General features: G+C 37.0%; 16 protein-coding genes, 1 long non-coding RNA gene and 2 pseudogenes across 21 annotated transcripts; 12 read left to right on the top strand and 7 right to left on the bottom strand.

Annotated features, from left to right (window-relative positions):
- Positions 1–11,405: 11,405 nt before the first annotated feature.
- LOC137715564 (secreted RxLR effector protein 161-like) lies at positions 11,406–12,313 on the top strand. Its single transcript, XM_068454911.1, has 2 exons — positions 11,406–11,643; positions 12,012–12,313. Exons 1-2 carry the CDS (start codon positions 11,406–11,408, stop codon positions 12,311–12,313), a joined length of 540 nt encoding a protein of 179 aa, XP_068311012.1.
- A 13,003-nt stretch (positions 12,314–25,316) lies between these two features.
- Positions 25,317–29,123, top strand: LOC137715565 (mRNA cap guanine-N7 methyltransferase 1-like; annotated as a pseudogene).
- Positions 29,124–37,874: 8,751 nt separating this feature from the next.
- Positions 37,875–38,963, bottom strand: LOC137715567 (E3 ubiquitin-protein ligase At3g02290-like; annotated as a pseudogene).
- Positions 38,964–43,227: 4,264 nt separating this feature from the next.
- On the top strand, positions 43,228–48,656 carry LOC137715060 (casein kinase 1-like protein HD16). The gene is made up of 16 exons (XM_068454282.1): positions 43,228–43,906; positions 44,468–44,596; positions 44,710–44,783; positions 44,927–44,996; positions 45,096–45,151; positions 45,560–45,631; positions 45,781–45,875; positions 45,961–46,024; positions 46,114–46,243; positions 46,327–46,545; positions 46,647–46,789; positions 46,984–47,158; positions 47,240–47,330; positions 47,628–47,785; positions 48,045–48,233; positions 48,336–48,656. The coding sequence occupies exons 1-16, from the start codon at positions 43,538–43,540 to the stop codon at positions 48,393–48,395; spliced, it is 2,094 nt and encodes a 697-aa protein (XP_068310383.1). The 5' UTR covers positions 43,228–43,537; the 3' UTR covers positions 48,396–48,656.
- Positions 48,657–49,694: 1,038 nt separating this feature from the next.
- On the top strand, positions 49,695–52,520 carry LOC137715346 (protein PHOTOSYSTEM I ASSEMBLY 2, chloroplastic). Of its 2 annotated transcripts, none has more exons than XM_068454638.1 (5): positions 49,695–49,864; positions 50,713–50,807; positions 51,243–51,420; positions 51,904–51,996; positions 52,233–52,520. In XM_068454638.1, exons 1-5 carry the CDS (start codon positions 49,789–49,791, stop codon positions 52,361–52,363), a joined length of 573 nt encoding a protein of 190 aa, XP_068310739.1. In that variant the 5' UTR covers positions 49,695–49,788; the 3' UTR covers positions 52,364–52,520. The 2 variants fall into 2 exon arrangements, with proteins under 2 accessions (XP_068310739.1, XP_068310740.1); XM_068454639.1 differs by having other exon boundaries at positions 49,701–49,864; positions 51,258–51,420.
- A 149-nt stretch (positions 52,521–52,669) lies between these two features.
- Positions 52,670–57,031, bottom strand: LOC137715345 (metal tolerance protein 4-like). The gene is made up of 7 exons (XM_068454637.1): positions 56,733–57,031; positions 56,236–56,405; positions 55,767–55,965; positions 54,930–55,108; positions 54,682–54,832; positions 53,340–53,470; positions 52,670–53,152 (listed from the first exon to the last, which is right to left on the bottom strand). Exons 1-7 carry the CDS (start codon positions 56,944–56,946, stop codon positions 52,973–52,975), a joined length of 1,224 nt encoding a protein of 407 aa, XP_068310738.1. The 5' UTR covers positions 56,947–57,031; the 3' UTR covers positions 52,670–52,972.
- Positions 57,032–65,265: 8,234 nt separating this feature from the next.
- LOC137715018 (late embryogenesis abundant protein 2-like) lies at positions 65,266–66,002 on the bottom strand. The gene is made up of 2 exons (XM_068454219.1): positions 65,949–66,002; positions 65,266–65,652 (listed from the first exon to the last, which is right to left on the bottom strand). Exons 1-2 carry the CDS (start codon positions 66,000–66,002, stop codon positions 65,266–65,268), a joined length of 441 nt encoding a protein of 146 aa, XP_068310320.1.
- A 7,931-nt stretch (positions 66,003–73,933) lies between these two features.
- LOC137715444 (E3 ubiquitin-protein ligase SINAT2-like) lies at positions 73,934–77,812 on the top strand. The gene is made up of 4 exons (XM_068454779.1): positions 73,934–74,243; positions 75,401–75,719; positions 76,176–76,562; positions 77,333–77,812. The coding sequence occupies exons 2-4, from the start codon at positions 75,501–75,503 to the stop codon at positions 77,651–77,653; spliced, it is 927 nt and encodes a 308-aa protein (XP_068310880.1). The 5' UTR covers positions 73,934–74,243; positions 75,401–75,500; the 3' UTR covers positions 77,654–77,812.
- Positions 77,813–78,926: 1,114 nt separating this feature from the next.
- LOC137716115 (GTP-binding protein BRASSINAZOLE INSENSITIVE PALE GREEN 2, chloroplastic-like) lies at positions 78,927–82,570 on the top strand. Its single transcript, XM_068455510.1, has 3 exons — positions 78,927–80,258; positions 80,772–80,939; positions 81,571–82,570. The coding sequence occupies exons 1-3, from the start codon at positions 79,038–79,040 to the stop codon at positions 81,916–81,918; spliced, it is 1,737 nt and encodes a 578-aa protein (XP_068311611.1). The 5' UTR covers positions 78,927–79,037; the 3' UTR covers positions 81,919–82,570.
- Positions 82,571–82,652: 82 nt separating this feature from the next.
- Positions 82,653–86,473, bottom strand: LOC137716116 (F-box/kelch-repeat protein At1g57790-like). 4 transcript variants are annotated; one of them, XM_068455513.1, is made up of 4 exons: positions 86,056–86,473; positions 85,699–85,762; positions 84,163–84,465; positions 82,653–84,061 (listed from the first exon to the last, which is right to left on the bottom strand). In XM_068455513.1, the coding sequence occupies exons 3-4, from the start codon at positions 84,296–84,298 to the stop codon at positions 82,830–82,832; spliced, it is 1,368 nt and encodes a 455-aa protein (XP_068311614.1). In that variant the 5' UTR covers positions 84,299–84,465; positions 85,699–85,762; positions 86,056–86,473; the 3' UTR covers positions 82,653–82,829. The 4 variants fall into 4 exon arrangements, with proteins under 4 accessions (XP_068311614.1, XP_068311613.1, XP_068311615.1 ...); XM_068455512.1 differs by having other exon boundaries at positions 84,163–84,474; XM_068455514.1 differs by having other exon boundaries at positions 82,653–84,055; positions 84,163–84,600.
- Positions 86,474–88,205: 1,732 nt separating this feature from the next.
- Positions 88,206–92,354, top strand: LOC137715663 (formate--tetrahydrofolate ligase). Its single transcript, XM_068455000.1, has 5 exons — positions 88,206–88,506; positions 88,921–89,070; positions 89,963–91,138; positions 91,319–91,465; positions 91,804–92,354. The coding sequence occupies exons 1-5, from the start codon at positions 88,342–88,344 to the stop codon at positions 92,077–92,079; spliced, it is 1,914 nt and encodes a 637-aa protein (XP_068311101.1). The 5' UTR covers positions 88,206–88,341; the 3' UTR covers positions 92,080–92,354.
- Positions 92,355–93,370: 1,016 nt separating this feature from the next.
- Positions 93,371–95,109, top strand: LOC137715568 (protein trichome birefringence-like). Its single transcript, XM_068454913.1, has 5 exons — positions 93,371–93,705; positions 93,920–94,112; positions 94,216–94,409; positions 94,500–94,658; positions 94,734–95,109. The coding sequence occupies exons 1-5, from the start codon at positions 93,371–93,373 to the stop codon at positions 95,107–95,109; spliced, it is 1,257 nt and encodes a 418-aa protein (XP_068311014.1).
- A 1,935-nt stretch (positions 95,110–97,044) lies between these two features.
- On the top strand, positions 97,045–98,252 carry LOC137715570 (protein trichome birefringence-like). Its single transcript, XM_068454914.1, has 2 exons — positions 97,045–97,862; positions 98,228–98,252. Exons 1-2 carry the CDS (start codon positions 97,084–97,086, stop codon positions 98,250–98,252), a joined length of 804 nt encoding a protein of 267 aa, XP_068311015.1. The 5' UTR covers positions 97,045–97,083.
- An 18-nt stretch (positions 98,253–98,270) lies between these two features.
- On the top strand, positions 98,271–99,735 carry LOC137716379 (protein trichome birefringence-like 1). Its single transcript, XM_068455824.1, has 4 exons — positions 98,271–98,458; positions 98,676–98,869; positions 98,951–99,109; positions 99,204–99,735. The coding sequence occupies exons 1-4, from the start codon at positions 98,282–98,284 to the stop codon at positions 99,574–99,576; spliced, it is 903 nt and encodes a 300-aa protein (XP_068311925.1). The 5' UTR covers positions 98,271–98,281; the 3' UTR covers positions 99,577–99,735.
- Positions 99,736–101,490: 1,755 nt separating this feature from the next.
- Positions 101,491–103,486, bottom strand: LOC137714750 (uncharacterized). The gene is made up of 4 exons (XR_011065450.1): positions 103,297–103,486; positions 103,109–103,216; positions 102,372–102,433; positions 101,491–101,684 (listed from the first exon to the last, which is right to left on the bottom strand). It is a non-coding gene; the product is annotated as an uncharacterized lncRNA (long non-coding RNA).
- A 1,943-nt stretch (positions 103,487–105,429) lies between these two features.
- On the bottom strand, positions 105,430–107,504 carry LOC137715716 (peroxidase A2-like). The gene is made up of 4 exons (XM_068455056.1): positions 107,215–107,504; positions 106,313–106,516; positions 106,064–106,229; positions 105,430–105,965 (listed from the first exon to the last, which is right to left on the bottom strand). The coding sequence occupies exons 1-4, from the start codon at positions 107,440–107,442 to the stop codon at positions 105,511–105,513; spliced, it is 1,053 nt and encodes a 350-aa protein (XP_068311157.1). The 5' UTR covers positions 107,443–107,504; the 3' UTR covers positions 105,430–105,510.
- Positions 107,505–114,552: 7,048 nt separating this feature from the next.
- LOC137715613 (peroxidase A2-like) lies at positions 114,553–117,097 on the bottom strand. The gene is made up of 4 exons (XM_068454957.1): positions 116,822–117,097; positions 115,535–115,738; positions 115,286–115,451; positions 114,553–115,197 (listed from the first exon to the last, which is right to left on the bottom strand). The coding sequence occupies exons 1-4, from the start codon at positions 117,047–117,049 to the stop codon at positions 114,743–114,745; spliced, it is 1,053 nt and encodes a 350-aa protein (XP_068311058.1). The 5' UTR covers positions 117,050–117,097; the 3' UTR covers positions 114,553–114,742.
- Positions 117,098–125,092: 7,995 nt separating this feature from the next.
- Positions 125,093–128,194, top strand: LOC137715571 (peroxidase 15-like). Its single transcript, XM_068454915.1, has 3 exons — positions 125,093–125,143; positions 126,365–126,530; positions 127,782–128,194. Exons 1-3 carry the CDS (start codon positions 125,093–125,095, stop codon positions 128,192–128,194), a joined length of 630 nt encoding a protein of 209 aa, XP_068311016.1.
- Positions 128,195–139,542: 11,348 nt separating this feature from the next.
- On the top strand, positions 139,543–139,944 carry LOC137715573 (uncharacterized). Its single transcript, XM_068454917.1, has one exon. The coding sequence runs from the start codon at positions 139,543–139,545 to the stop codon at positions 139,942–139,944; it is 402 nt and encodes a 133-aa protein (XP_068311018.1).
- The last annotated feature ends 824 nt before the right edge of the window (positions 139,945–140,768 follow it).

A 140,768-nucleotide genomic window follows, 5' to 3' on the forward strand; every position in this document is an offset into this window, starting at 1 on the left:
AAAAGAGGAAAAGTTTGAACCCCAATGCAGTGCGTTGAACATTTATACTTTAATCACTAGCATAATTCACCACTTGCCTCTCCATTAAATGTTAGACGTGGCAAATGTGAGTGACCAAGTTTTATGCTTACCTGGCTACTTGGACAAAAATTTGACAAGAGTAATTTGAATAAAGATAACTTACAAAGGTCTCTAGCTAGAGGGAACTCCGGTTGTCAGTTGATCATAATTCATTTAAGATTTGCTTAGCTAGCTGATAATACGTATATTTCTAACCCTTGTTTCAAGTCAATATATAGTATCATCTACTCTATGCAACATTCTATCCATTGATTAGTAATTAAGGGTTTTTTCTCTCCTAATTTGTAAAAAGGATTTGATTTTCCTTATACACACAACCATGAACAATATCTTCTGAGTAATGCTATTCATACCATGTTTTTATACCACATTTCTACACCACCTTAGAACATTTTCAAAGGAGATGTCAAAATGTCAAAATGTCCAAATCATCAATAACGGTAATAAAAGACAACATTAATATTTTTCAACCGAGAAGCCAAATTTGATGTGGCATGACATGGAATACATCTCTCCCCCTTGTTGCCAAATTTGACAACACCTTCAAATTTTTTTAATTAATTTTTAAATGCTTTTTATTAATTTTTATTGGTTTTAAGCATTATCCTTTTGTTTCTTTTCATTCCCAATGCAAAGAAAATACATATGAATTTTTATTTTATGTTTAAAATTTGACATATTGGTTGGAGAACAAAACTTTAAAAAATGTCAATGTGCCATTTAAGCCTTCAAATTTAAATTTTAGGTTTAAAATTTGACATCTCCGTTGGAGATGGTCTTAGGTGGCATCTGATGTGGACAGGGACAACCATATCATTTGAAAAATTTGCAAAACCCAAGGAAAGGAAGAAGAAAGACTCGTTGTATACCATAATTATCATTTAATTAACTAGTTTTTCTTAATTATTAGTTTAATAACTATTGAACTAAATTTAAAAATCTGATTAATTCAAATGATGTAGCTGTCCACATCAAATGAAACCTAAGATGGTATGAAAATGTAGTACAAAAATATGATAAGAATAATATTACTCATATCTTCTTAATATTCCTCCTCTTCTTCATTGATTGAAGCAAGCATGCACGCGTTGACATATTATTCGTTCAAACCAGGCCTAAACCCTAGGGACGAGTCAAAAACTAATGTGGAGAATCAAGTGTATATTCTCTCTCTCTCTCTCTCTCCCTCTCTCTCTCTCTCTCTCTCTCTGTCCTCCACCACCTCCTCCCCCTGAAACGGAAACAGATCACTCAATACAGCCCCAACGAATCCCAATCGCTGCACCACTGTTGCATCACTGCCGACAGAATGATTTAGTAGTCCCGTGTCACCAATGGTTCTCCAGAAAGGCACAGGTCACTTGTCGATGTGAATGATGGCATGTACAGTTAGATCTTTTTGGTTCTGAAAAGCGGTGGGTCTGATAAGAGATGGATTCGTATTTGCTATGGGATCATTTGACATACTAATTAACGATCTGATTAAAAGAAGGCATTACACATATCTTTTTCCTGAGTTTATTTACCAGTACCTAAGGTCTTATTACAAAGCCGGATGCCAATTTGATCTTTGCCTTAGTGTTTGAGATGTGTTATAGCGTTTTTGTCATGATACCGAGAAAGCTGGAGTGAGTTTAAGGAGTATCTGCTAGCTCCTCGTGTAAGGATCCCCAAACCTTAATGCATGCTAAATTATTGGTACGTCCAGCCCAGCCAGCCCAATTCCTTTACCACTTTTTTATAGGTATAGGTACGTCCACAAGTTTGCAATTATTCTGAGTCAAATCACGTCGGGACTATAATTAAACTTCATCGGTTAACCCGTTTTGCCGAACTTTAGGTCAATAGACTGTTATATTAGGTCCATGCAGACTATGACAACCCACCTTACACAAAATCAATCAAGATGGAAAATGTTGAATGAGTCTTCGCAACAACCCATTTATATGGGAGAGAGATTTGGTCATTTCAAGTTTTAGAAAATCTTATTTTTATCATATTGTTGTGTATGTCGTGTGCATGTTATGTGAATATCAAAAGGAAAAAAAATTCCTATTTTTATCCCAAAATTAAGAAAATAGCACATTTGTGTCAATTTCCCAAAAATAAAACTGACCTATCACTCCCACCCATCACAAGATGGTAGACCAGGCATTAAAATGCCAGTAAACGCCATTGTTGATAATGTAACGTTTTTAGTGTATATTTCTCAATGTCCCTCTGCTTAATTATGATACATACATTGAAAAATTTCTCCCATCATGTTATACATGGCAACCAATTTGTAAACTTAAAATAATAAATGAGATAGTAGCCAAATTTGCAATAGATCCCACCAGATACGTTAAAAAATATTTTAGGGCAAAGAAAAGTATATAATATGAGTTATCAAGTAACAATAGGAAATTTTCTTAATTAAAGATTTCACCATCTCATTGATTACCATTAGATGAATTTGATTTAGTCTAGCTAGTGGACGAATCTCGAAATTGAAACTTATCTAACGCTAATCAATAGGGTGGTGATAAAAAATATTTCTTAGAAAATTTTTAGGATGGGTTTGTGAGGATATGAATGTAAAAAAGTCTTATATTGATGAAAGGAAAAACCTTGTAATTAATGACTTATTGGTTTCATGTTGGAACCTCAACCTTCTTCATGGTATCTAAGTAGGTTGGCTCAAGTCTGAAGCCCCACTTGCTCCCACCCAACTTCATGTTGTCCACAAGTTTGACTTGAAAATTTACCACACATAAGGCGGCGTGTAAGAATATAAAGGTAAAAGAGTGCCACATCGGTGAAATGAGAAACCTTATAAGAACTTATAAGAGATTGAGATACTTTCATATTGCTAAATAATTGAAGGTAAAAACAATTTAGCTTCAAAGAAATAACTCAAATTTGCAATTACTTTTATTATAACTAATAAGAAATTGGATTTACAAACAAAGGGTCAGCCAAAAGCCGCAAAAGCCCAATACAAATACAGGAGGGAGTACATAAACAAGATTTAAATAATAAGGTATTTTTCCAACCAAATTCACAAAGGACGAAAACAACTTTGTCGTAAAATCCAACAGGCTTGGATACACCAACAACATAAAGCAAAAGTAAAACTAAAAAGCCACAAGGAGAGACAATAAACTCAGAATGAGTTGCTCTAACTTATTCTGACTCATAATGAGTCAAACTAATAACTAAAACTTGAAAAACAACTTGCCCAATGATTCTGGTGGATTCTTGTACTTTATTCATCATATTTGGGATTCAAATTTGATACACAAAATTGATGTCCTCAGCATTATCATCCACATACACTTGAATATCTTTTGCATATTTTTGGCTCTTCTTCAAGAAAGTTTTGAACAATTTCGCTGAGCATTTTGGATACCTTGTCAGTCAACCTTCATAGTCCACATAGTTGAGACCAAATCGACTACTATATCCCTTTGTTCATTCAAAGTTATCTAGTATCGATCATGCAAAGTATCCCTTTACTTTAGCACCTGATCTGCGTACACACATACACATAGAAAACAAAGTGCATTGATATAGATAACTATAAAAAAATGTAAGAAGGCATATATATGTATATTATATGTAGCCTTATCTAATTCCTTAACAAGTACTAACTGAATTGCTGCTTTAAGGTGACAAAGGTGGTCACGATGGTGGTTGACTCTTATGTGTAGAAAATATGGAAGAGAATGCTTTGTGGAAAATATGGAAGAGAATGCTTTTTTTCATTAATTTTTCTCTATAAGATTACAAGGATATATATACATGATACAAATGTGTAGGTAGGACAAGGTAGCCGTCCTAGTGTGTAGGTAGGACAAGGTAGGACGGCTGTAGAGGACAAGGTAGCCGTCCTAGTGTGTAGGTAGGACAAGGTAGGACGGCTGTAGGACGACTAGTGTGTAGGTAGGACAAGGTAGGACGGCTGTATGACGGCTTGACGACTGTAGGACGGCTTATTCTTCCAATAATAATATTATATACAATTACACAAGGACTCCAACCATATTCCTTATTTGTCTAACACTCCCCCTCAAGTTGGAGAGTGGATGTCAAGAACTCCCAACTTGCGTAACATACCCGAAAACTTTTCTTTCCCAAGAGGTTTGGTAAACAAGTCTGCCAACTGTTGTGCCGTACCCACATGCTTGGTCTCTATTGTGCCATCTACAATCTTATCTCGTATAAAGTGACAATCCATCTCAATGTGACGAGTTCGTTCATGAAAAACAGGATTAGCAGCTATATGTAACGCTGCTTGATTATCACAAAATAAAATGGAAGGACCATCCAAAGGAATGTTCAAATCCTTCAACAAAAAACGAAGCCAAACTATCTCGCAACAAGCACCTGCCATGGCCCTATATTCCGCCTCTGCTGAAGAGAGCGAAACGGTTTTCTGTCGTTTCGTCCGCCAAGAAATCAAAGAACCGCCCAAGAATACACAATACCCAGTAGTCGAACGGCGAGTGATAGGGCAACCTGCCCAATCAGAATCACAAAACGCAGTTAACTTGGTCTGGTTGTCAGAACGAAATAATAAACCTTGACCTGGAGTAGCCTTCAAATAACGAACAATACGAAGCGCAGCATCCATATGAGATATCCTTGGCTCGTGCATAAAACGGCTTAGAACATGCACAGAATAGGTGATATCCGGCCGAGTGATAGTGAGATATATTAACCGACCTACTAATCGTCGATACTTTTCAGGATCCTTGAGAAGTTCTCTTTTATCAGATAATTTTGTGTCATCCATAGGAAAAGCAATAGGTCGTGCTCCCAAAAAACCATAGTCCTTGAGAATCTCTAATGCATACTTGCGTTGAGAAATATAAATCCCTTGTTTGGAACGAGAAACCTCAATACCCAAAAAATATTTTAAATCACCAAGGTCTTTTATCCGAAAATGATCACGGAGAAAAGACTTCAGAGAATTAATGGCACTAGCATCATTGCCTGTAATCACAATATCATCCACATAAATGAGCAAAGCTGTGAGAAATACCAGACTTTTTAGTGAACAATGAATAGTCAGCTTTGGATTGTTGAAAACCGGCAGAAATGATGGCACTAGTGAATTTGGCAAACCATTGGCGAGAAGCCTGCTTAAGACCATAAAGTGACTTGTGAAGGCGACACACAAGATTCTCCCCCTGTCGTCGAAGACCAGGAGGAGGAGACATATAGATTTCTTCATGTAAGTCACCATGTAAGAAAGCATTATTAACATCAAGCTGATGAAGAGACCAAGACTGACTAGCAGCAAAAGCAAGAAGACAACGCACCGTAATCATCTTAGCAGTAGGAGAAAAAGTGTCATGATAATCAATACCTTCAGCCTGAGTGAAGCCTTTAGCAACCAAATGAGTTTTGTAGCGGTCAATAGAGCCGTCAGAATTGTGATTGAGTTTGTACACCCACTTACAACCAATGGGAATTTTGCCAGGGGGCAAGGAAGTTAAAGTCCAAGTACTATTAGCATGTAAAGCTTGAAGCTCCTCAGTCATAGCAAGTTGCCAATTGGGGTCAATGGCAGCCTCGGCAAATGAGGAAGGCTCCACAGTCTGACTGACAGAGTTAATGTAAGAAAAATGCCTGGGAGAGTAACGGTGATAAGAGAGAAAATTACAAAGTGGATATCGCGTACCTTGTGTAGAACCGGGTTGCAAAGTCGAAGATGGGTGGGATGGCAGAATCACCTGCGAGCAAACGTAGTCTTTTAAATAGGATGGAGGTTTATGGGCATGAGAAGAGGTGCGGGGAAGGGAAGGATTAGTAGGTAGTGGAGGGGTAGGGATGTCCGTGGGTAAAAGGGTGAAAAGTAAGGAAGTAGCGCGCGGGGGGGGGGGGGGGGGGAAGGAGGGGATGCCGAGAGGGCAGGGGCATGGGGAGGAACGGGTAATGGGGCAGCAAGGGAATCTGTGGGAGGCGTGGAAGGGGAGGAAGGTGGTGGGTTATATGTAAAGTCCAGAGGGGGTGGGATGGGTAGGGTAGGCGAAGAGGATGGGATAGGAGGGTGAGAAACGGCATAAGGGAAAGTAGTTTCGTGAAAGATGACGTCTCGACTAGTGAAAATGCGGTGATTGTCGAGATCGTAAAGGGTATAGGCCTTTTGTCCATGAGGATAACCGAGAAAAATGCAACGATGAGCCCGAGGGGAAAATTTGGTGGTGGGAGTGACAGAGGTGGCATATGCCAGACAACCAAAGACGCGGAAGTGGTCATAAGATGGGGTTTTCGAAAAGAGAACCTCAAATGGGGATTTATGATGGAGAAGACGGGTAGGGAGATGATTGATGAGATAAGTAGCGGTAAGAACACATTCCCCCCAAAACTTGATAGGAAGATGGGATTGAAAACGAAGGGCGCGAGCGGTTTCAAGAAGATGACAATGTTTTCTTTCAACAACGCCATTTTGTTGGGGGGTATAAACACAAGAAGTTTGTAAAAGCACCCCATGATCAGAGAAAAAACTACGAAGAGATAAAAATTCACCACCATTGTCAGTACGAATGCATTGGATGGTAGTGCGGAATTGGGTAGTGACATAAGCAAAAAAATCCTTAATTAATTGTTGAGTGTCAGATTTATGTTTCATGAGGAAGACCCACGTAAAGCGAGAAAAATCATCCACAATGGTTAAGAAATAATGAGCACCAGAAAGAGAAGATTGACGATTCGGGCCCCAAATATCACAATGAATTAAAGCAAAAGGGAAAGTTGATGAAATTGAACTCAAAAGAAAAGGTTGACGAGTTTGTTTTGCCAACGGACAAACATCACAAATATGACTAGAATCAAAAGTACAATTAAGAGAGCTAGATGCTAAAGCTTGCAAACGAGTGGAGGAGGGGTGACCAACACGCCTATGCCAGAGGGAGGAGGGGATGGTAATGATATTGCAGAGAGGTTGACGGGTGGGGAGAGAAGAGGTAAGGGCCACAAGGTAATACAAATCGCCACGTCGCTTACCCACACCAATCATCGCCTTCGAAACCAAGTCCTGCAAAACACACCAAGAAGGAAAGAAGGTTATGGAACACGATAATCCATCTGTAAGTTTACCAACCGATAAAAGGTCCACTCGGAAATTAGGGACACATAAAACATCCTTCAAAGTAACTGATGAATTTAAAGGAAGAGTGCCGGTAAAAGTAATGGGAGCGGAAGCACCACTAGGCAAAGAAATAGGCGGCAAATGTGAAGAAGACGATTTACCAAACATGAAGCGGAAGAAGTAATATGATCCGTAGCACCACTGTCAAGAATCCATTGACCATGACGAGAGGTGACAGGTAACAAACCTTGGGCAAAATCAGTAGTGAGAATGGCATTGGCCTGAGGAGGGGTGGTGGTGTCACGTAGAGCAGCTAGAACACGGGAGTGCTGCTCGGCAGAGAGGTCAGGCATGGCAAGCTGCAAGTCATGCAAAGTGGGCTGGGCCCCGTGCATTTGGTGGGTCGCTGGAGTAGAAGAGGAGGCGGGGGCCTGGGTGCCTTGCACGTGATGGGCCTGGGTGAAATTATGGGGCCGGGAAGCAGAAAACCGTGGCTGCCGGGGAGGACTAGAAGGTGCATGGCTGCGGGAAGAACTGGAAGCAGTGGCACGGCGTGGTGGTCGCCACGGTTGGCCATGGAGGGGATGGCCAACGGGATAGCCATGAAGTTTATGGCAGGTGTCTCGGGTATGATAATCAAAATTGCAGTAGGTGCAGTGGAGGGGAGGACGAGCAGATGAGGGACGGGACGGGCCACGAACAGCCATGGGAACGGCAGAGAAAGCTGCCGAAAAAAAAAATTAGGGCTAGGGTTATAAACCTGCTCTGTATACCATGTAGAAAATATGGAAGAGAATGCTTTGTGGAAAATATGGAAGAGAATGCTTTTTTTCATTAATTTTTCTCTACAAGATTACAAGGATATATATACATGATACAAATGTGTAGGTAGGACAAGGTAGCCGTCCTAGTGTGTAGGTAGGACAAGGTAGGACGGCTGTAGAGGACAAGGTAGCCGTCCTAGTGTGTAGGTAGGACAAGGTAGGACGGCTGTAGGACGGCTATTGTGTAGGTAGGACAAGGTAGGACGGCTTGACGGCTGTAGGACGGCTTATTCTTCCAATAATAATATTATATACAATTACACAAGGACTCCAACCATATTCCTTATTTGTCTAACATTATGGTATCTTCAAGGGCTTGCTCAAGTGATAAGCTGCGATTATTGAACTCATCGACACCTGCAACATAATAAATTATCATCTGTGTTGATAATTTTATCTAAAAATAAATAAATTTGCATTTAGTTTTGAGTTTAGACTTTAAAACACCTAAATTTACTTATATATACACATGTGAAATGTTGATGATGCAATCAATTAAGGATGAAAGTATTAATGCTTACCATTTTCAGTAATGTAAATCGCTAGATCATTATACTTTTTCTTGGTATAAATTATAAGATCATGAATTCCTTTTGGATAAATGTATAACCAATCTAAAGCAGCCTACAAGACCATTTAAAGATACTGAAATTCTCATCACAAGTTATGTTTTTATGAAGAAAATATACATATTAATCCTCCAAATGCTAAAAAATTTAAGCATAAATTGGATGTATACCCGCGGACCAATGGGCTTTCCATTAACCGCAACTGTCATAATATACCCAAATATTAGTATCTAACCATGGAAGCACCAGTGACTCCTAATAGTTCGTATGTTTGGAGAAGCATCGCAGCTTCAAGGTAGGTGATTCACAAAGGCCAGCAGTGGCAAGTGGGCAATGGGCAGAAAATTTGTATATGGAGTGATAATTGGATTCCGAGGGATTCCTTTTTTTGGATTCTAACGCCACCATTGAGGAACTGGGATATGGAGGCTACGGTGGATGAGCTTATCTGCGGTATACCGAAGCAGTGGAATCTCCAGTTACTGAATGTTCTTTTTTCATCCCAGGAAATGGAGTTAATCCAAAGTATTCTGCTTAGCGTTCGGGATGTTGAAGATAGGCGAATTTGGCATTATGAACGTAATGGGAAGTTCTCAGTCAGGAGTGCTTATCAGGTGGCTCGGGGTTTACTTGACAATAACTGTAAAGGAGTAGATGGATCTTCATCCTCTTTTGGTGGTGTGGGGGAGAAAGATTGGAAGAAAATTTGGAATGCGAGTGTTCCGGGGAAGGTGAAGATTTGGGTGTGGCGTGCTTGTTTTGATGCTTTACCCACACGATTGAATTTGTGCAAAAGTAAAGTGTTGGGTGGCGAGGCGTGTGTGGTTTGTAGGGTACAAGTAGAGTCAACAGAGCATGTATTTAGAGACTGTAGTCTGGCGAGAGTGGTGTGGTTTCGAAGTTTGGGGCTAAGGGTGGATGGTGGATGTGACCGAATGTCTCTTGTGTAGTGGATGGTTATTTGTGTGCAGTAACTCCCAATGGTTGGTTTCGAGCTCTAGTTGATGTTGTTATGGGAAATTTGGAAACATAGGAATGTGGTGTTGTGGAATGGGACTCGGATGCCACCATAGGAGATTGTTTTGAGGACTAAGGGTTGGATGCATGAATTTCATAAATGGCACAAACCCCTGACTTGGAGGACGGCTAAGGAGATCCAAAAATGGAGGAAACCTAGGGTCGGATGGATCAAATGTAATTTTGATGGGGCTTGGAGTATAGGTGGCTCTCGGGGGAGGGGGGAGGAGGGGCTATGGTGTCGTGCTTAGGGATCACACGGGTGAATTTCTAGGGGCTACGATTGGTCCTGTTGAGGGGTCTATGTTGGCCTTGTATTTAGAGTTGTTTGCAGCACGCCATGCGGTAGAGGTCAAGAGACTATATCTGCCTGATGCCAAGGTAAAGAGATATAAACCTTATGTTAAAGAGTCCAACCCCAGCCCATTCTACACAAATCCAGAAAATTCAAGCACCAAAGTCGGTGCATCATGCAAACATAACAATATGCTAGATAATTCTAGCATTATCCTATTAAGTCAGTGGGTGTGTGTGTATAATCATGTACTAGAAAGTTCTAGCAGCTTGTACAATATGTGGCTATTATGAAAAGCCATAAGTCGATGCAGTGTGTGCATGAACATGCACTAGAAAATGCTAGTGAAGTCGGCAAACATGCCTATAAATAGGTGTGTGTGTATCGCTAAGTAAGAAAGAACCAACCAAGAAGAAGTAGGCAACCAATTGAGAGTGAGAAGTAAGAGTAGTCTTGTGAAGAGTGTGAGTGATCTAGAGTTTGTCTCTAGAAAGTGAGTGAGTGTCATTGCTTGCCGATCAAGAAGCTTTGGCAAAGCAAATGGGATAGGTCTCGTTAAAAGGTGAGGAGGAAGCGTTCTACACCAAAAGTAAAAGAAGCTTTAAGCAGCGTGCTAATGGTGGATCTAAAAGAAATGGTGACAAGGAAAAAGGTCATCAAGGAGGAGGGAGTTCTTGGCCTCGGGGAGCTTCGAAGTATCACGGCAACCGTGGTCAGTCCCAGAACAATAAAAGGTTTTAGGGTAAATGTTACAATTGTGGAAAGAAGGGCCATATGGCGAAGGAATGCTGGTTCAAAAAGCCCGCATAGAGTAATGTTGCTAACTCAGAGAAGAAAAGTGAAGATGACTAGGACGCCATAACGTCTCTAGCCTTGGAGGAAGAATGGGACGTAGAAGCATCATCTTTTTGGTGCTCAGAAAATGAGGCGTTGCCCAATTCGAAAGAAATTGAAGATACGTTGCAAGGGAAACTGGGAGACCAAGTTGCTTAAATTCAATCAAGTCCAGATGAGTCTGACGATTTGCTTGCTGGAGACGATGTCGAGCAAGAAGTACCTAAGAGTCCTTGGCAAACTGGTGTGTATCAATAACCAGGAGAAGTTAGACCTAGTCAAGTGGAAGAATCAATTCCACAATCATACTAAGGAGGTCAACTAGAGTACAAAAGCCAAATCCTAAATATGTCAATGCTGCTATAGTTGATGGAGCAGTAAAAGAACCTGAGACGTTTGAAGATGCATCACATAGTTCTGAATGGATATGAGCTATAGAAGAAGAAATCACTACGCTTAAGCAAAATCAGACTTGGGATTTGGTGCCAAAGGCAAGGGATGTGAAACCTATATCCTGCAAATGGGTGTACAAGGTAAAATGATGTCCTAATGGTTCAGTTGAAAGGTACAAGGCTCGGTTGGTGGCTCGAGACTTCTCTCAGCAGTATGGACTAAACTATGATGAAACGTTTAGTTCAGTAGCAAAGCTTACGACTGTACGAGTCCTACTTGCTTTAGCAGCTAACAAAGATTAGAATCTATACTAGATGGATATGAAGAATGCTTTCTTGCATAGAGAGTTAGATCAGGAGATCTACATGATGCAACTAATGGGCTTTAAAAGCAAAGCTCATCCTGAGTACGTGTGCAAGTTAAGGAAAACACTCTACAGTCTGAAACAAGTACCAAGAGCGTGGTACGCTAAGATTGCAGAGTTTCTCACACAAAGTGGTTACTTAGTGGCGCATGCAGATTCCATCTTGTTCGTTAAAGCTAAAGAGGAAAGTTAGCTGTCGTACTGGTGTACGTGGATGACCTAATCATCACAAGCGATGATGAGGCAGAAATCCATCAAACCAAGGAGAATTTGGCAATTCGTTTCAAGATGAAAGAACTTGGACAACTCAAGCACTTTCTTGGATTAGAGGTTGATCGCACACAAGAAGGGATATTTTTGTGTCAGCAAAAGTATGCAAAGGACTTGTTGCGGAAGTTTGGGATGCTTGAATGCAAACCAATCTCAACACCAATTGAACCTAATGCTAAGATGTGTGCATATGAAAGCAGAGACTTGGGAGATGCAATAATGTATTGACAATTGGTAGGTAGTCTGATCTACTGGACTTTGACTTGACCTAAAATTTCTTATGCAGTTGGTGTGATGAGTCGGTACATGCAAAATCCAAAGAAGCCTCATCTAGAAGCAGTTCGACGAATATTGAGATATGTAAAGAGTACAATTGACTATGGTCTCCTGTACAAGAAAGGTGAAGACGGTAAGTTGGTTGGCTATTATGGCGCAGATTTTGCAGGAGATCATGACACCAAAAGATCGACCACTGGGTATGTCTTTAGAATTGGTTCTGAAGTAATTTCGTGGTGCAGCAAGAGACAACCAACATTGTCTTTGTTAACCACAGAAGAAGAATATAGAGCAGTAGCAATGGCAGCTTAAGAGAACGCATGGCTGGTACAGTTGATGAGTGATCTACATCAACAGTAGATTATCCAATATCATTGTACTGTGATAACCAATTGGCAATTCGCTTGGCGGAAAATCCAATCTTTCATGCAAGAACTAAACATGTGGAGGTACACTATCATTTCATTAGAGAGAATGTCTTGCAAGAAGAGATTAAGATGAAACAAATCAATACAAATGAACAAGTTGTGGACTTCTTCACTAAAGGTTTGAGCACCGACAAGTTTGAAAAGTTTCATCGTCAACTTAGCATGGAGAAAATAATGAGCTGGTGTTGAGGGGGAGTGTTAAAAGAGTCCAACCCCAGCCCATTCTACACAAATCCAGAAAATTCAAGCACCAAAGTCGGTGCATCATGTAGGCATAACAATATGCCAGATAATTCTAGCATTATCCTATTAAGTCGGTGGGTGTGTGTGTATAATCATGTACTAGAAAGTTCTAGCAGCTTGTACAATATGTGGCTATTATGAAAAGCCATATGTCGGTGCAGTGTGTGCATGAACATGCACTAGAAAGTGCGAGAGAAGTCGGCAAACATGCCTATAAATAGGTGTGTGTGTGTGTGTGTGTATTGCTAAGTAAGAAAGAACCAACCAAGAAGAAGTAGGCAACCAAGTGAGAGTGAGAAGTAAGAGTAGTCTTGTGAGGAGTGTGAGTGATCTAGAGTTTGTCTCTAGAAAGTGAGCGAGTGTCATTGCTTCTAAAGAGTGTCTTTGAGAGTTTGTGTGTTGTAATAATTTATGTGTGTAATACAAGTAATTTGTTTACTTGTGTTGTCTCTCCAACACTTGTGATAGAGTTGTGTACTCTAAGTTTTTCCCAACACCTTACTCCTCATAAAGCAAGGAAAAGAGAATGAGTCAGAAGTAAAGCAAGATGTCACACTAAAGAGTCACTTTCAAGCAATAAATTTTGTCAACCCTACGCATGAGCAAACTCCATCAACCCCGCACATGAGCCAACTCCACAGCAAGATTGACAGCATAAAGCTCCGCATAGAAAGATTGTCCCAAACTCTGAGATAAACCACCAAGAAAATAACCCACAAAATCTCGAAAATCCCCACCATAAGCTGCAAGATCCAGTTTGTTTAGCAAGGTTATCCGTGTTCATTTTTGACCCAAGGACATGAAGAAGTATTCCAAATAATGGTAACTATATAAGGAAAAACGCAGCCTCATTTGTATCTAAGCTTAAATGTATACTGTTTTAATAAAATCATTGATGATTTAGACATGGAATTAATGTTAGATCCTTCTTTTGGGTTATTAGGTTGGATTGTTACCGATCATGAGAATTGGTGGGTTCTAATGGTTAGAGAAAAAAAAAAAAAAGTGCTTGATGCATTGTCCACGTCTTGGAGGCATGCTTTAGTGAATTCAATTTCTTATCTGATGCTATCATCAACCTTGGTTACAATGTAACTAATGATGTAAACTTGAGTTGTATAAAGAAAAACCAAGCTTAATTTGACTTGACCATTTGTGTTGGAGATATGTTTTTAAATAGATAGCAAATGCTGTCCGTACGTCCGAGTGGAATGTTTATGCCCATGCTTGGAGAGAGAAAGAAAAGAGGAAAGATAGGTAGGAGGGCACTCCAGGGGAGAGGAAATGGGAGGAAAATAATCTAACATGCTAAGATGGAGTTTCCACTATGACTAAAAAGGGAGCCCACCCTTATCATGGTCCTTCATGGACGTATAAGCCTAGCTCTGCCCAAGGTGTATAAAATCTACCATGAATTCTCTCATGGACTTACAAATTAAACCATCACTCTCCCTCCCTCCCCAGCTGTGTAGGGTTATTAGCTACAAGTATGAATTACTATATTGCTAGAGCTTATCAGTGCCTTATCAGGCATTTTTGCAGCAAGCGCGTTGGATAATGATCTTGACCTAGAAACAATAGTACCGACTGATCAACCACCGGTCCACCACCACCGCCACTGCTGTCAGCCACCGCAGCCAGCTCTAGGACTAGGAATCACAATTTAAACTTGGCGAAGATTATCGTGGCCTATTGCTTGTCGACAACCATTGGAATGGCTCTCATTCCCATCCAACTTCACTCCAACAAGCTCCCTCTAACCTTTTGCGTTCTCAGTCTCGCAATCCTACTTGCCTTTGCTTGTATAATGGTTAGCAAATTTATCCAGCACTCCTACTCTCCCCGAATAATAGTTTCTCTCTTCCAATATTTCAGGGTTTTCTTCGGAGTCACTGCCTTCTTCGTTTCCGTCACAATCCCATTTCCTCTCTGGTTCAGATGTACCGCTTCTCTCATCTATGTGGCCTCAGGCCTTGTAGTATTATTCTGACACCGCTACTATACATAAGGCTATAGCAAGCAAGGAGAATACCTCATAAACAAAACGTTCGATAGGGGAAACATAGTGGACGAAAGATAAATAATTTTTTTTAGTGGACGAATAAAGAAACAATGTTCATGGAGAGAGTTTTCTTAAAATTTCTTATTAAATATATGTATCTTTTATTTAAAGTGCAAAGACTTCATTTTATGGGGTTTTACCTTATGAAAAACAAAGGGGTACGTGGATCATGCTTTGGTTTGGAATTGACAATAAAAACATTAAAGTTCTGTTTGGTTAGACATTGATACTCCCTTCGAATAACCAAAAAAAAAACAAATGATACTCCCAAAGGGATCATAGCGAGGGATATAAGTTCTTGTGTATGTATTACCATTAATGAATTCTCTCGTGGAAATAACAAACCCATTTCTCCCTCCCTTCCTCCACCCCAACTTGTGTGCAGGAAAATGTACTATATTACTGGTGCTATGCCTTAAGGCATTTTTGCTGCAACAACTCAACAAGATATTCAATAGCCCGCCGTTGGACGATGATCTTGACCCCGAAAAAGTACCAATACCAGCTGAACCAGCAGAAACCAGCTCGAGCACTGGGAAGCACAACTTAGACTAAATGGGCAATGATCATTGTGGCGTATTGTTTGTCAACAGCTATTGCAATGGCTCTACTACCCATCCAACTTCACTCCAAGCAGCTCCCTCTAACCTTTTGCTTTCTCGGTCTCGCAATCACACTTTCCTTTTCTGGTATCATGGTTAGCAAATTCGTTCAGAAATCTAAATGACCTTGTGTCAGAGTTCATATGTTCCATTATTTCGGTGCCTTCTTCATTTCCATCACCATCCCCTTTCCTCTTTGGTTCAAGTGAACTGCATCTATCATCGATGTGGGCTCATGCCTTGTAATACTATTTTGTCACCACTACTCTAATTGATCGGATATATTCGGCAAGAATTAAAATAATTCCAGGAAAGATGAAAGCGTTCGAGAGAGGAGACATAATTATATTGCACTGTTTGAATATTACTCTTATTTATGTGTGTTCTAGAATTGGGACAGTTTGTAAACTACATGGACTAAATCCGAAGAAAATGAAAGGACATGGATTGCCGGCCGAGAAGCCAGAGCTGCGTGATTGCTGCGGCAAACGCGTCCGGTGCTTGTGGGATGTGTATTAAGACGAGCTCGACGAATACAACAAGCTCTTGATAGCATGAATGGAAATATGATTCCAACTTATCCTCCCATTGTTTCCGCTTACGCTCTTCTCTCCTTTTCTGCACTTTCTCCTGAGCTTTCTTGTCTGCCATTTTGGTTTCCCATTTCTGCTGCTTCAATAGCTTCTTCTGTGCGCTGCTTCGCCTCCATTCGGTGCATTCCTCCGCTTGAGGACCTTTTCGTTTTCCTGATTTTCTTTGCCCTCCGTAGTTCGATTGTCATTGCTGCTACAATGCATCTGCTTTCTGTAATTTCAGATGGAGGCTTCTTTCTCCCCTTGGATGCTTTGTTAGGGTTTAATTTTTTTTTGGTTGGGAACGATAACGAATGCTACTCAAAAAATTCTTAATTTATTAATATTTAATTAATTTTTCAATCTAGTTAGGTAAAAGAGTGGGTTCCGATTCTGCTATGTTAACAGTTGAAAGAAAAATTAGCGGATTAATTATCGGATGTTTGATATTGCAACGAATTCTTAAGTCGATGTATAATTTTGCAATGTTTAAAGATAAGATATAAGTTTTTTATGTGACTTAAAGTTGAGGGGATAAAATGTAATTTATCCAAAAATTAACGATTAAAATACGTCACATTTGAGCAGTAAAGTCGTGGAAACACTTGTTTCTTCCATATGTTGGATCTTAGCTCCATGGAACAATATACTAACTACTGCTAAAACATTGAAAAATTGAAATTTAGTTCAAAACATTGTAGATATATGGATCATATGAACTGTCTAAAGAAAAATTCTTGAACAACAAAAAATTAGAGCTATTACTCACAACATCAAATAAACTTTCATTAATGAAAGATGTAAATCCAGATGTTATGGGCAATCAATGCCCTATGTAGAGATTACTCTCCATCCTAGCGGTGGACACAAGTACTTTCACTAAAAGAAATAGAATAACTAATTAATTAACTAGATTAGATGAACGTAGCACTAGTGAGGCTGAACATAGCACTAGTGAGGCTGCAGACAACTAATTAAACTCCAAACATAACAAAAAACAGTTGACACTGAAACCTACGACAAATATGAGATGCCCATTCTGAAAAGTAAATCCCATATATAGTCATATATAATTATTCACCAGCACTTCAGGGCATCCATGAGAGTTATTTCGCATCACACAATACTATTTGTGCATGCTTGATCATCAATAGTACTAGTATCGCCTCGACATGATTCTGTTGCAGGATCAAGGGCTGTTTTAGAAATCTTTAGGGTTGGGTACTTAGAACTATTAGGTTTGTAATATTTATTGAAGTGAAGATTACAAAGTATTATGAGGAGAAAGGAGGCAACGTAGATAGAATAGGTAGCATATTTGAACCACAAAGGAAATGGGATGCTGATGGATATGAAGAAGGCCGTGACTCCAAAGAAGAGGCCAAAATTATGGCAAAGGCGGGTGATTGATATTCCGGCGGGACAGTAGTTGAAGTGAACAAACTTACTTACCAAGATACTAGTGAAGGCAAGCAAGACTGATAGTCCAAGAATGTAAAAGATTACAGAAAGCTGGCCGGAGAGAATTTGGACAGGGAGAAGCGCTAGTCCCGTCGCCACTGTGAAGCAAAACATGATGATTATCTTTGGCCAATCTAAGTTGTTGTTGTGGTACTTATAATTAGTCTTGTCTGCAACCTGTTGCATTGCAGCTTCTAGGTCTTGTTCACGATCGCGATCAAGATCATCCGGGCTAATTATAAGAACTTTGAGTAGTTGGATAGTCTTTGCAATAAGTGCAAGAAGAAAGGGCTTTAAGAACTGATCATAAGAATTATTAACACCACACTTCATCTTTGTTCAGCACGAGAGAGAGAGAGAGAGAGAGAGAGAGAGAGAGAGAGAGAGAGAGTGAGAACGGTTAGAGATGTTTATTTATATATAGTATAAGGAGGGAAGAATGAAAGAGATAGAAAAAGAAGTGAGGGAACTTAATTAATACGAAAATTAGGCCAGAAAGAAGGAAAAGTAAAATTAATTAAAGCTAGCGACATTCGATTACATGTTTGTGGATGTGATTGTGAGCATTGATATAGGAAAATGATTTGTGCACGCTCTTATTTTCTTTCAGCCGTTGAATTGAACATATAAAGTAGGATCAAGGGCCAAAATTAAGAGATAATGTGCAGAAGATGAATAAGAGTGTGCATAAATTAGTTCCTGTCGACATATCGTGTGAAAGCTCACAACTACACGCACATGTGGACGATCGACCACACTAGCATCCCTCAAAACACTATCAAATACACACGCCAGGTGAAAATTGAAAAAACGGGGACACTGACCTATGTATTTAATCAAATTAAGGTCGACTACGTACAAAAAGAAACTAATTCACATATTCCTCTTTGAATTCTCGAAAGAATAGTACAAGAGTGCTGTTATGAATTGGGGCCCTTGTTCGATCCATAAATGAGTTTTTCTTATTCGAACGATTGTCGAATATATAATATAGGTTACTAATTTTATTATAAACTACAGTAAAAGAGATTCAAACTCAATCGGTACGCATAAAAAGAAACATTGTCTTAGCCAACTTGACTTACCACGCTTGGGTATGATACAAAAGAGTTTATAAAGTAGCTGACTATGAGGAGAGGGATTCAGATTCTTGAGGCTGCTTGACTATGTGCTAGATATTCATGAGTCAACAGCTTCTGAGTTCGCAAATAACAGCTCGACTTGTTTTCTTTTTTATTAGACACCAGTGGGAATTTCAAACTTTAGTTGAGCTTTAGTTGCCCAGAAAGTAATTTTAACTCAATAGTCCAAAGTTCTATTAAGCTTACCAGTTGGTGGAGTCTAGACTTGCTTTTTGAGCAAGTCTTTGCTAGTATTTCTTTTAACGGTTAATTGTCGAAAATGATTCGACCTTGAATTTTTGTGCTGAATTCTTTCCGTGCATGCGGATTTTATATAATTATTCGCGATTCGACTTTGGATTTTTAGTTGTGCTGAATTCTTACTGTGCAGACGGATTTTATGTAATTATTAGTATCTTACCACACCCTGTAACAATTTGCTCCTTTGATTGTTATTCTTTACTTCTAATTTTTTATTTTGTTCAAAATATTTTTTTATATTTTTTATTTTAAAAAAATTAAGAAGAAAAAGAAAAAAAAATGTCCATGTAGTTTTTTTTGAGAAAAAAACTGTCCATGTAGTTAGAAGACTATAAATTAAACTATGTGGAAATATTTAAGGGAGAGGGAGAAAAAGGGGAACTTGGAATTGGATAGAGAAGTTTTTATTTTTATTTTTTAAATTAGACGATGTTAGGATCACTTTTGGATGAGACTTTAAAAAAACTGTCAAATTTAGTTTGTATGAATATATTTTACTACCCGTCATTTTATTTTATAGTAAAAGACTAAATTGTATTTTCACCATTTTTTGGTTGACAAAGAGAGTTTTATTAATAGTAGTTTAGATTATTTTATTTTATAAATTTTAATTAGAGAGTGGTATTTTTGAAATTATGATTGTTTCACCTTTTTGGCCTTCTGACTTTATATGTATTGTACTAGTACAAGTTACATGGCTTCATCCTCATGCCTCCTTCTACCAAATTTTTTGTAAAGCAATCCACCAATCTAGTTGGTATATTTCAAGTTTAGAAAAGTCACATTTTTATGTATGCTTTCAAAATCTGAGAGACGATTCTGTTTATAGCTAATGAATAGGCTTCATACAATAAAATATTAAAGAAAAACATTTAATGAACTATTATTGAAGCCATTTAGTATTACAGTCTAGTGGTATTCCTCTTCATCTTATAAGTGAGAGGTCTTATGTTTGATTCTCAGTAAACGCGAATTTGAACCACATTATTGCTAGCTCATTGTGAGATTAAGCCTACCTCCTATATACATCTTAGTGTAGATAAAAAAAATTTGTTTAAAAAAAAATCAATTATTGATAATAAGGACCCAAAAAAAGTAAAAGAAGTAGTAGTATTTTTGTAAATAAGTTGAAGTTTGAATGCAGTGATATTTTTGTAAATAAATTGAAGTTCGGTAGCAATAACGTAAATAAGTTGAAGTGTATTTTCATCAGTAGCAAAGATCGTTTGCTTGTAGTGTCTTTTTATTAGTTTTCTAATAGGGTAGTTTTCTAATAGGTTAAAGGGTAGTGATATCCACACATCCATTTTACCTCTCACACCACCACAAATAGCACTATCTTATGTTAAATCATAAACAATTTGATGACATATTTTCTGGGATATGGTTTTATTTATTTATTTATTTTTTTTTTTAAGAAAAAAATCAACTAAATTCGTAACATTCATCAACGAGAAAGGCCAAGAAGAATGTCTCAAAATGAGATTCTCTATGAACTCTTTGTCACCTCACAATTTAATGTTAATTTATATGCTAATATTATAAAGTATTGTGGTAAAAATAAGGTGATATAGAATACATAGAGAATCTTACTTTTGAAAGAGTCTCTTTAAACCCACCGATAGCCTCAAATGTTACATATCTGAATCAACCACCTAGACCCGCCACAAGTAAATGGTTGTCTCAAATGTTACCTATCCTAATCGAGCGCTTTAGACCCACCACAAGTAAATGGTTGTCTCAAATGGGATAGTCAAAGTGTGTGAATCGAAATTAAATTATTTGGCTCTAGAAAAATTCAGAGTGCAAGAAAACATAAATGGTCAAGAACAATGATTTATCAGTAAAAGTCTAGGACACTTATAATGTGAACCGAAATTAAAATAATTTGGTGCTTGAAAAATTCAGTGTTGGAAAGTACACGGTTAAGAACAATACTTTAATCAGTAAGAATCTAGGAACCTAATTTAGTTTGTGAATCTAAAGAGTTGTTTAATTTACAACATACACCCCACATACTGAATATGTCATACATTGAAAATTACTTTTTCAATTAAATAATACACGCACAAACAATTACATACTACTCTCACACCCAACACTTTTTACATGCTCTGAAACATAGTGTCTTGATCGAGATTAATATATGAGGTGCTTGAAAAATTCAGCGTGTAGGAAAATATGAAAGGTCAAGATCAATGCTTGATCAATAAAAATCTAGGAAACTAATTAGTGTGTTAATTGAAATGATTGTTTTATCCACACCCTACGTATTGTTGAACACACCCTACATATTGAATACATTTCGTATTTACTTTTTCAATTAAAGTTTATCATAATACACCCATAAACTTTTACATACTACCCTCACATCGCCACTTTCTACATACACTCTACGATCTTGATGTACCCCACCCCACATCAACCTCGCATATTCTTGTATATTCTTTAGTCCTCCAACACCCAAATAGGAACCAATTCTCCAACACCCAGAATATCTTGACCTAATGCGGACTATTTGTGCACCACGCCATGGTGACCGAGATCAAAGCACGCTATCAGAAGATGAATGGGACGCAGCTTATTTGTATGTCGCATTTGTCTTGAGGAAGCAAGGGGAACCTGATCGGACACATGTAAATGGTAGACGACACAAGGGGAAGATGCATATATCGAAAGAGGACATCGTGTACGTTAGCAGTGATTAACGGAACACACCAATAATGTCTCAAGGGCTCATTTTTGTAGCAAAAGAGAACAATGATTTTTGCTCGGCCAAGTAGGAAAGCAAATTAAGGAGCTCAACTCCCACATTGTTCTACTGTGTAATTCTTGAAATGGATGTAATTATTCGATTTAATTTGTGGATTTACAGTGACCTAATATTATTCTTTCTTTACATATTATAATCTGAAAAAAAACAAAAATTAATTTTTAGGACTAGCATGATCCACCATTGACATTATTGATATTGTTCGTAATTAATTAAACACCTCATAAAGAGAGAATTTTCATTGTGCCGCAGCTTAATACACCTAGTGCAATTATACAATTGGTTGGAAAATAGAATTTTTTTTTTCAATTAATTGTATTATGATACTGAGTATACCGAACCGTTTCCTAACACATTGAAAATTTTCTACTCAATGACTTAATAAGTAAATCTCCCAAGTCTAAACCGTATAGTATTCTGTTATCTCTCCAACGTGTTCCTCTATTTTCCAATAAGTAGTGCCAACTACTTTCCATCAAACAAGAGAAATACTTATCCGGGAGATGCTTCACTCATATTAACACAAGGTTTGTAAACTCAACTCTATCAACAGAAATCCTAATCATGCATATTGGGGCGATTGAAACGTTAATATATTAGAGTTTTTCTCCTCAAACAGTTGTGCTGATGCATGCACGATCAGCAGCGGTAATATAGTACTGCCTCCGTATGGTTCTGGAACCGCAGGATCAACGACGTCGATGGCACATTCTTTATTCCTCCAACACTCAGATACGAACCCAATCTCCTCTTCTTTCACTGTATGTGGTTTTGCTGAGTGAGGAAGTCATTGTCGAACTTTTTTTCCGATACGTTTGTTGCGGTTTTTTTATTTTATTTTTTTATTTATCAAAAATAGATTTTGTTAGAGTAATTGCAAAACGGAATTCAAACCTACAACATCGTACAAGAGCTCAACACATTTTAATTACTGTTCTAAAAAGCCACTTGCATAGGTTTGCTGTTCTCCGTAATGTTTCCATCACTTTCCATTAAGGACCTTCTGTGTAAATCATTGTCTTTCCATTAAATTTTCAATTGCATTCTTCAAATAGGATAATATATTTAACAATCACTATGGCTTCAAATCATGATTATGTATTTTACCTGCTAGTTTTTTTTTTTTTTTTTTTTTTTTAACAAATGATATGATCTAGGGAATAGACTAAACCTCACAATGAACTAGTAATAATGTTGTTCAAATTTATCTTTGGCGAGAATCGAACATCCTAGTTTAGGTAGCTTCAAAATAATTAATTTAGCGGTGCATTCAGAATTTTATTTTATTTTAAAAAATCTTTATGGGGCCTAAATAATCATTTCATATCAAGTATATATGTCATTTAATAATTCATTTTTATGTGAGATGTATGTAGCAAGACGTGGAGTGCTAACAAAAAAAACCTACTCGAAATTAAAATATTTGGTGCTTGAAAAATTCAAAGTGTAGAAAAATATGAAAGGGCTTGGCTACTCAAGCATGATTATTCTTACCCAAATTTCTTCATGTTTGCTAATATAAAATTTCATATTTATAATCATAACTATTCATAATGTAAATTGCTCTGTAATATCATCTTTGTAGAAAATGAACAGTTCTTATTATAAGCACGAAATGATCTTTATTATAAATGATGAGTCGATTTTATATTATATATTTTATCCTATTCTCAGTATGTTTTGGTAATTATTTTGGTAGAATTTTGATACTTTACTTTACATTTTCAATACAGGACATTCTATTTCTTCTGGAGCAAAACATGATTAAATGGGCGAATTTTGAAGTGATTCAAATTGGAGGACGTTTGTAAGTTCCTTGGCTTGTTCATATCAAAATTTCGACTTTTTCTCCCAAATGGTTATTTTCTGGCGAAGAAATAAAGAAGCAATGCATAGTGCTGGAAAGTGACGTTTTTTGGCTTAATTGTGATTTTTAGAGCCCAATATGAATTCTAATGAGTTCGTGGCCTTCTGGAGAAGTATTTAGCATATTCCAAACTTTACATCCAGCTATCTTGGGCTGGTTTTGGAGCAGATATGGGTCTAAAACATGACAGTGCAGATTTTGGACGAATTTTACTAGTCAACTTAGGATTATGTTTCCTAATTTATTTTATTTCCTAATCTTATTCTAAGACCTTCTCTAGGTAGGGTTTTATTTTGTAGTAGTATAAATAAGGCTTTTTAGCCATTGGGGTGAGAGAGGGGCGGCACATTATTTTGGAGAATTTCAGACTTTTTACATACAAGATGTTTTCAATCCCTTTTCTAGTTAATGATATTTTCTTTAATTTTTTATTTTTATTTTTTATGATTATGCATAACTAGTCCTTTTGCTAGGGTGAGGCCATGAGCCCTAGCATGAATATGTGATTTTATTAATTTGCTTATGAATGGATGCATCCTTGCTTTGAATTATTAATTATGTTTAAACTATTTAATTGTCTTAGTGATTCGCGACCATTAAGGTATTTAGACAAGTAATTTTAAGCAATTTTTTTTGGAACATCACCCTGAAATTGAGGGGAGCTTCTTGTGATTAGTAATTGTAAGTTCACTTAAGGCGAACATTACGCTTTTAAGGGTTGCGTGATTTTTCAAAGGGTTTTCATAAAGCTTTATGAGCCTTGCATGTTTATATTTGATATGAACATCACAGACAGGTTACATGTCTTATATACGTTTTCACTTAAACATCACGAGGAAAATATGTATTAGGAAACTAACATTCAAAGCATGTGTATGGAAATTCATAAGTAATTAACAGAATTGCATAAGATCAATCTTTTTTGAAACTTTGTTTTCTAATAATTAATTAGGAAATGGTTTAAATACAAATTATTTATTCAATTCCTATGGAGAATGACCTTACTTGAGCTACTATACTACGAAACCTTGTACTCTTACAAATATTTTTTTGTGTTTTTATCCCTAGTTTTGCAATTGGTAAAAATCCTATCAATAAACATGGAGTTGTATGAATCAGAAACGAAGAATTTTGAGTAAGAGCTCGTACTTAACCCTTGAGTAGCTAAGTATTATTTGTGTCATAAATTATAACCTGTAGAGCAAGAGAGATGAGAGTTTCTTGAACATAGCCATGGATATTTCTTGAACCAAAAAAAAAAGTGTATAACTTTATGGTGGCATTGCATTTAGTCCTTAAGACCCTTTTATAGAACTATAGTAAAATGTTTAGCTATGAGATCATCTACAAATTGCAACGTGTATACTGTAATAGAATTAAGGAGAAAACTATTCCAAACCTACTAAGGTTTCCTTGTGGATTTAGAAGAAATAAGAATACTTGGGCAATCTTGAACCAAAGCTATTTAGTTCTAAAATTGATAAAATCAGTCTTCAACTAAAGGGCTAAAGAGAAGTGGACTAAAGAATCAAGCTAAATTTGACTCTTAGGGTATGCAACATGTAAAGGGCAAACTAAGTGGCAAAAAAAAAAAAAGAATGAAAATAAATTATAGGCTTGCATGGTTGGAAATGAAAAAATTTAGCCTATAAGTAGTATTTAAAACTTGATTTTCAGAGGACTAAAACATAGCCGTTGACTACGTTTAGCCGTCCTTGACTGGAAATGGCATTAGTTTCCGTATCCTTGTGGTTTCCACGTCTAATTAGCATTGCTTTTATTTCCTATTTTAGCTTAGTCTTGTGTACCCTTTTTATAAATAGGGAAATAATAAAGTATTGTTATGAGTGTGCGAGAGTACGTCAAAATTCTTAAATACTTTGTTTAATAATTTTGCCATGAAACGAGGGTACGATTCACAATCCATGGAGGATGACATTGACAGAACGAAGTCGATTGCTCGTAGAGTGGCGACTCACTACAGTCCATGGACGAATCAAACTCTGGAAGAACGAGAAGGTAGTCCAATCATCCATCTAAGTGTAAAGATTAAGCAGTAGCTTCAATGGAGACCATTAAGAAAAGCAGACTTGTAGATATAGAGAAGAAGAGAGAGAGAGAGAGAGAGAGAGAGAAAAGCTTTCTTGTATTTCTTGAGTGTCAAGTTACTTTCCTTACATCTTTGCTATAAGTGTTTATATGATTACATTGCTTAATGCATAAGCTAGTATTCGAATAACCAACATATTCTACCAACCTTATAACTTCCCTTGGATCTTGTGACACTTGTCATCATCTACAACCTTAAATTCCCTTCACTTGGATTCTCATCTTTGTGTTTGTTTACACTCTTACATCCCCCCTCAATCTCATGCTCAAGTGAACTAAGCGTGAGATTGCTACAATGCTGCTGGAATAAGGGTGCAGATAAACCCTTTGTGAGTATATCAGCAAATTGTTCTGCAGATGAAACATGTTGCACTTGAAGATCTCCTCTTGTAACTCTTTCACGAACAAAGTGATAGTCAATCTCGATATGTTTAGACTTTGCATGAAACACATGATTGGTTGATAGAGATATAGCTGAGATGTTGTCACAGTAAATCATTGGTGCTTGATAAAGAGGAATGTGTAGGTCACAAAATAATTGTCTTATCCAAGCTATTTCAGCTGCTGTGATACCTAGAGCTCGATACTTAGATTCTGTGGATGACCTGGACACAATGTGTTGTTTATTTTATGCCCAAGATATAGGATTAGACCCTATAAAGATCACAAACCTTGAGGTAGATCTTCTATCATTTGGATCCCCAGCCTAGTCTGCATCGACCCTGGTGTAAAGCGAATTCCATAATTTGATATACCCTTAAGATACCTAAGAATTCTTTTGATTGCAATTACATTGGGACATTATTCATGAATTGGCATGCTTGATTCATAGAGAAGGCTATATCCGGCCTTGTTAATGTGAGATATTGAAGGGCTCCAACCACACTTCAGTATTGATCAGGGCTATGATATGGCTTTCCATCGTTTTTTAGAAGTCTGTGATATGGCAAACATGGAGTAGCATAGGGTTTGCAATCCTGCAAATCCACTTTGTCAACCAACTCACTGATATATTTAGATTGGGAAACAAATAAGCCTTCATTTGTGTGACTAATTTGCAGCCCTAGAAAATAATGCAGATTACCTAAATCCTTCATCTCAAACTCTATAGTAAGTTCTGTAATGACTTGAGAAATCAATTGAGATGAGCTTCTAGTTAAGATAACATTATCAACATATAGCAGTAATACTACAATACCTGGATTAGAATGTTGAACAAATAAAGATGGATCAGCCTGTGAAGGCTTGAATCCTAGTGCAGGTAGAAAATTGGTGAATATGTCATTCCAAGCTCTTGGAGCTTGTTTAAACCCATAGAGCGATTTTTGAAGCTTGTAGACATAATTTGATGGATGTTGTAAGCTTTGAAATCCTGGAGGTTGCTCCATATACACTTCTTCTTGTAAAAAGCCATGTAAGAAGGCATTTTTCACATCTAATTGCCTTAGCTGCCATTTGAACTGAGCTACTAAAGCAAAAATGAGTCTAATAGTTGTAGGCTTAATGACAGGACTAAATGTTTCTCCATAGTCTACACCTTCCTCCTGACTATAGCCCTTTGCTACAAGCCTTGCCTCATACCTTGCAACAGTACCATCTGCATTCTTTTTAATTCTGTACACCCATTTACACCCAACCAGGTTTTTACCACTTGGAAGTGGAACAATAGCCCATGTATTTTGAGAATGCAGTGCATCTATCTCTTCGTGCTTTGCATTTTGCCATTCTGGTGCTTTAGAAGCAACTTTGAATGTTTTAGGCTCTGAGATAACTGACTAAGAACTAACACAGAGTGTTAAGAGTGTTTTAACACTGACTGAGAACTGACTGAGATAACTTTAGGAGGCTTTCATCTAAATTAGCGCAGAGGAGATTCTGTTCTTGATCTTGCATGCGGCAAGGGGGTGATCTCATCAAATGGGAAAAGGCTAAAATTGGGTATTATGTCGGCAAAGATATAACTCAAGGCTTGACAGAAGATTGTCGAAACCATTACAATGTTCATAAAATATAGTTACATTTCCTGCGCATCTTGTATGTGGAGACTGGAGATTGTTATGAGGTTCGTCTGGAAAAAGCCCTAGCCCAAGAAGCCCCCTTTGACATCGTCAATTGTCAGTTTGGCTTGCATTATTCCTGGTCTACTGAGGCGCGTGCGCGGCGAGACTTGACTAATGTATCGGCTATGCTTCGTCCTGGCGGTACTTTTATTGGAACAATGCCGGATGCGAATGTGATTATCAAAAGCTTAGAGAAGCTGATCAAGGGTTGAGCTTTGGTAATAGCGTCTATTAGATACGTTTCGACGTAGAATTTTCTAGAAAGATTCAAGAGTTTATGCCCCTTTGAGTATACCTTTCACCCGGAGGATGCTATTGATTGCCCTGAATGGATAGCCCCGTTTGATTTTTTCAAATCATTGGTAGAAGAGTGCGATATGGAGCTAATTTTTTGTAACAACTCCCATGAATTCGTGCACGAGTATATGAAAATACCAGAATATCTTGAGCTAAAGCGGACTATTTGTGCACCACGCCCTGGTAACCGAGATCAAAGCACACTATCGGAAGATGAATGGGACGCAGCTTATTTGTATGTCGCATTTCTCTCGAGGAAGAGGGGAACCTGATCGGACACATGTAAACGGTAGACGACACAAAGGGAAGATGCTTATATCGAAAGAGGACATCGTGAACGTTAGCAGTAATTAATGGAACGCATGTCTCAAAGGTTCATTTCTGTAGCAAAGAGAAGGATGGTTTTTGCTTGGCCAAATAGGAAAGCAAAAGAGCTCAACTACCACAAATGGATGTAATTATTATATAATTTGTAGATTTACAGTGATCTAATCTAAAAAGAAAGATTAATTTTTTATTTTAGCATGATCTGCCATTGAAATTATTGATATTGTTTTTAACTTAAACACCTCAATGACATAATAACTGAACCTCCCGTATATAAACCGTATATTATTTTGTTATCTCTCCAATGTGTTACTCTATCCAAATAAGCAGTGCCAAATACTTTCGTCAAACAAGAGAAATACTAATCATGCCTACTGGGGCGATTGATAGATTAGAGTTTTCCTCCTCCAACAGTTGAGCTAATGCATGCATGATCAGTAGTAGTAATATAGTACTGCCTGATAAGCTCATATTTATATATATTTTACATCAAATTCACTTGTTTTTTCTTAGTTAGTTCCTTATATTTTTGAGCTATTTACTTTGTTTTTGTGTTTTGTAGGATTTTTCAAGCAAAGAAAAGAAAAATAGCACAAGTGGGATTTTAAGTAACAAATTTGTTAAAACTACCTATGCAAATCAGCTAACTTTGGAAGTAAGTTGTGGACAGCTCAAAATGAATTAGAGAATGAGCCTTATATGCTTGAAAAGTTATGGATGTCTATTTTCTGGAGCATTTCACAGATTGCTAATATCATTTTTCTAGAAAAAGTTATGACCGTTTTAACACTGAAAGGTTCTCAAGAAGCTGAACAGTATGTAACTGCAATGAAAGCAATAAATCCAATAAATCTAGCAGCCAAAACTGATGCAGCCAACAACAAGCCAGCTGACACCTATTCAAATGTCAGAGGAAATGGAATTAAAGACGAGGATTAAGAAGGAGTAATTGGCATAAAGGTTACCTAAAGAGTTACAGTTGTTTTACCATTTCCTCTCACTTATTGTCATCACTAAATGGTTGTTAGTGGGGTGAGTTATGGAGAAGAAATTGGGGCAGCAAGCAAGAACAAAAAGGCTGCAGGTTGCAGCGACAAAGTGGAAAAAAAAATAGAAAAAAAAAATGGAAAGGTGTAGCTAATGAAAATGGGAGGGAAGAAAGCAAGGCAGCAATAAGTTGGACGAGGAAGAGGGAAGCAATAAAGGAATATGAGAGAAAAAATAGGAAAAATAGAAAGAAAAAAAGGTTGCAGGTTGCAGCAGAAAAGAAGCAAAAAAAGGCAAGACAGCAGCGTTGGGGAAGGAAGGAAAGGAAGGGGGAAATCTTGGCATTCTCTTCTTTCGGTTTTATCTTCTCAACCTTGTGTCTTTCCTTTGGTTTTATTTAAGGATTATGTGTAACTAATTTTTAGTAGTTAGGAGTTGTTTTGAAGCCCCGAATATGATTGCAAGCTTGTTATGACATTTCGTTTCAATTTCTTTTATGAAATGACGAAAATTGCTTCATTACTTGTCTCATTGATGAATTCTTTATGTATTTTCTATGGATGTATACGTAGTAAGCATATCTAGGATTCTAACGCTATGAATATGTGTGTGCATGCCCTTGTCGAATGAAGACCTACATATGTTCTAGAGTAGTACTTGTTAATTGCGATTAACATGTGAACTAATTTCTAGGATAAGTAAGACAACGCCAGTACTTACGATGCCTTGTAATGACTCAAACTCTTTTCGTTCTTAATGATTTCTACTTGTTAAATATATGAAAATGTCATTCTAGATTGCATGCTAGAGACTAAGTTAAGTTGAAAACGTCATTCTCTTAACATACTACATAAGAAAGAGTAATAGGTTAGGTTCTAACATCGAGCCAACTCGAGCATCTTCATCCGGAAATAAAAGGAAATTGAATGAAACATAACTTGTTTGCATGATTATTTGGTGGTGGATAGCAATTTCCCTAACTCGTTTTTCTTAATTTGTGAACTACTTAAAATTTGTTTCTGTCTGATTTAATTTAAATAGCAAATCAACTCCAAAAATCCCAAAACTTATGAGTGTAGCTCTGTGTGTCTAGTATCTGCATATAAAGTTTCGTAGACTTTAGATAAGTGTAAGTCAGTTTAATAATTATTTTTCGGTGGCTGGTCAGTAGGGACAGCAGCCCAGTTTTTGTGACATTGTAAGCAGTTAAATAAAACAATCTTATGCGGGAAAGACCCTTATTTTCATATGCTACAATTGACAAATCTTAATGTTAATAAGGAAAATCAATAGGACATTTGTGTGCTACTTTGTGGTGTGCTTGTAATCCTATCACTGCCTTCGCATGGTGTTAGAAAAATTGGGTCTAATTGTTATAATAAATCACATTGAAAATCAAGAAATAATTCATGCATTTATATATATCACAATAATGCATGGAGTAACCAATGTTAAATGAGCATGATATAATGGACTAGAAAAACCTAGAAAATACGGTCGAGGCAAGTGTTGGACATTTTGTCCTTAAGACAAGTTTACGCCCCATTACGGTGCTCATGGTTGACCCGTGCATGTCTCCCAAGATACAACGATCACCACCTTGTAATAGTAACACTCCAAATCAGAAGGTTCCATGAACCACGATTGTGTTGAAAACTCTCTCATATGGACTCAATGAGACTCTCTAAAATTAAGGGCACTGTATGTATGATTATGTAAACAATGAAAAGTTATTTTTGTGATCATAGGGGGCTTCCTTATTTATAGAATGTGAGATACCTCTTGAAAAGTATGTACCTATTCATGAAGAGTCAAAAGTTGCAACACTTCATTTAAGTAGAAATATCTTTATACCAAAAGGCTCAACTTCTAATTTCCATTCAATTAATAAATTTAATATAATAATATTATTATTAAATTTTCCAACAATCCCCCACTTGAATGGAAATTGACTCAATACCATGCAAATGACAATGCAGACACTGGAGAGAAAATTCAGTAGGAAAAGTACCGCATCGAGATATATATGTGACTTTTGGCTTTGAACCTTTCATAGTGAATTACTATCAGATTTACTTGGCTAATCAGTAAACATGATGTCTTGAACTACTCAGACGTATGTGTAAACCAAGACAATAGTAATCACACAATACCTTTCCAAACACCCTGTGGTTGCTCGGTGGCATATTTCAAGTGTAACAACCTGATCAATTGTAACTCTATATAAATGAATGTATGAATACTCACTCATTATCGGGTTGAGCTTACACAATTCGACTTACTATAATTCAGTTTCAAATTTCCTTTACAAACAAGAGACCGAAATAATGGAAAAGGCAAAGGATCCATATTTCGGCAGGACAGTAGATGAAGTGAACAAACTTGTTTACCAAGATACAAGTAAAGGCAAGTAAGAGTGCGAGTCTAAGACAATAATAGGTTTTAGGGGGGTTGGAGTCATAAGTTTTGGGGGGGGGGGGGGGGGGGGGAGGGGTGGTGTGGGAAGGAGTGCTGGTCCAATTGCAGCTATGAAGAAAAACACCACAATTATCCTCGACCAATTTAAGTTGTTGTAGCCACGTTTATCGTCTAGAGATATTTCTTTCTACTTATAAATGAAAATTCATAGGTTCGACTTGTATAAATGACATATTCGGTACTAAATTAGGCTTCATGTCTCTCTTGAATAATTCACTATTATTGTTCTTGAAATGCATTTTTAAAATTTAAGTATACATTTTCTAAGTAATTTAAGAGTAATGCTAGAGAGACTTAATTTGTCAACAAAATTTTATAAACTAAATAACATGGAAGGTGATAATTAGATTATTACTTAAGCGTTAATAAGTTTGCTCATTCCTATTGGTGAAACATAATTTAATTTACAAATTTTGTTTACTAATTTAGACTCCCTTGCATTACCTGTAATTTAAAGTTTCTGGTTCAAACACATAATTTTTCTACATGGAGAAGGAAGAAGGATCGATAGTCGATAGAGTAAGATATGATGAATTGAAGTGGATAGATGACTTATTTGTTGTGAAATATAAAATAAGAATAATGTCATGTGTATCACATTTTTTTACAATCTCTTTGACCACTTTTAAATGATAAATTGGTCTCAAGTTTAGTTTCCTAAGGATTTGTTTGCTTGGGTTCATCTTTTTTGTAATCACTTAGGTTGGACTTAGTTTTTTTATTGAGTTTACTTATTAGTGCGAGCCCATAGTGAGCTCTAAGTAAAATGTAATTTTCTCGGATTTTCTCTTCTAGTTTCAAGAATTCAAATGTATCTAGAGGAAACAATTTCAAATTTATCTTATAGGAAAACAAAATTTAAATTCGAATAAGTGGGGGAATATCACTCACTCCAGTTTGAAAACTTAAGGAATTTGAACCATTTGAGGAGGCTCAAGCATGTACTCACTACCTTCATGTTCATAGGACAACTATCAACATAGGTACCCTAACTTATCATTTAAGACACGCAAGAAGGCGTTCGAGCATTGCTAGAGAACTTCTCAATTTGACATTGAGTGATAAACTGTAAAGAAAAAGGTTAAAGGTTTTGATGTGTTGATAAAATGTTAGTTCTCTAAATTCATTTACATAACTTTTTGATACTACATGACAAAAACTATCACAAGATGATTCAGTGATTGGGGACAAATTCTAGCTCGTACTCCAAACGACATGTCCTAGGTTCAACTCCTAATGCTGATGAATCACACGCTAGTACGATGGTGGCTATAAGAGGCTGAAATACCAATGTGAGTCTTATCGACTCTCGAAAATGTGGACTACTGTGGCTATGCGACATGCGGTGAATTACCTTTGTGGATAAGACACTTTTCTTCATCCACTGCATCTGGAATTCAATCTACTTCCCATTTGATAACCTTTGCATTTCAAACCTGTATTTCACACGGCACATCTTGGTTCTATTTTTAGCACTAGTGAATCACACAATAATGATAAAAAAAGGTTGAAATGCTCCTGAGTCATCCTAACCCTCAGAAGGGCGGATTATTTTGACAAAGTCGCCAACTAGTCCCTTACCTTGTGAATTAGAGTATTTTTTCATGCACTGCGCCGTAATTCAATCCACTTCCCATTTTATAACCCTTGCATTTCAAAATTTAACAAGTAGGGTTGGTTAACAATCTGTTTGTTTTGGCCAACATTTGTTAAATAATCTTTTGTATTTATTTGACGAATGTCCCTAATTTGTCATAACAAAGCAGCCACGCTGTCCACACCCCGAAAACCCTTCCCTCTCTCATTTGGTTTTCCTCTGTTTTCCCGCATCATCCTACAGTTGGACTCGGCGCCTCTCTCTCTTTCTCCCCCCTCTTCGCCCTCTCTACCAAACCCTAACCCCCCAACTTCCAACCTCCCACCATTCAATCCAACCCTAATCCCCCCCAATCGGACCCCAACCCGACCCAGTTCACCTCCGACTGCCTCCAATTCTACTCCGCCCCGACCCATTTCTTCAAAATTCCAGCCATGCCCAAGCCTGCCGAGAAGCTTTGCGGGATTAATAATATAATGATCGAATCGTTGAAGCACCGTACGAATTCATTTTATGGGTTTGAGCAATGCCGGAGCTTCGCAGAGGAGTACGCCGAGGCCGCGCTAGGGTAGCAAACAAGCCCTCCGGCGTCGGTTGGGCTTAGATTGTTATGGGGTTTACTTAGCCGTGCGAGCTCATAGCGAGCTCCGAGTGGATTGTAATTTCCTGCGGTATTCTCTTCTTGTTCCAAGAATTCAAATTTGAATTCAGGGGTTTTGCATCACCCTTTGGCAATGGAAAAAGAATACCCTATCACTTGGAAAGTCGCACTACCATGGTACTAGATGATTTTCCAAGCGAAAACGAAAAGCGTGCATATGATCAACTAAAGTAAAACCATCCATGCATGCCGTCAATAAGATCGAAATAAAATTCCAATTTTAGAGCTTGGTTCATGAGACGGATAAAAAATGTAATGTAGAGGACTATGTCTGATTAAAAAATGATTAGTTGAAAAAGAAATTTTTTATATGTTCAGTTTGAAGAGAGTCTAAAACTAACAGAGGTCGTGTACTAGTCGTTGCCCACCAACTAACGAGAAGATGAGACGTACCAAATTAATTTACTAGATTAGATGAAACATAGCATTAGTGAGGCTGCAGACAACTAAACTCCAAATATAACAAGAAACAGTTTGACATTGAAACCTACGACAAATACGAGATCCCCATTCTGAGGAATAAATAGTTGTATATATAGTACTGCAGGCCACTAGTCAGGATATTTATAAACATCGTGGTTACATGAGAGCTCTTTCACGTCACACCATATTATTCATGCATGCTTGATCATCAATGGTACTAGTACCGCTTTGGCATGATTCTACCGCAGGATCAATGGCGTTTTTAGAAGCTGAATTATTTGGGGTATCATGAGGTTTGTATAATTTATTGAAGTGAAGATTACAGAGAACTATAAGTAGGAAGGCGGTGACGCATATAGAATAGGCAGCACATTTGAACCACAAAGGAAATGGGATGGTGATGGATATGAAGAAGGCTATGACTCCAAAGAAGAGGCCAAAATTATGGAAAAGCCGGGGGATTGATATTCCGGCGGGACAGTAGTTGGAGTGAACAAACTTGCTTACCAAGATACAAGTAAAGGCAAGCAAGATTGATAGTCCAAGAAAGTAAAAGATTACAGGCAGCTGGCCGGAGGGAATTTGGACAGAGAGAATAGCTAGTCCAATGGCCGACGTTAAGCAAAACATGATGATTATCTCTGGCCAATCTAAGTTGTTGTAGTACTTATAATTAGTCCTCCTGTCTGCAACGTGATGCACTGCGGCTTCTAAGACTCGCTCGCGATCGCGATCATGATTATCCGGACCAATTATAAGAACTTTGAGTAGATGGATTGCCTTTGCAATAAGTGCAAGGAGAAAAGGCTTTAAGAACTTATCATAAGAATTATTAACAACACACTTCATTTTTTGTTCTGCAGGAGAGAGAGAGAGAGAGAGAGAGAGAGAGATAATGAGAATGGTTAGAGATGTTTGATTTCTATATTATAAGGAGGGAAGAATGAAAGAGGGAAGGCACATTGGGAACTTCCTCGTAATTTAATAATCCATTTGCTGACGTGAAAGAGGGAAGGCACTTTGGTATCGTTTGGTATGTTGACGGAACGGGACAGGACGGAACGGAACGGAACGGGAGCAAAGATGCCCTCGGATGGAAACAAGGAGGAAGAAGAAGGAGACGGAGAAGTTATAATTTTGTGTTACACGGATGTGGAACGAGTTGTTCCAGGGGGATGAGATGGAACAAAAATTCATCCAAAACTCGTCCCGTGGAATAGCTCGTTCTACCCGTTTTAAGCGCACCAAACGTGGGACGGAACGTCTTGTCCCACTCTGTTCCGTCCCGTCCCACGTACCAAACGGTACCTTTGGGAACTTCCTGATAATTTAATATGCCATTCCCTGACCTGGAACTGAAAAGGTAAAATTAACTATAGCCATCAAGAAAAAGTAGTGATAATTATAGCCATCAAGAAAATGTAGTGACGAAAGAGTTACAATTAGTAACAGTAAAATTTAACAAATTTGATGCCTGAAAATCCGGTTCAGATGTTGACAAAACGAGACCGCACGTGGCATGCTGTAAACCCAAAGTGCTTAATTGGAGATTAGCCTCGTCAACATTCAACAACGTCATACAACACACTTGCACAGTACCCACCTTGGAGCTTTCAAAGAAGGAAAAATACCACTCTCAATTAAAAAACAAATTAATAAATAAATAATGTTGTAGAAGATACAGATGTTAATTAAATAATTAATTAAAATGACAAGCAAGTAATAAGATAACATGGCCTTGCGTGCTGGGACTGACACAGAGAGGCCCGCTTAGGGCTGGTTTGGTATTGCTCTGCTTTGAAAAAAAGCTGATTCTGCTGTGCTGTGAGAATAAGCGGCTGTGAAATAAAGCAGCAGAGTGTTTGGTAAACTTTTTTGTAAAAGTGCTTTTGAAAAAAAAAAAAAACAGTATTATAGTGTTTGGTAAACTTTTATGTAAAACAGATGTGAAAAAAAACCGATTTTTCAAAGCTGGGTTTTGCAGCTTCTTGTTTTTGGCTTTTTTTTTCACCCAAAACTGTGAAAAAAAGCTGAAGCTGAATGTTTACCAAACACAAAAACAGCTCCCAGCTTTTTTTGATACCAGCCTTTTTCAGAATCACCTCAGTACCAAATCAGATCTTAGTAGGACGATAACAAGCACATTTCTTTTTACCTATTTGAACTCTAATCTCATTTTACAGACACTTGGTAAAAAAACAGTATGATCGGCGTATCTCTATTTCTCCATCCTCTTCCCCACTTCGAAAAAAGAAACTTATATGATACGAGTACATCATTATTGTAATTTATACTATGTCAATTATACAACGTTACGCATAAAGTTTTCTCTATATAACGTTATATATTGACATAAAATATTATATCAAGAAAGCTGCCTTACAAATTAGATGGCTTTATCTTTATGTCTCCTTCTACCAATTTTTCATAAACCAAGCCATCATTCTAGTTGGTTTATTTCTAATTTAGAAGGGTCACATCTCTTATGTCTCCTTCTACCAATTTTTCATAAGCCAATCTAATCAGTCTAGTAGGTATATTTCTAGTGTAGAAGGGTCGCATCTTCGTATAAGGCCTCAATGTAAAAACCCTTCCCAAATTTAGGTTATAACAAGCAACTAAACCCGCACGATGCCGTGGGTTACAAAACTATGTTAAACGTGTAGAAAATTTTGAAAAAGTATGTGCTAAAGAATAGTGTTTATATACATGTATTACATGAGAAAATTGAGAATGCTGATTTGCCATATCTAGGGAGTGCTGTTTACAAAATGTATGGAGATCACCTTCAACCCTCTGTAACCATATAGAGGTATTGAACGATTGATAACCATGAAAATTCATATGTATTCTATAAACAACATAAATCTACCAAGTTAATGAATTCCATTAAAAAAAATCTACCACATGAAAAATTCACTTGGTACTTACTGCAAAGCCAAACCACTAAGGAATTGGAACGTATTTTGTAAAAAAATTAACCCTTCTTCGGGTTGAACCAGCTACAACTCTTGGCGTTGGCACCCTCAAGCATTGTGGCAACTCTTCTGTTCTCGTCATAAAGATCTGATTCTTCCAAATCCTTCCACCTCCATCCTAGAATTCGTTCCCCCGTCGCCGCAAATACATGTAAAAAATCAGAGAAAATCACATGATATAAACACCAAATTCCAAATTTGCAATAAAAATCAAATTCCATACAATGATTGTATGCATATCCGAGCCATAAGGGAACTAAATTTAAAGAATTATTTGGACATGAAAACGCAAAAAAGCGGAGGGAAAAATATAAATTGATCAAATTTGCCTACTCAAGGATAAGCTAAAATTGGAAAATATTCAAACCCCAGAAGCTCTGGTTTCCTAAACGCCACAGACATGTGCATTAGAAAACATTGGAGTAGCGTAATACTTAATTCGGTATAAAAGTGAAAAATTTAAGTCTTTTCTGTACAAAGCAAGTGTTTATGTTCACATAATCATGAGACATCATTCCAATGTTTTATAATGCACAAAATTGAGGATTTCTCTAAATTACATATCATCAAAACCTGCAGTTATCTTGCCAATGAAATTTCAAAACTAACAGTTAAGGGGATGAACTACTCTGTAAGTTTACTCTTAATTTAGATAACATGAGCACTATTGAAAATAACAACATGCAAAATTTGAAGGGTAGGGCAACTAATAAGCGATATAATTTTGATGTACAACATATTTCATGGTCTAGTTTACCTTCCACAAATTGGCCATCTTTCGTTTTTTGCCAACCATTCATTATTGCAACCAAGTTGAAAATGATGAGGACATGTCGTTTGACTTTTGGATTTTTTTTGGTGTATTCTGCAAGAAAATATATCAACTATTAAGTATTAAAGCACCACAAAGAACCGTTGAAGAAAGATGTTAGTTTGCAACACCAATAAATATTATCACCGGACAATTGATATCTTAAGCCATATTCTAGCAATGCCCATTGGTATTAACTACAGTGGCATTTGCACATTTAACTTACCATCCAGATACATAGGACAGACGTCTTCATCTTTAGAAGATGGTTGCACATTAGTCCATATGCAAGTTTTGTTGCCAAAGCCTTTTCCGAGTTCTCAGATTCGTCTTCAGCATCATCCCCATACTCCATTCCATTTCTTTCCCAAAACCCAGGGATTGGGTGTCATAATTGCCTCTTCTCAGTTGTTGTGTATCTTCTTGCAAATGAATCATTGAATTCTAATACCTAAAGACCAAGTCATCACGCTGCAAACGCTAATATCTCTGATCAACATTGAAGGGGGTTGATAATGCCAAAATAGCCCCTTGAATATGTAACGAAGGTGATGTCCATCAAGCCTTTGAAAAGGTGCACTATACTGCATAAACATGGAGAAATGGGAAAAATAAGAATTATAAAAACTAAAGTCAATCAAACTCATGAATCTACCTTTATATGAGCATCTTCAACCCAAATTTCTTTATATTGGAACCGTCATAGACATTCATTGAGTAATGAGTGACTACAAATCTGTCAATTTTGGATTAAGGCCTTTTTTTTCATATAATGCACGGTAATGAACAAACAACACCTCTATTCCTATTTAGTTACCATTATGCAACTGATGGCAACAACCATATTATTTGAGTCAATTCCTAATTGACAATAAGTGCAAGTAAATGCTTCTGTGAGTTGTTCTTGAATAATTCATAAAGTAAATCTTTAAACAAAGGATTTTTTCCAATTCAATATTTGAGAAAATAAACATACTTACTGAGGTTCTCGAACTGAATCCTCATGCTTTTGACAGCTACTCTGCAAAAAAAGCAGGAAAATTAATACTTTCAGATTGAATTCACAAATTTTAAAAAAAAAATGCAGAGGGAGTGAATTGAAATTGCTCCTAAGTAAAGGTCGCAAAATTGGATTAGGGTTTAGGAATTGAGGATTAAGGAATCTCGCCAGAAACTAGGATATTGCTTTGGGATTTTCATGGTGGAGCTTCAATAAGTTGTTTATGATTTAACTTTTTTCGTGACAATAACTTAAATAAGTTGAACTGTCATTTCATCAATATCAAAAGGTTGTTTTCCTGTCTTTTATTCATTTTCCTAATATGTTAAATAAAAAACAATTTGATATCACATAAAAAGTTAAATCATAAACAATTTGATGTTACATATTTGATAGGAAATGGCTTCTTTCTTTTTTTTCTACAGATAAAAAGTTTATTAAATTCATAGCATTCACCAATTACATAGAATAATCTGAAGTTACATATCCGAATCAACCACTCAGACCCACCACAATGTGGATGTGCCAAAGGTACTTTTATGGGATATGGCTTTGCAGAGCCTCAAATGGGTTAGTTAATCTACAAATGTCTAGGAAACTTAGTGCCTTAATCGAAATTAAAACATTTGGTGCTTGAAAAGTTCGAGTGTAGGAAAATATGAAAGGTCGGTAACAATAATTAGCTACTCAAGTATGAGTAGGAACTTCTACAAAAAAAAAAATTCGTGTTTAATTCATAAATTTCGTGCTTATAATTAGAAACTATTCATATTATAAATCGTTCTATAAATATTGTCTTTGCAGAAAATGAATTAAACATAATGTTGTTTAGTCAATCAACTATAACGAATAGATAGACTGTCACATCCCAGCCCGAGGGGATCACTTCTCGAGCTTACTCCACCACCGTAGCACGATATTGTCAGCTTTGGGCCCCGACCACGCCCTCATGGTTTTGTTTCTGGGAACTCACACGAGAACTTCCCAGTGGGTCATGAGAATGCTCTCACGCGCTACTCGCTTAACTTCGGAGTTCCGATGGAACCCGAAGCCAGTGAGCTCCCAAAATGCCTCGTGTTAGGTAGGGATGGAAATATACATATAAGGATCACCCCTGGGTGATGTGGGATGTCAAAATCCACCCCCCTTAGGGGCTCGACATCCTCGTCGGTACACACATGGTCAGGGTTAGGCTTTGATACCAAATTGTCACATCTTGGCCCGGGGCAAATCACTTCCCCGGCCCGCTCCACCACCGTAGCACGATATTGTCCCCTTTGGGCTTATCATTCCCTCACGGTTTTGTTTTTAGGAACTCACGAGCAACTTCCTAGTGGGTCACCCATCATGGGATTGTTCTAGCCCCCTTCTCGCTTAACTTTGGAGTTCCTACGGAACCCGAAGCCAGTGAGCTCCCAAAAGGCCTCGTGCTAGGTAGAGATGAGAATATACATTTAACGATCACTCCCCTAGGTGATGTGAGATGTTACATAGACGGTTCGTAATGCCTTTATCATTTTTGTTCATCTGTTAGTGATTTATAATATGAACATTTTTTATCATAAACACGAAATCCTATGAATCAGAAATAAAGATATTTTGAGTAAAAACTCATACATAGACGTGTCATCCGCACACCCTTGAATGAGCTTTTTCAACAATGTACGCTCCAAATCGACGTGAAATGCTAAGGTTTAGCTTCAACGTTCAATTTTTCAATTGAAGTAGCAGTCGTTTTGCCTAAAGAGAGTTTAAATGACAGATTATCCTGGTTGTTCCACCCATTTCTACTTTTGTAAATAAATTGAAGTTTCGTGACAATAACTTAAATAAGTTGAACTGTCGTTTCATCAATATCAAAAGGTCGTTTTCCTATCTTTTATTCATTTTCCTAATATGTTAAATCAGAAACAATTTGATATCACATAAAAAGTTAAATCATAAACAATTTGATGTTACATATTTTATAGGAAATGGCTTCTTTCTTTTTATCTACAGATAAAAAGTTTATTAAATTCATAGCATTCACCAATTGCATAGAATAATCTGAAGTTACATATCCGAATCAACCACTCAGACCCACCACAACGTGGATGTGCCAAAGGTACTTTTATGGGATATGGCTTTGCAGAGCCTCGAATGGGTTAGTTAATCTAGAAATGTCTAGGAAACTTAGTGCCTTAATCGAAATTAAAACACTTGGTGCTTGAAAAGTTCAAGTGTCGGAAAATATGAAAGGTCAGTAACAATAATTAGCTACTCAAGTATGAGTAGGAACTTCTACAAAAAAAAAAAAAAATTCGTGTATAATTCATAAATTTTGTACTTATAATCAGAAACCGTTCATATTATAAATCATTTTATAAATATTGTCTTTGCAGAAAATGAATTAAATATAATGTTGTTTAGTCAATCAACTATAACGAATAGATAGATGGTTCTTTATCATTTTTGTCCATCTATTAGTGATTTATAATATGAACATTTTTTATCATAAACACAAAATCCTATGAATCAGAAATAAAGAAATTTTGAGTAAAAACTCATACTCACCCTTTAAGCAGCTAAATATTTTTCGCGTCACAAATTATACACCGTAGAGCAAGAGAGAGAGAGAGAGAGAGAGAGAGAGAGAGAGAGAGAGAGAGAGAGAGAGAGAGAGAGAGAGAGAGAGAGAGAGAGAGAGAGTGTGTGTGTGTGTGTTTCTTGAACATAGCCATGTATATTTCTTAAACAAAAAACAAAAACGTGTATAAATTATGGTAGGATTGCGTTTAGACCCTAAAACCCTCTTATAGAACTATAGTAATATGTTTAGCTATGAGGTGGTGATGGATATGAAAAAGGCAGTGACTTCAAAGAAGTGACTGAAAAAATAGAAAATTGGGGATCCATGTTCCGGCAGGATAGTAGTTGAAGTGAACAAACTTGCTTACTAAGATATAAGTAAAGGCAATCAAGAGAGAGTCCAAGACAATGAAAGGTTTTAGGGAGGTTGGATTCATAAGTTGGGCCGGTAGAGTGCTGGTCCAATTACAACCTTGAAGAAAAACACCACATATCTTCGACCAATTTAAGTTGTTTATGATTTAGTAATATTTCTCTTTATTTATAAGTTAGACGTCTTAAGTTCGATTCGTAAGAATGACAAGTTTGATACTAAATTAAGCTTCATGTCTCCCTTGAATAATTCATTAATAGTGTTTTTGAAATGCATATTTTAAAATTCAAGTATAAGGTTCCTATTTAGTTTAAAGTATATGATTCAAACATATAATTTTTTTGCATGGAGAAGGAAGAGGGAGAGACTTGGTAGTTGATAGAGTGAGATATGATGAATTGTTGTGGATAAATGACCTATATAATGAACCGGTTTGGATCACTTGTTCTGAAATATAAACACAAAACAATGATATTTGTATCACATTTTCTGACAATCGCATTGACGCTTTTAATTAATAAATTGGTCTCAAGTCTAGTTTCCTAAGGATTTGTTTGTTTGGGCTCATCGCTGTTGTAATAACTTATATTGGGCTTAGAATTTTATTGGGTTTACTTATAGCCGTGTGAGCTCATAGTGAGCTCCGAGTGGAATGTAATTTCATAAGGTATTCTCTTCTTGTTATAAGAATTCAAATTTATCGAGAGGATTATACTTCTAAATTGTAAAGAGAAGGGGTTAATGTTTTTTATGTGTTGATAAAATGTTGGCCAGTACTAGGGATAAATTAGAGACCCGTATTTTACATTATAAATTTTGATTTTGATTTCGTGTGATAGTGAACCATATCATGAAGGTTAAAGAAGGCTGAAATGCTTTTGTAATTCTTCCTAACGCTCGAAAAGATGAATTATTATGACAAAGCCATATATAGTAAATTACCTTCGTGTATAAAGACATTTTTCTTCATCCACTGCGTCCGGGGTTCAATCCACTTCCTATTTGATAACCTTTGCATTTCAAAATTTTAAGTAGGGTTGGTTAACAATTTGTTTGTTTTGGCCAACATTTGTCAGATAATCTTTGTATTTATATGACGAATGTCCAATTTGTCATGGGAAAAGCAGCCACGCGGTCCGCACCCGAAAGCCCTTCCCCCTCTCATTTGGTCTTCCTCTGTTTTCCCGCATCATCCAACAGTTGGACTCGGCGCCTCTCACTCTCCCCCCCTCTTCGCCCTCTCTACCAAACCCTAACCCCCAAATTCCAACCTCCCACCATTCAATCCAACCCTAATCCCCCCGATCGGACCCCTACCCCGGCCCAGTTCAACTCCGATTGCCACCAATTCCACTCCGCGCCGACCCATTTCTTCAAAATTCCAGCCATGCCCAAGACTCCCAAAGCTTTGCGGGATTAATAATATAATGATCGAATCGTTGAAGCACCGTACGAATTCATTTTATGGGTTTGAGCAATGCCGGAGCTTCGCAGAGGAGTACGCCGAGGCCGCGCTAGGGTAGCAAGCAAGCACTCCGACCTACCGCCGCGGTCGCGGAGGACCCGTGCCACCGTTGCCCGAGAAGCCGCCGCCGAGGCCGTGGTGAGGCCCAGGACGAGGTTGGCCGTGAGGAAATTGAAAGAAGAGGAGAAGCAGGAGCCGGATCCGGAGGAAGACCCTGTGATTGTGATATCGGTGAAAGACTCCGATTCGGAGGGCAGTAAGGAAGAAGAAAAAGTCGAGGAAGATAAGAAAGCTGTGATGGCTGACGATAGTGGTGGCCTGAGTGCTAATAAGGCTGCTGGGCAAGAAGAAGAGGGCAGTACTGCCCCTTTCCCCGAAAAGGTAGCCATTTTTTTCTTGCTATTTCGATGCATTCGGTTGCGTTTTTCCTTTTAAGTTGGGAACTTGGATGTTATTGCTACTGATGAATGTGTTTTCTTTTCTAATCGTTCTTCTTTGATTGTTCAACTTATTGGTAGTCAACTATATTCATCGGTTTTGGAAGCATTTGTTATGTTTAGTTGATGTTCTTGTGACAATTTAAACCCAATTAGCTAGTCTCCTTATTGGGACCAGTAAAGAAAGATTTTTTTCTGTGTGAGGGTCGCACACGGTGCTACAAATCTGTTCATGTTATAACATGTGTTCACCCCCAATCTAACACACGAATTAGTAACACCACTTGCCAGTGTGGCAGTCATACTCAAAATTTTCTCCGAGTAAAGTGGACATCTTTAGTTCTGGTGAATGCACCGGATTGAGTTAACGTGGTGGTCATTAAACTGTTGTAACTTAATGATCGATTTGTTTATAACAATTTAAAATTTCATAATAAAAAGAAAGAGATTTGGTGTCAACTTTATTATGTTTAGTAATTTGGTGATATGTATTCTGCTTTTCAAGGTTCAAGTAGGAGGGTCACCACTCTATAAGGTAGAGAGGAAGCTGGGGAAAGGTGGCTTTGGTCAAGTGTTTGTTGGCCGTCGTGTTACAGGTGGAGTTGATCGTCTAAGTGGTGCTGGTGCCATTGAGGTGAGTTCCAAATTTTCTTATGTTGAAAGAAGGCTGCATGGTGTAAAATTGATTATCTCGTTAATTAATCAGTAATTGCCCTAATGGTTTATTTCTGAATTTTTTTTTATCAGGTAGCACTTAAATTCGAGCACAGAAATAGCAAAGGATGTACTTATGGTCCTCCATATGAGTGGCAAGTTTACAAGTGGGTCTTTTTCTTTGTATTAGATTTTCTGTTTTTTCCCTTGTTCTTTCTCAGGGTGATGTGGTTAGGTTCATTAAAGTATATTACATATAGACACACTTACACCTTTGTTTATTAATTGGTCATTTCTTATTGTTGAATAGTACCCTTGGTGGTAGTCATGGAGTGCCAAAAGTACATTATAAAGGAAAGCAAGGAGACTATTATGTTATGGTATGAACTGTCGTATCTTTTGTATCATTCCCTTTCCAATAACTGGTTGAAGTTTCTTGTTTCCTTGTACCAAATACGTTTCTTATTCTGTATACGCAGGTTATGGACATGCTAGGGCCTAGTTTATGGGATGTATGGAATTCTTCAGGGCAAGCGTGAGTATTTAATATTGTTATCCCTTTTTATCCAAACATTATTCATTATGATTATCCATTCATTTACTATTCTCTTTAGGTCCAAAAGCTGAATATGCCATTTGGCTGGAAATTCCAGTTTTAAATGCTTTTTCCTTGTATTTTGTGGGGTCTGCATGGAGGCAAATCTGAACCAATATATTTTGAGCCATGCTTTAAGGATTATCCTAAAGTTAACTTTAAGATACTAGGGAAATAGAAAGCTTGAGTTATGTGAAGGTTTATGGCTTTTGATATAGTCTGTTGGTATCTGTTCTTAACTGATTTTGACTTTACGTGGAAGAGCACGTGCATGTTATTCTAGCTTTTGACTTCAGCTTTTGAAAGATTTATTCTTATATTTTGCTGTTTATGTTTGAATGAACACAGGATGTCTGCAGAAATGGTAGCTTGTATAGCTGTCGAGTCTTTATCAATTCTAGAGAAGATGCACTCAAGAGGGTATGTGAATGCTGTTGCTGTCAATTTTATTCACTTACTGGTGTTTGTTGTCCCAGTCTTTTGGCTTATGAACAATTTTTCCTCAATCCTCTTGTTTTAAGAAAGAGAATTGCTTATTAGATTTCTAACTCATGACTTGTTGACATTAGCTATGTGCATGGAGATGTAAAGCCCGAAAATTTTTTACTTGGTCAGCCATCTACAGCTCAAGAGAAGAAGTTGTTTCTTGTTGACCTTGGACTAGGTGTGTAAATTTATTTCATGCATGGCTTGTTTCCAGTTATTTCATTTACTTACATTTCTTACGGCTTCATCACCTGATTTTGCAGCGACAAAGTGGAAAGACACTAGTGGGGGGCATGTTGATTATGATCAACGACCTGATATGTTTAGGTACGCTAATATCTGCATGTTTTGGGCTATAGTTTTGACTATAATACTTATATATGTGGCCTTAAATCCTTTCTATGTTGCACCTCCAGAGGAACTGTGCGATATGCTAGTGTTCATGCTCATCTGGGAAGAACTGCTAGCAGAAGAGATGATCTTGAATCTCTTGCTTACACACTTATATTTCTCCACCGAGGCAGGTTACCATGGCAAGGCTATCAGGTACATAATATGGATTAAGTTCAGAGTCTGATTTACTTCTTTTAATTGTGATTTTATCTGAACCATACGTGCTCCTGTTTCAGGGTGATAACAAATCTTTCCTAGTTTGCAAAAAAAAGATGGCAACATCTCCTGAAATGCTGTGTTGCTTCTGCCCTCCACCTCTAAGACAATTTCTTGAGGTCGTGGTGAACATGAAATTTGATGAAGAGCCTAACTATTCGAAGTTAATCTCGTTGTTTGAGGGTTTGATAGGATCAAATCCTGCTGTAAGGCCAATCAAAACTGATGGGGCTCAAAAGGTTACTTTAGTGATACTGTAATCTATAGAGTTCTTTGTTTTTTTTTTTGGTTGTCCACTGGGATTTTAATTTTTTTTATTTTTTATTATGAACTTTTTCAGATTATTAGTCAAGTTGGCCAGAAACGGGGTAGATTGAATATCGAGGAAGATGATGATGGGCAGCCAAGGAAGAAGGTTAGGCTAGGAGTACCTGCCACCCAATGGATTTCAATTTACAATGCTAGGATGCCGATGAAACAGAGGTAGAAACTCATTTGCAACGTTGTACCCTTTTTCTAATGTTGTACTTTCTTTCCTCTGTGTCGATAAATAGTGTCGTTTCATTCTTCCTTGCATATCAACAACATCTTTGATCCAAAATTAAAAGGAGAGAATGATTAGAAAAAGAATTCCTGACTGCATTTTTTCTCATGACTTGCTTATCTTTTATTACTAGGTATCATTACAATGTCGCTGATGCAAGGTTGGCACAACATGTGGAGAGAGGGATTGCAGATGGTCTGCTTATAAGTTGTGTGTCATCTTGTTCTAATCTCTGGGCACTTATTATGGACGCTGGAACCGGTTTTACAAACCAAGTTTATGAGCTCTCCCCCTTCTTCTTGCACAAGGTGGATTGTATTTCCGTGCGTGTTTATATTGATATAAGATATTGTACTCAACTTGACAGACTTCTTGTTCCAATTGGACAGGAATGGATCATGGAACAATGGGAGAAGAACTATTACATTAGTTCTATTGCCGGTGCTACCAATGGAAGTTCCCTTGTAGTGATGTCCAAAGGTATGTTGCTTTAGTGATTTGTTGGGGCATTGATCTATGAAGTCCAATTGTGTCAATTAATAAATCTGTTTGATGCATTTGTGTTTGTATTCGACACTGATGTATTTGTATTGGACATTCATTTTTCGAGTATCTTCACAGAGGTTAACGAGTCATGTTTTCTTCTTATGAAGGGGATCTTGTCATTTTGTAATCTGAAATTAGTAGACAGCATTTGTACTTGCAAATTTGAAAATCCACATCAGTTTAGTTCATTATGAGTCACTAAATGATTCAACTGTAACCGTAATGGTGCAGGAACCCAGTATACGCAACAGTCTTACAAAGTCAGTGATTCTTTCCCCTTCAAGTGGATAAATAAGAAGTGGAGAGAAGGATTTCATGTGACCTCAATGGCAACTGCTGGGAGCCGGTGGGGTGTTGTTATGTCTCGCAATGCGGGCTTCAGTGATCAGGTGAGCTGTGCCCAGCTTATCATCCATATCTTCTGTTCTCTGTAGGGTTCATTTAGGCCATTTAAGGAGTATCAATTTTTTGACCCGAGTTTAGAGAAAGTGGGTCCTGATTATGGCAAAGTGATATGCTAACTTCATATGCATTAATGTGTTATCAGTAGCATTTCATGAAAGCTCGTACATGTGACTTTGCACTTAATTCTGTTTTCTGGTTTTCCGCTTGGTGTTGCACCTCTCATTTGCCATTTTGTTTTCATAGGTTGTGGAACTTGATTTTCTCTATCCAAGTGAAGGCATCCACAGACGTTGGGATAATGGTTTCCGCATAACATCGACAGCTGCAACTTGGGATCAAGCAGCTCTTATCTTGAGTGTTCCGAAGCGCAAACCTGGTGACGAAACTCAGGAGACGCTGCGCACATCTCAATTTCCAAGCACACATGTGAAGGTATGAAATAAGTAGTTCAATATTTGTTTAAATTTATCTTTTCTAATCTCAGAATAATAGTAGATTATTGATATCCTCACTAAATTCTCTTCTATTAAACAGGAAAAATGGGCGAAGAATCTGTATCTCGCTTGTTTGTGTTACGGGCGCACTGTATCTTGATTCCTGTGTAATCTTCAGGAACTTGTAAGTCGATATCTGTAGACGACTTTGTTTTTCGTTCTCCCTCTCGTGGTCAATATGATTTGTAAGAAGAATTTATTGTGAGAGAGGAGTTTAGCTGCAGCAGCACAAATTCTGTTGTATGATAAAATGTTTTATGAGCCGTATAGTTGGCTTTTGTTTCGGAGTTCTCTATGAAGTTGAATGCAAGATGTACACTTTTGGTAAACAAATTGTAAGCAAGCATATGTGATTAGGGCTTGTCGCGATTTGTTTGGTTCGGTTTAGGCCTTAAATTAATCTGTACATGCAAGTAATTTAACTTAACTGCGTCAATTGGTTTGGTTCAGACCTCAAACTGGTAGCAAAAATAAACCGAAGGAATCCTGTTTAGATTTGGTTTGATTCGGTTGTTCCAGTACATAAGCTGCTCAAGGAACTCACGGCTTGGATCGCTTTGGTTTAGACCCCAAACCGGTAGCGTAGCTAAAAACTGGACAAGTCAAATTTCTGGACTCGGAAACCGAACATAGCCGAATTGATTTGAGTGTGGTTTGATGTGGTTCAAAATTACTCTCTAGTCTCTAGTAAAAATCAAATCAAATCGCTCAAATTAGTTTGGTTTAGCTGGTTTGAACAATTCAGTCGCTTTTCCACGCTTTTTTCGGGCTAGTAGAGCGATGCATGCATGATTTAGTGATCTTTTATTTGACAAATTCTGATGATGAACAAATCTTATAAAAAATTTTGACCAAAGAAAAATAGAAGTTCTTGTTAATTGAGCTAGAAAAAAGGAATGGAAAACGTGGTTGGAGAAAAATAAAAAATAAATTGGGAATTGTTATTAGCATTCCAAATTTTCTATAATTAGAAAGAAAAATACATTTGTAAGGAGTGTAAAATGAGATTTTTGGAATGCTAATAACAATTCCAAATAAATTAACTGGAACAATGGTCAACTTTAGTTTAATTTGAGCTTTGGTCCTTGAACTAAAATTTCTTATGTATTGGTCCATGAACTTGTAATAATTGGGAGCAAAGTCATTTTGGTTAACTTCGTTAGAACTTCTATTCATTTTTTGCCCCCTTAACCCCTTAAAGTAACGAAAATGATCTTTGCTCCACATTATACCAAATTAAAGACCAGCATTCATGAATTTTTAGTTTAAAAACCAAATCTCCAATTAGACCAGATTTCAAGATTATTGCTTCAATTTTCTCATGCATTAATATCTAGGGGGGACAATAATATAAAGCCGGTAGGAGGGGGATATAGGGTCCCACCCAGTCGCGCTGTGTTAGTATGCAACCAGATGGAGAGAGAGAGGATGGATGATGGATATGGAGTGTCCCGCTAAGACCACATAGACAGACAAACATACAGAGAGAGAGGATGATGGCTTCTTCTTCTTCCTCTCATCTCTCAGCCATCCCCCTACGCCTCTCCAAATCCTCCCCTCCATCCCACTGTAAGTTCTCTCTCTCTCTCTCTCTCTCTCTCTCTCTCTCTAAAACTTGAGTACCCATTAACGGACTTGCTGAGAGTTGCTAATTTCTCGTAATTTCCATGCATATAGTAATTCCAAGTAACTTGCCTTATTCTGCCTTATCTCTTCCTTCGCAATTTGCAGAGTTCTTGCTTCCTTGTTTCTCGTTATATATGTGGATATTAACTGCCGTAACGGTCACTCACCTCATAGTTTTCTGCTAGTCAGCTTACTTTACCAAATTTAATCGTTGTCTACTTGGTTTTGCTTTGTCTCTAATGTTGTCGTGTCATTTTTGGGGTGTTTAAGTTTAATTACGGGAAGAATTAGAAAAAGGACATAATGTTCATCTAATTTTCATGAATGATGGGTTTACTGGTGGAAAGGTTCGAAATTGACCTAAGCAAATAGGGGTTTACTGGTGGCTGTTTCTATCGATTTTCCAAACGAAGAGAATTTTACATGGGATTTGTTTTCCTTTTCGGCATTAACGATTTGAGAACTTGAAATAATGTTAGAATTCAGTCAAGGCAACGTCATGAAATCTTAAGTCTTTACTTCCACTCAGACTGGTTCTGGGGATCCATTTTAACTCTAGAACCCGATATCTGGTGATAGCGTGTACCCTTTCATAAGAAAGGAAAGGATGAGATGATTTATGGTACTGAAATTGTGCTTTCAAGTTGTAGCCGGTGAACATTTTTCTTTTAACACTCATTCGGTAATGCAGCGCACGATTGATGTGAAAATTATGTTGATGTCTTTGAATCTTTTGTCACTAATTGTTGAAAAATGATACTAGCTTCATTTGTATGTCCAAAACTTGGCAGTCAATTCGAAGTCAGTTGGGTTTCGTGCAAGAGCGAATCTTGAGAATGGGAGCAGCAGTCCAGGGGACGCAGAAAACTCATCTAAACCATCAAAGGTAAGGATCTTTCATTAGATTTAAGTATCTAGTTTTTTTTATTAGTGATTACAATAAGTTTATTTGACTTTGAAGTTTGAAGGTATGCCTGATTCCAAGAAATTATGGCCATTGTTTATGGCTTCATGTCATTCGTATATAGTGTACTGATGCATTGATGATTCTCCCCTCTCAAAATGCGGCTAGAACTGAATTCATGCTCTTAATGGTTATACTTGCTTAAAGTTAACATCTTTAGTATTTTGTTGAAGGCAGTCTTTCCCATGATTTCCTCTGCTGCAAAAAGGCCTCAACTTTGCTTGATATATTCGTTTTCTGAGAATTCGACTTGTGTAGATTACTCTTACCAATTGGAACTTTTGAAACAAAATTATCTTTCTTATCAGATTAGCTATAAAGTATGGTAAAATTTGTTTGTAATTGATTTTTACAAAGGTTCGGTGGCCACAGGAACCTCAAGTTTCAATCTCTCGGCGATTGTGTCTCACATGTCTATGTTCAACCGCTGCTTTGATAAGCAATTATGCAACCACTTCTGCTCCAAAGGCACTTGCACTGGATGGAAACGACAGACCCAGTTGTCGGAATTGTGGGGGAAGTGGCGCTGTGCTTTGTAAGTATATCGTTTCTTTTCTGAAATCAGGATTTGAAATGATGTTGACATATTTACCTGCATAACGTTGACACTTTATATCTTGATTAGAGAAATGAAATTGGTAAAACCGACTTTAATGTTCAAATTGGCTTCCAAACTGTTCCAAATTTTGATTTTTCTTTGGTGGATTTCCTTCTTAAAAGAGCAATGGTTCTAATCGATGTCTAGTTTAAACCAAAGATACAAATTCCCTTCAACACGCCTTGAGTTGATGCTTTTGCTCGTAAAGGAGGAACAAATTTTCTTCTTCCTCTCATATATTAGCTGTTTTATGAAGAGTTTTAGATGTAGATATCATACTTGGAGCATAACGTGCGTGCTACTGAAAAAGAACTAGAAATGTATGTCACTTGAGTTTCATTTTCCCTTGAAATTTTAAGATTTTATGTTATTTATGGTATCCCCTTCGTCCACGAGAGTTTGATTTGCTTTTTTATATAGGTGATATGTGTGGTGGTACAGGAAAATGGAAAGCTCTCAACAGAAAACGGGCTAAAGACGTGTACGAGTTCACAGAATGTCCAAACTGTTACGGTATGTACTCGTCACTGATATTCATACTACTCTTTCACCATATAGTGGTTCCATGAGCTCCAAGATTGCTTCACGCTTACAGTTGTTTGTTTGAACATTTCGAACTGGCTAAGTGTTTCCTTGAAGGCGAAATTTCAATTTGGATTGTGTAAACAAAAGTACAGAGTTGTAAAACAAAGGAGCACTGTATGGTTAAGCATTCTCTTTGAAGAGTAATTTTTTGTTGTTGTAAACAGGACGGGGGAAACTTGTATGTCCGGTGTGTTTAGGGACTGGTGTACCGAACAACAAAGGTCTTCTCCGTAGGCCTGATGCCCGGCAGTTGCTCGATAAGATGTACAATGGCCGGCTTTTGCCAAATTCATAAGAGAGTTGTTCTGCATCACCGTGACCTCCATGCAAGAGAGTTGATTTCTGGCATTGTGACCGTTCAATTTTCACTATATACGCTTAACGGATGTGTATTTGATTACATCTCCATATATATAACAGATCCTGCAGTTACAGATCGTTTATTCTGCAGACATTTTCTTTTCTCTACACGCAGCGAAACAAATAAGAAGTTTACAGACATAAGAAACATCAACCGACGAACAAGAAACTCTTAAATCTGACTTGCGTTTGTTTGTTCGTATACAAAGCTTATATGGCAAAAAGGACTAAGGCAAAAGAAAGAAAAACAGAGCTACCACTCGATTTTCTTTCCTAGAAGACTAAACTGCTCGTGCAGGCCACAATAAGTTATCGAGCCATAATGTAAAGGGCGTGCGGTCTCCAGTTTATCCTCCGTTATTAAACTTATCTGGTCGAAAGAGGAAATCATTTCCGGCAAGAAAGTAAATAGATTACTGCAGATACAGCTTCATCTTCCAACAAATGAACTCAAACACTTAGGATTGACCTTTGCAGAAGACAGTTAAAAGGCTTCCCACAGCGCCATTTGCCTCCTTGGTATGGAAAACTGTGACATCGTGAATCAGGGCTGACTGTTCGGAAGCTTGACAAGTACAGAATGCTCCGGTTTGTGATCACATTCGAAGTCAAGGTGAACAAATGCTCGCTCAACTTCAGGAAGTTTCTCGAGCTTTATCTGGAGGGTCTCTCCAATGACATGCGCCTCTTTCAAGGGCAAATCCTCCGGGAGTTCAATGTCAACCTGTTTTAACAAATATATAAGTTCTTGTTAATAAAATTATATATAAAAGTTTTCAATCTATTTCTTGATATAGATTCATAGAATGCAGTCTGCAGATTATAAGGTTGAACTCAGCGATTTGTAAGGTCACTCGACAAGTTTTCTCTGATGAAATTATAACATCGAAATTGCCAGTAATATGACTAACCTCTACAAAATAAAGAACACCAAATGTGTAAGCACGAACTGTGTCAATACGCTTCACTTGAGGGTGCATTATGGTAAGGTACGTCAGTTTTTGTAGGAATTCCGGAGACGCTGATTGTCCCACGAGGGAAACTGCATGATTGAGATCCCATGTTAAGTACAAAACATTAGGGAGATACTAAAATGTCAAGGATAATGTCAACTCCTTTCAATAAGATGTGCAAAACTCGGCTGATACGATGCCAGAACTTCTTTTTCTTTTTTTCTTTTACTCTTTCGCCATCACGTCTGTGACAAACATTATGAAAAGTAGTAAATGCAACCATATATATCTCCTTAGATTGGCCCTAACAAATATATCAAAGCAAGCAAGAAAACTGGAGGAAAAGGTTCCAAACTGGTATCTGAGTTGAGATACAAGAATGACCACACAACTAGTAAATCACGCAAAGGTAGTGATGAGTCCATGTTATATCATATATTTTACCATAATCTTAGTATTAATTTATTGGTTATTTTGTTAGATTTTGATAATTTGTTATATATTTTAAATATAGGACATTCGACTTCCTTTGGAGCAAAAAGTAATCAAACAGATGAATTTTGGAGTGATTCCAATTGAAGGATGTTCGTGAGTCTGTTAAATTGTTCCTATCAAAGTTTCAGATTTTTCTACCAAGCGGTTTATTTATGGCGAATAAATAAAAGAGCAATGCGCAGTGCTGCCAAACTGACGTTTTGGGGCTTCTTTGGGCTTTTTGACGTCCAAAATGGTGTCTTTTGTGTTCAAGGCCTTCAGCAATTATGTTCGGGACATCTCAAGCTTTAATTCAAGTCATTTCGGGTCTGTTTTGGAGCCCTGGAAGTCCATAAACGTGGCTGATTTGTGGGTGGGCAGATTTTCCATATTTGATTAGGATTATGTTTCCTAATTTATTTGGTTACTAGTATTATTCTAAGACCCTTTCTAAATAGGGTTTTATTTTCTAGTGGTATAAATAAGGCTTTTTAGCGTTTTTAGAGAGAACGCACGCACTATTTTGGATTGACGATTCAAGTTTATTTCCAAGGTGTTTTCTATCCCTTTTCTATTTCAATAAAATTTGTTTTGTTATATGGTTGTTCGTAACTAATTTATGTTTGCTAGGGCGATGCCTTGAGCCTTAGCATGAATATGTAGTCTTTATTTAATTGCTTATGACATTATGCATGCATGCTTTGAATTATTAGTCATTGTGTTTAACCTCTTTGTGTGATTTTAACCTCTTTACACAAAGGTAGCATGACGGAAAACTAGATTTTTGTGAGACCAAAAGTCAGTGAAGAAAATCTAGAAAAAGCACCTGCATTTTCTAGAACAGTTCCGGACCAATTTGTAATCGTGTATACAGCAAGGATAATAGCACCAGCAGGATCAATCCACCACAAAAACTTATCAGCAAGAACAGCAGCCACTAATCCTACTACGTTTGTTACCACATCAAAATAGTGATCCTGGTAATTGCATTAAAAGAAGTCATATAACATGAAAAAATAGAACTGAGATCCCGTAAGAAAAAACAAAACTTGTTGAAAAGAAAGAAGGGAAAACCTTCGCGTAGGCACGGACAATCTTGTTCCCTGAGGTCCTGCAGTATAACCAGAGTGCAAGCTTTACCACGGTGGCAAATATCATGATAGCGGACAACCACACCAATTGCTCGGAGGACATCTTTTCAGTGGCGTTACCGGTAATTAGTTGTTCTAAAGCCTGGATGAATACCTGAAACCCTGTAATGAAGCAGAAGGGCATAAAATTTCAGCTGGTTTGAAGTTTTATGTATGCAGCATGGTCCGGTTTAATTAAAAAATTTCTGCAAGCCTAACTTCATACCTTTTTCTTACTGTTGTGACTCTAAAGTTCGTTCTTTCGTGTACTTACATCATGTACACTGGTATACTACCAAGAACTTTCCTAGGACTAAATAGTATTCATCTCACAATTACTATTTTTTTCCTGCAGAGTAAAGTGTCGTTGAGCACACAATAATTTTTCTTCACTTTACACTGACAAAAAAGATATATAAACCATAAACTTTGACTACTGATCCATTCGTCATAGAAAACCATCACTCACATATTATAAAAATTCAATGAATTAGTTGTTTAATTTGCTTAGATTTTAACTAACATCAATTGACACTTATCTTAAAATGTTGGTGAAAGAAGAACATCTGATCAAGTTCTGAAAATTTTGAGGTTCGAGTTAGATTCGATTATCAGATGTTTCTCATGATCTTCTCACATGTTCTTCAACAAACAAAATGGAAGCTAAAGGAAGATATAGGACAAATTCATCTGGCAAAGAAGCTGAGCAATATAAAGCAAGACAAGAGAGCGAGGAAAAACAACAGATGCGCTAAGGGAAAGAAAAGCTGTAATGACGCACCGAGGGTAGCCATGACAGCAGCAAAGATGATTATGCCAACAGGCTGCACCCTCAATTTTCCGATAGGATATTTATAGATATTGACGTTCTTCATTGCGAGGTGAGTGAACCAAAGTATTCCACCAGCCATGAGATCGAGCAAAGAATCTAGAGTCGATGCAGCAATGGCTATCGATCCACTCTTTACAGTAGCATAGATCTACACATTCCAAAATTATTATCTTAAATTAGTAAAATGCAAACATGAAATTGCAGACAAAACGTAGATCTGTCTCAACATATACGGCGTATGCTATCACCAAAAAAAAAAAAAAAGGAAAGATTTTTTAAGCATCCTGCATATTCTTTTCATCTCACATAACTTGTGTCATAATTCATTCATTTAAAATAATTTTTTGATATGACCTTGTAGCTCAAGTGATTAAAAGCATGTACTTCTGAACCCGAGGTCTTACGACAAATTAAGTACCTTAAGCCCCAAGAGAATAATATTGGCATAGTTGGAAATCTTCATTGCTCTTTCATGTTGTGCTTGTTCTTCGAGATCTTCATCATCGATGCGGTCGGCTGCCACCACAGCGTCAACCTCCTCAAAGGATTTAAGTGTTTCAAATTGGGCTGCATAGTACTCCTTCTCTCCTACAATTTACAGAACTTCCAGGATCAACAAATTGTTTGAAACAAACCAAATAAACTCACACACACAAAAACAATTCCAATTACAACAGTAGCTTCAAGATCAAATTGTACTACTCTGTTTGTTTGGTTGCTGAGAAAATGAAGGAAAATAAATCAAACATAATCATCTTAAAACCAAATACCAAACCTTCTCTTGGGTTCCTCACAGACTGAAAGAAACGACAAAAAAAGAAAACTTTTTCCCAAAGCATTAACATTTCCAAACGAATGACAAAATTTCTTTTCTACATTTTCTTAGTTGCCCAACACAATGAAAGAGGGAGAGACCTCGGCTCAAGGCGGAGGTACTAGAGAAGTCAATGCTGTCCGGAGACTCGTGGTCGACACCGGTACGGACTTTGTCAGGGAGCCTCGAAATGAAGTCGTTTCTGAGTAAGTCGTACGAGTTTCTTCGACTCAGTCGGCGACTGCGTCCACCGCTCCCCAACAGCGGTGTGAAGAGCGGCGTTTTCACACCGCTAGTTTCCGAGTTTTCCTCCATCCGGACCCACCCAAATGACCCGATTTTAATCGGACTCCGACTCAAACTCTCTCTGTTCTGTCTCTTTCTCCTCTTTTCACTCTGTGTCTCTGGTCAGAAGAGATCTTAAAAGAACAGAGAAGGTGAGCTAACTTTTAAACTGAATTTCCCACCAAGTATTTTAACCGATTATCTTCTTTTCCTTTTGTCTTCAAAGCAAAACTGTTTAGTTCACCAAGAAAAAGGGTCCCACAAGGACACGTATGCACGCAGACACAGATCTTGCATACGTGAGATTTTTTAACGTAATCGTCACACGATATGAAACATCACGTATTCTTATATAAATAATGAATTATGTATGTTAAAAGCTAAAAATTTCTCTTTGTATACGTTCTGTGGAAAATGATTAACAAAATGTGCTTCAATATGTTAATTTTATTAATTTTTGATCATGGGATTGAATAAATGAAAAAACACGACAAAAATTAACTAAATTAAATAAAAATTTGTTTTATTATGATCACAATGAATACACCTCATTATTCGACAAAAACAATAACATAAAATGAATTATTCATCTAAAATATTGAACGATGGCCATGCTGTAGCAGGCTTTATCTATAGGGTCTTAAAAGTCCCTATGGTCCCTTTCCCTAGCAAGGAAAGCTACATATACTCAAAATTATTTTTTCAAATTTCAATTTTAATCCTACTTGTATTGAAGCCATCCCACCAATTAAAAATAAAAAATAAAAAATCTCAAATACAATTTCACCTAACTGACATCTCACTCACCCTCCACCACTTTCATCGACGGCATCGTCGGTTCATGCTAGCCACTCCATTCCCTCCTCCTCCTTCTCTCTCGTTCTGCTGAACCATTAATAGCTTGTAGAATTTGCATTTTCAAACGTCGAAATTAAGGATGTCTACTTGATGGCTGGGGCAAAGGAAAACAATTAGAGAAATGATTCTTGTATAGAAGCATATGTTTGGGTACATAAAATATTCAAGACTACTTGTAACAATTGAACTATTGAGATCAATGAAATTCGTTAATAGCGGTGCATGTTTGGCTACTGACAAGGGAATAGGGTGGTGCATTGATGGATGTTGGGGGTGTTTTTAGGAAAATTAATTAAAAGAGTTTGAAAACTTTGAATTTTAACCAAAATGACAAAAATGTGTTGTAAGTGAATTGTACCATGAGTAATTTTTTAGAGTAAAAATGTCTTTAACATTAAAAATGAACAGTCCCAAGAATGTTTCGTTAAGACTGTTTTTTTGTAATCAAATTTAAACGAAGGTAAAAGAGAAAGTCTAACGAAAATTTTAAAAAGTGGCGTGTATTTATAACATTGTGTGGTGTCAATAAAATAACCATTACATAAATTACAAGGCCAACTAATGCTACGTATAAATTAAAGATAGAGAAAGGCCTTATGCACATGCAGTGTGTTGTAATGGTATAGTCACTTGTAATGTTTGTTGTAATATTACAAACACACCACCCTAGAATACTAAATCAACCTAAGAACGACTACACCGTCATCATGACATTATAAATTAAACTGAAACATATAAAGATAAATGTATACATGTTATTGTATTATTAACACATGTAACTATAACAACGTACTCGTGCTATGAAAGTCCTAGTAGTGACTATTCTTCTAGAATATCACTTTGCGTTAGTTGGATTATATGCTTGTTCTTTTGTTATTGTTTGAAGCCTAGATATGACCTGAACTATTAGCAACTCTTAAGGCATTTTACTATTTAGGCCCCAAATGTCAAAACATGTGGAGTACCTACTTTACAATTTCGAACAAATATAAGCTTTTGGATGTCTTTTTCGACGAGAATCCGACATATATACAATAATTTACTATACATGTTATGAGATGAAGAAACACCTTATTTTATTGTGTTTAACGTTTAAAATGTTTATTTCGGCCCCTCCACTCATAAACAATTAAAGTCTGAGTTGGATTTTAACATTTTTTTATCTATATGGTACATATGCTATACCCGTACAACGTTCAATATCGAGCTGGTAATTAAGATGAACATAACCCGTTAATACGACTCAATTTACCCACAAAATTTAATTAACGGTTAAAACTTAATAGGTTGAGTTAATAATGAGTCACCGGTTAGCAATTCATTAGTAGGGATGGCAATGGTTCAGTTTGGAGATAGAAATGCTATATTCATCTCCATAATCACGAAAATTAACCATATCCATAACTACAAATTAACCATCGAAGATTATCCATAACCATATCTACCGGGTAACGAATTTTCAATCGGTTATCGATTATATCCATCTTCGTCAAAAAAAAAAAAAAATTATATTCATCCAATTGACGCATTATAAATTTTAGTAGTTACTAATTCCATCATTAAATAGCAACATCTAATTACAAAAAATATAACAATATATTTGAAGTTGTTCATGATAACATGCACCAATTTCTTGACAGTAAGACTTTTGAAAAGAGATGAATCAAATAAACTTGTAACATTTGATAATTGATATATAAAATGATTCAATGAATTAATTTGGTTGAGTATAACAATAAGAGTATTGAATTGATGAGGTTGTTGGTATGCCCCATGCGTAATGTTTGATGCATAATAAAGATAGTATGGGTTTGATGCATGCGTGATGAACTAGTATAAGGAGGGTTCGATAAATTGAATAAAATTATATATATATAATATTCGGGTCGGATTCGGGGACGGATACGGATTGGAGACCCCTATAACCATATCCAAAACCATAACCGAATAAAGTTCACGGTTTTTCCCCATATCCAAACCATACCTGAATTTTCATATCCAAATCTAATCCATTCGGACAGTTATCCACGGTTATATGGTTTAACGGTTAGAATTGTCATTTTTATCCATTAGTTAACATATGATATTGGGTGAATTCACAAAAACCCATAATCACCCATTAAAGAATTCAAAGGCAACATCTTTATATTAAAAAAAAAAGGTTTTTATTGCAAATGGTCTCTGAAATTGATCCTAATTATGAAAATTGTCCTTAAAGTTGAAAATTAATCAATGTGATTCCTGAAAATAAATGAAAATTAATCAATGTGATTCCTGAAAATAAATGTCGCAAATCAATATGGTCATTTCGTCACAATTATGTTAAAAAATCTGTTAAATACTGATGTGACACATAATGGGCTCCATAAATCATTTTTTCTCACAAATGGCCCTTGAAATTGACCCGTGACATATAAATGGTCCTTGAAATTGACCCATGACATCAAAATGGTCATTAAAATTGACCCGCGACATTAAATAGGCTTAATAATTTAATAGTTAATAAAAAAATTGTCAACCCAAAACCCAATCTTGCAATCATCTATGATCCCAATCCTCATTTCTATACCTCATTCGTTCTCTATTCTCTAAAAAAAATCTCAATACATCCATCTTTACACAGTTCAACACCTTTCACCGAATTGAACCTGGATCGAGATCACATTTGGTGATGGCTTGGCCCATTGGCAATGACTTCTGAGATATCACCGTTAACATTTAGGCCATCAACATCCTCACAATCTTAATCTTGGAGAGCTTGTTAAACACTTCCCTGGTGGTCTGGTGATGCAAAGAACGAAGAGGTAAACCTTGAGATAATGAGGTTATAATTGAGGTGCGTCCATTTTTGGTTGAAAACCATTTCCACACGCCCTCTTAGGCATTGGTTAAGCCTTGTACATTTGAGAATTTATAGAATGGAACTCTTTTCGGAGTAATGCCCTACTATAAAAAAAATAAAATAAAATTTCATTGTGCAAAAAGGTATTTAGACAACTTTTTTAATTAACTATTAAATCCATATCAGCACATAACAAATTATTTTACAAAATTGTGGCTAAATGATCATATTGATTTGCGACATCTATTTTTAAGGATTACATTGATTGATTTACAACTTCAGGGACAATATTGATGGTGTGAGTCAATTTCAGGAATCATCTTAATGGTGTGGGTCAATTTCAAGGACCATTTATAATAAAAACCCGAAAATCTTGTGGACCTATTTATGATAAAAACCTATAAATCTTGTAAGGCCTATTTATGTGCCACATCAGCATTTAACAGAATTTTTAATAGAAAATTGACGAAAGGACGACATTAATTTGCGACACCTATTTTCGAGAACTATATTGATTGATTTTTAATTTCATGAGTTATTTTGATAATGAGGATCAATTTCAGAAACTGTTTACGATAAAAATCCTAAAAAGATTTAATATTGAATTATAACCCGATTACATAGCCAACATGCTCCTTTTCGTCGATCCAAAATGCACCAAACGAACCAGAATCGAAACCCTCATTCACAATTATCATAAAAACATAAAAAATTGCTCTGATTTTGGGAAAACTTGGTACTAATCCAGTTCTAGTGTGAGAACGGAAAAAAAAAAAAAAAAACGATCAGAATTAGATTTAGGAAATGAAAAATCGGGAACTTGAAACTCCATTGAAGCAGCGAGATCAGAAGAGTCGGTTCGCAAAAACCGGAGGTCGACTCGGGCGAGGATGCGAAGACCTTCATGGCGGAGGGTTTGGAGTCGGGCTGGAAAGCAAGAGGTTTCAGCAAGTTGGGGAGGAAGTGCGCGGCGCGGATTGCCGTCAGCGGGTCGTGGCCAACAACAGCGTCATTTTGGGGGAGGTTAAAAGGGTGAGGAGATTGGAGGTGGTGGAGTGTAGCAAGTGGGTTATGGCGTGTTTGGGTTGCTACTGCTTTGGTCTGTTGTGGTTTTGTTGGTGACGCCATGAACGAGAGAGACGGGAGCTTGTGTTAACGAGTGAAACCTGTTAACCCCATCGAATCAGCTGAACCCAACTATTTGTCAGCTAGTTCAACAGACACACATGTTCTCACATTTGGATATAAAGTGAAGAAATTTCGTAGTGCTAGTATTTAATTTAGTATTTAGATGTTTGCATGCAAACATAATATCATAAAAGATTTATTAGCGAGTTTTAACGAAACGTTTTGGTATTGTTTATTTTTAACGAAAATAATATTTTATTCTATAAAATCATTCATGATGCTATTTATTTACAATATTTTTATGTCATTTTGATTAAAATTTAAAGTTTTAAAATTCTTTTTATTAATTTTCTTTATTTATTACGAGCGATCAAACGGGACTGCGACTAAGAATAGATGTTTCATCTACTCCCGGGCTCTGTACGGCACCTTGTGATCAGATCGATGCATAAATGGCTTTCTTTTAATGCGAGAGAGCCATCTAATTCTAATATTATATACGTGGTTTGAGACCTAGGGTGGGTTTCATCCTTTGCCTGGACCACCAAACAAAGAGAATACGACTTCCGCATGCATGATTAAGTACAACTACTTAAGAGGTGGACCAATTTGTCGTCATTGTAGAGTATTGAGCCACTAACACAATACTATATGTAAAATATATCTAAACAACTATTTATTTTGTATTGATAATCTAAGGATGCTACGACAAATAGTAAATTCGTTCTATGCAAACTCGCATATGGTACATTTACCTATTCTCTCTCATCTAATTTCACATGCTGCCATGCATGTAGTATATTTAAGGGAGTTTTAACGAAAAGTCCACGGTACTGTTCATTTTAACGAAAAATCATATTTTTATATTAAAAAATCAATCTTCATACTATTCACTTACCTTTTATTTTGTCCTTATTATTAAAACTCAAAATTTTCAAGTTCTTTTTATTAGTTTTCCTTATATTTAAATATCATTTTAGAAAAGAAATGTCCAAAGGCACACTAGCAGTCAAGACAGTAGTGATGCGCGTGTCTTGTCTTTGTGTCATCTAGCATCGGCACCGTTTGGTTTTCATGCCCAGTTCACTGAGAAATCAATCAATTAAGAGTTCCACAGGTAGCCGACTATGCAATAGTAGTTTTTTTAACTATCTGGAACCAATCTGCTGGCTCAAAACGATGTTGTTTTGACAAGGTCATTAAAAAAATGTTAAAAAACACTCTTCTTCTTTGCTAAGTACTCAGCCATGGACTCCACAACCAACTGCCCTGGTATGATTCCATGCGGCTTATAAAGAGTAAGTATTTGATGTATTGTTTGTATTTATATGATTTATTTAGAAAGAAGAAATATCAAAGTGAGCACTACATACATGTATGCACTGGCCCTTAAAAATTATGTGTCTCTCATTTTCCAATGATACATTTTTGAAATTTTCATGCTCCATTGCTAATACAGTTATCTGCATTATACAATTTTATTACAGAGAACTAAGTTAAAAATAATATTTTTAACTTCACCTCTATTAGGTAAGTGGGTAATTCTACGTAGACCAATTTTTTAAAACTAAATTAGTAACACAAATTATGTGTCACCAATAATAAATAAATACGTTAATTTCTTTTATCAGCCAAAAAATATAATAAAAATTCCAACACTAGAAAACTTCGACCATCCCATCTCTCCAAACCTGAACCATCCCCAATTTCTATCTATTCACAACCCTCCACAACCACCTCCCCAACCACGCACAATAAAAACCCCAAAGATGTCAGTCGTCACTATCTCTCTCCCAACCTTTTTGATTCAAGACAAACCAAATGATTGGGGGAATTAACCTGGAATCACTCAACCAGGGCCAACAGAACTCACTCGTGTTACTAATCATGGTTTGTTCACACGACCAAGCCAAATGCTTGATTTTAGAAGGAGGAAACACTTACTTCAAATGCACAAGACAAATATATTTTAATTCATTCCAGTCTTCCAAATGATTGTATTACATCATAATTTAAAGGAAGCATAAATCAATGAATTACAACTTCCTAAAAGACTCTCACCATATTCTAAATAGACTTAACAAATTTCTAAGTAATTAAAAGTGCACTGCCATTATTATTCCAATCCCAATGCATGTGAGCAATTTCCAAGGTTGTATGCTTGCTACCGCATCATTCTCCCTTTCTTGAAAAAATTTGTCCTCAAATTTCATTTGGTCTTCCTCGATCTTTCGGATGCCCATCAAATGTTTCCCATAGTAGATATTTTAGTAAGATAATCACAATTCATACAACATTGCAAAGAGCACAAAATTCATAATATATTTTCTGTTTCCATCATGTATAGACAGATCCCCTTGTGATGCATATAGGCTTCCAAACTTATTGCTTCTAGGAGACAGTAAATACTCATGAACAAGAAAAGAAAACTCCAATAATGAGCAAAAGGAAGTTCCTTATCCAAGAATTTTCTCTTAACCAATGCACGATCAATGAATTTATCCCAAATATAATCATGAAAGCAGAATGCAAGAAATTTTACATTCTTTATAAGTTGTCCATGGGACTCTTCAACCACATATTCATTGCCTTCGTAATGATCATAAACTGGAGCAGAATTTTATTCGGCAAAGTTATCAACTACATCATTGCTTTCTATATGCTCCCCTTTTGTGCCAAACTCCATGTTGGAACATAAAATGCATGTGAACAATTTCCAATGTTGTATGCTTGCTACCACATCACTTTTCCTTTCTAGGCCACACAACAGCTCATTTTTCCACGCAGTATTAATATGTCCAAATTCTGCCAAAACTATCAACCAGTCGAATCTAATTGGTCCAACCAGTAAGGGTATGATATATGTATAGAAACACAATTTTGATATTATAATGAATTATTCAAAAAAATATTTTCATGAACTCTGTTGGGTCTTTTTAATGTGGGTGGGAGATATGGTTCTAGTTTCCGAACTGTTGTGGGGGGAAGAGATGGCCAGAGTTGTCTATTACTAGACTATTTATGTTTCCTTTTTTTTTTTTTTCACTGGGTGTACAAGATATTTGTTAGGCACATTCAAATTTTCAAGATAAAAAAGATAATTAAGTATAAAAAAAGAATAAATGAATCAAAATAAAATTCCCAGTTAGTAATCATCTTAACTTTTAAGCTAGAAACAAATCTATTATGCTTTCGTTTAGGATGAATAAGACTTGTATATTTTAAAAACAGATGAAAGTAACGAATCAGAATAAAATGAAAAAGCTACATAGTGGAGTAAATTAACAGAAATTATTCGGCAGATTGCATTTCATATGTTACTGAAAATTACAATCTGATTCCTACAACACTATAAAACCAAGTGCAACAACAACCCCATCCCCATCTCACATAGAGAGGGAAGCACAGGACTTCAAATACTTGCCCTGACAGCGACATAACAAACACACTAAAACACACACACACACACACACACAACATACTGAAGAAACAGACAGTAAACCAACATAAGACAATGTCAACTAGTCCCTCTCCTTCCTAGAGTAAACAACGTCGTCTTCCTCATCGTCCTTTGCCATGCCAAACGTATTCTTGACAGCATCAGCAGTAGTCTGTGCCATGTTTTTCACTTTCTCTCCGGTCTGCTGGACGAACCCCTCCGACTTCTCCTTGCCAGCGTCCGAGGTGTCTTTGGCCTTTTGACCTACCTCCGAGGCCTTCTCCTCGGTCGCCTCCTTGCTCTGCCGTGCCTTTGCCTTCGTAACTTTTCCCTTCTCTTGGCCCTTGTCTCTAGTTGTTTGAGTTGCACCCTTTGCTCTCTCCTGGGCTGCCTGGGCTGTCTCGTGGGTCTTGTCCTTTACTTCTTGGGCCTTCTGCCCAATTGTGTCCATCATCTGATTTGTCTTTTCCTGGATGAAAAAAAAGAACGGGAAGTGCATCAACATTATTCAAAATGTAATGATAACATGTCAATCTGTTTAGACGACAATGATATAAATTAGATTGAAATGACATATCCAACAATTTTACAACATAAACAACATAACCTAAAATGTGACAGTTTAACATTCCTACTCTTCCTAATTTAGTTTCTGCCACTGCCTACAAAACTTCAAATACTCAAATTCGATGTGCTAAAAGCTAAACCGAGAGTAATGTCAATATATGTCATCAAATGTAGCTAAACTCTCATGTCAATGTATACCTGAGCTTGGCCCTTGGCTTCACCAGCTCGGTAGGTCTGTCTGTGGGACGCCATTTTTTGCTTTCGACACTGAGCGATACGTAAATTCTTTGAGTTATAACTGTAAGATTGCTGTTCTTTCGAAGTTTGTGATGCTGACTGCTGAGAAAGATTAATGCATGCTATAAACCTTTTCAAGTTTGCAACGTGATTGACATGTGTCTTACATGCAGACAGTCGGCAAAACGTGCCTTGCTCTAAGGCAACCATTGACAGCGCTGTAATACTAATATCGATGACTCATAACTTAGCGCCTACACCATGTTGACACGTGCTGATTCCCATTCACACATATACGATTGTTTACTCTTAAGTTATATATTGGCTGCACTCAATCCATTGGAGCAGAATATTGTGTACAATCAAAACATGTACAGTACAGTAGTATTGTATCCTTGTAATTATATAGAATAGTGTTATTTACACATTTATTTTTATCTCTTAAATATTTGTTTTAAGTTCCAACCATCGTATCGTGTAAATTAAAGAAAATTAATGAACAAAAATTAACAAGAATGTGAGATGTAAAATGAGATGTATGAATAACACTATTCATTATATATTCCCATATTTGAACTATTGCTCTCAAATTACACAGTTGGTCTTCCCATTCCCATTTCTTAAGTTTTAGGCAATTTGCCTTGGTCACATTTTTTGTAAAACTCACCATGATCATGTGGTTGATTAGCTTCTTTTAAATACGATTAAATGGGTGGACTACTATACATTAGAAATCAACCACTTTAATTTTTAGTAAGGGCACTTCTCCAACAACCATGCAGCTATAATATACAGCTTCGTTGCAATTTTTTTACTTTTTCGTCAACTAATTTGGTTTCTTATTGGAATTGTTAGTAATAATTTCTGCAACGAGAACAATGTCTTTCTTTTGGTATAAGCCACAGTAGATTAGTTATAAAGCAAACACCATGTGTAGAAGAAACCTGTTGCTTCTTTTTCTAATCTAAAAGCATATTTGTACGTTACAAATCATGATCAAAGTGATATGCATGTATTGTCAGGGCCACATCAGCCTCCGCAATTCAACAAATTTGGGTTCATATTTATCTCATGTTTGATGACGTTTTGGTTTTCTACTTTTAGTTGTTTAATAAAGTAGCGAAGCCACCAACTCATGAACTTCCAAAACCCTAGCCCTCATTATCTTTATAGACACATATAATAGTGGCATTTATAAGATTAAAACAGAAACCAATTCTAATTATTTTCAAGAAAAATTAATGTGATATAGTCACACTATAACATGGTATTACTAATTTAGATGTTACAATATGAAATGACTATATAATTGATATTTCAAGTTTGTAATGTAACATTAATAAATAAATACATGCATTTTATAAAAAGTGAGATTAGTAATACTAAGTAACGGTGTAAATGTCACTGAACAATCTATGCGAAAAAAAGGGGAAAGAGGAAAGAAGCAAGGCCCTTTGAAACTTGAAAGTCCTGTGCAGCCAAGTCGATGCCACTGGCTAATTTTATTATATAATTACGTATAATTAAGCATGTGTGGTCAACTAACAACCTCTCAGCTGATTGGCCTAAAAAAGGTCAAGAATTAGGAGGCGGCTTCATGGCTGCTGCTTTCTTGCTTTTTCTCCTCTTATATATAGCATATAATTGAGCAAATTGTATTCATTGCAAGCCTTCTCTCAAACTTTTCTGCAACTACTTGACTTGGAAAGGAAATTAAAAGGAAAACAATGGATGTTGAGATCACTTCCTTGGCGTTGGTAAATAATACATTGATGAAGGTTGCTATATTTGTGGTAGTTCAAGCTTTGGTTTATCTGATCCTTTCAAGTTCGTCCAGCCTCTTCTCCAGGAACAAATTGAGGTCACTCAACAGCTTTCGGCCCATTCGTTCTGCTAGCATTAACCGGATTCTTGCTGTCATCTCCGACTTGCCAACCGGCAGTACTGCTGCTGATCAGCCATCACCACGTACATGATCCCAGCAGGAAAAATTCTTCTATTTATAGATGATTCATGTCCTATATATCATTAATTCTTTTAGAAGCATATATATATATATATATATATATATATATGTTGTACAATATCTTGATGACAATATTCAGTTCATTCTTTAATGTTACACATAAACTGCTGTAATAGTCCACATGTAACTCTGTAATATATGGTCTTCTTTTGTTGTGTAATTTCTTTTGAAGTATTGTTATATATATGTTCCTGTGATCTGGGGGACCTAATTCGTAAGTCCGAAAAATCAACTAGGGTTTTCGATAGAGAAGTTCAAATTCTTGTACCCTGCGTTAATTCTCTAAAACACATATCCATATATGTGAGCGTATATAAACACCGTATCTTAAAGGAATTCCTGCCAAGATTATGAATCCTGCGATATGTGCTTCAACATGAGCTTCGGGTAACCAAATATGGACTGATACCACATATAGGAGACCCTGAAAAGAACAAATTATTGATGAATGCTTGAAAAGAGGGCAAAGAGTGAGCAGTGATTTCAAAGCCAAAATCTTGGTTGCGATCTAATTTGACTTAATAGATTAATTAAAGTAGCTCTCTTCATTCCATTTTGTTTATCCATCAGGACACAAATGAAATGACAGCTGACTAAAGTTTTCCCATCAATTCCGGTTACTTTAAAAGTGCATCAAAACCCTATCATCTTTTTCAGAAGCAAAAGAAATGGTAATAGAAGGAGAAAGAATCATACTTCATTCTAATTAAGCTTCTAGACCACTTTAAAATTTGAGATATGCACCGTATCATAGGCAAAGATTGAAATACAAGCCCAAAGGCCATAAAAGAGTATAAGTTTGTGGTGTTTAGGCAATTGGTGGCTCCCTTGCTTAATGCTTTGGTCACCGTAAAATCTCACTTGCTTAGAACAACACCAAAACACTATAACAACTCACGATTTGAGTCATTTTTTTTTATACTTATATTAATGGGGTGAAGGAACAAATTGATTGCGAACTCGCTATTTTTGAGATACTAAATATGAATATTACTAAACTGTGATCATATAGTTCCAAATGACAATTATTTAAGCTAGTTGAGATGCCATTCATATATATATATATATATATATATATATATATATTACATAGTTCATCAGAATTGGAATGACGAAAAAGTGCAAGACTGGCATAATTAAAAAAGGCCATTTGGGCAATTTATTCCTAGAGATGCTAGAGATGGAGATGAAATCATGAAATAACCAGAACCCTCTGAAAACCACAAGCAAATTAACCACCATATGCAATAAGTTCGACACTAAATAGAAAAAGGAAGATTAGAACTTTTGTCATCGATGCGGGGACAAATGTTTTGCCATTGAAATTAGAAAGGCAATTTCAATTAGTTTGAATTCATGAAAACATCATTCATTCATATATTAAGAAACACTGACTTCGATACATCCCAACCATTCACAAACCCCATTCTTCTTCGCACACCACTTATAATGTGGTTTTTCATTTTAGTCTCAGATAAAAACACCACAAAGGGTTGACGTCTTCTAATGAGCCCATGTAAGGCTCGAACTACCGTGTCTGACTCTAGACCACGACAGTTCCAGATCAAGTGTATCATGGTTGACTTGCGGTTGTTTTGGGCCATCTGCCACGGCCACCATCATTATGTGCTAATCTCTGTCTCCTTGTTGTCTCATTTTCCACAATATCCTCAAGGTGAGGCCATATATTTTCTACCTGTACCGATACCTCTAGCAGATTTTCCTCCCCAATTACACCAATGTCACTAACCTGAGCAACTGTCGACCCCCGAGGCTCAGCATCATGGGTTCTACTATCTCCCCTCACCACTCTCCCCCTTGTGTCAATTGTCTCCTTATCTTTTTAAGTGGCCTTTGGGCTCTGCTGCCACTTCCTTCGTTTGCGCTTCTCTTCAATCCCATCCTATTGAACAAGTCCACTCCTTCCACCTGTTCCCTTGGAATACTGGTTGTTTGCTGCGTCCCTGTCAGATATGGGCTTACCATCGGATCCGTATGAACTTGCTGCCTCCCACCATTTGTCCTCTCCGAGGGCTAGGCCAGAAGGCTCGTGAGCCTCACGGAATCTGAAAGGGCCAAGGGGCTGTCCCCTTCCAACCAGCCAGCCCTGGGCTGGGCATAATTTTGCTTAAAACTGTCGGATATAACCTACAAGAATAATTTTGTTTATCGCAATAGTGTTAATTATAACTGACATGAATAATTTTGATTAATTGCAATCGTGTCGGTTATAACCAACACGAATAATATGAAAAATTTGAATACAACGCCTAGCTGAGTCAGTTAGCCGTTGTATTCAATTTTTTTTTTTAAAGCTTTTTTTTCTATAACTTCCTATAACTTCTATTTTACAAAATTTGTTTCATATTTTTTTTAAATTCTATTTTTTTTTTCCTATAACTTCTATTTTACAAAATTTGGTTCATATTTTTTTTAAAATTCAATTTTTTTTCCTATAACTTTTATTTTACAAAATTTGGTTCAAATCTAACGGCTGGCTGACATCACTTAGTCATTGGATTTGAATTGAAGTTGTAGTTTTAAATAATAAATTATGTTTGGCCCTTTGGCCCTCGGTTGGAGATGGAGGTAAATATGACTATGTACTGTTCATTAAAATATTAATATCTTGGAGGACCAGAAGACTAAAACAAGCCCTCTAACCAGCTCTCGGTTAGAGATGATCTTAGTGATTGCTACTACGATCCATCTTCCACCCAAAACAACTAAATTATAACATAAAAGAGCAAACACAGCAAGCACATCGGTCGGCCGGTGGCGGCTCTTGTTACAAGAACGTGGCATGAAAATGGTCCAATTTCAATTATATTAAGCTAAAAATATCTTCTTGTGACACTTCTTAAACGTTGATTTAAATGATGTATGTTATTGATGAGAAAATTGACTTTGTATGAGTTTATAAGTAAGTTGAATCACTTTTTATATTGCCAATTAATTTTATGTTGGAACTTTAATTTTCTTCATGGTATCAAAGTAGATTGTTCTATGTGGGAAACTTAACTACCACATATGATCTACAACATCTCATTTGTATTGTTCACGTGTTAAGATTAAAAATTCGCTATACGTGAGAGAAATTGTTAATAATGAATCATAGATTGATAAGAAAAGAAACATTATATAAATTTATAAGTAAGTTAAGTTACTTGGTACATTGTCAATTGATTTTTTTATAGAACATCGACATCAACTTTCTTATTGTATGCTGTTTTCTTATCTTCGTAAGTTATGATCCAGAACAGACTACGATGACATATAGAAATCAATAGCCTTCAATCCTAGCTGCCAACTGGTCCTCCAGGATTGGCTTAGGAACCCCAACGTGGAGACATATAATAGTATATATATATATATATATTATATCTTTACATATATAGCAACTATTAGCACAAAGAAACGTGTATAAAAGTTCAAAATTTTACATTGTTCAATCACCTCTTGACTTCTTCAAATGTTGCTGTCGATCGCCTGCCGGTATTGTGACATCAGAGGCAGACATGGAATACGACAACTTTACAGGGATGCGTTTTATGTGGTATCCAAGGACAAAGATTTTCATTACTTACAATGTGAAGGAACTTTTTGGTGATCATTAAATGATGACATTTTATTGATGACAAGAAATGGTTTATTAAAAAAATATAAAGGAATCAAATGATTTTGTTTATGATAATAATCACTCAAGCCTAAGAGAAATTGGAAGTCATGCATTAATTACTTTATTAAATTATACCCATGCATGTCATATTATTATGTTAAAATTTTATTTGAAAGAGTTTTCAAAATGACTGAAAGTTGTTTTATTGAAATGTTATTAAAAGTAATTATAAACAAAAATACAAGTGAGTTTTGAAAAAACAATTAAAATGTTTTCAGGAAGCACTTCAAAGTGTTTATGGAACACAAAAATATTTTTCTAAAAACGCTTTCAGTCATTATAAGAACACTTCCAAACGAGTCATAAATTATCCAAATGGACCAGTGATCCTTGTTAACCTAAAAAAAAAACCTTTTTGTGTATACTCACCGTATTTCGTTATACTATATACAAGCATAGACATAATGAATATCTAATAGCTTAATGGCGGAAGTATTAAATTTTTTTTAAGTAGAGTTGTACTTGCAACAGCCTTTTAAAAACTTAGACTAACGACTATAAGTCATTTGTAAAAATGACTATCAATTAATAATATTTACATTAACGATTAACAATCATTCACGCATTAGGAAACATTGTCCCTAACATTTATCTTCTATCAAATTTGCTCTTAAAGTCACGTTGGTTGCATTAAATTTAAGAGAAATAACAAAAATGGAAGACCAAAATCAAACATTGGATTCGGGAATTCAAGACCACATGGTCTTCTATTCAGGCATTCATAATTCCACAAGCTCAAGTTCACCTGAATTCCACAACCCATGAAACCACCGAGGACTCTCTCCTTCATAAGAGCCATCACCTGTCCCACCTTGGATCCAGCAACTTGGTCCTAGTTTGGCACTGAGATGATTCTGAAAAAGTGGTTATCAAAAAAAGCTATGAGCTTTTTTATGTTTGGTAAACATTCAGTTTCTGCTTTTTTTTTCTTCACAATTTTGGGTGACAAAAGCAAAAAACACAAAGCTGCAAAACCTAGCTTTGAAAAACCAGTTTTTTTTTCATATCTGTTTTACATAAAAGTTTATCAAACTCTATAATACTGTTTTTTTTTCTTCAAAAACACTTTTACAAAAAAGTTTACTAAACACTCTACTGTTTTCTTTCACAACAACTTATTTTTATATCACATCAGAATCAATTTTTTTTTTCAAACACAGCAATACTAAACCAACTCTCAGTGACGTTGACTCAGCTTCCTCGGCTTTCTAGAACCACAACCACGACCACATCTCCCATGCACCCCCTCTGTTTGAAATCCACTTTTTTCAACTTTTAACGGCCCGATTGTCAGGAGACTGGGGTTTCGTTTGAAATATTCAAAACGTTGCGTGCGGGAAATGTCACCTTAATGCCACACTGAGCCCGAGCCACCATTAAGGGCAACAACAGAAAGAAATGAACGAAGAACTTACTTATACCGAATCCATTACAATAAGGTGGTTTAAAAAATAATGCAGTATTATGTGTCTTAATTTACTTTTATACCAATGCATTATTGGCCCGGAAAATTTATAGTAACGTTTTTACAGAATGACATTGGTTGCTAAGTTTCAATAAAAATTGGAACTTTAGGAATATTCAGACATCTGTAAATGAAAAAGTAACATGATTTTTGTGTGTCTTATAGTCCATTGGTGGCAATTTAACTCTATTTTTTTTATTAAAAGTTTATAACGAGAGTCGACAATAGAGACATATCGTGATATATACAAGTGAAACTGGTTACATAAAAAAAAAAACCAACTTTGATTTGATATAGAAACTAAACCGCAGTATATAAACATTTAGGACATACTTACTTAATACGAATGAGTATACGAGTTACTTCTTATGTTTACTATCTGTTTTGTTTATGACGTAATTATTTACACAACCTGTTTTACCTTTTACACACTCTTATTAATTTTTATCGATTAATTTATTTTAATTCATTCAATGTGATCGCTGAGAAGTAAAAGGGAATGTGTAAGGTATAACACCACTATTAGTTTAAAAGAATTTTAACGAAAAACCATATTTTTACACTAAAAAGTCAATTATGATACTATTTACTTTACTATTTATTTTGTGCTTATCGTTAAAACTTAAAGTTTTCAAACCATTTTCATTAATTTTGTTTTAGTTTAATGAAAAGTTTACACCTGTGTTGATTTCCTATTTATCAATCAATTAATCAATTATTGTATGGAAATACTATAAATATTGTCCGAAAGTGTGCTTAGGTGTCGGACGCAGACACAGAGAAAGGTCGCACGCTCACAACAAGTGCTCGGCGGAAGGAAAGGGAAGGCAAATCCATAAATGAAAACCCATCTTCTTTGAGAGAGAGAGACGAGAGAGAGTTTGACTCTTGAAACTTGAAAGTTGGAAACTTTGTCATGCCCATATCAATCTAAAGACACGCCAAATCCGGGCCAGCTTTCACGGATTCTCCTCCACCTCAACACCTCCTTCTTCGGCTTGTCTTTCTTTACGCATTTGGACTCAAAATCTCATCTGGGGATTCGGCAGTTTTCTTTTCCAAGCCATTGGGGTATTGCAGCTCTTGGTAAGGTTTTTTCCCCATTAATTTTTGTGTTTTTAATTTAAATTTGGTAGTTTTTAGTTGGGAGAGTGCAATTTTGGTTGATTTGTTGAATTGGGTTTTGGAGTAAGCAATTTGTACTGTTAAATTTCCATTTCCTGGAAGCGCTTTTGTAAAAATGAACTGAAGAATGCCATGAAATTTGAAAAGTAGCAAAGCAGCTTCTGAGTTTTTCCACTTTTTGTTGCATCTTACCTGGAAATAATCACTACCAATCTTGTTTTCTTCCCCTTTTCAATCATTTATTTTTGCAGGGATCATCACTGTGCATATTAGTTTTTAGGGATTCTCAAAAGCATATGGAAGTTGTTTGATCTGATAATTTTACCTTTTTGATAAATCATGTGAAGCACAAGACTTGTATATGCTTTTTTATGCTTCATGCTGGCAAAACAAGGCAACTACTTTTACAGTTTACTCTTTGTGCAAATTTTCTTACTTTCCAAGCGGCACAAGGGGTTTGTTCTTCCGGTTTTCTTCACACGCAATTTAGGCATTTTTTACTTCTTTTGATAGGTTTTGTTTCTCAAGTAAACTACTTCTTCTCCAATTACTTCTGTTAATAGTTTTGATAGGTTTTGTTGTGAATAGGAAATACCATTGTAACGGCAACTGCTATGGAATCATTGCTTATAACTTCCGTTCGAGAAAGATCTCGTTGACCATGCTAAATTTGGAACCGCTTGTATTACCTGTCATCATCTCTCTTAGAGAATTGAAGATACTTGGTGTATGTTTAGGTGTGGAGTTGTAAAGAATCAAGAGGTGTTCTACTCAACAAGGAATTGGATCTCATTGTTTCATTTGCCAGTTTAAAAGATGGGATTTTGGGCTTTAAACAATTCACAAATCTGTTCTGAAGTTTTCTAAGTAGGATATCTCATCGCTTTCTCACCCGAAACCCTACCTCAAACTCTTCCGAATGCGTGAGAGTTTATGTTTTTTCACTTGCCTAAAGTTTAATTCAATGGTATTATATGGCTTTCTTGAAACTGTAGATTGGCATCTTTATTTCATGCCTTTTTTCTGACAAATACCTTGCTTTCCATTACATCAACTGCATGCATTTCGTTAAAAGAAAAGTTACGCAGAACACTAAACTTTTTAATGGGGGATGACAGGGTATTTTAATTGATACTTGTGGAATGTGACACAATTGGGGAGAAAGACTGATATTGATCCCAATCTGAGAGTACCGGCATTGACGTTTGAGGAAGAAACATGTCTCCTGGAGGTCGCTTCTTTGAGGATGTGGCCGAGTCTCGTGTGGCATTTGCAGATTCTGATGTTGCAACTTCCACTGCTGATCTAAGGGCTTCTCCTTTCAGAAAAGTGGCCCCTGGTTTGATTGGAAATCCTGGAATGCCACCAAATAGTAATGTGCACGACCTACTCGAGTGTCCTGTTTGCATGAATTTAATGTGTCCTCCAATTCACCAGGTATGTTTTAGTATTTGTTTAAATTTGAATGATCATGAGGATTCACTTCTTTTTTGTTAATATCAATACGTATTTTCGTTTTGGTAGAAAGTGAAGAGAAGTCGTGAAATTGATGCTAATAGGGTTTGGAGCATCTGGTATTACTATAAAGTTACACACTAGAAATTTAAAATTCATTGTGCCGCCACAACTATTACAACTCAGAAAATATTCACAAAGTTGTTATAATCTTAAAAACTTGATCTCCAAAATTGGATTTCTTAAGAAATGCTTACTCATCAAATATGAAGGATCAATTGAGAAATACTTTCACACAGCATCTAGCATGATGATTATATGCACACCATCCTATTTTGTACATCATTTTCAGATTGGATTGCATGCATACAGGTCTAATATACATATTCTAAGTTGTAATTTTATCGAAATGAGAACTTATTGAAGCTTATATTGTAGTGTCCAAATGGCCATACTCTCTGCTCAAGCTGTAAGGTTAGAGTGCACAACTGTTGCCCCACTTGCCGGAATGAACTAGGAAATATAAGGTGCTTGGCACTGGAGAAAGTAGCAGAGTCGCTGGATCTTCCTTGTAGACACCAAATTTATGGTTGCCATGATATATTCCCATACTACAGCAAGCTAAAGCATGAGAAAACCTGTAAATATCGCCCGTACTGCTGCCCTTATGCTGGAGCTGAATGTTCTGTCACTGGAGATATCCAATTCCTTATGATGCATCTTAAAAATGAACACAAGGTCGACATGCATGACGGGAGTACTTTCAACCATAGATATGTCAAATCCAATCCCCAAGAAGTTGAAAATGCTACATGGATGTTGACAGTATGTTTCTCCCTCTCTCCCTCCCTCTCTCTCTCTCTCTCTCTCTCTCTCTCTCTCTCTCTCTATATATATATATATATATATATAGATATCCTACACAGTACAGACGCACACGAATTGCATTTCTATACCCTCATCTTTTAAGCTCTACTTAAACTCTCGACACAGTTTCTGTGTTTGGTTATCTGTCAAAGTGCTTTCATTGATTGCAGTGCGGGAAAGTCATGGGACCAATCTCGGGACCGTCAAAAGACCTACTGAGATAGCTTAATTTGTAGTTCCCCGCTTTCTTAATCCCTAATTGCTGACTTTCGTGTTTTTCTCTCTACGACTTCTCCGTTTCACTTCTTTAAGTCTGAGTAGAAATATGGGTATAAACTTTTGCAGTCTTGGAAATATCTTTGAAATGGCTGCCTAATCTATAGTCAAATTTCATTCCCTTTCGCCCTTATCGGCAAACTTTGATCCTATTTGTTTGATTGTTTCCCTTTCCTCAGTAACCAGTTATGCATCCTGTTCATATATACACTAGTAGGCAACAATATCTCTTTTCAGTTTTACATGAACGTCATCCGGTTCTTTTGTGAAAGTATATGTCTTGAAGTTTTTAAGACATCTTTCCGTATTAAAAAAAAAAAAAAAAATTAAAAATCTCTTTTATGTACTGGTTTAGCATTGAACAGTAACACAAAATCGTTCTTCTCATATTTGGTTCCGTTCAACCTCCACCAATGTATTCAAACCCCTCTGTGATTTTGAATGTAGTGCAGATTTTCAACTGTTTTGGCCGTCAGTTTTGCCTGCATTTTGAGGCTTTTCACATTGGAACTGCACCTGTTTACATGGCCTTCTTAAGGTTTATGGGTGACGATGATGAGGCGAAGCAATTCACTTATAGTCTTGAAGTTAGTGGCAGTGGCAGAAAGCTTACATGGCAAGGAATTCCCCGGAGTATCCGAGATAGCCACCGAAAAGTCCGTGACAGTCAAGACGGATTAATCATTCAGAGGAACCTAGCACTCTTCTTCTCGGGTGGTAATAGGCAGGAGCTGAAGCTGAAAGTCGCCGGACGTATATGGAAAGAACACTGAGATATAAAAACTGGAAAACTTGTTCAAAGATATTGTAACCTTGTTACTGTGAAAAATAAAAGGTTGGTAGGAATTGAGGGAGCTCTATGCGAAAGGCTGGATATGTATGTCGCTTGATCAAATTAATTTAAGATCTCATTTGTTGAGTCTTGATATGAATCTCCGTTTTGCAAGCGGCGAGTATAATGCAATAGACTTGTAGCGTAAGTTGTTAAGAGAATTTACCGTTGAACTCTACATTCTGTGTTCGATTCCTCCGTTCTTGTATTGCTCCTTACACCAGAATCTAGAGTATATTTCCGTATTCAATGCATACAGATAAGTCTTGATGAACGTGGAAAAAGGTAAATCCTGATTAACGTGGAAAAAGAAACTTTACTTGAGTCACGGTCCAAGTATATTTCCATATCACTATCTCATCGGCCATCGCAGTACATAGTGTCCACGACTATCTATAACAATTATCAACTATTAATGTATGTAAAAGATTTATCGGTAAAATTATCATTTTAAACATAAATACATTTTGACTTAATTGTTTAAAGATTCATTTTGACCTCCCGACTGCATGCCCAAAATACCGCACTAATATATTTTGGTTGCCCGTCCCTGTATACATAGACTCGAACACAAGAATTTCTCCACACCTAGCTCCTCCCCACAAAGAACAACAACGAAAGAAGTCTTAGTATAATCCTAGAGTGCTACCGCATCAACTTTTTTGTTAGTTTCAAGTACTGATCCTTGTCTTTTCTTAAAATCTTTTTTCAAGTCTTAATGTCTTTCTCTCCCCCTCTTGGTATAAGCCTCTATCTGTTAACAATATTTTTTAACCGGAGCTCTGTAGTAGGTATTTGGATTATATGTTCAAATCAGCTAAACTGATTTTCTCTTATTTTATCTTTAACTGCGACTACTGGTACTTTACCTCGTTCTTAGTCTTGTCATTTCACACATCCACCAAAATACTCTCATCTGCTATACTCATTTTCTGCATGTGAACCTAGCCCCTCCCCATTAAAGAAAAATATGTACGACAAACTAGAATAAGTACTAAGAAAATCTTACCTTCTAGTTACACGCTTTGATTTCTCAACCGTGTGGTTTGATGAAATACCAAAGCCCAAAATACGCAAGTGGCACCGTAGCGTAGAAAAATATTGAGCTTTTTAAATAATAGTATGAGTTCGAATTCTGTCAGTAATGAATCTAACATTTAATATAACAAATCTACCATTTGAAAAAAAAAAAAAAAAAAAAAAAAAAAAAAAATCCACCGCCTTCTGCACAAAACTCGGTGGTGACCTCCTCCGCTTAAACCCTAAACCTTACAACTTCTCTGTCTTCTCTCTCTCTCTCCTCCATACCAAAATCAAAGAAAGAAATGCTACTGATAGCTCGAACTCACTCTCTCTCTAATCTCAAACCCCTCCTTTCCCTCTCTCTCCTCGCCCAATCCTTCCCATCCCAAACCCCACCTTCAAATTTCACTTCAATCCCAAAACCCCATTTCCCAATTCCCACAAATTCTCAACCTTTACCATTCTCTGCCATTTTCTTCAACCCATTTTCTTCGTCCCAATCCTTGCCCTTGAACCGCGAAGGAAATTACGATGATACCACCGCCGCAGCTCGCCATGTCTGCCGTGGGTGTGGAGTTCACATGCAGGATTCCGACCCCAAACACCCGGGATTCTTCCTCAAGCCCTCGAAGAAGGATCCGAGGACGTATCGATTGGGGACCCATCTCGAGCACGTTGGGCAAGTGCCGGATTTCAACGATTCCCTCAAAAGGGGTATGATAATCGAACCCGAAAACTTGAGCTCTGAGGCCGATTTGGTGGGAGTCAAGGCCGAAAAGCCTGTGGTCTGCGCACGGTGCCACTCTCTGAGGCATTACGGGAAGGTGAAGGATCCGACGGTGGAGAACTTGCTACCGGATTTCGATTTTGATCATACCGTTGGGAGGAAGTTGGCTTTGACGTCTGGGACCCGATCGGTTGTGCTAATGGTGGTGGATGCTGCAGACTTCGATGGGTCGTTTCCGAAAAAGGTTGCGAAGTTGATTTCGGATACAGTCGAGGAGCATTCCACAGCTTGGAAACAGGGGAAGTCAGGGAATGTGCCGAGAGTGGTGCTTGTGGTGACAAAGATTGATCTTTTGCCAAGTTCGTTGTCGCCCACGAGGTTAGAGCATTGGGTTAGGACTAGAGCAAGGGAGGGCGGAGCAAGTAAGATAACGAGTGTACATTTGGTGAGTTCTGTGAGGGATTGGGGGTTGAAGAATCTTGTTGATGACGTTGCTAGCTTGGCAGGACCAAGAGGGAATGTGTGGGCAATAGGGGCACAGAATGCCGGGAAGAGTACGCTGATAAACGCAATAGGGAAGCATGTTGGAGGGAAGATTACACATCTGACAGAAGCGCCTGTGCCCGGAACAACATTGGGAATTGTTAGAGTGGAAGGTGTTCTTCCTGGTCATACCAAGTTGTTTGATACTCCCGGGCTTTTGAATCCTCATCAGATTACAACTAGGTTGACGAGAGAGGAACAGAGTCTTGTAAACATTAGCAAGGAATTGAAGCCAAGGACATACAGAATCAAGGTAAGCTTACTTGAGCATCAAGTACCTTACAGTGTTTTTTTGTGTATTTGGTTATTAGAAACCTTTGAATAAACTGTGCTGTAGTACTCATTGCAAACTCGCAGTAATGTGTTTATCCCAGTGCAAATAATTCAATAACACAAACCATGTTTATAGATTGAATCTAAAAGCTCAAGTTTTGTTCGTATTGCTAAGCACCCATCGCTTCAATTGTTTAAGTATGATGCCTTTGTCTGTTTTGCTGGTCGAGGAAAACTTGAGAGGTGTCTTCAATTGTTTAAATATTGGATGTCCATTTACCACTGACTAGTACTTAACTTTTGCTTCTGCGTTTTTTTTTTTTTTTTTTTTGGTGTGTGTAAAGCTCTGCTTTGCTACTTTTTGGATTCTGTTAAAATGCATAGTTCATTGTCGATCTCAGAATATCGTTGTTGCAAATTTAGATTCCATGTGATTACTTAATATTTTTTCCATTTATCATAGCTCATTTTTCTTGTCCTTTGGTTGTTACAGGATGGCTATTCAGTTCATATTGCTGGGCTTATGAGGCTGGATATAGAAGAATCATCTGTAGATTCTGTTTATGTTACGGCATGGGCATCTCCTTATCTTCCGCTACACATGGGAAAAACTGAAAATGCCTGCACAATGGTAGAGGAACATTTTGGTCGTCAATTACAGGTATTAGCACTAGGCGACGAGTGATAATTCTACAAATTCTTGGTTTCTAGTCTGGTAGTCATTAGTCTTACTGATTTTCAACATGTTACCGTTGGAGAGATTTGAATTCACATATACCAATAAGCACAACGCATATATATATGCATATATATATATGTGTGTGTGTGTGTGTATATATATGTATATGTAATACCAGTCTGTTTGCTGATTCTTTTTAATTTCTAAATTCAGGGTATAATTTTTCTGTTTTCCTGAATAATATAAATTTGTTGAGAATCAAGAGATTTGTGTAGGCTTCGGGCTTCCTAACGGCATTAAATCTTGCACCTAGTTATGATGCTTGAAATTCCATATTTAGATACGAGGCTATGATAAAAGATGAGGTGTGCTCTCCATACACCCCTTTTTACTTCTCACACACCCCTCTAATTTTCGGCCGTCAAATTAGATGAATTGAAGAAGATCAAATGACAGAAATTAACAAGGGATGTGTGAGAAGTAAAAAGGGGTGTGTGGATAGCCCACCCCTAAAGATATGCTTATCATTAAATCTTTGAGGGGAACGCATGATATAGTTGTATATATATGTAGGTGTAGTACTGATGCCAAAATGAACTTCCCATTGTTTCAGCCACCAATTGGAGAGAATAGAGTCAAGGAGCTTGGGCGGTGGGTGAGAAAGGAATTTCGAATCAGTGGAAACAGTTGGGATTCAAGTTCAGTTGATATTGCTGCTGCAGGTCTTGGTTGGTTTGCTGTTGGACTTAAAGGAGAGGCAGTTGTGAGTGTTTGGACGTACGATGGTATTGATGTTCTTCTTCGCAATGCATTGCTTCCTCATAGATCATACACTTTTGAAGTTGCTGGGTTTACCGTCTCTAAGATCGTTTCCAAGGCTGACCAAGCTTCAAATAAGCCACAACACAAAAGTGAGAAGAAGAGGAAACAAAGCGACCAGAAGGAATCTGTTGCGTGCTGATTCGGTACTTAATTCCTAACTTACCACCCGAAGCAGGCGCAACTTATTTTGACGACTGGAAGTGTTAGCAAGTAAAAGAGAAAGTTCTTACGAAAATGGAAAACCGGAGTTGTGACAATTCACAGTTGATCTGCTACCGGTGAGGAATATTTCAGTAAGCAACGTCAACCTTTTATAGGAATGAAAAGGGTAGGCATCTTCTTGAGCCACCGACGAAACTGTTGATTCTTTCTCCAACCATGGAAGGGGTGGATGTTCCACATTGGGATGATCTTTATGCGGTATTGATATTTAAGAACGACAACTCAAAGGCGGCGTTTCTTCTTAAGTTAAAACAAGCATAACTTTTGCACAACTCAACACGAATATGTTCAGTTAGCTGACTTCGCATATTGACCTTATTTGCGCGGATAATGTGCATAATTAAGGTTTAGCCTCAGTAGATAATGTTTTTGCTGGGTTTTAGGATCAGTCGTCGCACATTTGTGGGTTGATGTGTACAGTTGATGCTTCTTCCTAACGCATCAACGACGCACAATCAATCATCACTAGCATAAACGTTTCATGGTCACACAAATTGAACTTTCGTGAGGCGAATTTGTAAAACTACCGAGATTAAATAACTTTCGCCTCAAAACAAAGCTCCTGCCGTGTTCACCTTCGCCTCAAAAGAAAATGAAATTAGCAGACAAAGACTCAAAATTTGCAGCCAAAATCTTTCTGCAAGCCATTAACTGAGGAGAAATTCTTCGAGATCTTCGGCGAGTGGTTTGCAACTTAAAAGAGGAGAAACTACGTTTGGGGAAATCACTTCCCAAAAAAAAGAGTTACAAGAAACAGTAGTACTTGCATAACTTTATGAATTGCAAAATATAACACTGAAACAAAAGGGACACAATTTTCCAGCTACGCTACTGTAAACTCGGACTGTACCAACTCACCCCCCAAGTGAATTCGGTTTCAATGCTATCATAAAATTTTTTGGATCTTCCAAATTTCCGGCCATCTAAGTAGAAAGGATGAGAAAAATCACACATGGTGGTTTTACTATGTCCAGAATTCTCAACACAAAACATGTCGTCGTGGTCAATTCCTCCTAACTCCACAAAATAAATGCAGTTCACTTCCAACCCGTTAGAATTACTCACCGGAAAGGAAAAGGAACAGCCTCGGCTTGTTACAAATAATATTTGATTTCCCAAACTCTGTACCTCGATAAAGCTTTCACCATTCTCCGGATCGATCTTGTAAACTAGAAAATCATGAGTCCTTGTCCAGGTATTCAAATCGGTCTTCATTTGATCCCTAATTTGACGGATGAACAAGACTTCGTTGCTGGTTGTTGATTCTATCAAATATGACTCGTCTTTGACCTTGACATCCAAAAAGTCACCTTCACCCCAGCAATTGAATGAAACCTTACGTGATTTTTCTTTGTCATAAACCAACTTCAATTCCAGCTCATCACCATCTCCAAGGCGTAATGTGCGAGTTACAACGTGTCCAGACATAATGTTTTCGACTAAGACATATAGCATGCCACAAGACGAAAACAGTAGGCATGAAGGATACGTTTTTCTATCCCACATCCGAGATATTCTCCAACCTTTCTTTGGCCTGCACACACCAATTTCCCCAGAAGAAAAAATTGCTGCCACCGTACATTCTGATAGATTTGAACTCGATAGGGCAATTTTGTCAACATATCGGTCGGGTTTTCCACCAAATTTCTTGAAATATGGGATTCTTCTCAAGGAAGGAAGTTCGTGTTTGGCTCCTGAAAAAGGGTTTAGTAGAAATACTTCAGAGTGTTCTTCATTGATCATTATCAACCAACCTTTGGAGGAACTATGAAAGCGCCCTTGATTTCGCTTAGGCAACCCTAGCTTGATAACTTTACCTTCAGGTGGGATGGAGAACTCTAAGTAACTGGAACTCGGTTGAGTTCCAAATAATAACCAGGAAGCTGCTTCAGATGGGCCTACTAACCATGGGAATGGCGGAGCACTGCGGATAATTTGCATAACGATCATTCTCCAGTACTTGCAGAGGATGCTTAAGCGAATCCGATCAAGTAAGTCGAGGCGTTGTACGATATTCTCCATGATATCCAAAGGTGGTCTCTGCCAACACCCATCTACAACTAACCATAGCCATGCCAATCAATCAGTCCTAATCCATGAATAACAAAAACAATTCCAAAAATCGTAGTTTCAAAAGAAACAAAAAGAGCAATCGAATTACCTTCAACCTCGTTGACGCCGTTATTCTTCTTCTCCAAGCCCTGCATGCCGATCTCCTTCTCCTTGCCGACGTTGAGAACGGGGCACGCGTCGTCGGGGAGAGCCAAGTCCTCGTTCGTCTCCTTCGGCGCCAGCATGTCTTAGTCCTCGTCTATTTTCTCGATAGCGCCAGATAAGAACTCCGACGAGGATTATAGAACAATGGAGCAAGGGTTAACTCCACAGCTGGTCCACATGTAGGTCTATTACGGCCCGTGTTTGAGAGATGACATGATGTGGCGGAAGATAGTTGGTTTCCTTCTCTCTAGCATCACTTAGAAAGAAAACATAAATACATCTATCCTTAAAAAGGCATTCTAAAACCCTCAACCTCCGGCTCCTAACACGCCCCAATCCCGATATCCACCAAACATCAGGATGGGCATGTGTTAGCCTACACCTGAGGGTCACGAAACCATTTTAATATATGCAAGTTATAAAGAAAGAACGAACATAAATAAAATATGTAAATTTATAAATAATGACATGCAAATGTGAAAACGTGTTCAGAGTATACTACTAATCAAGAATACTACGAAAAGTATATTATAAAAAGATACGAACAAAGGAATGGGTCCTACACTGAGAGGACTCGAAGATACCAATTCAATTCTAAGTCCTGAAGGGGGTGCAAAACAAAACGTAAGTGGACCAAAGTCTAATAATAATAATAATAATAATAATAAAACCGTTTTTCTTTTGAACATAGTTTTGAAAACACATATTACTACATAGTAGGTTTTCTGAAAACTCTAACATGCCATGAAAACGTTCGTACGATAAAATCATAACTCGAAGTGATATCAAAATCACCTAAAGGCAAATCCGTAAAAACTCGTAACTCAAAACACTGATGTACTCAAATAGGGGCATCATAGCCGTCCAAAGGCATATCCATCACCCGAGGATGAAATTGTACAACACTGGGTTATGTTAATGAGGAAATATGGTAGGCCCATCACTCGAAAATGAAGTTGTACGACTCTAGGTTACACCAGAGAATAAAAGGTACATAACACACTGACCCTAGCCGTAGTTAGTGAAGTTGTCTGAAACTGGTTTCACCAATAAAGTTGAGAGTATGTCATAAATATCTCACTGATCTTCAGCTGTGTTCTATGACCATATACGTATACATACTCGTGTTGTGTGTATGTGTTGTATGAATACCCACTAATTAAGCACATAAAACGTAATTCAAAATCTCATACCAAGCTTAGAATTCAAAACCTCATCATCTGAAATCATAAGCAATTCCATAAACGTGATTTCCATAAATATAAATTTTCATAAACTTTAAACTAGTAACTCATGAATATTTCATAAAAGCATTTTAGATAAATCATAAATTCTTCATAAATTATAAGTCCAGAAATCTGTAAAAACATATCATAAAACATAAATAATTCATGAAAGTAGAATTATGAAATCATACTTTCCATGAATGCAAACCTAATATTTTTATAAAAACATGCAATTTAAGAAACAGTCCACTCACAAATATTTTGCTACCGGGGAGCCAATTGAACTAGGGAAGATGGGATCACTTCCAACCAACACACCTAAACACAAATAGCGACCATTTATTAGAACATTATTAAAACGATTGAATTTGAAAAAATAAACGATGGATTCGAATTCGGTACATCAAAAAACCTAAGGAAGGATCTCGCGTTCCGCCATGCACCGCCGCGGAACGGCGGGGCCCGGGGCACCACGCACCACCCCACGATTTTCTAGAATTTTTCCAGATTTTTCCTCCAACTTCGAGAGCTCATTCCGAGCTCGATACAAGTCCAAATCGAGTGATTCAAAAGCCAAAATGTAACTAGGAATGTGGAGAAGAGATTCATACCTTAGGAGGCCCAACGGAGATTGGAGTTAGCCAGAAAAATGGCTGGAAGGTGGCCAAACGACCACGGTTTCAAGTTTTCAAGAAATGAACAGTGACTTCCCCTGTGTTTTCCGAGTTCCTACGTCACCAAAACCACCCTAAAACTTACTAATCGTGAACCTAGACACGATCTACAATGATGGGGACCAATTTGGCGAGAATTCGCGGGAGAGGTTCCTTGCACAGTAACCGCACTGTGCAGCGCGGGGAGGGAGTTTTTAAATGATTTTTCTCCTATTTTCTGGTTCAAGAACTCACAGGGATTACAAGGGAAGGTGGTGGTGCAGTCTAGTTGTTATTGTAGGTGTGTGGGTGTGTGTGTGTTCGGCAAAGAGAGGGAGAAAGAGTGAAAGAGATGAGCGAGGGAGAGAACTCAGAAGAATGAGAGATTAAGAGAGAGAGAGGTACACGGGGCAGGGAAGAATACCACAGAAAACGGTGGAGAACCTGCTACGTGTCATCCCATGAGTGATTTAAGATGGAGAAATACCTCCTTATGTGAGATTACATAAATGCCTTTGACGTTCAAAAATTAGTAAAACTTTGTTTTAGTTTCGAATTCAATTCCGTTTGCGTTTACGCTTTCATATCGACAAGTGCGACATGAATAAGTTAAAATAATAATTCCTACATGTCATAGAGCGGGAGTCGACAGAAGTGAACACTTTCATCGCTAGGGGTATTTTAATAAATTTATCCACTTAGAACGTAAAATTAGAAATGAGTCGTTCCCACTCCTATTTGTTTTGATGATCTATACTCAACGTATTCTACCTTTTCTCTTTTGTCGAAAATTCTGCTGACAAGTGCGATGCAACATCCATCGTCTCTTTTATGAACACAGGCTGCAACAGGTCTCGATTATGCTTTTCTCCTAATTGCAGCTCCTCTTGAACGGCACCGTACTTTCGTTGCTAATCTTTTCGTTTGTCCGTCATCTGGTTGGTTGCTGTCGAAGAAAAGCCCTTGTGCATAAATGGAGTAGTAGTTCCAGTTGTTGCAGGCAGTGCCATATTTGCATGGAAGATTTTGTCGAAGGCGAGTCCTGTCGTGTTCTTGTGACGTGCAAGCACACCTTCCATTTGATCTGCATTGATGCTTGGCTCAAATTTCAGCTAACGTGCCCCATTGTCGTAATTTTGTCCATACAACATGACTTTGGTTAATTAACTTAGAGGTTTCCGGTAACCACGATAGTTTCACTGATCCATTCATGTGCTAGTCGAACTCAAGACATGCTTGGTCGCACCAAAACAAAGAGGGTCACTGTATACGATGTCTTGATCTTTGCTTAGTATAGGTTTGTTGTGTCTATCGTCATTATGATAAATTTATAATTGTGCATTTGTTTTGATGGTAGCGGTATAGGAGTGTAATACTCTTATGTGTTTGTGTGAATTTACCTCCAAATCAGGAATTTGGTGACTAGAGTTTATGCACCCATATTAGCACGGCTTGTAACTATTTGTTCATTAACGGGACCATGCTATCTGATCAAAATCTTATGCTCAAGGATAAATTAAAAAGGAACTTTGGTTGTTCCATGTGTGGCAATAAGATGGGTGGTATAAGGGCATTGGTGGTAATTTACATATTAGCCAGTGATGATGTGATGTTACTGTTATTTATTTACCTTTTTTGTATGGTATAATATTAATAGGCAACGTTTTTCATGATTTTTTTAACACAATCATATGTAAAAGTATGAGACTAAATTGGTTTCAAATTTGCGATTCACAAAATTTGAATCTTACAACATTTTACTCATAAGTAAATATAAATTAATTATACGAATATGCCACTGAGACACTATTTTTTTGATATAAAATATATCGTAATTCAAACTAATTAAGCTTTGAACAAAAATATCCAAATTCAAGTGCATTAAAAAGAATACATCCTCTCTACCCAAACTGATTAACTCAAAAGTCATAACTAACACATCAAGCCTCTGAAATTCTAATCTAACGGCTCGGATTTCATCTCACCCAAAAGACCTCATGTGACAAACGTTATCCGGGTTATATTTCGGCTCCATCTGGCCCAGTGACCTCCTTGGCCCAGAATTATGGAGTCCCAGATAAGCGTTAAAAAGCGCATCCAATCCAAATGCTCCTCAGAACCCAATCGTTATCGCTCTTCATCTTCAACCAATCAACAACCGAAACCAGAGCGCTTAAAACCCAAACATTTCAGATCAAACCCACCAAGCAAGATTCGAAATTTGACATTTTCGACGACCCCACGATGAGTTCTTCATCCAAAACGGCGAGGAAGCTGCAGGTGGCGTCGCCGGTGCCGGCGGACATCGACATTGCCAACTCTGTCGAGCCTCTCCACATCTCTGAGATTGCAAAAGAGCTTAATCTCAGTCCCGATCACTATGATCTTTATGGAAAGTACAAGGCCAAGGTTGGCCATTTGATTCGTTTAGTTACTAACTGGTTAACGCTCAAGCATGTCTGTATGTGTAATATGTTCATTTTCTTCATTGGTATGGAAATTTTTTTGAAATTTGATTAATCTGGGTTTATTTTATGGGAACTGCAAGGCCAAGGTTGGTCTTTTTCCGTTTACTTATTAACCGGTTAGCACTCGAGTGCATCTGTATGTGTAATATGTTCATTTTCTTCATTGGTATGGAAACATTTTGAAATTTGATTACTTGGGTTTATTTGATGGGAGATACCAGGCCAAGTTTGGTCATTTGATTCGTTTACTTACTACTTGGTTGGCGCTCGAGCGCTTCTGGATACGTAATATGTTCATTTTCTTCATTGATTTGGAAAGATTTTGAATTTTGGATTTGTTGGGTTTGCTTTGTAGGTTTTGTTATCAGTGATTGATGAGCTGAAAGGATCTGGAGATGGGTATTATGTGGTGGTTGGAGGGATTACTCCTACCCCTCTTGGAGAAGGCAAGTCAACCACTACTGTTGGACTCTGTCAAGCTTTGGGTGCTTTTCAGGATAAGAAGGTTAATTTATCTTTTTTTTTTTTTTTTTCGGTATTGAAAAATTTGGGCATACGTTGGTTTTCCCTTTTTATGTTTTCCTTTTTTAAGCAGTTGATCTGGAACATTTAACTGAATAATCTAGAAATCTGAATTGTGTTTACACCTCTTTGTTACGAAAATTCTCGAAACAGAAAGAATAAATTCAGAGGTTACATTGATTCTTGCTTTGTGTTATTGGTTGTACTTGGTGTTGCTTTAACTTTTTATGTCGAGAAACTGAGGCTAAACGTTAAGGTTGGTGTGTTTAATTGGTGAGGAATGCTCGTAAGAAGGAAAGTGTCGCTGAGCAATACACTGACAAGCATTGAAAACAAGATTCGTTGTGATTGTCCTTTGTTATTATGATGTTTTATATGCGTTTTTAACTTTAAATTTAGTTCATTCTGTTTTCCCCTTGTTTTTGTGGGTAGAAGTTAAAAGTTTAGTGGTCTCAACACAGTCTCTTCTGACCAAGAAGTTATCAAGCTGTTTTGAGGCACAGGCCTTGGCCCCTAGTCCTGTTTGCTGCATCTGAAGAGAATTTGTTTTATGAGGAAAAAACTAAACTTTTGGATAAGTTCGAACTTTATCAATTAATTTTTGACTTTGTTTTCAAAATGAAAAGCAGAGTATTTCAAGCTCATCTTGTATTTATCTACTTTGCTGTTAAGTTTTCTTTCAAGTATTGCAGTTTATATGGAAGACTTAAAACCACAGCAGGTCCTGCAAAAGTAGACACATGCAGCTTTTCCATATTACTTCTTGTTGCTAATGGAAATTTATATTGTTATGAAGACTTAGATAATTATTATTTCACTGTTGACAGCTATATTTGTATGGTCCTGATCCTGTATTCTCTCCTTTGTGACAATAGGTTGTTACTTGCCTTCGTCAACCATCACAAGGACCAACTTTTGGAATCAAAGGGGGTGCAGCAGGTGGTGGTTATAGTCAGGTGATCCCAATGGATGAGTTTAATCTTCACATGACAGGAGATATTCATGCAATAACAGCTGCAAACAATCTTCTGGCTGCTGCCATTGATACTCGGATTTTCCACGAGGCAACCCAATCGGATAAGGCTCTACTGAACCGGTTGTGTCCACCAAACAAAGAAGGAAAACGGAGTTTCAATGACATCATGTTTAGACGTCTAAAGAAGCTTGGTATCTCCAAGACCACGCCCGAGGAGCTTACACCGGAAGAAGTTAAGCAATTTGCTAGGCTTGATATTGACCCAGATTCCATCACATGGAGAAGAGTAATGGATATAAATGATCGGTTCTTGAGGAAGATTTCAATTGGCCAAGGCCCTGACGAGAAAGGGATGGTAAGAGAAACGGGATTTGATATTTCAGTTGCCAGTGAAATAATGGCAGTTTTGGCCCTTACAACATCTGTAGCGGATATGAGGGAGAGGCTTGGGAAAATGGTGATTGGAAACAGCAGGGCCGGTGACCCTGTAACTGCCGATGATCTTGGTGTTGGAGGTGCATTAACAGTGCTAATGAAGGATGCTATTAACCCTACATTAATGCAAACTCTTGAGGGAACCCCAGTTCTTGTTCATGCTGGTCCTTTTGCAAACATTGCACATGGGAATTCCTCTATTGTGGCTGATAAGATTGCACTGAAACTGGTAGGACCAGGTGGGTTTGTAGTCACAGAAGCTGGTTTTGGTGCTGATATTGGTACTGAGAAGTTCATGAACATAAAATGCAGATATAGTGGTTTAACACCACAATGTGCAGTTATAGTTGCAACTATAAGGGCCTTGAAAATGCATGGTGGCGGGCCTGATGTTGTTGCCGGGAAGCCTCTTAACAAGGCCTATGTAACTGAGGATGTGGCTTTGGTTGAGGCGGGTTGTGTGAATTTGGCCAAGCATATTTCAAACACAAAAGCCTATGGAGTGAATGTTGTTGTTGCTGTGAACAAGTTCTCAACTGATAGTGAAGCAGAACTAAATGCAGTCAGAAATGCAGCATTGGCTGCTGGGGCATATGATGCCGTTATTTGCACTCATCATGCCCATGGTGGAAAAGGAGCGGTTAGTCTCTTCATCCCATTAACTGATTAGTTTTTACTTCTCTTGTTTACCTGCTGCTGGATAGTACTCTTGGAAACTTCTGCTATAATCTCATATTTGTTCCAAGTATTCCATCTTGTGTGTAGCCTTCAACTGTGGTAAATGGTTGTCTAAATAAATGAAGTTTACTGTGATCTGCAGGTGGACCTAGGAATTGCAGTTCAGAAAGCCTGCGAGAATGTTACACAACCACTGAAGTTTTTATATCCTCTGGAGTTTAGTATTAAAGAGAAAATAGAAGCAATAGCCAAGTCATATGGCGCGAGTGGTGTTGAATACTCAGAGCAGGTAAGCTTACATGCTATTATTCTTCAATTCAGTTGACACTATTTATTCAATCTCTCTTGCTCTCCAATTCATTCATAGATAGACGAGCATTTCCAATGCCAATGGTACAACTATTCCTCTTGTTTTTCTCATTAAATAAAAGAAATACGTACTGTTTGCTGCAAACAGAACATCAACTTGATTCTTCTACAACCTTTGCAGGATAGACATTTTATTTTCTCTTTTCCCTTTTCTTTTGATACCACTGAAGCCAAAGTGTCGTAAACTTGAAACCAGCATAGAGGTTTACTCGACTTGCTTATGCTTATTGATACGAGTTTCCTTATTTGTGTGAGTAGGCTGAGAAACAAATTGAGATGTACAGCAAGCAAGGGTTTTCTGGTCTGCCCATATGCATGGCGAAAACCCAGTATTCATTTTCACATAATGCTTCTGAGAAAGGAGCCCCCACGGGATTCGTCTTACCAATAAGGGATGTAAGAGCTAGCATTGGAGCTGGATTCATCTATCCTTTGGTGGGAACAATGAGTACAATGCCAGGTCTTCCAACTCGCCCTTGCTTCTATGACATTGATCTTGACACCACAACCGGAAGGGTCATCGGTCTTTCTTGAAGATCGTTCTGCATTTGGCTCTCCATTTGTTCAAGCTTCTGTTGTTTATGCTTTCTTGTTGTGCAAGTTTTCTGTATCACTAGTTATTGATTTTGCAAATAAAGAAATCTCTGAGGTTAATAATTATCTTATTGTAATTTTACCCCGGATGAATAGCTTATTGTATGGCAAGAGTTGTTTGAATACAACCACGCATTGTTGTTTCAATGCCATCTTGTGACAATTGATGATATCAATAACAGTTGAACGGAAGTGCAGTTGGGCCGGAGTGCTTTCATTTTTCAGAGTGGTGCTAACTATAACGTAATCATATATCAACCGAAAAAAACAGACAAACAGAAACGGTTGACTTTCCAAAAATAAAAAATAAATAACAAAAAGAGAACTCTCGAACTTGATCACTGCATGCTTACATCCAAAAATAGCCAGTTTACCTAATTAATAATTAGTTAACTAATTAACCACAACGTTAACAGAAAAAGTTGCAATAATTCTCACAACAATTGAATCAAACCGACTCCAAAACTCCGTTGCGTCTTCTCTACCATCTCCTTCTCTCTATTTTGAGACAATTAGGGTTTGCAATTAAACCAGACTCACATCCCTGTCCTCGGTTTGTTTTCATTGTAACTTACAGCGCAAGTAATACCTTAACCAAAAACGAAACAATCCAAGTTATATAACAATGGCGGATTCTCCTTGGTCAAATTCAATCAGGCATCATTTTCTTGCAAAACCAATATCAGAGTCAGTGACGGCGGTCTGTCCTCGGTCCTCAGTCGCACACATCTCAGTTAATCCGGATTCGAACATAACCATGAGCATCACAAGCCCGCCTTCCATGAAGCACTCATCACCTACGAAAGCAGAGCCGAAGGCCCCTTTGCTTTCAATCTTGTTCTACAAAAGAAAATCCATGGCCTTCGCTTATGTATTCATGTTTGCCTTCATCGCCTGCACTTTCTTTTTGGTTTTCAGCCCGTCTCGCCAAAACGGCTCTCTTCCTCTCCGCTTCAAGAACCTGCTTCATGCCTCCTTCTACTCTTCTTCTCAGAACCCTAATGCACATTTGGAGCTTCCTCGGAGAGACCCTTTTTCCAGGAAACCTAATTTTTCGCCACAGTTTTATGAGATTGCAAGTTTGAAGGGTCATAAGGTGGATAAGCATGAGATTGGTCTCTCTCAATTTCCGAAAAAAAACGAAAGCTTGAAGGGAGATAATAACAATGCTCAATCATCCAACCCCATTCTTTTATTGTCCAACAACACGGAAATTGAATTTTCTGGGAAAATGGAGGGTTCCAGGAGAAGAACCGAGACCAAGAAGCATGCACATTCACATTCTCCTTCTTCGAAAGATTCAAATGGAAAACGTGGCTCGAAGAAGAAAACTGATAGTAAAAAGGTGTCATCTAAGAAGCAAGGGAAACAGAGTGAGTTGAAGTCCAAGTTGATGAATGGCTGTGACATATTTGTTGGAAGATGGGTGAGAGATGATTCGTACCCACTTTATGCTCCGGGGTCTTGTCCTTGGATCGATGAGCCTTTCGATTGTTTTCTGAATGGAAGGCCAGACAATGGATACGAGAGGTATAGATGGCAACCAAAACGTTGCAATATCCCAAGGTAATTAATTTGCGGACTTTTCTACTTATAATTGGAGTACGCTTTGTTCATGCTATGTTTTATATGCTTTTACTTCTAACCCAAGGTAACCTCTAAGAGTGTTTATACTTCAAGTTGCTCTAAGTTCAAACTGATTTTCGTAATGGCGTGCATTTATATCGCATTTGCTACATTGGTTCTGTTAATAAAGCTTGTTGGTTCCGGTGTTGCGCAGGTTGAATGGTAAGAAGATGTTGAGATTGTTGACGGGGAAGCGTGTGGTTTTTGTCGGCGATTCTCTCAACAGGAATATGTGGGAGTCTTTGCTATGTGTTCTTAGAAACTCAGTGGATGATAAGAACAAAGTCTATGAAGTTTCTGGTAGGCAAGAATTTCGCACAGAGGGCTCTTACTCCTTTGTGTTTGAGGTATGACAGTTTCGATTTCATAGCCTCAAATTCTTCCTTCTTACCTTTTGGCTTTGTTGGTCTTAAGTAATATTAATGTATTTGTTCTTGAATGGATCAATAGGAGTACAATTGTTCCGTGGAGTTCTTTCAATCACGGTTTCTAGTTCAAGAGTGGGAGATGCTGGAACCAAGTGGATCAAAGAAGGAAACGCTTCGCATTGATTTGATTGAGAGGTCCTCTGACAACTACAAAAATGCAGATGTTCTCATCTTCAACACAGGTCACTGGTGGACTCATGAGAAAACTTCCAGCGGGTAATTCTCCTGCTCCAATTCACTCTATGTCATGGATTTTTGGAAAGTAGTCACTAGGCAGCGAAGTTAAAATATTTATAAATCTTGCAGGAAGGGTTACTATCAAGAGGGTAGCCATATTTATGGTGAACTGAAGGTTGACGATGCATTTCACAAAGCTTTAACAACATGGGCTAGATGGATCGACACCAATGTAAATCGTAAGAAAACTGCTGTTTTCTTCCGGGGCTATTCACCTTCTCACTTTAGGTACATTTTGAAGACATGAAATACTTCACCTTGGTTAACAAATGTATTGCATCTTGCTAATTTTTTTACTCGCAGAGGCGGAGCTTGGAATTCTGGAGGGCATTGCCATGGCGAAACAAAGCCAACTACCAGCTTGGAATCCACGGAATATGGAGGAGAGTATCCGACAAACATGAAAATCTTTGATTCGGTACTCAGTGGGATGAAGACGCCAGTCAACTATCTGAACATTACAACAATGACTGATTTTCGGAAGGATGCTCATCCATCGATTTACAGAAAGCCGAATTTAACTGATGAGGAGCGAAAACCGCCTATGATCCAGGATTGCAGTCACTGGTGCCTCCCTGGCGTTCCTGATACATGGAATGAACTTATATATGCTCAACTCCTCAAACGTAACCAGAAACAACATAGACAGAAGAAACAGCAAAATCAGAGGGCAACTTAAATATGGAGAAAAAAAATTATGTAGTATACATATTTGATTGGAAAGCTCACCATATGGAGAATATCGAACATGTATGCTCGATTGTATAGATAGAAACGAAGGATAAGAGCAAAAGTTGTAGACTTGTAGTTAGGCAAAGAGGTGGGCCAATGTGGTTTAGTGAAAAATTGTGTTTCCAGTGTTGGGATAATGGTGGTGAGGAAAATAGAATTTAGCCCTTGCGTCCTCTCCGGTGCATTTGAAGGAGAGGCTTGAAGAATTGGTGACCCGAAACAGAGAGTGCTGGTGATCATGGTGGTCGCAGAAGCTGGTTTTGGTATTTAGAAGGTCATGAATATAAAATGCTGGTATAGTACTGGTTTAACGCCCCAATGTGCAGTTGTGGTTGCAACTTTAAGAGCCTTAAAATGCCTGCATGACTGAGAATGTGGCTCTGGCTGAAGCCCGTTACATGAATTTTTCCAGGCATATCTCAAACACGAAACACTAGAGTGTAAGCGTGGTTGTTACTGCGAACAAATTTTCGATTGATAGTGAAGCAGAACTAAATGCAGTCAGAAATGCAGCATTGTGCAGCCGGGGCATATGAGCACTTAATTATACTCATCATGCATTTTGTGGAAAAGAAGCGGTTAGTCACTTCATCCCATTAGTCTTATTATTGGCAAAAGGAATTGGACATCAATTTCTTGTATCCGAAGAAATGAGTCACCATTAATATCGACACATCTGAGATCGCCAGCCCTTCGGGACTTCCTCTATTTTCTTCTTGCTTGCATTGCAGATCCTACTAAAACTTTCAATCCCAGTTTTATACTGTGGTTGGAACAACGAGCACAATGCCGGATTTTCTGACTAGGCCTCGCTTCTATCACATTGATCTTGACACCACCTATCGGAAATTAGGTTATCAGCCTTGCTTGAAAATTAATGTATATGGCTTTCATATGCTCACTGAAGCAACATTTTCCGACGTCCATCAAACGAAAGCCGGCCACCATCTCTTCCCCCTTACAAATTACACTTCTGCAAACTTCTGTTATTGTGCTCTTTGATTGCTATGTCAGTTTTTTGCATTACCAAATAACAATGTCACAAATAAAAACAATTTTTTGCGTCACCTTTTTTAGCTTCGTTATGTACAAATGCTGTTAAAATTTAATCACATTATAATTTCCTCCTTCAAACATTGACTCCACTCTTTTTTTAACTATTATTAAAAAAAGAGAGAATATTCGAAATTATTACATTAATTTAAGAAAATCAAAATTTCAAACCCAAAAATGCATGTGGGGTTCGAAACGTCTAGGGTTCGAAACATCGAATCCACTCTGCATGCCACTTTTACTACGAAAAAGGGCACCACTTTAATTTTGTTTTACTATCATTCTGGGCTGTTCATGATTTCACTTTAACTACAGAACATTTAATTGATAATACTCAAATGATAAAAATATTAATCCAATGTTACAGCATTTATCTTGGTTTTCTAATGGAATAAAAAAATAATTGAACTCATACTGCTATCACATTTATGATATGGATAAGGTATTTCACATTAGTTTAAGTGTGTATAATACTTGTATATAAAAAACAAACAAATTAAGTTTAATATCTATAACACCACTGATATACTAATATGAGTTTACTTTGTTAATATCACACTTACGAGCGTAATATATCACAATCATAAATTCAATGTATTGCTATTACACTCAAATTTTTTTTTTCTTACAAAAAAAAAATGCCACTTGTTCATAAATTATTATTACATCTGCATGTTTTTTAATGGTCAATTACATCTGCATTCTTATGTTGAAAAATAGCAACTTTCAATTTTCCAAAAAAAAAAAAAAAAAAAAAGCAACTTTCAACTGTGCAAGTAGACTAACCGCCAAACTGAAAAGTGGCCTACACAGCAGAAACTAAGGAAAAGCAACTCTTCCACCGACACGGGTCACAAGCTCTCAAACAATGGCGGATTCCCCAAGCCAGACAACCCCACAACCCACAAAGCACCGCCACTCCCCCACGATCCCAAGACCAGAGGCCTCCTCCAAGCCCTCTCTTTCTTCCCCACTCTTCTTCCCCTCCAGAAGAACCGCCGCCTTTGCCTATGGCTTCTCGTTCTTCTGCATCGCTTGCACTTTCTTCCTGGTTTTCAACCCATCTGGCTACTCTTTCCCTTTCGGCTTTAAGAACATCTTCAAAACCCCTTTTGAACTTTCCCGGGAAACCCCATTTTCCTGGAAAGCTGAATATTTCCCGCGTTTGGATGAGAGTGGAGGTTTGCAGTCTGATCCTCCGATGGCTAGTGCGCAACTGCCGGACCCAATTCTTTTCTTGCCCCAAGAATCCAATCAGACTTCGTCCCAGAACACTACGATTCAAGTAACTGGGAAAATGGGATTTTCCGGGAAACTGGAGGGTTCAAGAAAAAATGAATCTTTTGGTAAAGATTCTGATGGGGTTTTGGGGCAAGCAGTGGCATTGACCTCGAAAAAGAGTGATGATGCTAATGAGGCATTGTCGGAATCTGAGAAGCAGAGCAGTCAAACTCAGCCCGCTTTTGAATTTTCGAGGGATGATTGTGACCTATTTGATGGAATGTGGGTGAGGGATGATTCGTATCCGCTTTATGCTCCGGGTTCTTGTCCTCTTATTGATGAATCCTTCAATTGTTTTCTTAATAAGAGGCCGGATAATCGCTACGAAAAGTATAGATGGCAACCCAAACATTGCAATCTTCCAAGGTGCAGGGCTGTTTTGACTTCTGATTTAAAAGCATGTTTTGTTTACACACTGTATTGCATTTGGTTTTGCTTCTAAATTAAGGTAATTTTGCATGACTAGTTCAACTTCTAAAGTTAGCAGTTTTAGGAATTTGTGCTTGTTATGGTTGTTTTTCATAAGTGCAAATTTACTTGTTTGCAAATTAATCTTGTGAGGATCAATATAACAATTACTTGTTATGACAGTTTAAAATTCACACTGAATTTCTGTTTTTAAAAACAACGGAGTTTCGTTGTGTGTACTAATGTGTCTGCGTGTGTATGTTTATGTTTTATGCTTATGCATTCGATGTATCATTTTTGTTGAATAAAGCTTGTTGGTTCAGATTTGGTGATGCTGGTTTCTGGTGAACTTTTTGTGCTGATTGGATGGTAAGAACATGTTGGGACTATTGAGAGGAAAGCGACTGGTTTTTGTTGGGGATTCTCTTAATAGGAATATGTGGGAGTCTTTGCTATGTCTTCTTCGAAATTCAGTGGATGATAAGAGTGGAATTGTTGAAGCCTTGGGTAGGAGCGAATTTCGTTCAGAGGGATCTTACTCTATCGTATTCAAGGTATGTTCACTATCCGTTGTCTCTAACTTGGAATTCATAGCCCGATAAATTCTTCCTTCTCTCCATTGGATTTGTTTCGTTGTTGAATTTCATTTTGACAAGAGTGAATTAGATAGTTCACAACACTAGACCAGATATAATTTGCTAATGACTTGAGATTTCCAATTCAAACAAGTAGAAATATTTACATGTTTATTTTGCTGGAGTGGATGAATAGGAATACAATTGCTCAGTGGAGTTCTTTCGATCGCCATTTCTAGTTCAAGAATGGGAGATGGCAGATGCAAATGGATCAATAAAGGAAACGCTTCGCCTTGATTTGATTGAGAGATCCTCCGATAAGTACAAAACTGCAGATGTTCTCATCTTCAACACAGGTCACTGGTGGACTCATGAGAAAACTTCCAGAGGGTTAAACTCCTCTCTCTCACTCTATGTCATTAATTAATTTTCGGAACTCGGAAATACTAAATGAATATAAGAATCTTGCAGGAAGGGTTACTATCAAGAGGGTAGCAACATCTATGATGTATTGAACGTTAAAGAGGCATTTCGGAAAGCTTTAACGACATGGGCAAGATGGGTGGATACCAACTTAAATCCTGAGAAAACTATTGTTTTCTTCCGGGGCTATTTGCCTAATCACTTTAGGTACGTAGACCACATCCAGTACTTTTTTACTTTTAAAACCTCACGGTTCGTTCACAAATATACAGCATCTTCATAATCCTTTTACCCTTTGCAGAGGTGGAAGATGGAATTCGGGAGGGCAATGCCACGATCTGATAGAGCCACTTGCAAAGGAGACAACTAGAGGAAAATATGCATCAAAATTGAGAATATTTGACTCAGTAATCACGGGAATGAAGACGCCAATATTCTATCTAAACATTACGAGAATGACCGATTTCAGGAGGGATGCTCATCCATCGATTTACAGAAAGCAGAATTTTACAGAGGAGGAGAGGAAATCGCCTTTGAGATACCAGGATTGCAGTCACTGGTGCCTCCCTGGTGTTCCTGATACATGGAATGAGCCTCTATATGCTCAGCTCGTTCGACATAACCAGAAGCAGCAACAGCAGCAGCGTCAAGACCAACACCAACAGAAACCCTAGATAAATGATTAGACAGATGCCTTGTATAGATGGGATCATGTCAAAATAGTTTTGGAGAAAATGATTTCTGTTGTATCTTTCAGTAGAATTGTAGGAGGAAACAAAATGATGTGATATTCTTTGTAAAATTGAGTCTCGGTAATATAAGCTGATAACATCTTTGTGCAAATTGAAGTAAGATGATAATTGTGAGTTCTGTCATATAAGTTCAAAGATGAGATCGGTGCTTTCGTAGCCATGATCGTCACAACCATCATACGAAGCAAAAGCTTAGCTAGGTTTACGATTACACAACCTTGATTATTTCAAATAATGCTCAATACCAGAGTAGCAGAAGATCCATATTGTACGGTGTTAAATAAACAAACTGGTCCACATGAAGCAAGTGAATGAGATCCGTCAGTAGACTCAGCACAGCCTTAGGAGAAAGACTTAACTACCACCAAATAGGCGATCGTGATGGTATTCCAAACTAATTTCGTACTACATGTGAGCGATATTTATTTAGAAAATAGTCACAATGGCGTACACGTTACAGCTGTAAATCCTTCTCCAGCCCCCTGCAAAGAACACATGAAATATGCATATATGAATCTGTACTCTGTGTGTGAAGGAAACAAAATGCTCCAATGAAGCAAGTGAGATCATGATAAGCTCATATTTATATAAATTTTACATCAAATTCATTTTTCTTTTCTTAGTTAGTTCCTTATATTTTTGAGCTATTTACTTTGTTTTTGTGTTTCGTAGGATTTGTCAAGCAAAGAAAAGAAAAATAGCACAAGTGGAATTTTAAGTAACAAATTCGTCAAAACTGCCTATGCAAATCAGCTGACTTTGGAAGCAAGTTGCAGACACCTAAGAATGAATTAGAGAATGAGCCTTATATGCTTGGAAAGCTACATATGTTTATTTTCTGGAACATTTCGTGGATTGTTAATATCATTTTTCTAGAAGAAGTTATGGCCGTTTTAACACTGAAAGGTTCTCAAGAGGCTGAGCAGTTTATAACTGACAAGAAAGCATTGAAAGCAATAAATCCAATAAATCTAGATGCCAAAACTGATGCAATCAAGAACAAACCAGTTGACACCTATTCAAATATCAAAGGAAATGAAATTAAAGATGAGGATTAAGAGGGAGTAATTGGCATAAAGGCTACCCAAGGAGTTACAATTGTTTTACCATTTCCTCTCACTTATTGTCATCACTAAATGGCTATTAGTAGGTGAGTTAAGAAGAAGAAAATGATGCAGCAAGAATTGATTTAAAAACAACGTTGGGGAAGGAAGGAAAGGGGGGGAAGCCTCGGTCGATTTCTTTCGATTCTATTTTCTCAAACTCATGTCTATCTTTTATTTTAATTTAAGGATTGTGTTACTAAATTTTTAGAAGTTAGGGGCTGTTTTGAAGCCCCGAATATGATTGCAATTTTGTTATGACATTTCGTTTGAATTACTTTTATGAATGGATGAAAATTGGTTCACTACTTGTCTTATTGATGAATTCTTTGTGTTTTCTACGGATGCATACTTAATAAGCATATTTAGGATTCTAATGTTATGAATATGTGTGTGTCTGCCCTTGTCGAATAAGGACCTACATATGTTCTAGAGTAGTACTTGTTAATTGCGATTAACATGTGAACTAATTTCTAGGATAAGTAAGACAACGCCAGAACTTACGATGCCTTGTGATGACTCAAACTCTTTTCGTTCTTAATGATTTCTACTTGTTAAATCTATGAACACACCGTTCTAGATTGCATGTTAGGTGACACGCCCCGACCCCGAGGTCCTAGGGACATCGAGATGGTCACGTGCTGGCCGACACCCGAAGGGTGACGCAAGCCATTTAATTAAACAAAAACTAAGAAAATAAATTAAAGTAAGCAATAAAGGCTAAAAACCCAAATAAAAGTTCTACTTCTAAATATTGAAATTAGGTAAACACACAGAACGTCCAGAGCATAATTCTAATACAGAGTACAAGCAGAACTAAGAATAAAGAAGTGCTATTACAATAAGTGATGAAGCGGAGCGAAAATGACACAAATCACTGGTAGGGGAACGCCTCGTAGCTCAAGTCGTAATCCTCGTTCCTAGGTCCTGAAGGGGGCGCAAAACAAAGGTGAGTGGACCAAGTTTATATATACAGTAATAGTAAAACAGTTATCAACATACTAACCCCCAGGTTTTATGAAAACACAAGTATAATGAGAAACATAGGTTTTCCGAAATCTAGCATGTCGTGCAATGTCTCAAATCATAAATCGCATAAGTAATAAACACTAGTGAATGTCCGATATAACACTTCAGGCCCCATGCCGGCTCCCCGTCTCTGAGCACACAGTCAGAGGAAAATGCACTTCAGGCCCCTTGCCGGCTCCCCGTCTCTGAGCAGACAGTCAGAGGAAAACACACTTCAGGCCCTATGCCAACACCAAACCGTCGCCCGGGACGGACCGGATCTATCCCTTCGTCCCGTAGCGGAAAGGACCACTAGGTAAGTACAAAACCAGTGAACATACATATATTGAAAATCAACTTCATAGTATAAAGTCATCCATCATCTATACTATAAAGAAGTGTTCTAAACATGTTCTAAATATCATATCGTCATCCATCAGATATGCTATAAGAACATGGGTTATAGGAAAAATAGTAATAATTCAAACTAGCCTCAGTAAGCATGTTATCTCATAAAACGTTCATAAAACATAATCATAAAGTCATGATTTTCTGTGTATGCAATTCTACCATTAAAACATGCATTTTCAGAAGGGGTCCACTCACCGTACACCGAGGGTGCAAGCTGTACCAAATAGGAATAACGGAATCACCGCTAAGAATCGCACCTAAACACATAATTGAGTACTTTCAGTCAAATTCTACTCAAACGATTGAATTTGAGAAAACGGACATTGGAAACGGGTTTAGAACGTCGAAATTAGCCTAGGAGGGTCCCCGTACGAAAACATAAAAAGTCAACGGTCAAAGTCAACGTTGACTAGTCAAAGTCAAAAGTCAACGTTGACCGTTGACCCGGTCAACGGTCAACGGGTCAAAGTCAACATGTCAGAGTCAACGGGTCAAACGGGTCCACGGGTCAACGGGTACGGGTCACGGGTCACTAGGTTTTGGATTAGGGTTTTGGGCTTTGGGTAAATGGGTTTAGGTTTTTAGGTGGGTTGGGTTGGTTAAAAACAGAAAATGGTTTGGGTTTTGGCTAACAGGCCCGAAGGCCTTAAGACAAAGGGGAAAGGGTTTTGGGCTGCAACCAAGGCCCTAAGGCCTTTTGGGTTTTCAAATGAAACAAAAATAAAAAAATAAAAAAGGAAAGGCTTGGGGTTTTGGGCCAGAGACCAAACGGGCCTAAGGCCCGTGGGTGTGTGTGGAGAACGGCCCGAAGGCCTGGGTGCGCCGGAGAAGACCACCGGAGCTTCCATAGCTCCGGCCAACGCCAAACACTCGAACTAGACCCCGATCTAGGTACCAAAATGAAGCACTAGAGGAGAGGAGTAGTTTTATACCTTGGGTTCGCCGTGTAACGGCTTGTGGTGGCCGGAAAAGTCCTCGGAACCCACCCAACTCGCCGGAAATTTTGGGTGCCTTCACCCGTGCCAAAAACACTCCAAAACCTTGGAAATCAAGAACCCAAACTCAATAACCACATTTAACCAACATCTAACAAGACTAAAAAGGGGAAAACCAAGCTTACCCAACCGGAAAACAAGCTAAAACTCGCCGGAGGTGTTCGTACCCTCTTGGCGCCGTGAGCAAGGGAGAGAGAAAGAGAGAGAGGGATGCAGTTGAACGACGACGATGGTGATGATTTCCTCGCGTAGGTGTAGCTGTGGGTGTAAGTATGTGTGTGTGTCTTTCACGGGGAAGAAGAAGAGAGAAAGGGAGGAGTTTTCGAAAGAAAGGAAAAAGAAGGTGCAGACAAACCAAAAGAAAAGAAAAGAAAAGAAAAAGAAAAAGAAGAAAGGAGAGGTGAGGGACACGGCAGGTGGGGGGGGGGGGACAAAAGAGAAAAAGGGAAGTGGGTTAAGGTGCTGCCACGTGGCAGTCTAGGGTAGAGTAATAATTTAAATTTTCAGATCTTGGTTGTGTGACAAAATGAGGACTAAAGTGATAATTCTATAAATTTTTAGGGAAAATTACAGAATTATCCTTATAAGCAGGGGCGGGTGTAACATTAGGGACTAAGTTAAGTTGAAAACGCCATTGTCTTAACATACTACATAAGAAAGAGTAATAAGTTGAGTTCTAACATTAAGCCAACTTGAGCATCTTCATCTGGAAATAAAAGGAATTTGAATGAAACATAACATGTTTGCATGATTATTTGGTGGTGGATAGCAATTCCCCTAACTCGTTTTTCTTAACTTGTTAACTACAATCTATTTTTATTATTTAAAATCTGTCTCTGTCTTGGTTTTGTTCAATTTAATTTAAATATCAAATCAACTCCAAAAATCCCAAAAATTTGTGTGAGTGTAGCTCTATGTGTCTAGTTTCTGCATATAAAATTTCGTAGACTTTAGATAAGTGTAAGTCAGTCTAATAATTATTTTTTGGTGGCTGGCCAGTAGGGATAGCAGCCCAGTTTTGTGACATTTTAAGTAGTTAGATAAAATAATCTTTTGCGGGAAAGACCCTTATTTTCATATGCTACAATTGACAAATTTTAGTGTTAATAAAAAAAATTAATAGGACATTTGTGTGCTATTTTGTGATGTGCTTTTAATCCTATCAGATCACTCAGCACGGCCCAAGAAGAAAGACTTGCCTACACCGATTATGCACATCTGATCTGACCATTGTGTTAATTTAATTTGTAGAAATGAAACTAGGGGTTTCAAAAATTGAGGAATATTCAGCAGCATAAAGGTGATGTTACCACTAGTTATAGAAACATGGGGGCCTTTGGATTGTTTGATGGATGTGTTTTGAGTCAAACAATTACTAGAAGAGCATAGAATATCCATTATGTTGGTTTATGATGAACTTTTGCAGGTTGGATGGTAAGAACATAATGGGATTATAGTGAGGAAAGCGCCTAGTTTTTGTTGGTGCGTGATTCTCTTTGAGGGAATATGTTAGATCATCCATCTGTCTGTGTCTTGTTAGAAGTTCAGTGGATGATAAGAGCGGAGTTGTTGAAGCCTCTCGTAGGAGCAAATTTCGTACACAAGGATCTTGCTCGTTCATATTTAAGGTATGTTGTTCATTAGCCATTTCGTTACAAGCAGAGTGAATGAGAAAGTTCGCACCACTGGATACAATTTGCTATGACTTGAGATTTCCAATTCAAACAAGTAGAAATTTATGTTTGTAGTGGAATGGATCGATAGGAGTATAGCCGTTCGGTGTAATTCCTTTAATCACCATTTCTAGTTCAAGACTAGGAGATGCCTCCAAGTTAACTGAGTTTTCTTTTGCCATTCTTTGTAAGAAACTAATAAAAAGGGTTTGAAAACTTTCAGTTTTAATGATAAGGACAAAATAAAGGGTAAAGTAAATAGTGATATGATTGACTTTTTAGTGTAAAAATGTGATTTTTCGTTAAAGTGAACAGTACTGTGGGCTTTTCATTAAAACTCCCTTCTTTGTAAGCTGAAAAACACTCAAGAACAAGGACATGCAGAGACAAGCCTGAGGATACCCGCCCTGATACCATGTGGAAAAATGATAAGGGTGTGTGTGTGTGTACATATATATTCAATAACATTTCAATTATATGTCACACTGATTACAGAGGACGTCTAAGTAGCAACAAGGAGAAGATGTACACACCACAACTTTCTCCTTAAGTAAATGATTTCATGAATTAAGAGTGAAACAAATATAGATGAATTAAGGCAAATGATTTCATGAATAAGAGTGAAACAAATAATTAACTAGTTTTACATAACCTTAATTAATTTAATTAATATTCAGCTACCAAAGTAGCAGCTGATCCATATGAATCTCCATTAACCCTACGGCAGTTCAATCGAATCTCTCCATCAGTACCGGTCAAGGGGCTTATATTCCCCATTTTAATCATGGATTCCACGAAACTCTCAAAGAATGCGCTCTGATTAGTGCTGAAGTTGTTAACAATGCCGATGGTATCAGCCCCGCTAGTTGAAAACAGCTCTTGATCGCTTTGGAGCAAGCCTTGCTGGACTTGAAGATTCGAGAAATACTTTGCATCAAAAGTGTCGGGCGTTACAGGATCCAAATTGGTTAGCACACTGCTATTCCCATTCTGCGGGCATATATCACTCAGTGTTTCTAAGTAGGTTGAGTTCAAGGTTGGATCAGGACTGCCTGTGCCGCTGAAGTTATACAATCGATTGGTGAAAGATTGACATCTAGCACGCCCAAATGTGTGAGCACCTGTCAATTTTGCATGTCAAATTTTGTTAATATAAAGTAAAGCAACATAGTGAAGATATTTTTTTTATTTTTTGTAGCCGTGCGATCTGCTTGCTTACCAGATAGTGCAACCAGATCAGTGGTGTTGAGGCCTACAGCTAAGAAGTTGGCCTTGAGTCCATCAAGTGTTAAAGTAGGAGCTGGAATGGCTAAGTTGGCAGCCGTGCGATTCGCTGTTGTGCTATCCCTTCTTCCTAATAGCACTGTCCATGAAGGACCTCCAGACTGTAACCATAGATTAATTACTCAATTACAAAATCTCATGAAACAAAATGCTTTAAATTGTTGTTGAAGCTTGAAATATATACCAAAGCAACAGATTCTTCGGCAGCAATGGCGAGAATATCAGCACAGGAAACGACGGCGGGACAAGCATTCTCCAATGCAGTCTTGATACTGTCCACAATATCAAATCCTCTGACTGAGTTGTTATTTGGAAATGCTGTTTTTTCGCTGTCTATGGTACTGGTAGAACTGGTACTGTTGTCCAACAGAATTGATCCATCGCAACCCTGAAATAGAATCAACAAGTTCTTTTCATCTCAAAATTGCACGTTTGGAATTTCACTTCTTCTGAAGTTCTATAAACAAAGAAGCAGCTGCTAATAAAAGCACTTTTGTGCTTAGGCATTGTTCCGAAGTCCTGTAACATAGAAGCTGCCATATATACAAAGTAATCCTGGTTGGTATTTCAAAGTTGAGTATGCTGTTCAGCTTAAATCTTTGAAAAACTAAAGCATTGCATCTGATATTATGATATATTTTCAGGGAAATTAATATTAATTCCATATGGATAAAAGGAAAAGAAAACCTGCGCAGATCTTTTTGTGCTCCAACTACAAGTTCTATTGCTACATTTGAATTAAAAGGGTTCTTTACAACTACGCTAGTTAAAACTGTCGAGAATGAGCCTCATATTGATGGGAGGAAGGATCTTGAATGAACTTATAAGTAGGTTTATTCCCCATATTGCCCATTGGTCTTATAATAGAACTTCAACTTTCTTAAAAAGCTATCTTAAATAGTCGAAGCACTTAAATCTCCTTGCATTATACACTAAATAAGCATAATACCATAAATCGTACTGGTGCACTGACTACCGAGGCCATTCTTAAACCCAAAATGCTGGACTGGAATTCGTGATAAGAACACCGGCCAAAGAAAGATTTGTAACAAACAAAGGGATCAGAAGCAAAGAAATGAAATATACATTGACGAAGCAATCGTGGAAGTGAAGCCGAGTGAGGCTGGCAGCAATCCGGGGATCGGTCTGCAGAGCCTCTTGAATGACTCCACGCACAATGCTGGTGGCATTCGGGCATGATTCATCATAAAACGTAGGAGTCAACTGAGCACCACATCCTGCACTTGCACACAAGATTAGTAATATTACAAAAATATATTTGTAACAAAATTGAGCGCTACAAGAAGAAGGCATTTTCTTAGGTGGTAATCGATTTTTCTAACGTATGTTCATCAATGCATATGTGAGCCAATTAGTAGGTCTATTTATGGAGTGACAGAAAGGGGATTGGCACCAAATTGACAAGCTTTATTGGATATAAAAATGAAAAGCATGTGTTAGGTAGATAAGTCGATCATGGATTTTAAAGGTCAAATTTAACTTTGATAAATAAATATCTAAGTCCCGTTAGCCCTTTACAACCATGATAAGCTGGAATCCAGAATGTGGTCCCTGGATGCAACATAATCTGCCATGTGAGGATAAAATGATGCGCAGGAAAAAGTTGAGGTTTCAATTCAAAAAGTACCTAATAATTAGAGGCGTATTGAACTTGAAGTGTGGGCAGATAAAAAAAGTTTTTTGATCAATATTGTATCTTGATTGAAATTCAAGCTCCACATTAGAAAACAATGTAATAACTATCACTGCAAGAAAATGAGACAATATTTGTAAATTATCTTTTCTTATTAAAAATGAAAATGAGAGTAATTCTAACATTAGTTGAATAAGTAGATAAATAAATTAATGAGTTGAAATAAAGAAGTATCAGAGATATTGTTGCTCTATTAATTACACAAAGACGTATAACATCTTTAGAATTTAACGTATATATACCAGGATAAGATCAAGGGACAAATATTTTTACACTTTTTATAAGCTCTTGGATATTTATTTACATCTAACGCTTCTAGTTAAAGTTAAGATGCTACTAAATGACGGCATTGCTTCAGGTAAAATATTTTGATAAAGGAATTTCGTGAAGTTAAATTAGGTCCAGCCTTCATCTTCCTCCTCTGCCATTTAGGTCAATAACTCTCCAACAACAAAAAAAAAGTTTTGCAATATGCCATTGACGAAATTCATCTTTAACTTTAGGGGTGTGATATCCACACACCCCATTTTATTTTTTACACACCTTTTTAATTTTCGGCCGTTGGATCGGATGAATTGAAGAAGATCAATGGATAGAAATTATCAAGGGGTGTGTGAGAAGTAAAATAGGGTGTGTGGATAGCACACCCCTAACTTTAATGCATTGAAATAATATGGGTTGCCTTCCTCATTCAATTACAATTTTCCTCCTGAAATAATATCCAATTAACCATCATATATCATATGGTTATTTATTTTGTAGAATTTTGTTGTAAAAAATTCATGTGATAAACATTTTACATGCATATATGGTTATTCGTTTTGTAGTTTTTGTTTCAAAAAATCCATGTTATAAACATGTTACATGCGTATTGTGATGACTTACCACCAAAGCATTAATGGAGGGCTTCCTCCCTCCTTGTTGTTTTCTTTTGCTTTCCTCCCAATTTTAATTTTTTTTGCAACAATATATTAAATAGCAAACAATCAACTACTCAACATTGTACCATTAATCACATAGTTGGAATTTAAGTGAATCTCCATCCCCCAATCTCCATAGATGTACTTGGCTTTGGCTGCGAATCCACAAGATCAGTCAACTAGGCTTCTAGGGTTTTTGTTGTTTGAGCGAAATTCTCAGTTTTTATTCATTTTAAGTTTTAATCTTTATTTGTTTATATATTATATTAGTTATAATCAATGTCATCATTCATGTTATTTAAGACTAAAAGTCTCCACATTATTCTTAATCAAAACCTTTGGATGTTATAAAATTTAAAAGTTCAAAAGAAATATTAATGTAAAAAATATTTATCTCTTGATCGTATTCCATATGTACATGAGTTATTATTTATAGAAATTTAAACTGAATAAGCAAAACGTGGCTAACATCTCTAGAAATTTAACCTTTCTACAATAGCCACTACTTACTTTAATTTTAGTCCTGCATCATGGTCTGGTTTCGTGATGTTATAAGGGGTGTAACGTCATTGCAACACACACCATGCCATTATTGAAGATGAAAGGGTATCTGATGGCCTGCCATGTCCTCCCCTCCTTTTGAGTTTTTCAGGGCTTAGCTGGGTGGGAGGTTTAAAGCTTGACCATGTTGCTCTTCCCAGCTTTTCCCTCTTGCCTTTGTCCTTGGGAGCTGCTGTCTCTCTATTTTTTGCTCCTTTTTTCACGTTCTGTTTTTATCGTTAGCTTGGTTTGGTCCGTACGTGACCTCGCCTAGTTGTCGTGGGATTTTTTACAATATTCCGAGATATCTTGAATGTTTTAGATTTTTTGTTTAAAAATACAAAAAAAAAAAAAAAAAGATCTAACTGTTAAAACATTCGGAGTTCTATACTCCAAAGCATCCTAAAATTTTTGTTTGTTGTATGACTTCGGATTTTTGCCTTTTTTTCCGAGATTCTCTACGGACTCCATGAACAAACTTTACAATTTCCCCCTTCCATCACAAGAACACTACATAAATTAGACAAATAAGGAGAGATATCATGCTAACCAAAGAAAATCATAACTTGATTACACATACGATTACCTCTAATCCATGTCCAAAGCACACTAATAGGAGCAGTCAAATTACTAAAAATCTGGATAATTAAAATGATATAATTTCTAAAATAGCCCAGAGGTATATAGTGTGTTCTAAAAAATAAATTCACAAAGCATAGCTTTAAAGTTGCCACGGACTCATAACCACAAAAAAAAAAAAAAAATGATTATATGGATCAAAGTCAATGAACTTAAATTGATAAGTAAGTTTTAAGATTAAACATAATAATTTTCGTAGGAATTGGTTCTGTATCGAATTATCACAAAAATATATGCCTTGACTTTAAAGTTTAAACTGGTGGGAATTGGTAGGTAGTATATTGAAGGGATGTGTTATCCACATACCTCATTTTACTTTTCACATACCTTTTGATAATTTATGTTCATTGATTTTCTTCAATTTATCCGATTTGACGGTCAAAAATTAAAAAAATATGTAAAAAGTAAAATAAAGTGTATGAATATCTATACTGAAATATCTTAGGAATATATACCTCGACATTAAACTAGTGTACTAGCCCTGCCCAGTGCCCACAGAGTTGTGAGGTGAGGGGTCTCTGGCTGCTTTTAGGTCATGCAACATTTGTACGCGTGAAAGTGTAGAGCTAGCTTTACTTAAAAGGCAGGACTAAAAGTCCTTCCCCATCTTTCCCCATAAAAAGGGACAGGACTAAAGTAGCGCCACGTTTTGCTTATCGAGTCTCACCTAAAGTAAGGATCATGCCCCCAGTGTCTCTTGGATAAATATAAATTTATGTATGCTAATAAATAATAAATATTAATAAATAATTTAAGAGAATATGAACAAAACAAAATAATATTAGCAGATAAACTGAAGATCGAGACTTACGTACTATTATGTCCTTGAAACAAAAATTTTGTCTCTACTCAATGCTTGTCATGCATATAAAGGTATATATAATAAGCTTCACCAAGATTCAACGATCTAAGTTAGAATTCCAACACCAGAAAACTTGACTTTTGGAGAATTTCTTTGTGGTTCTCTTAGTAAAAATGTTTGGGATTGTAGAATAATTTTATTTTTCTGTGTTTTAAATGTCATACAGATGGATGTATATAATTTTATTTTTCTGTGTTCTAAATATCATGCAAATGGATTTATGTATAATAAATTTATGCCTGAGTCTGTTGATATATTAATTATCAATTAATTAGTACACCTCAAAATTCAACCCCAAGGTTGAGCCCAAGTTTCTTCTCCATGTTCCATCACTTGAATTGCTTTTTATAAAGGACAAAACCTTATAAAGTGAGAGAACCTTTTGGTAATGACTAGTATGGAACAATAAAATTTCTACTTAAAATTTCCAACATATCCTTGTTAAGAGAGTTTCTTAGTATTGTGTAACAAACGGAGCGAAACTGTAAAAGAAAAGTATGTATCTCATGATTATATAATTGGACGGTGATGAGCTAGTCGAGTATATATCTTTATTGTAAGACAGTCTACGTATTTACCTGTTTAGTTCTGGTCAGACATGCATGCATGCACATGTGTGGAAAAGGTTTGTTCGAAATGATTAATGTGTTGGAAGGTTATTTCGGAATCTTGAAATGCATGCATGGGAAGCAGCAGGGAGTACTAAAATTATAATGGGGCGTATGTTTGCCCTTATTAAGTGTTATTGGACTAGACTGGACTAATTATTAATCCAGTTGTTTGTTCCGTAGTGGTATTATATTTAATGAGATTAAAGGGGACTCCAAACTTCTTCACTAGGAGTTCTTAGCGAGACCTCCCAATACCCATGGGATTGCTAAGACCTTGTCTGCTCCGTCTTCGTATGCTCCCTCTCATCCTCTCTTTGCTCTCTGTTCTCTTGAGCATCGACAGCTACCATCACATCACAACTCGCCAACTCTAGCGAGATCACACCACTAGCCCACCACCACTCTCTCCCTCTCGCCTCACCCTGAACCTAGAATTTCGAACTGAGGCAGATCCTGCTTTTACCGTCGTCCGTCCAACTCTAGCCGTTTGCTTTGCTGCACTTCGAACTCGACCTCGGACTTGTCAACTTCGCACAATTGACATGATCTTGTGAACCCAACGGTGGGTGAGCCACCCAGTGCGCTCGAAGGAATATGGGAGGCCAAAAATGTTGAAGCCACAACAACGTGTTCTCTGCCAAGGGCAGTGGCTTGGGATTCTTGTTTTCATTTGGTTTTGATTTAAATTGGGTTTTGATTTTGAACTGGGTTTGATGTGATTTGGAATTGGCATTTGATTTGCTCTGCAATTGTTTGAATGATCTGCAGGTGTGGAATGAATTTTCGGGAGAGAAGAAGAGAATTTAGAAAAAAGAAAAAGAGATTAAATAATAAAATATTAATATATATTAGATTAAATAATATTATATTAGAATATGTTATTATCAAGTTTCTTAGTTCAACACTACACCAAATGCTTTATTAAGTTAGTCTAGCTTAATCTAGTCTAAGTCAGTCCAGCTTAGTCCTTAAAACTAATCCAATTCGAGATAATCAGATGCAACAAATGCAACCAATGGTATAGAATTTGTTTCGTACTTAAGTCAACAGGGCATGCATGCGTGTCTTCGGTTACTAGTACTAGCTCTTGGGCAAATTTGGCAGCCTTCTCATCTTAATGAGAGAGAATATTGTCCGTGGGTCTTAAATCCTGTTATATTATAATTAATTAAGAAAATTGTTATTTTTTCATTTCAAAAATTTTATTCTATATTCTTCATAAATGTATTTTTTTTTCTTTTTATAAAAAGTTTAAAGTACAAAATAAGATTTTTAGAGTGTCAATAGCAATTTCCTTAATTTAATAGAAATTCTCTTTGTAATTATAGCATGTAGTATAAAAATATGATTTTCAATTGTAATTAGTGTAGAATTTCCACCTCAATAGGAATTAATATAACGTATATATATTGTAATATTTTTCACACATCAATACAAAGAGTCATAATTCTACATGGTATCACTCGTCTAAATTTTCTTAAGTCCTGGCTTTCTGCTCTCCCTTTCTTCCCTGGGCCGTCCCATCATTATTCCTCATGGCATCACCTTCTTCCTCTTTACCCGATCAAAATGCTGCAACCTTCCTTAAACTTTCTACCACCAACTATATTGTTTGGGTTAGTCAACTTATCTTATTGGTCAAGATATCTGGAAATATGTCTATAGTTCTTCTCCCTCTCCCCTCCTTTCCCTATTCGGCCCCATGTCTGCTTCAAGGCCCACGCCCTTCATTCCACAATCAGCATCTGCGCCTGCCTCTGCTGCTTCATATGCGCCACAATCTGGACCTGTGCCCGTGCCTTTTGGACCTTGTGCACAATCCACATGCTCCAGTACTGGACCCGTGTCCACCACTCCTCCAACCAGCTCAATCTCCAGGCCCGTGCCTCTATCTGAACCTGCTATCAATCCTCCTCCACTGCTTTTTCGGCTGTCACATATACTCATTCCGTGGTCGCCGTACTAGATGAGCTATAGCAAGTTTTCTCCTCTTGGATTTAATTTTTACTGGATTTCTGCCATCCAAATAGATTTGTTGACAGTTTTAGCTTTTTCTCTGACTTCCTTTTTAGCCTATGTATCATTCAACATTTTACAAACTATGCCCACTTATCACAAAAATGTTCTTTCGTAATGCTCATATTTCGTTAACCCTTCAAACATCGTAGTTTCTTTGGTTTTAAACCTTGCAATATATTTAGATATGTTAAGGTCACCATCTTGTTCATGGCTGGTCAAGTTTTAGAAGCATAACATCCTTCCATTATGTCGTCATGAATCCAGGTTAGATGATTCATTTATGTATTCTTTCTAAATTGCTTGATACGATACTATTTACAATAATATAAGCTAAATTGGATAGTTATTGAATATTTGTTTCTGGTTTCCTTCTCGGTGCTGAAGATCATCATTCGCAAAAGAAGTGAGCTATCGAAGAGTTCATTATGGACTACTGCGAAGGATTAGAAATATACATATATTTATATTCTTTTTGGGCATTCCATATCTAAAGTTACCTGATGCATAGACCATAAAAACTTGTTTTATTTTTTATTTTTATTTTTTGCGATTGATAGAACGACAACAAAGCTTGCAAGACATGCATTTTGTCATGTTACATGCACAAACAAAATTTATGTGAACTACGTGCTATTTCTATTTCTGCTGCAAAGAAACTATATTTTGTCATTGCAACTTTTGTTAATAGAAACTTTTGAAATCGCCATTTTGATTGTATATTGGCTCTTGATGTCAACTTAATAGAATGTAAATGCAAACTGAATTGCCTATTTTACTGTATCGATTCACCTATCTCTTGGTTTTTCAATTATTTGGGGATGACTGTGTTAATTTGTGGGTTTGTGGTAATTACTCAAGTAAAATGTGCGTTGTCTAGATTGCTGCATTTGAAAATGCGAGTATGTTGCTGCTCCCATTTGAGTGAATTTTTTTGTAGATATTATTCATTGTTGTTGATGATTATAGTTTGAAAATGCGCAGCAGAGAGCTCTAGTAAGTACTAAAGTTGTAATTAGGGAAGGGGTGGGGTGATTGCCTCATGATTGTTGCATTGTAAAATTCACTTCAGTCTCTAGTTAAAATAACACAATACTTCGAAAACCCTGAGATCCCGTGATATAAGCTGATAATATATATCTTCTTCAAATGGATGTGAAGTCGATCTGTCTTTTATTTAAGTTTACTGAGCAAGGGGGACTAGCCATATAAGCTCGAAGGTGAGCTCGGTACTCGTAGTCATGATCATCACAATCATCATATGAAGCATAAAGCTTAACTACTTTTCCATAACATTAAGTTATTTAATTAATTAATACTCAGCTACCAAAGTAGCAGTTAATCCATATGATTCTCCATTAACTCTACGGCAGCTCAATCGAATCTCCCCCTCGGTTCCGGTCAACGGGCTTATATTACCCATTTTTATCATGGATTCCCCGAAACTCTCAAAGAATGCGCTCTGATTAGCGCTGAAGGTGTTAACAATGTCGATGGTATCAGCCCCGCTAGTTGAAAAGAGCTCTTGATCGCTTTGGAGCAAGCCTTCCTCAACCTGAAGATTCGAGAAATACTTTGAATCAAAAGTGTCAGGCGTTACAGGATCCAAATTGGTCAATACACTACCATTCCCATTCTGTGGGCATATCTCACTCAATATTTCTAAGTAGGTTGAGTTCAAGGTCGGATCAGGACTGCCTGTGCCGGTGAAGTTATACAATCGATCAGTGAAAGTTAGACATCTAGCACGCCCAAATGTGTGAGCACCTGTCAATTTTGCATGTCAAATTTTGATACCATAAAGGAAGGGAACATAGATATATTTTTTTTGCAGCCGTCCGATTTGCTTGCTTACCAGATAGTGCAACCAGATCCGTGGTGTTGAGGCCTACAGCTAAGAAGTTGGCCACGAGTTCGTCAAGTGTAAAAGTAGGACCTGGAAGGGCTTCGTTGGCAGCCGTGCGATTAGCTGTTAAGCTATCCCTTCTTCCTAATAGCACTGTCCATGAAGAACCTCCAGACTGCAACCATAGATTAGTTACTCAAATTCCAAATCTCATGAAACAAAATGCTTTAAATTGTTGTTGAAGCTTGAAATGTATACCAAAACAACAGATTCTTCGGCAGCAATGGCGAGAATATCAGCACAGGAAACGACGGCGGGACAAGCATTCTCCAATGCAGTCTTGATATTGTCCACAACATCAAATCCTCTGGCTGAGTTGTTATTTGCAATTGCTGTTTTTTCGCTGTCAATGGTACTGTTAGGATTGGTACTGTTGTCCAGCAGAATTGATCCATCGCAACCCTGAAATATAATCAACAAGTGTTTTTCATCAAAAAGTTGCATGTTTTTGAATTTTGCTTACGTCTCCTGAAGTTCTATTAACAGAGAAGCAGCTGATAATAAAAGCACTTTTGTGCTCAGGCATTGTTCCGAAGTCCTGTAACTTAGAAGCTGCTAATATATACAAAGTAATCTTGGTTGGTATGTTTTCAAAGTTGAATAAGTTGTTCAGCTTAAATCTTTGAAGAACTAATTAAACCTCGCATCTGATACTATGGAGATATTTTCAGGGAAACTAATATTAATTCCATTTGGTTAAAAAGGAAAGAAAACATGGACAGATCTTTTTGTGCTCCAACCAAAGTTCTAAAAGACGTTATGCGATAGTCTGGCGACGGGTTAGAGCCTAACGGCTAGGCGGGGCCCTAGGAGGACTAGACCAATTTAAGCAATTTATTGTATATTGTATAAATAAGTGTTTATTTATATTTCAAAAAACACATAATTGTATTGGATATGTAAATTGCAAGATAAAATAACATATAGATTATAAAGTATTAGGACATATTGTGAATATGGGAAACAAGCATATAATGAGTGTTTATCCAAGTATTCAACGAGTCTCTTACATTTTATTGACAGAAATAAAATGCAAAATGAAGTTATCAATTTTATGTCTAGTGGAAGTCGCAACCTAAGCGGTGCGTAGGCGGGCTAAGTGGGTGCCTAGGTGGACACCTAAGCGGGTTTAGGCGCACTTTCTTAATTTTCAAACGTCTAGGGACTAATTGAGACGGTGACCAGCTATCTGATGTCTAAGCGGGAATTTTCAGAATAGTGGCTCCAACTACAAGTTCTACTTATTTTAATTAAAAGGGTTCTTCACAAATATGCCCCCTCAAAACTATGTTAAATGGTCAAAGACACTTAAATCTCCTTGCACTATACACTAAATAAGCATAATACCATAAATCGAGCTGGTGCATTAACTACTGAGGCCATACTTAAAACCAAAATCCCGGACTGGAATTCGTGATAAGAACACCGGCCAAAGAAGGATTTGTTACAAACAAAGGGCATCAGAAGCAAAGAAATGAATTATACATTGACGAAGCAATCGTGGAAGTGAAGCCGAGTGAGGCTGGCAGTAATCCGGGGATCGGTCTGCAGAGCCTCTTGAATGACTCCACGCACAATGCTGGTGGCATTCGGGCATGATTCATCATAAAACGTAGGAGTCAACTGAGCATCACCACATCCTGCACTTGCACACAAGATTAGTAACATTGCCAAAACATATCTGTAATACAATTGAGCACTATAAGGAGGCATTTTCTCAGGTGGTGTACGATTTTTCTAACATACGTTGATCAATGCATATGTGAGCCAATCGGTATAGGTCTATTTATGGAGTGACTGAGAGAATTGGTAGATGAGAAACACGCGTTAGGTAGATGTCAAATTAACTTTATTTTATTGGTAAAAAGTTCAAATTAACTTAAATAAATAAAAATCTAAATCCTTTTTCTCCTAGAAAAAGGATTCTCTCTGGATCCCTTCTTCTTAATCCACAAAATTAGAGGATCTATATTATTGAAATTTGATCAAACGGTTGAAATTATTATAACTTTTAAAATGAACTCCTATTTGTAACCGTTAGATAAAATTTTAGCGATATTGATTTCCTAATTTGATGAATTAAAAAGGGATATGAAAGAATTCATTTCCCTTTCCCCTTTACGTGAACCATGGTGATATACTGGAATCCAGAACGTGGGTCCCTGGATGCAATATAATCTGCCATACGGAGGACAAATGTTGCTACCCTTCCCTCAAAAAAAGGTGAGGTTTCAATCCTAAAGTTAGTTAATAATTAGAAGTGTCCTGAACTTGAAGTGTGTTTAGATAATAAGTTTTTTAATTCGATCAATATGTTATCTTGATTAAAATTCAAAGTTCAAATTAGAAAACAATGTATAATTATCACCGCAAGAAAACGAGACAATAATTGTAAATTCTCTTTTCTTATAAAAAAAGGAAAAAGAGAAAAGAATAACATTAGTTGAATGGGTGGATGCATAAACTAATGAGTTGAATAAAGGAAGGGATAATGCTAGTCATACTCTTGTTTTTATTTATTATATATTCTTCGTAATTTTCGATCGTCGAATCAAATAGATTGAAGAAGATCACGGACGAAAAACTAACACGGGTGTGGGAATGTAAAAATAAGTATGTGAGTAGTACTTTCCTAAAAGAAGTATCAAATATATCGTGGCTCTGTTAATTACACAAAGACATACCTAGTTATAACATCTCTAGAAATTTAGAACTGTTTGGAAGTTCTTTTAAAAATAATTGAAAATTATTTTAAAGAAAATATTTTTGAGTTCCAGAACAACTTAAAGTGCTGCTTATTGAGTTATTATTTATAGAAATTATACCTATAAAAAACGCTATTCACCAACAATGTTTTGACAAAATTACCCTTTACTTTTCTTTCCATTCCTGCCTTGTTTTATAATGTAGAACAGAGTATTTAGAAATTTGCCCTTCGATGCCTGCTGGCTACGTGTGCCAACGTGGGACTTCCAGACATCATTGATGATCTCGGAAGGGGTATCCCCTTCTTCTTTTTCTCTCGAATTCTCTCAATAAAAAACTAAAAGAAAACTAATAAAAATGATTTAAAAATTTTAAGTTTTAATCAAAGGAACAAAAAGGTGATGTAAGTAAATAATACTATGAGTGACTTTTTAGAGTAAAAATGTTATTTTCGTTAAAAATAAATAGTACCAGAAGTGTTTCGTTAAAACTCTCAAAAACTAAACCTCGGCCGCCACTTTTCTTATCCCCCAACCCCCAATCGAGTCACAATTTGGTATGAACCAAATGGATTTCTTTTTAAAACAGGTCGACATGACTATGAATATATGGCCGACTCGCAGTCATTGTTACATGGAACACAAATCAAGTTTGCAATTTACAATTTTTTGTGTAAATGTGTTTAGAAGGATTTGATGGTCACATACATTATTTGAGTATATCATGTGTATGCTTTTTTTTTGGGTGAATTATCATGTGTGTGCTTTAAGTAGTAGTTGGATAAACTGTAAAGAACTCTATGATATCATTTTCTAGAAAGTAATGACAACTATTATGCACAAGACTAAAAGCAACCACCCAAAAGTCTTTCTTTTAACCACCCAAAAGTCAAAAACTACTTTCGTGCATGTTACATACGCAAAATTTTCACTCATCCAACTTTCCACTCAGTCGTGCAAATATTATTCGTAAACTTGACGGTGATCGCATTAACCTTCTCTGCAATGCATGATATGTGGAAAAAATCATCATCAAACAGAAGTTTGATATTATGCACGTGTCCTATCTTTATTTGCGTGTTTGTGTTGATTTTTTATTTTGACAGGTTGAAGAACAAAAGCACTGGCTCGAGCAAGAAGGCTGCAAGGGTCCGAACAAGCCTAAGAGGCTTGCAAGTACCTTCTTCGTTTTCATGTATGTTTCGCTTTTACTATAATTTAGTTTTTCTAATTATAATTGTATAATTTTCCGTTCAATTTAATATAAAGATTCAGCTTAAAAGTTTTAAGATTTATATTCCACTTTGTTTCGATTTTTGATCTCTTGGTGTTTCAAAGACAAAAAACAACGCACAATCCACAGATCAATAAAAGGCTTTTAGTCCATTCCCATCTATAGAATTTTGCCGACTCTACTGCTGTAAATAAAGACCAAGGGGTTTAGTTAGGGGTGGTTCGGTATGGGATACCATACCGAAACTAGTATCCCGAATCCCAAACCGAAATTTTTCAGGACAGGAATTTGAAGACCAATCCCAAACCAAATTTTTGGGAATCCCAAATTTTGGGAATCCCGAAATATTTTCAGGATTTTGGGACAAATCGGGAATCCCAAATTGAAATATGAAATTATGAATTGTTCTTCAAATATATAATTCAAGAACACATTCATGAACTAGGAATTTCATTTCATTCACACTACCATTTAATTGAACACTGGCATGCTTGACTCTTTTTATCATAGTCAAAATTCAAATTAATTAATTTCTTTTTGCAATCTGTTGAGAGACAAAAGAATCAAGTCTTCTGAAATCATCAGTCATGGCAGCAGCAATAATAAAATCCACATGAATATCAAACAGAACATGGAAAATATGCAAGGTGTAAGGCATTCTAGGTTGCTAAGCATGAATTAGAAACTACTAGCATCAATTATAAAAGAATAATATATCTATATGTATAAATATATATATATAATAATTAATATTATATATTTTCGGTTTGGTATGGGATTCCCGAAATATCGAGAAGCCAATCCCGAATCCCATACCGAAATTTTGGGATTGGTTTGGGATAGCATCCCGAAAATTTCAGGAATTTCGGTTTGGGAAATTTTTGGTTTGGGATCGGGATTTTTTCGGTTCGGTTCGGGATTTTCGGGAATTTTTTCCACCCCTAGGTTTAGTGGTGCAGCTGCATACGAAAGTACGAAACGAAACAGAAAGAGGAAGGGGGAGAGAGAGATGCAATTGGGTACTTTTCGGATCGAAGCTCTTCCATACCCTTCCATTATCTCCACCAACTCCTTGACTAAAAGAGAGTGTTCTTTTGTCTCATTTTCTCATCATAGCAAAAGCTAGAAAGTATGTTTCATGTTTTCCCTGTCCGCAACTGGGATTAGGAGAAAGAGACTGAGAGAACAGAGGTTGATCCAAATCATCAAACACAAGCATATGCCCTTTGTCAACTTACAATTTGAATAGCTTGGGTAACGATTCACAGACCTCTACTGTTTTGATAATTATTTATGTCCTGTCCTGATTGTTGAAGTTATGTTGTAGTATAATTTATCTATGTCGTAGATTACCTACTGTCGACATAAATATATGGCTATTTTGGTAATATATGGAAAAAGGGGTGCATGATATCAGTTTGGTTTCTAATTGCTTACTTTCAAAGGAAAGTCCATTTTGAAGAAACTACTTAAGTGGAATGTGTTGGTCTAATCCCTTTTGTACATAGATAGGTTGTACAATTTTTATGTGGACTGTATCGATTAATTTTTTTGCATATGTACAAATCTTCCTAATTTTTTCAATGTAAATAGTATTAATTGTTGGCGTGAGTCAACATCTTAGGAGGATTAGGAATATGGGCAATATCCGAGGAGGGTTAGGAATATAGGTGTGTTTCCTACTTTGATTGTAAATCATTTAATATTCCTTGTATCACAAGGATTGGGAATATAGGTGTGTTTCCTACTTTGATTGTAAATTATTCAATTTCATCATGGTATTAGAGCAAGTTGTCCCACGTGTAACAATCTAAGAGCCACACGTGCTCACGCGTCACCCAGTTGTTGTCCACGTGTACGTGTAGGCTTAAAAATTGGCCACACGTGCGGGGGCGTGTTGAGAGTTCAAATGCGAGAGACAATTTGTCCCACATCGGTGAGTTGTCAACTCAGCTATGGGCTTATATGGTCTTAAGCAAGTCTCCATATTGCCAATTGGTTTTATGGTGGAACCTCAATTTTATCACTTTTGACTTTTGTCCTGCATCATGGTCTGGTTTCATAGTCTTATGATAAATGGTGTAACATCTTCAGGGCTTAGCTAGGTGGGAGGTTTAAAGCTTGACCATGGTGCTCTTATGGGTCTTCCCAGCTTCTCCCTCTTGCCTTTATCCTTTGGAGATGCTGTCTCTCAATCTTTTGCTCATTTTTTCATGTTATGTTCTTGTCGTTGGCTTGGTTTGGTCCGTCTGTGACCTCCCCTATTGGTTGTGGGATTTTTACAGTATTTTGAAATCTGAGATGCTCTAAATGTTTTAACTGTTAAATTTTTGTTTAAAAATATAAAAAATTAAAATCAAAATCTAACAGTTAAAATACTGAAATATTTATTCTACACTTCATAGCACCCTAAAAGTTTTGTTTGTGTATGGTTTGGGTTTTTGCCTTTTAGTAATGGAATCTCTTTTTCGGACTCCAATAGAAAAAGGGGTTTCTGATGAACAAACTTACATTTTCTTCCTTCCATCATAAGAATAGTATAGAAATTAGACAAATAAGGAGAGAATATCATGCTAACAAAAGAAAAAACATAATTTAATCACATATATGATTACCTTTAATCCAAGTCCAAAGCACACTAATAGGAGCAATCAAATTACCTAAACTCAGGATAATTTAAATATATTATCATTTAATACACTAACATCAGCCCAAGGGTAATAGCGTATTAAAAAAAAAAATCCATAAAGCAAAGCTTTAAAGTTCGGTACCGACTCACCATCACATATGATTTTAATTAGTGTATTAAATGATTATATGATTTTAATTATCCTGAGTTTAGGTAATTTGATTGCTCCTAAACTCACCATCGCGCAGAAAAAAAGGGATTTGCTTAATTGAATCAAAGTCAAGGAACTTAAATTGATACGTAAACTTTTTAAGATTAAATTTAATAATTCTCAAGGGAATTGATTCTATATGGAATTATCTTAGGAATATGCCTCGACTTTAAACTAGTGGGAATTGGTTCTATATCGAATTATCTTAGTAATTTGTTAATCATTAATGTGTTGAAAGGATATTTCGGAATCTTGAAATGCATGCATGGGCAAGAGAGATTTTTCATTGTGACCGTCACATAAGTTGGTACACCACATGTTTATATATAAATAGTGGGATATGTGTGTTAAAAAGTTAATAACTTAAAATTTTAAAATTTTCACCACTTACATAAAAACACGTGGTGTACCATTCGTGTTCCCGTCATAACTAAAAATTTCTCCATGGGCAAGAGGTAGGGAGTAAAGTCAGCAAAGGCATACATTCGCGCATATTGAAATGACTTAAATGTTGAAATGGTCTTTGTATTATATTTATTCGGTTGATTTGGTTCTTATGTTTTTAATTTGACCAATTTAGTTTTTGTGTTTCACTCTATCAGTTAATTTAGTACTTTCCATCCAGTTACTGTTAAAAGAATTTATAAATATGTTTCGAATTGATTAACAAATAAGAATAAAAGATAAGAAAATAAGAGAATTCAAAAATAAAAGCAAATTTTGAAACCCCCCTAGCACCGCCATCATCAAACATACCCAAAACAACTCCAATGTGTCATCTCCATAGCATCAATCTGCACCACTTCCGAGATCTCCCTTTCCCCGTACCCCTCATGGGTATGATGATTTTTGGATTGTTTTATATCTAAACTTTTATTTATTTTTGGCAAAAATCTTATCATTTCTTTAATTGGATTCTATTTCTTTAAATAAATAGAGTTTTTAATGTTTTAAAATGGATTTTTTTAACATTAAGATAAAGACATGAATTATATTGGCCAACGGTGTAAACATAAATACTAAATTGGTTAAATTTAACATATGGAAGTTAAATTAACCATATAATTAAAACACAAGGACGATTGTGACATTTAAGCCTAGTAAAATTGTTGCTACATAGGTTTTAAAATTGTCTTCGGTTACTGGTACTAGCTCCTGGTCAAACTTGCCGCTCTCTCAACTCAATGAGAGAGAATATTGTCTTTGGGTCTAAAATATACATCATATAGGTGTGTTTCTATTTTTTTTTTGAGTAAAAATACGATATTCATTGATAAGAAAATAAACGTATAATAGGAGGATAGTGGTATATGCATGGATCTCGATAAAAATTTTGTCAGGGCTTTCAACTTGATCAAAGAGAATAAAAGTGCCTCACACCCAACAAACAACTCAAAGTTAGCCATCCTCACATAGCGAAAAACCATTACAGTTTAGTTGGAAGCATCCTCAAATAGAGCATCGATTACTTTATACTCAAGAAATGAGAGGGTTTGATCTCAAAACATAATGAATCAAAAATAAAGATTCTAACCACGAACAAAACTCAGATAGCCTAATTGAAAAATAAATAATATATATATATATAAACACACATGCATAGAGTTAAGGTAAGTCACCCGAATTATCATATTGTTCTACCCAAATTTAACCCAAGAATCCATTCTTCACTAAAACTTGTAGCCATTATGCATCTTAGACTTGTACTTAATTATAGCAATATGACTTCTTGCCATTTGTAATTCTCTGTACAACACAAGTGTGTGTGTGTGTGTGTATGTACGTATCTATGAGATATCCATATAGCAGAGACTCATCAAGTCATGCCCAGTGTTCTAAAAATCGGCCTAGGGGGCTGCCTAGGCGCTGGACGGTGGAGCTCCGACCCGATTTAGACCAAAACGTTTAGTTAGGCGGGGAGGACTTAGGCAACCGCCTAGGCGCTCGCTAGGCACCTGAGACGGGCTAGGCAGTAGTCGAGGCGGTTTAAATCTCTCTGCAAATCCCAAACTTGCTGCAATTTTCGCAATGGATCTACAACTTCCGATCTCGTACGTAGCAGCAGAACTTCGGCGAATTTCTGCAACTCATCTGTGAAGATGAGGGAAGAGAGAGAGTGCGAAGAGAGAGAGAGAGAGAGAGAGAGACTTGAACATTTCAATTATGAAAACCATGGACTATGATGATTTTAATTATGAAAACCACCCAAGGTGGACAGGTGAGGTGGACAACTGATGGTTTTAACTTATAATAATGAAAACCACCCACTCTTGGGCTTTTTATATTTTTAAAAGTTTGGGATATATATATATATATATATGTTATATAAATTATAAATTATTTAGATAATTTTTTTTTCCTAGGCCTTATTATATATGTACATAAAACATTCAAATATGTATGTTCTTCTATAAGAAATAACATATTAGTCAATAATTATTTACATTTGATATAGTAAATTTAATTAATTCATAAAATATGGGAATTGTTCTTAGCACTCCAAAATTCTCGTTCTACACTCCTAACTTTCTATATTTTGAAAGAAAAATACACTTGCGAGGAGAGTAGAATGAGATTTTTGGAGTGCCAATAACACTTCCCTAAAATATATATAACAAATTTACCTAAATCCGCCTAGCCAACTAGGCGTTCGACGCCAGCCTGGCATCCGACTAGTGCCTAACATTTTTTAGAACCTTGGTCATGCCACTTAGTAATACGGTTTAGTGATATTCCTTTTCACTTGTAAGTGAGAGATCTTAGGTTCCATTCTCGTCAATGGCAAAGTTGAACCACATATTACGGCGTGAGGCTTAGCCTATTCTCTCACTCCCCTTAGTATAGATACTATCGTTTGTTTACAAAAAAAAGGAAAAAAAAAAAGAAAAGGACCACGACTTATCGAGTCATATACTTCAAACTCTCTACCCTTACCTGCTTCCCTGGTCCTAATCTAATAGAGCAAACCTTGTGTGATATGCACATCAAAGACGTTGTCCTAAAGCCGTTGCAGCCTCCCTATGTGCAAGTACGTACACTGACAACTTACAAGACTTGAACATACGACTCCATAAACAAGTTCAAAGTCCGTTGCGAAGGAGTGTCTTCTTAATCAACCAAGAATTCTAGTAACCTCTCCTCGCATAAAGTATTTTAGTAAGTTAGTAACCTTCGTTCAAAAAAAAAAAAAAAAAAAGAAAAAAAAAAGGAAGTTAGTACGTAACCCCTACAGACTAAATGTAAAAATTAAAATATTAATTATGTAAATTGAAACTCTCATAATCCTCAAAATATTATGTGTAAATAAATTATATCAGTTAAACATCAAATTAAAACAAAACCAAAAATAAAAATCCTTTAGATAAAGCTCTGATAACCTACATATATTTATAAGACCTTTAACCCTTGCATCTTATTATCCTAATTATTATTTTTAATTTAATAAATTAATTCTCAGTATGTTATTTATAAGATTTGAAGTGCATGAGGAGGAACAAGTCTTAAGAGATTGGAAATGAATACGAATAGAAATTAAAAATCAATACGATTCTACGAACGGTCGTCGATCAAGTTAATCTATCTAATTATAACAAATGTATGATGAAAATTGATTTATAATTGAATGGTGGAGATTAGTTTATAATTGAATGGTGGATATTAGTTTAGGAAGAGTTTGTTAGAAGGTTAGAGTTAGTTACTTTGTAGGCTTGTATAAATTAGTTCAACTTAGAAGATATCAATTCAAGTTTTCATTTTTCCAAAGCTTCATCTCCTTCTCTGTTCCACCGTGATGGACGATCTTCATACTTTATCAATGTAGTTAACACTAATGAGCCAAGTCCAAGAAAACAATTGGAGCATATTCTAATTGCTGCTATTCGATCACTTTACTAACCACCTCTTTAATATAAGTGATTTCAGGTATATATACACAAATATACGGGGACAGATCCGTGACACTACTTTTTTTACACAACTTTTGACACAAGTTTTTGTGGGCCAACTTCATAATGTACTTCAACAATTTGAACCGTTTATTTTTTAAGTCTTTATTAAAAAATGATGCCACCACTCCGCCATTTATATATATATATATATATATATATATATGTATATGTATATGTATATGTATATGTATATGTATATGTATGTGTGTGTGTGTGTATGTCATAGAAGAGATCTAATGTATTGGCTAGTAAAAATGGTTCAAATAACACTATTGTACTGCTTTTATTAAACATAGTTATAGAATGGAAGACCAACGTGGGAAGTTCAATTGGGAAGGAGAGACAGTAGGACAGCAAACCGAACTGGTGCCGATCATGACATTACAACCCCTCAGGATAACCTTAAGCTAATTACTGAAAAATTCCGCAACAAAGGATTAGATTCCACTGATCTGGTTGCGTTATCAGGTACATACATTTGACCAGAATGACATTATTACAATTTTTGTTGGACAATACAATATCAAAACAGCAAATGAATAACCTAGCAATTTCGTATATGCTTAAGTACTATGTCAAGCTTATGCTGCTATTTAGACCATATTATTTACTACCCTTATTGCTGATCACATGTACATATAAGTGAGTTCCGTATTTATTAGAGAGATAGTAAGTAAATATTGTACAGTGTGCTCGGGATACAAGACAATACATTATATATATGTTATTATATAAGAGGAGGAAATTTTTTTCTTCTAGTGTATGGTGTATTGACCCGTATTCCGGATGTACGATCCCACATCGCCTGGAAGAGAGGAGGTGATGTGCCTTATATGTACATGCCTACCTCCCTATAGCGAGATGCGTTTTGGGTGGAAGCCCAAGAACAAATCCATGAGGCGCGTGACCTAAAGTGGACAATATCTTACTATGTGGACTGTGATGTGAAAATTTGGTATCAGAGCCACTCCCCAGCCGGAAGTGTGCCGACGAGGGCATCGGGCCCCTAAAGGGGGTGGATTGTAAGATCCCACATCGCCCGGGAGAGAGGAGGTGATGTGCCTTATATGTACATGCCCACATCCCTATAGCGAGACGCGTTTTGGGTGGGAGCCCAAAAACAAATCCGTGAGAGCGTGGTCCAAAGCGGACAATATCTTACTATGCGAACTGGGATGTGACACCGGACATATCAAAAAATGTATTGTGGTGTTAGTGGATTAACAAGAGGGGTGCATTTTTACTCATCACCCTCAAATAGTGGTAATACTCATAAAAAAAAATATCTTGAGTACCATTTTCCTCTTTTTGGGCTGATTTGGGAAGTGCCAACTTGTTTACTTGGAAGTTGGCACCCTTAATTAACAAACTGTGGGTCATATTGAGCAGGGCACCAGATGCAACTGTGCCGAGAATAAGGGATTTGGATCCTATCTGGATTCAAATGGTGGAGATTTTAGAGATCCTCACATCTTATTCATTCATCGTATATTATGTGGTCAGAAATTATTTGAATTTGGAGAAGATGCAACTGTACGATGAACGGTTAGGATGTGATGATCTCTATGATCCCCACAAAGAGGATCCGAAGAAGATCCTCTTCCGAGAAAAAAGAGCGCCTGATGCCCAAAGTTCTACTAGCGTCTCTCCCAGTTTTCATCATGTCAATAATAGGTTAATTATTTTCAAAGATATAAATGTGGTTGTTTGCTTTCTTAGGTGCTCATACATTTGGCAGGGCGAAATGTGGATTTTTCGTCGATCGCCTCTACAATTTCAGTGGCACCAGCAAACCGGATCCGACCATTGATGTCGAGTACATGAAAACCCTACACCAAACATGTAGTCAAGGTGGCAAACCAAGTACCTTGGTCAACCTTGACCAAGCAACTCCTGATGCCTTCGACAACTACTACTACAAAAATCTCCAAAACAACCGCGGGCTCCTCCAGACCGATCAGGAGTTGTTCTCAACAAGTAGCATAGACACTGTTTCCATTGTGAACCGCTTTGCTAATAACCAAAGCGATTTCTTTGATACTTTTGCTCAGTCCATGATCAAATTGGGGAATATAAGACCCTTGACAGGAAGCACTGGAGAGATTAGGGCTGATTGCAAAAGAGTCAACTAATCAATCAGTCTACTAATAGGTTACCAATTGCCCTAAATAAGGGTACTGTGTTAGCATGAGGTTTAGGTACCTTGTCATTTTGGTCTATTTTTCTTTCCTCACTAATTATATATAGCTTACTAAGTATTTTTTTTCATACTGTAGTCATTTTAGTCCATTTGAGGAGGGTTTCCAAGTATATCCAACGTTAATGGTGGAACCATGCTGCAACTTATTTAAATAGGTCGTGCTTGTGTCGTGCTAGATCAGCCTGACCTTTGACAACTTTAACTTAAATGTGCTTACCTTGTTGGAAAAGTTAGCAAATTAAGAATTTGGTTTGTCAGTTATTCAGTGAGTAAGGCCCAAGTGGTGGACGAATCGATTTCAAACAATTTCTGAACAATTTCACGTATTATACACTCAACTGGGGGCATGTAGAATTATTGAAGCTAACCCTAAGATCAATAAATGCAAAAAGGAAAAGAAAGAAAAAAGCTACGATCTAAGTAATCTTCATCTAGTCAAAATTTTGTCTTAGACTTTTATGTTTTGGACTAAACTTTAGAGTAGTATTTATAGATTTGTAATAAATTTTAGCAGGGTTTCCAAGTATATCCAACATTGATGGTCGAACCATGTTGCGACTTATGTAAATATGATGTGCTCGTGTCGTGTTAGGCTAACCTGCCTTTGTTAACTCTAACTTAAAAGATTAAAATTTGTGCTTACCTTGTTGGGAAAGTTAGTATATTAAGAATTTGGTTTGTCAGATTTTCAGTGAGAAAGGCCGAAGTGATAGACAGATCGATTTCAAACCATTTCCGAACAATGTCACATGTTATGGACTTAGCTTGGGGTTAGGTAGAATTATAGAAGCTAACCCCAAGATCAATCGCTACAAAAGGGAAAAGAAAGAAAAATGTTGCGATCAAAGTAATCTTCATCTAATCAAAATTTTGTCTTAGACTTTTATGTTTTGGACTAAACTTTAGAGTAGTATTCATAGACTCGTAATGTTATTTCGGAGAGTTTCCAAGTATATCCAAACGTTGATGGTCGAACTGTGCTACGACTTATTTTAATAGGTTGTGTTGTTGTCATGCTAGGCCAGCTTAAAGGATTAGAATTTGTGCTTAACTGGTTATAAAGGTTAAGCAAATTAACGATTTGGTTTGCCAAATATTCAGTGAGCAAGGCCCCACTGATAGACGAATCAATTTCAAACCGTATATGAACAATTTCGTTTATGATGGACTCAGCTTGGGAGCAGGTAGAATTGTAAAGCTAACCCTAAAATCAGCCGCTACAAAAGGGAAAAGACAGAAAAATGCTACAATCGAAGTGATCTTCATCTGATCAAAATTTTATCTCTCCGACTTTTATGTTTAGTGAGTCTATTTATAGACTCCTAATATTATTTAGGGTTATCTCAATTTTCTGAGCTAGCTGTCTTTGGGTGATGAAGAATGATGAGGTATCAGTGTGACTAACCCTAAATGAAAATTAGGACATTAAATGGTGATACATCTCTTAACTTTGACATTACTTTCTTCTCAAACATTGCAAGGGTGCGTGGAGTAGGTTTATTAATGATGCAAAATACGTTATGTTCACGTTTAATCATGCACAATAATTGTGAATGACTTATACACTTGAAAAATGGTTGAAAGCCAGCTAATAAATAGCAACCAACAGATCTTGTAAATCAACCTTCAAAATACTAATGTAATTTTCATTTAATAACCCCCGTGAAATCAGTCCTAATATTTTTAACACATCTTCAATGCATATGAAACTTAAATGAAATCACTTGGAAAAAAAAATAAAGCTAATTATCATTTGTTTGATTTTTTTATTTAATTGGATATTTAATCAAAGGTTTCTATATTTTAGTAGCAACATGTACGTCATTATGTTCTCTTTCTTAACGTGCTTATTTCTTTTTGATGACATATAATTTAGTTTGCAAGTTTGGTTTAAAAATTTGGTCTCCCTAACATTACATATTAGATAACGTATTGCTAATGTGCTTTAGTATTATTGATTGTAACCACTTTTGAAAACTAAACCAAAATAACACACACGATTTATGTAATAGAACAAAATAAACACTATTTTTAGAATTATAGCAAAATAACCACATTATTTCTGAAAACTGAACCAATATGACCCACACTATTTATGAAACTATAGCCAAACAACCACACTATTTCTGAAACTAAATCAAAATAACAACACTATTTCTGAAACTGGATCACAATAACTACACTATTTCTGGAACTACTGCAAAATAACTCACACTATTTCTGAAACTGAACCAAAATAATCCACACTATTTAGGAAACGAAAAAAAAATTACTCACACTATTTTTCAGAATCAAAATAACCCACAATATTTCTGAAACTATAGCAAAATAACCACACTATTTCTGAAACTGAACCAAAATAACTCACACTATTTCTGAAACTATAACAAAATAAACACACTATTTTTTGAACTACAGCAAAATAACCTACATTATTTCTAGAACTACAACAAAATAACTCACACTATTTCTGAAACTGAACACAAATAGCCCACATTATTTCTGGAATTACAACAAAATAGCCCACACTATTTTTGAAAATTAAACCAAAATAATCTACACTATTTCTGGAAAGAAACAAAATAAACATTAGTTTTGGAATTATAGCAAAATAACATACATTATTTTGAAACTAAGCCAAAATAACCAACACTATTTTTGAAACTGAACAAAATAACACACACTATTTTTTTAGACTGCAAAAAAAAATTGTACCTATTTTGAAACTAACCAAAATAATGAGTTTTAAAACTAGGAGATTTTCTGTCTTATGAGCCAAGATTTTCACTACGTTGTGTTTAGATAAAGATTTTGAAGAGCAATAACGAGTTTTAAATTATTTCTTTACTCTTCACAACTATTTAACTTATTTCCCTGATAATATCATCTCGTTGGCAAATAATTGGCATTATTGTGATAAGTTGAGCATGTCTCGATTTCACAAGTCAAGTCATGCATCTCATTGACATGTCCCTTTTGAAGAATATATTTTGGGGTTTATATTAGTCTCAATATTGTTCCCTAGATATAGAAATATATATATATATATATTTTTAGGTCAGGAATAACAGTTGCATTGATAAGGGAAATACAAAAGGAGATAAAAGGGTGAGGGCATGGACGCCCAAACCCAGATAAAAGATAAAAAATAAAAGTGATTTAAACAAAGGTGATTTGACGTACATGAAAAAGAAAACAAATGTGACAGACAGATACATGGACACGGACACAACCAAACAAATATTTAGTGGGAGTGTGGCTCCAACAAGCTTCACGTAGTTCAAAGCCTAATGGAAAAATTCCAACTTTTTGATGGAATGGACTGATGGAATGAGATTTCTGTCAGGGGCATTGGCTGAAAGAAAGAAAAATTAGTGTTGAACGTGGGCTTCTTTATTATTGATGAGGCTTTTGTCCATATTATATTGTATTTTACTTTTTTTATTAAATTTTAAGTTTTTTATATTAAATAAAATTATAAGATGATTTTTCTTAAAATAAACTTATCTCAAGCCTTTTTTTCTCCCTTCTTAATAATGAGAGCGCATTTCATTTAACAACCAAAAATGCCCCAAGAATAGCAAAAAGCAAATAAATATCAGCCCAAAACTTAATCTGAAGCCCAAAAAGTAGAAGCAATCCGTAATACATCAAACCCTAGCATCAAACTCCACCCATAGAGCTGGCACTACCTTTCTTGGTGCAGAAAACGTCACCATGGTAGATACAAGCCAAAATACAATGAAAAGAGAGCTCATACGAAAATGGGACATTTATCACGCACAGATTCAATTGACCAAGTGAGTATAATACGATCTTGAGATCCTAATTTCGTCAATCCATGAATCTGCACCCTGCGTACCAAAGTGTGGCTGAGAGAGCTAAGAACGAGGGGGCACATTGCGGAGAGATCTGCGTCAAAGGGAAGTTTTGGCATACGGATAAGCGTTTGAGCATATGAGTGGACAAAGCAGGAGTATAATTTCAGATTTAGTGGCGGGATGACGAGTATGGGTGAGCGGAAGGCGAGCAAGTGGGGGATGGAGGGGAAGAGCAATGGACATCAAAGCTTAGCTGACGGAGTGGAGATTTTTTATGGCGGAGGTAGAGGAGTGGGAGAGATGAAAGCGCCACTAGGGGCGGGGGAATTTAGCTTGATATATATGTTGGATTTTTGGATCGTCGGCCCACCCACTCTAACGACACTGATACTGTCCCTAACTTTACCACCTGCCAAATCCGTTAGTTGTAGGATACCACAAACCACAAAATGTCTCGGTATTAATTAGAGTAGGGTAATCTTATTTAAACCCATTGGGTTTCTTTGAACCCACCGATGTGGGACTTTAACACTCCCCTCACGTGTAACCTCATTTAGTGGTTCATACGTGGAGGTCCACATCGGTAATTGAAACTCAGAGGTCAGCTCCTGTTGGGCCTACTTGTTTTCAATGGAACTCAATTGAAACTCAGAGGTCAGCTCCTGTTGGGCCTACTTGTTTTCAATGGAACTCAGTCAGAGGTCGGCTCCCGTTGGGCCTACTTGTTTTCAATGGAACTCAACGGTTGTCTGTATGTTAAAAGTTCAGACTTGTTTCATTCTTGGTGACAAGCTCATTGGCTTGCACGGGCCCGAAACCGTGGGCTTTGATACCATATTGGATTTTTGGATCACCAGCCCACCTCACTCTAACAACATTGATATTGTCCTCAACTTTACCGTCTGCACAATCCGTTAGGTGTGGGGTCTTACAACAAAAAGTCTCAGAATTAGTTAGAGTAGGGTAATCCTATTTAAACTCATCGGGTTTCTTTGAACCCACCGATGTGGTACTTTAACAATATAGTAATTGCTCCATTAATTGAGAAATAGTACTAGTTGGTCCATATAATTGCAGTTGCAAAAGTTATTGCATGGTATTGATACAATCATTTACTATAATCATTCCACATATTGTAACATAGTTTTATAATTATTGTAGGATTGTAAGTTTTTTTAGTTGAGATTTAGGGATTCAATTAAGCTAAGGCCGGTCGCTTCCTAGCTAGTAAATTAATATTAGATTAACTAGGGATAAAGGAATCCCAATGGATTAACCCTAAATATGGATGTGGTAAGTGGCATGGTAAAAAAATAAGGAGTAACAGACAGACTGAGGTTGTGGACAGATGGAAAAACCAGAAGCAAGGTGGTTAAAATGTAACTTTGAAGGGGGTTGGAAGGAATAGGGAAAAAAGGGGGAATTGGAGTGGTGTTCAGAGATGACATGGGGCTGTTTGTGGCGGCGATGGCAATGAAAATGGAAGGCATATCATCTCCGATGTTAGCAGAACTGGAGGTAGCCCGAGAGTTAAGCACGGAACAGCTGAAACTGAAGGGAGGCGCAGCTTTGGTCCTTGCTGCTATAACTCTTCAAACGGAAGATGATTTGTCTTTGTGGGTAAATAGAGTAAATGAGGCATGCTATTTCCTACGCTCCATTCCGCAAACCAAAATCAATCATACTCGTAGAGACACAAACAAGGTTGCTCACAGATTGGCGCAGGTGGGTCTTACTTTAAATCAATGACGAATTTGGTTCGAGTCACTGATCTCCTGACAGATCGATAGTTAATTTTTGTAATTTTCTTGGTCACCTAACGATTAAATAACAAACAAATTGTTCTCTCTCGTTTCTATCTTCTTCTTCTTCAGCTATCTTAACAAATATAAGTGGTCTTACATTTCTCTACTTCTCATTAAGTCATCGCATTAGGAATATATGGCAGTGCAGAGGTTTTCTTGAGGTTTAAGCAATCGTGCTTAAGATTAATGGCTGCTCTCCGAGTATTCTGTAGGTTGCGCTTTATTTGATTTAACTGAAAATATGACTTTAGCCCCTGAAACTCAAGTTTCTTTACATAAAACCCGACATAGTCTTTTTATCTGAATAAAACCCAATGACTAGGCTCCACATAAGTAAATTCATTAATTTTGTTTGCCTTTACACATTTTTCATTTTTTAGATACCTAAAATACGCCTAATTACCGTTTTGATGTAGACATTTAATTCTATGCGTATTTGAAGGGAGAAATTAATAAAAAGAAATGTATTAATGAAGTCGCTATCATTTCAACTCTTGCATTATTGTATGTCGTCTTCTTGACATTAATAAAGTCGCTATCATTTCAACTCAAAAAAAAAAATTTAAATTAATTATAGAATAAAAAATGTTATTTGATTCAAAATAAATTTATCTATATTTTATATGATAATATAGGTAAATTTTTCCACACATATATATATTAGGAGTAAAATATGCCCAATATATATAATAATGCATGAAAATAATTCACCAACAAATAAAGGAAATTTGATTAAAAATTAATATATCTATTGCTTTTTGTTTATGAATTTCAATTCTTTTTTTATATTACAAACATAATGTACCTACAATATAATTTACCTATTGTTTAATCTTATAAGAAAATAATGTATCTACTATTTTATTTTATTTATTTATTTTTGTTTTTGTCGAATATGTACTGTTTTATTTTAATGGAGATAATTTGTCTTGGTTTAATTTTTACGAAATTATTTATGCACTGTTTAACTTTCCCAAAATAATGGAACTACTATTTTAATTTACCTACAAAATAAATACTATTTGATTCAAAATTAATTTACTTATATTTTAAATATAAATATAGATAAATTATTTTTAACAAGCATATATGATAACAAACAAAAAATGCCTAATGTATGTAATAATCTAGGTAAAATAATTTACCTACAACATAAAAGAATATTTGACACACCCCGATCTAGATCAGGGCATGCTGGCCGTGACACACCCCGACCGAGATCAGGGCATGCTGGCCGTCACACGGAGGTGACATAACCATATGCACGTGCGGAAGCTAATGAAACAGTAATATAAAAGTACGAATAATTTAAAACTAGCATACAAAGTACTAAAACAAGTGCTAGCGTAAGTGAGACACAAGTTCAGAGCAAGTCTACAGCAGTCCAAAAGAAAGGATGCGACAATAGTACACCCGAAGGTGACCCTACGCTGGTGAGTGTCTGTCAGAAAAGCCGGGAGAACCCTCTGGGAAACCACCGAACCTGCTAAGCAACTAGAACCTGGAGGGGTGCAAAACAAAAGCGTGAGTGGGCAAAAACAAATTTTTTCTAAAACCATTTAGTAAAATACATTCTAACCCCTCGCCGTAAAACCTGTATACTTCCCAGAAAATAAACATATATACGTAGGTCTATATGCCAAACATGCTCGAGGATATGCCATGTCGAAATCTCAATATGAAATGCAAGTGCTCAGGTATAACTCATATCAATAACATATAATCTGGCAGCCGGAGTCACCTAACGTGACCTGTACGGCTGCATATAGAGCTCAAATCTCAAACTCAATAACTGAACCTGCCCACAAGTCGGAACCACCTAAAGTGGTCTGTACGACAGGCCTGGGTGTAACATATATATACGCTCTAGTGCTACGATCACGTGAAGGCTGTGCGAATAATCGCGGGTCACCTACGAGTCGGAACCACCTAATGTGGTCTGTACGACAGGACTGTGCACCTAACTTGGATCCAAGCTGAGCGTGTGGTGCGGGAGGTGAACATCACGTGAAGGACTGTGCCCTACTCTGGGCGGGAGCACTAACACCGGGGGTGCAGGTTATGAGCTCTCTAAGCATCTCAACTACTACTGAATGTAAATATGAATAACACTTACCTGGCACTTACCTGTGCGTCCACAACACCCAATATGCATATGTGTGTGTGTGTATATATATATATATATATATATATATATATATGCAACTACTAACATAACCAACGATGCATGAATAACGATAATGTAATGCATGGCATAAACTAATAAACATTAATTCAATTTCTGGGAAAATATAGTATATAGGTATATACGGAAAACCAAAAGCCCACTCATTGGTAAGTGGAATGGTCGTAGCCCCCCTGCCTTGAGTGACCACGCTCGTCCTCGGGGTACGTATCACCTATACGCGAAATAACTACAAAAACGTTAATTTAAAAGCACATAACCAACTTCTCGTAATAACTTCTCATACATTGCTCAAATTGGACAAATGAATATACCAACGTGCTCTACACAACCTCAAGATCACACCCATATTTTTAGAAAAAATTTTCTCCGCCGCACGCGCCGGCCACGCGCAGGCACGTGCCTGGCACGCTGACGGCGTCAACTGACTCCGTGAGGAATATTCCGTTAGTTTTAACGGATTCCGTCAACGGCGTCAGGAATATTCCGTCAGACTTGACGGAATATTCCGTCTCCTTCCCCGGCGAACCTCAGGTGCCGTCGCCGGCGCCGGAAAATCGCAAAACCTGTAAATCGTGTTTTCTCGCTCGTTTTTCAACCATTTTCCACGATTCTTGAACCAAAATGAAGCCTAAGACTAGTAGAACACGATCATACAAGTTTTAAGGGTCAAAAACTACTAGATCATACCTGTCACCAAACTCAAACTCCGGCCAACTTCGAACAGGGTGATCCCGACGTCCAAACTCTTCCAACGAAGCACTCCGAGACTCCTTGGGACACCACCAAGCTACCTATGAGCTTCAAAATCCCAAAAACGTGATGAAATATGTTTGCATGAATAGTACTCAAATCGGAGCTTGTGAAATCGACGTGAAAACGTCGGAGTTCTTACCTGAAAATGGTACAATTGTGCTCCCCTCAACCTCGCGAGCTTAAATATGGGTTTAGTTCCCTCGATCTGCAAAGATTTGATGGGTTCTTGGTGTGACCGTACGTATGTGTTTGAAAGGGGGAGGAAAGGGAGCACGGGAGAGAGACAAGGAAAGGGACAGAGAGAAGTGGAGTGTGTGGGAGTGTGTGTATGGTTCCAAACATGCCAACAAGGCTCACAACGACGATTAAACGTAAAAGAAACAAACTAGGGGTAAAAGTGTCATTTCACACGCACGTTTTAGATAATTTCGGGACGGGATGTCACAGACCGTCACGCGGAAGTGACGTAACCATATGCACAGTGCGGAAGCTATTAAAATAGTAATGTAAATAATACGAATAATTAAAAACTAGCATACATAAGGTAAAAGAAATAAGTGCTAGCGTAAGTGAGATACAAGTTCAGAGCATAAAGCCTAAGGCAGTCCAAATGAAAATGACGCAACCAAAGTACACCCGAAGGTGACCCTACGATGATGATCGTCTGTCAGATATGCCGGGAAAGCCCTCTGGGAAACCACCAAACGTGCTAGCCAACTAGAACCTGAAGGGGCGCAAAACAAAAGCGTGAGTGGGTAAAAACAAAGCTTTTCGAAAACCGTTTAATAAATACATTCTAACCCCTCACCGTAAAACCTGTATACTTTCCAGAAAATAGACATATATGTATACCAATCATGATCGAGAATATGCCATGCCAGAACCTCAGAATAAAATGCAAGTGCCTAGGTATAAATCATATTAATAACATATAATCTGGCAGCCGGAGTCACCTAACGTGACCTGTACGGCTGCATCTAGAGCTCAAATCTCAATCTCACTGACTAGACCTGCACACGAGTCGGAACCACCTAAAGTGGTATGTACGACAGGCCTGAGTGTAATACATATAAACGCTCTAGTGCTACGATCACGTGAAGGCTGGGCGAGTAATCGCAGGTCACCTACGAGTCGGAACCACCTATAGTGGTCTGTACGACAGGACTGTGCACCTAACTTGGATCCAAGCTGAGCGTGTGGTGCGGGAGGTGAACATCACGTGAAGGACTGTGCCCTACTCTGGGCGGGAGCACTAACACCGGGGGTGCAGGTTATAAGTTCTCTAAGCATCTCGAATCACTATTAAATGTAAACATGAATAACACTTACCTGGCACTTACCTGTGCGTCCGCAGCACCAAATATGCATATATATATATATATATATATATATATATATATATATATATATAACCAACTAATAATGCATAACCAAATCAATTTCTGGGAAAATATAAGTATATAGGTATATACGGAAAACCAAAAGCCCACTTATTGGTATGTGGAAGGGTCGTAGCCCCCCTGCCTCGAGTGACCACACTCGTCCTCGGGATAGGTATCACCTATATGCGAAACAACTACAAAAACGTTAATTTTAAAGCACATAACCAACCTTTAGCAATAACTTCTCATACAATGCTCAAATGGGGTGTATGAATACACCAACGTGAACTACTCAACCTCAGGAACATCCCCATATTTTTAAAATAATTTTTCACCGTCGCACGCGCCCCCACGCGCAGGCACGTGCCTAGCACACTGACGGCGTCAACTGACGCCTTAGGGAATATTCCGTCAGATTTAACAGATTCTGTCAACGGCGTCAGGAATATTCCGTCGTCTTCTCCAGTGCCGGAAAACTGGGAAAATTTTAAATCGTCCTATCTTCTTCGTTTTTCATCCAAATTTCATAAAATTGGTACTAAAATGAAGCTCAGAACTAGAGGAACACAATCATACCAATTTCAAGGGCTAAAATCCACAAAATCTCACCTGAAAAATTAACCCAACTTCAGCCAACTTCGAAACCAGTGATCCCGACGTCCAAAACCTTCAAACGAACCACCCCGAGCCTCCTAGGGACCTCACCAAGCTACCTACAAGCTTGAAATTCCCTAAAACGTGAGAAATCACGTGTGCATGAACAGTACCAAAATCGGGCATCGTGAGTTCGACGTGAAAACGAAGGTGTTCTTACCTGAAATGGGTATGGTTGGATTCCTACAAGCCTCACGAGTCTGAATATGTGCTTGGATTCTTCAATCTGTGGAGGTTGAATGGGTTTGTGGGTATGTCCGTACGTTTCAAAGGAAATGGAAAGGGAATGGGGCTCGGGACAGGGTGCAGGAAACAGGAGGAAAGGTGGTGGAGTGTGGGAAAGTGTGTGTGGCCTACAACATGCCAACAAAACTAAAAAACAACCAATAAACGTAAAGAAATCGAACTAGAGGCAAAACTGTCTTTTCACACGTACGTTTTAAATATTTCTGGGACGGGCTGTCACAATATTAATTGGTTTTTTGTTGTTTTATAAAACAATATTATTATTTGATGCAAAATAACTGATTGTACAAAGGATTTTTCTTTCCAAACGAAAAATGTGCCCATAAATTGTTTATGAACATAGCTAAATATATATATATATATATATATATATATATATATATATATTCCTAAACCCTAAACCCTAACAGATAGACTGAGGTTGTGGACAGATGGAAAAACCAGAAGCAGGGTGGTTAAAATGTAACTTTGAAGGGGCTTGGAAGGAACAGGGAAAAAATGGGGGAATTGGAGTGGTGTTCAGAGATGACATGGGGCTGTTTGTGGCGGCGATGGCAATGAAAATGGAAGGCATATCATCTCCGATGTTAGCAGAACTGGAGGTAGCCCGAGAGTTAAGCACGAAACAGCTGAAACTGAAGGGAGGCGCAACTTTGGTCCTTGCTGCTATAACTCTTCAAACGGAAGATGATTTGTCTTTGTGGGTAAATAGAGTAAATGAGGCATGCTATTTCCTACGCTCCATTCCGCAAACCAAAATCAATCATACTCGTAGAGACACAAACAAGGTTGCTCACAGATTGGCGCATGTGGGTTTTACTTTAAATCAATGACGAATTTGGTTCGAGTCACTGATCTCCTGACAGATCGATAGTTAATTTTTGTAATTTTCTTGGTCACCTAACGATTAAATAACAAACAAATTGTTCTCTCTCGTTTCTATCTTCTTCTTCTTCAGCTATCTTAACAAATATAAGTGGTCTTACATTTCTCTACTTCTCATTGAGTCATCGCATTAGGAATATATGACAGTGCAGAGGTTTTCTTGAGGTTTAAGCAATCGTGCTTAAGATTAATGGCTGCTCTCCGAGTATTCTGTAGGTTGCGCTTTATTTGATTTAACTGAAAATATGACTTTAGCCCCTGAAACTCAAGTTTCTTTACATAAAACCCGACATAGTCTTTTTATCTGAATAAAACCCAATGACTAGGCTCCACATAAGTAAATTCATTAATTTTGTTTGCCTTTACACATTTTTCATTTTTTAGATACCTAAAATACGCCTAATTACCGTTTTGATGTAGACATTTAATTCTATGCGTATTTGAAGGGAGAAATTAATAAAAAGAAATGTATTAATGAAGTCGCTATCATTTCAACTCTTGCATTATTGTATGTCGTCTTCTTGACATTAATAAAGTCGCTGTCATTTCAACTCAAAAAAAAAAACAATTTAAATTAATTATAGAATAAAAAATGTTATTTGATTCAAAATAAATTTATCTATATTTTATATGATAATATAGGTAAATTTTTCCACACATATATATTAGTAGTAAAATATGCCCAATATATATAATAATGCATGAAAATAATTCACCAACAAATAAAGGAAATTTGATTAAAAATTAATATATCTATTGCTTTTTGTTTATG

This window comes from Pyrus communis, chromosome 14 (genome assembly GCF_963583255.1).
Source record: "Pyrus communis chromosome 14, drPyrComm1.1, whole genome shotgun sequence".
NCBI classification, from domain to species: domain Eukaryota; kingdom Viridiplantae; phylum Streptophyta; class Magnoliopsida; order Rosales; family Rosaceae; genus Pyrus; species Pyrus communis.

Bases quoted from the DNA above. Each gene is read 5' to 3' on its own strand.
- LOC137715564 (XM_068454911.1), top strand. From the start codon at position 11,406: ATGGATATGAAGAATGCTTTCTTGCATAGAGAGTTAGATCAGGAGATC. The intron at 11,644-12,011 runs GTTAGCTGTCGT...TTTCTTATGCAG, and splicing joins CGTTAAAGCTAAAGAGGAAA to TTGGTGTGATGAGTCGGTAC.
- LOC137715060 (XM_068454282.1), top strand. From the start codon at position 43,538: ATGCCGGAGCTTCGCAGAGGAGTACGCCGAGGCCGCGCTAGGGTAGCA. The intron at 44,597-44,709 runs GTGAGTTCCAAA...TTTTTTTATCAG, and splicing joins GTGGTGCTGGTGCCATTGAG to GTAGCACTTAAATTCGAGCA. The intron at 45,876-45,960 runs GTGTGTAAATTT...CTGATTTTGCAG, and splicing joins TCTTGTTGACCTTGGACTAG to CGACAAAGTGGAAAGACACT.
- LOC137715346 (XM_068454638.1), top strand. From the start codon at position 49,789: ATGATGGCTTCTTCTTCTTCCTCTCATCTCTCAGCCATCCCCCTACGC. The intron at 50,808-51,242 runs GTAAGGATCTTT...ATTTTTACAAAG, and splicing joins ACTCATCTAAACCATCAAAG to GTTCGGTGGCCACAGGAACC. The intron at 51,421-51,903 runs GTAAGTATATCG...TTTTTTATATAG, and splicing joins GGGAAGTGGCGCTGTGCTTT to GTGATATGTGTGGTGGTACA.
- LOC137715345 (XM_068454637.1), bottom strand. From the start codon at position 56,946: ATGGAGGAAAACTCGGAAACTAGCGGTGTGAAAACGCCGCTCTTCACA. The intron at 55,966-56,235 runs GTACTTAATTTG...TGGAATGTGTAG, and splicing joins TTATTCTCTTGGGGCTTAAG to ATCTATGCTACTGTAAAGAG. The intron at 55,109-55,766 runs GTGCGTCATTAC...GCTTCATTACAG, and splicing joins TGCTGTCATGGCTACCCTCG to GGTTTCAGGTATTCATCCAG.
- LOC137715018 (XM_068454219.1), bottom strand. From the start codon at position 66,002: ATGGCGTCCCACAGACAGACCTACCGAGCTGGTGAAGCCAAGGGCCAA. The intron at 65,653-65,948 runs GTATACATTGAC...TTTTTCATCCAG, and splicing joins AAGCCAAGGGCCAAGCTCAG to GAAAAGACAAATCAGATGAT.
- LOC137715444 (XM_068454779.1), top strand. From the start codon at position 75,501: ATGTCTCCTGGAGGTCGCTTCTTTGAGGATGTGGCCGAGTCTCGTGTG. The intron at 75,720-76,175 runs GTATGTTTTAGT...CTTATATTGTAG, and splicing joins TGTGTCCTCCAATTCACCAG to TGTCCAAATGGCCATACTCT. The intron at 76,563-77,332 runs GTATGTTTCTCC...AATGTAGTGCAG, and splicing joins ATGCTACATGGATGTTGACA to ATTTTCAACTGTTTTGGCCG.
- LOC137716115 (XM_068455510.1), top strand. From the start codon at position 79,038: ATGCTACTGATAGCTCGAACTCACTCTCTCTCTAATCTCAAACCCCTC. The intron at 80,259-80,771 runs GTAAGCTTACTT...TGGTTGTTACAG, and splicing joins CAAGGACATACAGAATCAAG to GATGGCTATTCAGTTCATAT. The intron at 80,940-81,570 runs GTATTAGCACTA...CCATTGTTTCAG, and splicing joins ATTTTGGTCGTCAATTACAG to CCACCAATTGGAGAGAATAG.
- LOC137716116 (XM_068455513.1), bottom strand. From the start codon at position 84,298: ATGCTGGCGCCGAAGGAGACGAACGAGGACTTGGCTCTCCCCGACGAC. The intron at 84,062-84,162 runs GTAATTCGATTG...GGCTATGGTTAG, and splicing joins CGGCGTCAACGAGGTTGAAG to TTGTAGATGGGTGTTGGCAG.
- LOC137715663 (XM_068455000.1), top strand. From the start codon at position 88,342: ATGAGTTCTTCATCCAAAACGGCGAGGAAGCTGCAGGTGGCGTCGCCG. The intron at 88,507-88,920 runs GTTGGCCATTTG...TTTGCTTTGTAG, and splicing joins ATGGAAAGTACAAGGCCAAG to GTTTTGTTATCAGTGATTGA. The intron at 91,139-91,318 runs GTTAGTCTCTTC...TGTGATCTGCAG, and splicing joins CCCATGGTGGAAAAGGAGCG to GTGGACCTAGGAATTGCAGT.
- LOC137715568 (XM_068454913.1), top strand. From the start codon at position 93,371: ATGGAGGGTTCCAGGAGAAGAACCGAGACCAAGAAGCATGCACATTCA. The intron at 93,706-93,919 runs GTAATTAATTTG...GGTGTTGCGCAG, and splicing joins AAACGTTGCAATATCCCAAG to GTTGAATGGTAAGAAGATGT. The intron at 94,410-94,499 runs GTAATTCTCCTG...TAAATCTTGCAG, and splicing joins CATGAGAAAACTTCCAGCGG to GAAGGGTTACTATCAAGAGG.
- LOC137715570 (XM_068454914.1), top strand. From the start codon at position 97,084: ATGGCGGATTCCCCAAGCCAGACAACCCCACAACCCACAAAGCACCGC. The intron at 97,863-98,227 runs GTGCAGGGCTGT...TTGTTGGTTCAG, and splicing joins AAACATTGCAATCTTCCAAG to ATTTGGTGATGCTGGTTTCT.
- LOC137716379 (XM_068455824.1), top strand. From the start codon at position 98,282: ATGTTGGGACTATTGAGAGGAAAGCGACTGGTTTTTGTTGGGGATTCT. The intron at 98,870-98,950 runs GTTAAACTCCTC...AGAATCTTGCAG, and splicing joins CATGAGAAAACTTCCAGAGG to GAAGGGTTACTATCAAGAGG. The intron at 99,110-99,203 runs GTACGTAGACCA...TACCCTTTGCAG, and splicing joins TATTTGCCTAATCACTTTAG to AGGTGGAAGATGGAATTCGG.
- LOC137715716 (XM_068455056.1), bottom strand. From the start codon at position 107,442: ATGCCTTCTTCTTGTAGCGCTCAATTTTGTTACAAATATATTTTTGTA. The intron at 106,517-107,214 runs GTATATTTCATT...ATTCTATTTCAG, and splicing joins TCCACGATTGCTTCGTCAAT to GGTTGCGATGGATCAATTCT. The intron at 105,966-106,063 runs GTAAGCAAGCAG...CAAAATTGACAG, and splicing joins TGATCTGGTTGCACTATCTG to GTGCTCACACATTTGGGCGT.
- LOC137715613 (XM_068454957.1), bottom strand. From the start codon at position 117,049: ATGCCTCCTTATAGTGCTCAATTGTATTACAGATATGTTTTGGCAATG. The intron at 115,739-116,821 runs GTATAATTCATT...ATTATATTTCAG, and splicing joins TCCACGATTGCTTCGTCAAT to GGTTGCGATGGATCAATTCT. The intron at 115,198-115,285 runs GTAAGCAAGCAA...CAAAATTGACAG, and splicing joins GGATCTGGTTGCACTATCTG to GTGCTCACACATTTGGGCGT.
- LOC137715571 (XM_068454915.1), top strand. From the start codon at position 125,093: ATGCACATCAAAGACGTTGTCCTAAAGCCGTTGCAGCCTCCCTATGTG. The intron at 125,144-126,364 runs GTACGTACACTG...ACATAGTTATAG, and splicing joins TGCAGCCTCCCTATGTGCAA to AATGGAAGACCAACGTGGGA. The intron at 126,531-127,781 runs GTACATACATTT...TTGCTTTCTTAG, and splicing joins TGATCTGGTTGCGTTATCAG to GTGCTCATACATTTGGCAGG.
- LOC137715573 (XM_068454917.1), top strand. From the start codon at position 139,543: ATGGAAAAACCAGAAGCAGGGTGGTTAAAATGTAACTTTGAAGGGGCT.